Source organism: Pararge aegeria, chromosome Z, assembly GCF_905163445.1.
Source record: "Pararge aegeria chromosome Z, ilParAegt1.1, whole genome shotgun sequence".
Lineage (NCBI taxonomy): Eukaryota > Metazoa > Arthropoda > Insecta > Lepidoptera > Nymphalidae > Pararge > Pararge aegeria.
The window spans coordinates 24950718-25087066 of record NC_053208.1 but is presented as its reverse complement, the minus strand read 5'-3'; the positions used below and the strand labels follow the sequence as shown (position 1 = coordinate 25087066).

Below are 136349 nucleotides of genomic sequence, written 5' to 3'. Positions count from 1 at the left end.
AAATTGCTAATTCATTCAAGGGCAATTGTATACTATTTTATAATTACCAAATTTCATGTCTAAAAGAGTTAAAATTCAAAATTTAGTTTTTTATGATTTTTTCTAATCATTAACGCCCATGCTATACACTTCGGACATTTAACACTTATAAAAAAGTTAGCCTATCCATTAAGTCAATGTATCCTCTACATGGATGCAAATTTTCAATTCAATCGGATGTATAGTTTAATAGTTACGAATTTACTGAGAGACATCTCAAAGATTTCATTAGGTAATCTTCTAGCTATCTTATATTCTAATCTTCGGCTAGGTACGCTAGTCTATACTAATATATAAATCTATAGAGTTTTTTACGGTTGGTCCGGAAACTTTACAGGATTACTCGCCAGGTCAATCCGGAGATTCCCTGAAAGTTTCAATGAAATCGATCCAGCCGTTTCGGAGGAACATACCCACACACTTTCTCTTTTATATATATAGAAGATAGAATTATACAGATTACCTAATGAAATCTTTGAGATGTCTCTCAGTAAATTAGTAAGTTTATATAAAACGTAAGCTTTCCGAAAAATCCTATTATAATGTTAAGGATTACTTAAACGATAAAAAATCTTGGGTGTGCATTGCTCTAACTTCATAGCTTAATATTAATTTACTTTGAGATGGTGATAACAAAAAAAATTACCCGCTTAAGTTTGTTGTATCCTGTATGTTTATATCCTGGGAAAACTATTTAGGTACCGAATGATAAAAAAAATAGGAAAACGGTTAACCGGGAACGGGAACGTACGGGAACGTTCCCGCTAATTCCATACTTATTTTGTTCTTCGAGCTCGAAAGTCTGATAGAAGTTTCATAAAACACTATTTTTTAAATTCTCTAATTGCTATAACTTTTGAACGAATCATCCGATTGCCATTCCAGTTATTGAGTCCTTTGAAGAATTCTAGATCAAAAATCATTCAGACGAAAATTGACAAAATTATTCTCAAAAAACACTTTTTTCAGAATTTTTCGTTTTCGATATATTTCGAACGAATCAACCGATTTTGACCGGACCGGAAGCGATCGACTGGGCTAATCAAGCTTCAGAGCTGATTAGTCTTTGGGTTCGATCCGAAGGTAGAGCCGTTTAAAAGTAATTCTAAAAAAACAGTTTTTTTATTTTTGAGATTTCCCGGAATCTATCGGTCTGAATCGATCTAGAAATTGTAGAAAATCTAAGTTTAGTGAAGCCCTTTCGATTGCCGCCAATTGCGATCCAATCGATACAGCCGTTCTAAAGTTATGAGAGCTTTAGATACATACATACACACATAACTGTGAAGTGTAGGTATTGGAAAGTCAAATAAAACAAAAATAAATACTTATTATGAACGTGTATTTGTAATAAACAAATGATTGGTACTTTTACTAAAATTACAAACTAAGTATAAAAATGTTAAACTTTTTATAAACATTAAAGCGCTTACATATAAGGAATCTAAAGTTGAATATTCAATAAGTTCGCGAACCTGTAGCACTGCACACTTTAATAAGAGCTATGGCAGCTGTATTCTGATGATAATAATATTATTTTATGAGCCTTTATTCACACATGTATACCTAATTGAAAAATAACTAATAAATAACTCGTAGTAATCGCAATAGACATACATTCATTAGCTTTATTCGCGCACCACTGCAGGTTACAGTCACAGAACTCCACTCTCATCGGTTTATTGGAAAGAGAGATTTATATTTATGTAATATTGTAGACTTAGTTCACGCTGGTGCTTACAAAGTGGAGCGGAGTATTCAAGTTCGTCGTAGTATTCCTGCTTCAATTTCGTGAACTTATTAGGTTAAAATATACAGATTATAGTCAAACATACTAAATAAATATTAATGTTATTAATACGATCCGTTCCGATTATATTATACCTCATTAAAACGTAGGTAATAACTATTATATATGTATGTAATGTTACAAATTCAAGAATAATATTTTATTTTATAGTGAATAAATACTTACATACTTAATGTAATAAAATATTGTGTTATATACAGATAATGAATTAACTGTACACCTGGAATGACGATTATTCAAAAAGAGTAGAGACTTTCATGTTCAATCAAAATCATGAATTTTATTTTTTTTAACATGCGGTTAGGTTAGGTGATGATCACTTTCTAGCTAGATGTGAACATAATACAACCGTACCGTTGTTTTAACATTAAGGTTAACCAGGTTAAGCATAACCAGGAAAATAAGAAACCGCACCATATTGCGGTTAGAAATGGAACTATTTTGTTTATATACACTGTGGCGATTGGCCTCTGTATTTTATTTACCTAGCAACACTATTGTCGCTTCTTAGACAAGTTGAAACTCGTTATTGTTGATTAGAACTCAACTTCGAAATCTTGAAAGCTACTAACGGAAATTTAAAACTTATAATCAGTTTAATAATAAACAGTTGTTATACTATTACAAATGGAATTGTTATTGTGAGGTCCACAATCCTAGAGCACGTACTGTGTCAAATGTATTGCCATGCAAATAAAGCGACACCAGAACAGGTTTTTTATTTTCCTAGTCAAACTTTTACAGCATTATAGACATGAGCCAATTAAAACGAATATCAGATCTTAAGAAAATAAACATTACCTACTATTTCAGTTATATTATCAGCTAAGGATTATTTAATTGAATTGTTGCAAGCATTTCATATGACGACGCACTCATGAGGGAACACAAGTCCGTACACTGCTGTTGTTGGGCATGCTGAAACAAAAGAATGGATTAAAGATAAATTTTTATTTATTTTTTTATTTATTAAGTTAGGTGGAACTCATTTGGCAGTTCCACAACTTGTAATGTGATACATTTCAAGTTCTCTACCATATAATAAGAAACTTTCGGAAGCATATTAAACACGCATATTAATACATCGAGTTTACTATACTAGTGGTGAGTTTCTTAATGACAAGGTTGCCATGATTGTTAAATAGAAAAATGATGTTGGAAAAGGGCAACTGCTGAGTTTCTTGCCGGCTTCTTCTTGGTAGAATCTGCCTTCCGAACCGGTTGTAAAGTCACTACAAGCAGACATACCTACTTGACGTTTCAAAAGTCCTTATATTAGGCCTTATTTTTAATTTTTATTACTTAATTTAAAAAAATCCTGTGCCATTAATTCACACACGGCAGTAATTAAACTTTTGCAAAGAACCCTACGAGGGATTGAGATGCATGATATAATTTTTTTTTTAAATAAATATAGCCATATATCCTCCTTATTACATCAGCTACCTGCCAATAAAAGTTCTATCAAAATCGGTCCAGCCATTTCAGAGCATTAGCCGGAACTAACAGACAGACAGAAAAACAAAAATTGTAAAAAATGTTATTTTGGTGTATGTATCGTAGGTATGTAGTATATTCATATACATGTAGTAAATAACGGTTATTTCAATATTACAAACAGACACTCCAATTTTATTATATGTATAGATTTCTTTATATAAATATTATTCAGTTTCCATTCCATCTAAAATCGGAAAGAAAATGTGTGAATTGTGATGGATTATATCTCATTCCCTCCCACACATTTATGTGTTTCTCTCTTTATAGTGTCGTAGGTATTTCTGTTTCATCAGGTTTCAAATCACAGCGATTCTAAAGAAGTTTCACCTCAAAAATGAGCTAAAGTGATTTCAAGTAGTAATAGAGTTCTTCGTGACATGGTTAAAAATAAATTAAATAATGTTTCGGACCATAAATACTATGATTTTGGGATTTGCAGCCACTCACACATAGCTGTGGCAGTGTCGGTGTCGACCATAGTGCCATCTATTGAGCAGTTAATAATACTCGAACTCCGAGAGCACACAACAGATGTCAGGAGTGACCAGCTAACCTCACCACTGGACTTGATACGTGGTCAAAGTTGTTTGCTGTTTGGGATAGGTGACTACCACTGAAACCAATACCAAGACCGGCATTAACTGCCTGCTGAGGGAAAGCAACTGCTATAAGACGAAGGAGACCCGAATGGTAGAATTTTTTCACGCCATCTGTATGAAGGCATCTGCATTTTTCTCCTGCTAGCGAAAACTCTTACAGCCCCATCTATCCTTCGTTTTGAAATGTTTATTTTTGAACACGGTAAGAACCATCTTCAAACTAACAAGTTTTAGGAAAAGTGCCCTCTCTGGACGTTTGTGGATAAGTTAATGTAAGGGAAGTAGTACATAATATGATGGCGCTAAATAGTATTCCCTTCGGACAGACCCGTTATTAATTGTGTACACCTTACCTACTTTTATTAGATAATCCTTTCAATCTACAATGTTATTAAATTCAAATTCAAATATGTTTTATTAATGTAGGTAGACCTTATCACAGGCACCTATGAAGCGTTCATCCATATATCATGTTACCACTAATGTTAGGTGATGGTTATACTACATTTGTTAATTTAAAACTAAATCTAGGAGGGTTCCAAACGCTACGCTAGAACTTGGTCTAAGAAGAGCCCACAAAAAACTTTGCCGGGTTTTTTTTTGTTATAACCATCTCACAGTCCAATTAATATTTACCAATGAAATTAGGGAAATTCATACCCAAGCTTTTTTATCATACATGTTATCCTTAATATTATAATAGGATTTTCTATAAGCGTATGATTCATATAAACTTTTAACTCATTGATTTTATTAGAGATATCTCAAGGATTGTATCTGGTAAGTTATAAAATGATATACCTACATCATCGTCATCATCATATCAATCTGTTACCAGTCCACTACAGGGCACGGGTCTCCTCCCACGATGAAAAGGGGTTAAGGCCGTAAATCCGAACTAGGCCAGCGTGGTGGTTCGGATTGGTGGACTCCACACACCTTTGGAGAACATTATTTAGAACTCTCAGGCATGCAGGTTTCCTTCAACGTTGAAGCAAGTGTTATTTTAATTACTTAAAGCCGTCATAACTTAAAAAAGTTTAACAACAACTTTGCCATAGTTACGTAACATGAAGTTAAGAAAAAAATAATAAATTGATTCTAGATGGCGCTACTTGCATTTTGCTCAAAATAATGTTACACTGGAAACAGATAAATCGATACGCAGTTTATGAACCCGCCCATTTCGTTACAGCTGCATTACAATATAGCGATCTTGCTCTCTCATATTGAAAATGTGCTATTTTGGTATTTGACCAGCGGTAGGTGATCCCTGCCCTAACGCCTTTTAAATATAACTGCATCTCTAAATTTATCGGCCACGTTTAACGCAATCAAGAATTTAGTGCCATCCCTATCCGTTTTTTTTTTTTTTTTTTAAAAAATCCCTATCCGTTGTATCTGATTGTATTCTCACCTATTTTTTCTATTTATTTTCTAGCGATCGAAGGAATTAATAAACTAATATTTCTTCCGGGTCATAATATCTTCAACCATAGTATAATATTATCTTTATTTGTCTATACTTTTAAAAATTATCTATGGATGGAATGGTCTATAATTGATCTGTGACATAACGGTCTTTCAATCCATTCGAAAATAAAGTGAGGAGTCTACGTCATAATCAATAGTTTAAGCTCGCGTTGTAACGGCCGGCATGCTCACTATTTAAAATATTCCATTGTACTATTCAAGTTCATCATTAGACTTGTGCCCACGGCTGGGCATAACTCATGTCATTGGTTAAAGAGATTAATAGTATAAACTCACAAGGCTCTCCAATGCTATTACTAGTACCCATTTATAGTTTATGTTGGTTAAGAGATTCAAATAAGATTCCCATAAGATATTTTGATATTTAAATGACGCGGGTTGTCATCACCTCTGTATTTTATTTACCTAGCAACACTATTGTCGCTTCTTAGAGAAGTTGAAACTCGTTATTGTTGATTAGAACTCAACTTCGAAATCTTGAAAGCTACTAACGGAAATTTAAAACTTATAATCAGTTTAATAATAAACAGTTGTTATACTATTACAAATGGAATTGTTATTGTGAGGTCCACAATCCTAGAGCACGTACTGTGTCAAATGTATTGCCATGCAAATAAAGCGACACCAGAACAGGTTTTTTATTTTCCTCGTCAAACTTTTACAGTACCATCAGGTTTGAGACAATTGTCGAATGTCAGATCTTAAGAAAATAAATATTACTACTTCAGTTATATTATAAGCTAAGGAATATTTAATTAAATTGTTGCCAGCATTTCATATGACGACGCATTCAGTAGGGAACACAAGTCCGTACACTGCTGTTGTCCGTACACGCTAAGAATTTTAGACTAAGCCTGGTATCTATATAGTAAACACTATATTTAAACTAGATAGCCAGACAAAGGAGAAGCTCTGCAGTATGAACATTGTACACCAAAATATACAGAGCTTAACCGGGAAAGAATTAAAAATAGGACTGGAGCATATCTAGCAGTCAACATAAGGAATTTCAAAATGTCAGTGCCAGTGTGTTCTTCAGAAAGACTGCCATTCGAGATGGGTTCTCAATTTTTGTACACAATACTATAACTTGTAAGGAGCGAAAAGACATACTTAGTATTTCTGTTGAACGCACTGTACAACTGTCTTGTGTGGAGCCGGAGCGGTTTATAATACTGTGTGTATACCATCCCCCCTAAGTGGTTTTTAACCTTTTTGAAGATATGCTTAACCGATTGTTTGTATTTACTAAAAAAGCAATAGTATGCGGGGATTTTAATTACTAAATAATGCAACTGCGACTAGGTTGCTTAACTTATTTAAATGTTTTTTTTTCTATTATGTTTTTTTTTTAGTTTTAGTAAACCTACAATAATCACAGCGACCTCAGCGTCATTAGATTAGATAATATTTTTCTCTACTGTGATATCTTCGGTAAGTTGATAATTAACAACTTAAGATCAGATCATTGTGGCCAACAAATTACTGTTTTTAATAATATAAACAAAAATTAACCAATCGTCAAGAGTAGGCCGATAACTAAGAGCAAATTTACACGATTCAAACGTGAAATATCATCCAAAATTCCTGCCCTTGTATTTAAAAACGGTCATCTCGACAGCCTTTATGGTAATCTCTTTAATATTAAATAAAATGCATTATTAATATTATATAGATTTCAATAAAAAATTAAGTTTAGCGATTGGGCATCTATTGGCATATACAAAAGTAGGGATAAGTTGTATGAGCTCTATAGCGAAAAACATTATAACCATACTCCAACTTTTCCCCAACACGTAAAAAAGAACTCTAAAACGTTTAAGAACGTTTGCTTTCATGCTAAGTCGCTATACTTTAACAATTTTCTGGGCATGACCAGAGACTGTAGCAGGTTAACTAAGCTCGGCTGCCTGCGCCGTCAGAAAAATTAGACAGAGTATCAAAAAACAGACATAAAGGTCAATAGGGCAATATTTTCTTTAAGAAAATTACTCAACTCTTACTCTAAAAAGAACTCAAATGAATAGCAAAAAGACTCGAAAAGATAGTTTGTATCTAAGATATAGGAACTTCGCATTACTATCAATAGATGGCGTTCTTAAGGTGGTAGGTACCTACGAAGTTCGCTGGATTATCTAGTCAACCGATCTTTTATTTTCTCTTGAATATATAAAACCTAGCTGTTCCCAACGATTTAAGGCGCGATATCACCCACGTTCTTAATCGTAATCGGACAAGTTATGTTTATGTTGCTAACAGTGGCATGGTAATTGCAACTTCAGATTTATTTTAATAGACGACGCGCTTTAGGGGGTACGCAGCAGACCGGGAAATTTACAACCCGTAAAAAAAACAGTACCTTTTTATTCTCTTAATCCCTCAGTTTTGTTCCTAATTTGACATGAGGTTATGCACACGAAATACTCACCTGGGCTCTAACTAAGTACAGATTAAACATATATTTTCTACCCTTAAAAAGGGTTAGTAGGATTACCTTTCTCGCATCGTTGTCCATAATAGCCAGTACCCTCACATTTGCAAGTGAAACCGGGATCCTGTACAGTCTGTATGCAAATTCCTCGCTGGCAGGGCGTTCTCGAACACACATTTGAACTTCGTTCTGTCAAGCAAAAAACATTTTATTGTAAACTATAGTCCATAACTTATATCAGTCGGTAGGTACTACCGACGCTAGAAGTGAAACAGAAGTGTTAAGTTACAGTGTTTTATGGAATTCCTTGGCTTATTTTTATAAGAATTATTTTATAAAAATACTAGCCGTTTCCAGCCCGCTTCGCTGGGCGAATTGAAAAAGGAAATAAATTACATTTTATGTTTCATTTTTATTTATTTTTTTCATATTTTTATTATTCTCCTTTTTTTTATTTTTGTATGAACATAAATAGGCCCCGCGGATAGAACTGTAAGCATCGATATTGTTTAGACTTACTCAAATTCCAAATTCCATCGATTTAGCCTGTATCTTTCATCCAGGTGATTTTTCTCACTAATATTCATTGTAACTTTCAATGTGCAATCATTATAACATTTCCGTGCCTTTCTTCCAAAAATTAATAATAATTGACATGAAGAAAAAAATTTGAAATGAGCATTGAAAGTTTAAGTTAAAGTCATTGCAAGTCTCATATGTGAAGTTGAAATCTGTCTAGGTTCAAGTGCGCCGAATTTTCTGTTAACTAAAATTTTCTCCGTGACATCTATTTTTTATAGAAAATTAATTGTGCATGTTTTTTATGAATTCTATTGGAATAAGTAACTAAATTTCTTTTCCACATCTCATGTGCTTGGAAAATGCATTCATTTTAATCTGTTACATTTCCGCGATCCCGCAATAAAAGAATTCGTCGGTTATGTAGTCTGCAAAAGTAAAATGAATGTAAAATTCTTAGTCCGTTGATTGGATAGCTACATGTAAAGTTAAGTTTTTGAAACCTCTCAATGACTTTTTCTCCACTGCCAAAAAGACGATTGTTGTAAGGAAATACACGAATATCCCTACATACACGAAGATCCCCACCAAATTTGGAGTCTGTAGAAGTTACAGGTTAGAAATAAAAATTTTAGATTTTAACACCCACCCCCGCAATTCCTGTTGGAAGTAGACTTTATTGAAATCCATTTTGAGATGTTCTTTATTTGAATAATAAAAGATTCCTACCATATTTAGAATTTTTAGAAGCTATATTTCGAAATTGAAATTTTTTATTGTTAACACCCACCCCCGCGAACCTTATTGGAGGTGATTCATTGTAAAATCCGCTCGAAGATCATTTTTATATTACATATAGAACACTCTCACTAAATTTGGAGTCTATAGGAGCTATCGCTTGGAAATTGAAAATTTTCATTGTTAACGCTCCGCAATCTTCTTTGGGGTGGGATATCGTAAAATTTGTTCATAAATCATTTTTACATCACTTATAGAAAATTCCAACAAAATTTGGAGCTTGTAGGAGCTTTAGCTGGAAAATTAAAAATATTAATTGTTAATACCCACCCCCGCAACCCCCTGTGGGGTGAGCTATCGTAAAATTCGTTCATAGCCTATTTCTACACCTCGTACAGAAGATTCCTACCAAATTTGAAGTGTATAGGATCTATAGTTTAAAAACGGGAATTGTTCATTGTTAACGCCCCCGCAATCCCCTTTGGGGAATGAATTTCTTAAAATCTATTCATAGCTGACCTCTACATAGCAAAAGTAATATTCCTACCAAGTTTCACGTTTCTAAGTCTTATGGTTCCCGAGATTTCGTGGTGAGTGACTATATAGATGGGAATTCTTCGATTATCATCGAAATTTTTAACTTTTTATCGCGCTTTTTTAAAATTTTCTTACATACAAAACTTTCTCCTGACAATTCTGAAGATAAAAAAAAGCCCAATTGGTCCAGCCGTTCTCCACTACCGTGAGTAGATTCTTAGCTGAATGTAAAAAACCATAATCCGTTTAATACACTCTGTTGAAATCCATGAAAACAAAAGAATCAAGAGAAAATGCTTATCTTTTGTTTTTATTAGCGGGATAAATGTTCATAAAAGTAAAACAGCAATAAAAAAATGAAGGAATGTTGGAATTCAAAAAATAGATAGCCATAAACCATCTAGGAAAAATTTCGCATCGAATGGTGGTAGTTTCATGTCGATACGATCAGTGGTTTAGGCGTGATTGAGCCTCAAACGAAGACCATTTTCATTATATATATATAGAAGATGTTTTTATTAGCGGGATAAATGTTCATAAAAGTAAAACAGCAATAAAAAAATGAAGGAATGTTGGAATTCAAAAAATAGATAGCCATAAACCATCTAGGAAAAATTTCGCATCGAATGATGGTAGTTTCATGTCGATACGATCAGTGGTTTAGGCGTGATTGAGCCTCAAACGAAGACCATTTTCATTATATATATATATAGAAGATAAGATTGTTTTTATTAGCGGGATAAATGTTCATAAAAGTAAAACAGCAATAAAAAAATGAAGGAATGTTGGAATTCAAAAAATAGATAGCCATGAACCATCTAGGAAAAATTTCGCATCGAATGGTGGTAGTTTCATGTCGATACGATCAGTGGTTTAGGCGTGATTGAGCCTCAAACGAAGACCATTTTCATATATATAGAAGATAGAAGATAGATGTGGCCTATAATATAAAAAATGAGGATTGCTGAAGTTATTTAAATGACACTTGTCGTAACGTGGACCTTATTACATCGATAAAGTGCTCGTAATCCACAATATTGGACGCGTGTTTTCATTAACACTAACTTTTGCCCGCGACTTCGTCCGCGTCTGTTTGACAGTTTCCCGTAGAACAGTTTATTTCAGAGATCTGCTGATATTTTTAAGTTGTGTTAATGTTTCCTGTCGAAAATAAAATCGGGTGCTGTTTTTAATAATAAAGTTTTCAATAGTCCTTAAATTTTAAGTCCTCCGCTCCTTAAATGTCCGACTGGAATGAATTAAAAAGTATTTGTAGACAGAAAGTATTCAGTTACTATATTAATATAAGATGTACCTAGTAATTTTTGCAACACTTAACATGATTAGATGTATTACCACCGGGCTAGCACAGGTAGGAGACAAAAATCATATCCCCCGATTATATTCCCTGACAATTAACGTTTCCATCTGCTAAAGCACGGGAATATGGAATAGGAGAAGTTTAGCCCCGTTTATTATTATTACAACTTGTTCGGCAGTTGAAAAAGCTGTGGGAGAAGAAAATTTTGTATCGTTTTCCCGGGGATATAATTGTGACATTTCCATGCAGGTGACATCGTGGTCAATGACTATGTATTGGAGTTAAAAAAAGTCATGGTGGACATCGTTTAACACCTTGCTACTTGCTTAAGGGCTAACGTGTAGAGAATTACGAAAAAAAATCCGATGTCCGATTCGCATCGCCCGCCGGCCGCGGCACTTAAATGGGTCCTTAATTAATACACAGATAATCCGTCGCTTTGGTATTGTATACACCGAACACGATTGAGTAGATAGCATGAAATCTTTTGGGCTTCCGAATGCAAATATATAAATAAATATACTACGACGATATACATCGCAATCTAGCCCCAAAATAAGCTTGTATTTTGGTTATGAATATTTTTACGAATAATTTATAAAAATACTCATAATAGGTGTGTTTTAATTACTAAAATATCACTTGCTAAAACGGTGAAGGAACATATCGCGAGGAAACCTGCATGCGTGAAAGATTTCCATAATGTTCTCAGAGGCGTGTGGAGTTCACCAATCCGCACTGGGCCTGCGTGGTGGACTACGGCCTTGACCCCTGTAGTGGCCCGGTAATGGGTTTATACGATGATGACGATGAAGGATTAATACCCAGACACGTAATAACATTTATGTTCATCACACAAATATTTTTCACTTGTAGGAATCGAACCCACAGCCTTTGATTAGATATAGAAAGCAGCTTATCAACCGACATACTATGAATTTACATGTTCGGTCTTGCACCAGTTTCCTGTAATACTGTTTATAAGGAAACTTAACGTGCATTAAAATATTGCCCAAGTCTTAGCTATAATTATTAGCAGTATCTATTGGAAAGCCACCGTATAATCAGAAACTTAGCTGGCCACCGACTACGCCATTTTATTTTATATAAGAGATTTGTTATTTGATCAGGCTTCTATGGAGCCTAGATAAATGGGCATTAAAAACATATTTTACAATGAAAAGATTGTAAACACTGTAAGTACATAAATAAATTAGCGAAATTGAGTATCAATTAAAATCTTTCCCGGGCTGAGTAAATATCACGTTGCAATTTAAAATGAGTATCTCTCGTACGTAATTAAAAGACGACCCGTACTTTTTTAATATAGCAGCAGTCTCCAATGCAAAGGAAGGTATCCAATAGTTCTGGTCTGTTTGGTACTTGATTATATTAAATGCAATGGGTATCATTACAGACATGGTAGTAAGCCCACTTCAGACGTCTGTTTTCAGTTCATAAAGGTTGCTTCTTTGCTCTATATTTCATCTGTAAAACTGGAATGCTTTGTGAAACTTTAATCCATCGTATTTCATTAGCTTGTCTGGGACTTCTTAAAACAAAATGGCGATTTAATAAAGCTTCTCAAACGTTCACTCAACATCTTCTCAAGTAGGTGTATTGTATTTATGTTTTAATGAAATTCGTTAGGAAGCGAACTAGTATTGTTTTACAGTTTCAAAAGGTTATTTTTAATTTAAATTGCCAGACTAAAATTTTAAGTGTTTCGTTTTTGCATGCTATTTTTCTAGGTTATAATAAACATGTTATAATAAGTTTAATTAAGGAATATGTTAAAACAGCGAGGGTACTATACATTTGATGACAAAGTTGCTTGGAAGCATCCGGCTAGGCTTTCATCTCTCAAAATTGTAAATTTTTAATGTTGGAAAAGAGCAACTGCTGACTTTCTTGCCGGTTTCTTTTCGGTAAAATCTGCCTGCCGAACCTGTGGTAGAGTCATTACAAACAGAGGACTCGACTTTTCAAAGTGGTTAAAGAGTAGGCCCACTTGAAATAAATGAATTTTGAATAAGAATCTATATAGATTAACTGCGAGATAAAGAAGTTTAAAATAAAAGTTGTCTTTCGTTCGAGAAAAAATATTTATCAGGAGTTGTCGCTAGCCCATCATCGTCATCATCATCATATCAACCCATTATTGGCCCACTACAGGGCACGGTTCCTCTCCCACAATAACAAGGGGTAACGTCGTTTTTACTCCACCACGCTGGCCCAGTGCGGATTGGTGGACTTCTCACACCTTTGATTACATTATAGAGAACCCTCGCACATGCAGGTTTCCTCAGGATGTTTTCCTTCACATTGAAGCAAGTGATATTTAATTGCTTAAAATGCATAACTTAGAAGTCAGAGGTACGAGGGCCCCCGAAAGTGAAGTCGAAGTCGTACCCACTAGGCTAAGCTATTCAATATACTAGTTCAATATCCACACCATCTTAAGTCACGAACGGTGGGTGTGGATTTGCACGCAATCAGGGTCCACGCATTGATTGGACCAAATTGGTCCAACAACCTATTTATTATTAACTAGGCCAAGTATTTGGGTCACATCCGCCGATTTGCCCGCTGTTGCACTTTAGAATCAGCGGAGTGAAGTGATAGCCTGGTGGGTAAGGCTTCGGTTTTCTTTTCGTGGGTCCGAGTTCGAGCCCCGGTACAACACAAACTTTTCGGAGTTATGTGCGTTTTTAATTTTCACTTTATTTTAACGGTGTAGGAAAACATCATGGGCCGGTAATGGGTCGATATGATGACGAAGTGCGCCGCTAGCTTCAAAGGTTGGGAACCCCTGCGTTCGGTGATAGATAAAAAGAAAATAAATGGATACCTCTCAGTGCGTTGAGGCAAACCCTTCTGTTTTTATAGATATATTCAGTTTTGCAGCCGTGCCCGCAAGAGCAGGCGGTACCGTAGATTTTGCAGCCATACTGTATTTGGTCCGGCTCACAGGCCTGCACCACAACTGAAACATAAAAGCGTTAAATTTAAAAGCATATATAAAGTGGTTAAAGCCTATAAGCCCAAATGGAATAAAAAAAAACGCGCAGGAATCTCTCGCAGTGTGGGCTAGCTCTTACAATATGAATAAATAGATAACAGTAAAAGCTACCTGAAAGCATTTTCATTATAGAAGCAGACCACTGTAGCCTTAGTAAAAGATTTGCTACCTCGCAATCGAGGAGTCTAGTATCGAAATACTCGTACATCGCAGTAGAATGGATCTTATACGCATTGAATTTGACTACCATGCTTTATCTCTGAAATGAGCTACATTAAGTCCATTTTACTTTGGCGTTACAGAGTTTAATACTCGGAAACGAGTCCTCGATGGCGAGCGAGTTAATCTTGTACTAAAGCTGCTGCCACGTCTTTATTATATAAATACCCGCATGAAACTTACTTAATATGTTTGGAGTCACAAACAAACTCGTAACTGAGGTAGGTAAGCTGGTACTCAAAGCAGTGTCTATCCATTAACCAGTAGCCTTAGTACGAGACTTGCTCGCTCGCAATCGAGGAGTCGTTTTCGTCTATGGTAATACTTTGAACCTATGAATAATATAGATTTCATACGTGTTGTAAAATCCTTTAGCTCGGACATACGACAAAATGTTTTAGTTTTTTTAAGTTAGTTTTAAATTGCAATATTTTATAAGCTTATAATAATTATACACATTCCTATACGCATAGATAAAGTGAAACAATTTACGCACTTATTAGAATTAAAAAGTTATATTATGTATATCTGGTAAGTAGGAGGTCACTGGGGAAGTAAAACAATGTTCAGAAGGACAGGAATAGCGACTCTAATACGAATGACATAAGGTCCATTCTAATTTGAAAATACAAATTTTAAAACTTGATAGCGACTCCTCGATCGCGAGTGGGCAAATCTTGTACTGAGGCAACAGTACACTATTAACAACTCGACTTATTAATTTAAAGCTGCTTGTAAAGTTTAGTTTACTTTTGTTTCAACGATATTCATCAAAGTGCTCGTGAGTCTCCGTGAATAGGCAGTAAGCGGATTAGGGGCTTGGATCCTACAACGTTTATGATATTGCGAAAGCTTTCACCTTACCTCTTCCCGGAGGAACCTACCTCTTCCCCCCTTCCTCTCCCTTTGGGTGCATTGAGTTTGTTATTACGTATTATACGAAACATTTATTTTCCAAAGCGATTTAGTTTCTATGTCCAACATCGTCAGCCCCTTGAATGTATACAATATGCAACTAAGTTTAATTCACTAATGCTAATTTAGATACAAGTGCGTGTGTTCTTTACAAGACGGGTCAACAATATTGACGAGTGGAAATGTCAATCCAAATTTAAAATTCATTAAGTAGAGTTTATACGAACTTTTTGAAACGTCAAGTCAGTCTGTTTTTGGTGTCTACCACCGGTTCGGAACGCAGAATCTCCCGAGAAAAGCCGAAATTCAGCAGATTGCTCTTCTTCAAAAGCATTTCAAAGTTTAACAATCTTAAGAATTCTTTTAACTTTTGAGAGACGAGATTCCACATGTACTTGGGTATTTGTCTAGTGGGAGGTTCCAGCCGTGGTCACTGAACGTGCTACAGAAAAAAAGCCAATAGTCAACTGCTCGTAGCCCTTACAAGACCTTCCCCGAGGCCGTGGTGTTAATGGTTGAGGAGTTCTCCCAGATGGTGAAGTCCATCAGCTTTATTATTGCGACGAGCTTAAATAGCTTAGCGGCCGTGTAATACTAGTTATTGTGTAGTCCCGATGGCCATCTATGATCCTTATCCTGTATTCCATTCCTGACCATATGGTCAGTGGTGTGCATAGAGGGTATGCACAGGGTATGCAGACGATATAAAATAAAGAAACTCTAAAGTTACGAGTTGCCAAGGGTAATATAAATACGAAACAAAACGGGTGTTGTATTCTATCTCATTCCCTCCCATACATGTGTCGTCTATAAATCTGTCTATTTCTTGATCGTGAAGCATTGCGTTACATCGAGTTTAAAATCACAACGGTTCAAATTTCCCTTCAATAATTATTATAACACAAAGCAATACAATATAACTCCGTAGTGCAGTTTGCGTATGCGTTTTTTTTTAACTTTAGTTTTTGGCATAATTTTAAAATTAATTTATCAAGGAGAAGAAAATATTGACACAAATATAAATTCATCAACAATCGTTTTTTCCGTTGCATCCGGTTTGAAACCACGACGATTCTAAAGAAGTGTTACTTCAAAAATTGAAAACGTCATTGTCTCTGGTCAATCTTTGGTAGAAGTATTAAAAGTAAACCACATCATGCGTTTTCGATTAATTAAGACAGTCGAACTTAATTTCCTAAATAAAAGTCGAAAGAAATAAAATATAATTTAGATTTAACAGAAGTAAAAACTTATTGCTATAAATTAAAGTCACTCGGGCATGCTATATTGGATACGGATGAACGGGTTGAGCGGGGACGCATTTACATTGGGATTTCCGTTTCGACTTAATAACACGTATAAGCTATGGCTTTAATAACTATAAATTCAAATTTTAAAAACCTCCGACCGTGAATGAACGTAAGTCACTATTTTGTAGTAACATCCATCATGAATTTAAAATTTGTCAAGCCCTTGGATTAAATACTCATATTGGGAGAGTTGTGAAAAAAGGTATAATAGCTACGCCATATTGTAGTGGCGGCCATCTTGGCCACCCTCATCATCACACAAACACACAAACACAAACACACACACAGACACGTCAATCTTATAACACCCCATCGTTTTTGCGTATTATATTTTACATAATATGTTAGTAATAATTTACGGTTTAAGCATATGAGCCAGCTGATGGAAAACTATCACCTGTAAGCAACATGTTCTACAAGTTGCCGCCTTTTGTATCCACCAATTTCCGCTTTTGTCTGTTAAAAGATACAACTGCCTTATTCCTAATGAAATTTCGTTCTTTTAGTCAAGAGTAGTATTATACTGAATAGACGCTAGCTAAAATATGTTAAGCATTTTCAATATCTAGGACACGTTTTTACTGATGACCTTAAGATGATGTAGACATAGAACGAGAGCGAAGAGCGTTGACGGTGCGCTGTAATATGATGGTCCACAGGTTTGCCTGTTGTAGCCAGGGGGCAAAAGTTAGTTTGTTCAAAGCCTTTTGTCAAACCTTTTACACGGGATCACTCACTGTGGATCAGCTATACGCCTACGAGTTCAGTTTCATTGTGGTTTTCAGAATGCTGTTGGACTTACCACGTTATTGTAGCGCATCTGAAATGTTCGCGAGGACTCATACTGATTACTTTTTTGGCATCGGAAGGAAACGAGCAGTAACGGCATTCTGAAGGCATTAACAAATAGACACGATTCTCCAATATACAAGCTATATTTAAAAGTAATTATGTGTTATGATAAAGCTCTGATAATCTACTGGGTAGCACTGGAATTCATAGTTAAGAGGTGAAAAGGCCCTCAAAATTTACGTAGGGGTTGAATGTTGTAACATATTTTATTTGTCTTTAATAGCCAATCGCTGAAGAAACCCCTAACTTAATAGAGTTCCAAACATTATCGTCTATTATTTAACCCGGATGATTCTCTGATCCAATCAGAACCGCCAATAAATATTTATATATACAACTAGGAAAAGTCTAGAGGGTGGGTTGGGTAATCTTGTTACCAAAACTTGGTTAGCCAGCATTCTGCCCCTAACATCATCAACCTTTGTCAATGTATCGTCTTCTAACGGACCCTCTATCTTGACTATGAATTGCAGTGTGAGAGTTCGGCGTATCACTTTCGCAGTAAATCTGCGAGACTCTACCACCGTTTCGGATATACAAGGCTATGTCGTAAATTCGTTCCAAATTTACTTCTAACTCAAACACAAACTCTAGTAATATTTCGCCGCATACTGGGCCACCTTAATTTAAAGCTTATAAAATGGTAAGATTTAAAAAAAAAATAATTAAAGCTTATAAAATGGTAAAAATCAAAAAATAACACAAAATTTGAAATCACAAAAGACAAATATTTAAAGTTTTTGCCTAAAACAGATACAACTACAAATATTGGTGTTTTTTTTCACCATTTTGATGAAGAATTACGTTTTTTTTAAACCTTATAGTTATAATCCGCAACGGGATATTGTTCATGACATGCATATTTGAATATGTAAGAGGTGAAGTATGAAGCAGTGATAGCGCATTGGGAAGGTGCTCGACTCCACTTTCGGGGAGCCGAGTTCGAATCCCAGCACGCACCTCTAACTTTTCTTAGTTCTTTACGCTTTAAGTAAATCAAATATCTTTTATTATCTCTTAATTTTTATTAGAAGCAAAAATAAACTCGTTGTGCAGTTTACTAGGCTACACAAAATTGCCAATGCCTTCAAGGGCAATTGTATATTATTTTATAACAAATTACCAAATGAAATCTTTGAGTTGTCTCTCAATAAGTTCAAAGTTTATATAAAACGTAAGCTTACAGAAAAATCCTATTATAACATTAAGGATTATTTAAACGATAAAGCTGGGGTGTGAATTGCTCTAGCTTCATAGCTTTATTTAAATTTACTGGAAGATGGTGATAACAAAAAAATAAATTTACCCGGCTAAGTTTGTTGTGGGCTCTTCTTAGACCAGGGCGCGTTTGGAACCCTCGTAGCTTTAGATTTAAGTTGGCGAACGAAGTTATCACCATCCCGTTACAATTATGTAAACAAATATGTATGAACGCTTCATAAGTGCCTGTGATAGGCCTACATGAATAAAGAAAATTTGAATTTGAATTTATCACATGCTTCAACGGTGAAGGAAAGCATCGTGAGGAAACCTGCCTGAGAGTTCCACATAATGTTCTCAAAGGTGAGTGGAGTTCAGTAGGGTAGTAACTAGCCACCAGACCGGAACAGAGAAAATTCAGAAATTATGATTTTCCAAATTGCCCTTCCCGGGAATCGAACCCAGGACTTCCTACTTAAATTCAAAGCGCTCACCGTTGCGCCAGGGGGGTCGTCAACTAAGCCCTTAATTATGTGATAACATTTACACGTGGCGACGCTCATTTCGTTTGTGTTATCATTTGTGGATATTATTGTTTTTAATGCTATCTAGGCCGGACTCTAATCTTATAACTGTTGCCATAACAATCTGTGACCCCGTTTGCCTTATAGTACAGACGCTCAAATACTTTGCACGACACGCACTGGCATTTTTTTGAAACTACATCTGTGAAAAAAACCTATTACTTACTTACCTAATAGTTTTAATGAAATTGATGATATTATTTAAACATGACGGCCGACTGGCGCAGTGGGCAGCGACCCTGCTTTCTGAGTCCAAGGCCGTGGGTTCGATTCCCACAACTGGAAAATGTTTGTGTGATGAACATAATTGTTTTTCAGTCTCTGGGTGTTTATATGTATATTATAAGTATTTATGTATATTATTCATAAAAATATTCATCAGTCATCTTAGTACCCATAACACAAGCTACGCTTACTTTGGGGCTAGATGGCGATGTGTGTCGTAGTATATTTATTTATTTATTTATGATACTGTACTTGATATGAGATGGTACGAAATTATCAAGTATACTCGCGATAGTACTTATCATTTCAATAAATTATTGTAGGTAGGTACGCCAGAAATGGTTGGATGCATGTCTAATATATTAACAAAAAATAAGCAAATAAAATAAAATACCTTTACAAGGTATATACCGCAAGAATACGGAAATCGGGAAGCAGTGTCCTATGTGCTACTACTAGCATCCACTGGGAAAATTAACGCGTTTCCGTAGCGTGGGTAGGGCAAACGTACCACACAGGTATACTAACATACTCGTACATGTATACAATGGGTTCCCCAGGCGTCGAAACAATAGGGACATGTGGTGTTTTTTAGTTTGGGTACATAACCTCCACATAACCTCCGTCTTGCCCAAGAGTCAGAGCAATAAGGCCTGCCAAAAACAAAGGGCTAAGCTACCCGTTAGGAGAGGCCTATAGTCCAACAGTGGACTGTTATGTTAATAAATTAATAAGTATCAGTCATCTAAATTCTCCGAATAGCGTCTATCGTGTTTGCATATTCCGGCAGCCGCCATAAAGCGCCCAAACTTTTTGAACGAATGAACTTTAGACATAAACACAATTGATGTTTCGGTGAAAATGTGTATTTTTCTTATGAAACATGGAAAGTTTTGCATTAATACTGTAATACACCATCGGGAGTGAGGTCATTTTATATATCATAAAAGCACTACCTACTCTAAAGTGTATAACACAAGCTACGCTTACTTTGGGGCTGGATGGCGAAGTGTGCATTGTCGTAGTATATTTATTTATTTATTTAAAGTGTCTGTTCAACTAATATTTGAAAAAGTTTCAATTTTTATTGTAGTAGATGTAATTGTTTTATGCTTAGTTTTTTGAGGGCTTCTTCTTAGACCCTTTGGAACCCTCGTAGCTTTAGTTTTAAGTTTACGAATATGGTTATCGCCATCATCTTACTACCGTGTAAATCTCATGTTATGTGTGCATCAAAAATGCCGCCTTTCGGCCTACTTGAATAAATATATTTTTGACTTTGACTATGCCTACCTAGATTGAATGATGTAACCTACTGACAATCGGTCAGTACCAGTCTTGTATAGTTGTGTTTTAACAAAAATAAAAAAGAAAAAAAGAACAACTACTGAGTTTCTTGCCGACTCTTCTCGGTAGAATTTGCTATCCAAACCGGTGGTAGAGTCACTACAAACATACATACTTGACGTTTCAAAAGTGCTTATACAGTAGGCCTACTTGAAATGAATAAATTTTGAATTTTTTGAAGTTTGTTTCGCGGCCTTTGACGGTAGAGTGGTAACTAGCCACAGCCTAAGAACCTTCCAGCAGACCAAACCAGACGGAATTCAGTAATTATAAATTCCTAAATAGCCCTGAATCGAACCTGGTACCTCCCATTTATAAGAGCACAAGTCCCTCTGCATCCTATTTGTAGAATACTGCAGTACCTACTCGTACATCGGAAGTTGCATTTGATAGCGTTTGTTTATCAAATACATGATTCTATATGTAGGTACATTTTATGTAGTTATTAATTATGATATAGATACACTTGGCTTCATCTCAGTATTATGAATGCGAAAGTATAAATAAATAAATAATACTACGACAATACACACACACATCGGCATCTAGCCCCAAAATAAACATAGCTTGTGTTATGGGTACTAAGATGACTGATGAATATTTTTATGAATAATAGTACATAAATACTCATCACACCAATATTTTCCAGTTGTGGGAGTCGAACCCACGGCTTCTGACTCAGAAAGCTGAGTCGCGGCTCAATGCACCATCGGCCATCATATATGTGTTGTTGGGTTTCAACTCTATTTCTTTCACGCAGCAACAGAGCGAAAATGGCGTGATTTTATACGTCACATTTTACGGCACAAGGTTTATCTCCTACAACACGGCTAGCATGGGCAGGAGACAATTATATCCCCGGGGAAAGGATAAAAATTTATCTTCCCCCACAGCTTTATCAACTCTCAGAGCACAGCGCACAAGTCTAAATAATATCCAAATAATATGTGTAATAATAAACGGGGGTAAACTTCTCCTATTCCATATTCACGTGCTTTAGCAGGTGGACACGTTAATTATATGCATTGTGAGGGGATTTAATCGGGGGATATAATTTTTATCTCCTGCCCGTGCTAGCCCTGCAGCTCGGCAAAGGCCTCTTCAGGGTGTTTTCACATATACCCACAACATTAAAACCCGCCTAACCAGATTGTAGCTCGCGATCTGGTTTGGCGGGTTTTAATGTGTTAAAAGACACAGGGGTGGCTACCGCCAATTTTTCTCTACTGTGATTCTATTTTTACGCAAAATGTTATCCCGGGAACAAAACCCGGGAATCGAAGCCTCGTGATCACACCCATAATAGATACGAGACGGTGCGATAGCGAGCTTCATACGTAGGAGGGTAGAGCTGAGACTCACCACGCTGATATAATGCGGTTAAGCGGGCTTCAAAGATGATTTTTGAAACGATAATGACGATTGTAATTAATGTGGCGCTTAGTTACAAGTTGCGCAACCGACCCACAGGTCGCCACCAGATACTAACTGACATAAAAGTTCTATAATACGTGCATACTAATGGCATATGTATCATACTATATGGCAGTTTGTATGTTTGTTTCTCCTTCACGCACGTCTCAATTATGTGCTTTGGTAGTGGGTAGTGTAGTTTATGCATACGTCTGTTACTGCTACAGTTTTCAAATAAATCCAAGCTTACTTTAACAAAAATGATAGTCTCACAAAAGTATATACATTGTTTGACTTATTTTGTTTGTTTGTTTTATGCTCTGTTTATAGGCTTTTAGGTACAATGCCGTAAAGAGAGTAAAATTGCAGCTTCTAGTGTCGCTGGAAACTCCCAACAATAGACTTATATCCAGTGGCGTGCATAGTGGGTATGCACAGGGTATGCAGATGATATAAAATGAGTTATATTAATCCAGACTTAAGCGTAGGCTTTTTATAAACTCTCACAATGCCTAACCCTAAGTTTTTTATAACTCGTAGATTTTTTTCATTTTATGTAATCTGCATACCCTCTACTGTGTGCACTGGGTTTCATGCCAGGATATGCATACAGCAGGAAAATTGCATAAAATGGAAAAAATCCTCCTCTTATACGGGCTATATTAAAATTTGAGGGTATGCAGTGCTTTTGTGCATGTATGAAGTGCACACCACTGCCTATATCCAATAGTGGATATCAATCGATTGATAGGATGATGATGATGATAATGATCCTAACCTATCCTAACCTAAATTTGCAAATAAACAAATTAAATAACAGTCCTATGCTATAAAACCATTAACGGAAGCAGTCAACATGACCACGTTCTTTCAAACGAAGCTATCTTAAGCATTCATATCATTTCCTCTGAATTTAGCCAGATATATTATATAATACTAGCTCAGTCCCGTGGTATTACCCGCAGTGAAAAGTCGTGTGGTTGCTCTGTTATGATGTCTAGGAAGGACAATATTTGGTGTAAAAATACACTTGTTTCTGTTAACAATCCTTGGGTATTTGATGTTTTTTGGGGACCAAAACTAGTCTATGTTACTCGCAGTCTTTTAAATTATCTCTATGCCAAAAATGAGGTCGATTGATGGTTAAGGCGTAATGGAGGGACAAACATACAAAAAAACACACTGGCGAATTTATAATATAAGCAGTAAGTTGTAGATATCAGTTTAAGCATCGGTTGAGGTTGGCAAAATTAGTCAGATTCAAAAAAAATCTAAATTAAAAATTCATTTATTTCAAGTAGGCCTAATATAAGCACTTTTGAAACGTCAAGTCTGTCTGTTTGTAGTGATTCTACCACCGGTTCGGAAGGGAGATTCTACCGAGAAGAAGCCGGCAAGAAACTCAGCAGTTGCTCTTTTCCAACATCAACAATTTACATTTTACATTTTAACATTCATTTTTCTATCTTGTGAGAGCTGAAAGCGGAGCCGGATGCTTCCAAGCAACCTTGTCATTAGTCGTCGTCAATGGAATTACTTCCAACGTTTCATTTCTTTATAAAAGTGATTGCATATTTTATTTCTTAAGCATAGATCAACGGGTGCATTCGAAATATCGACAAATTCAAAATATTATCGTGGTACGAGTATGTACCCGTTCCTCTATGCTTAAGAAATGTTGATTTATCCCTCAGTTCTCCAGGGAATTTGAATTTAAATCAAACTGACTCATAACAGACTGTGGTCGGGAAGTAGAAGCTAGGATAGCGTGACTTTAAGGACGACAATTCTAAAATCAACATTGGCAAAATTAGATAAAGCTAATTCAATTATGTACCGTCTGAGTTTATCTTGTTCCTCCTTTCACAAAGTTCTCTGTGTTTTTTTAGGAATTTTAGGCTCTGGGCGAAATTAAAAAGGTTTTTCTGAAAATCTTAGTAGGTACCAGCATTTTTTTCACCACAAGTTAGTCCTTAATAGCTTGGCCCTTCTTTATCGGTAGGGAGGTAAGCAGCCATGGGCAAAGCCTCCCACCAGACCACAAAAATTAAAAAAATATAAATTTTCGAAACCGGAACCTCCCACTTAAAAACACAGCGCTCACCTCTGCGCACGGGAGGTCATCATACATGTAATAATCGATAAAGACCGCAAAAGCATTTTAGAGCAGCAATGTGGGTCTATACTCTTATACTTTCGCTCCTATGAGAGGAGATCTGTGTGGATATAAGCTAGAAAAGGAAATGTGCTAGAGTACTCCATCGATCGATACAGTTTGGATACGGCGGACATTCGCCGCTGATACTGCGAAAATAAACTATTGTTATGTATTGGAAAGGTACAATATTGCCAGTTTTAATAGGATCAGAAATATTTTCCCGTTCAAATTAATTTACATTTGGGAAGCATGTTTATTTTTCACTTTCTTAATTTATAATGGAAAAGCTAAACTATTGAATAAGAGAAATTAACTCGTTACCGACCCACACTTGCCTACCCCCACGTGCTATCTGGAGACTGGTTACGGGGGGGAAAATTTCTTTATACAAAAGAAAAAGAAAGGGAAAGAAATTAAAGACTCAATCAAGTGCTACAGTGAGGATTATACATTGGAATTTATGTATTAATCAAACAAAATTGACGGCCGATTGGCGAAGTGGGCAGCGACCCTGCTTTCTGAGTTCAAGGCCGTGGGGTCGATTCCCACAACTGTATCCCAAATGTTTGTGTGATAAACATGAATGTCTTTCAGTGTCTGGGTGTTTATCTATATATTATAAGTAGTTATGTATTTTCTTCATAAAATCATTCATCAGTTATCTTAGTACCTATAACACAAGCTACGCTTACTATGGGACTAGATGGCGATGTGTGTATGGTCGCAGTAAATTAAAAAAAGAAGTAATAAATTTGCGTTTTTTAGTTATAAATACTTAGTAGGTACCACTACGGAGTTAATGTTGACCAGTCTTATTTCGGTCCTTATTATTATCATTACACATTATTGATTATAATACCGGAGCAGCTTTGTGGGTCTTATAACATTAAGATCCCTGTTTTATTTAATAAATAAGCCCTTCAAAGGGTGAAATAACCACGAGCGAAGTCACGGCGCATAGCTAAGTAACATTCTTAACAACATGTGATACACTTTTAAGAACATGTAAGAGTTAACTCGCATCTTGCCTTTTAAGAACGCATTTTAAGAACATGTAAGTGTTTACTCGCATGTTGATTTTAAAGTGACAATCTCAAAGTCATAATTAAAAAATAAATTGAGACAGCATTGCAAGAATTCGCCGGATTAAAATGGAATATGCATGCAAAATAATATAAATTCGCGTAAAAATAACAAAATATAATTTAATAAAAATATTTTCACCGTACTCAATTCAATTCAGATTCCAATTCATTTTCAGTGCAATCGTGAATGCGATCAACAATATACTAGAAGTAGGTCTATAGTCCAATTTAAAGTCCAAAATCGAATAGAACAAGGTTAACATCTTTTTATCATCATCATCATATCGACCCATTACCGGTCCACTACAGGGCACGGGTCTCCACCACGCTGGCCCAGTGCGGATTGGTGGACTCCACATACCTTTGAGAACATTATGTACAGCTCTCAGATATACAGGTCTCCTCACGACGTTTTCCTTCACCGCTGAAGCTAGTGATATTTTTAATTACTTAAAACGAACTTAACTTTGAAAAGATTCGAACTCGGCCCACCGAAAGTGAAGTTGAGCTCCTACCCACTGCGCTATCACCGCTTATGACTTTTACTCTTTATCAATGGTTGATTATTTAATAATATAGAATTTATCGTAATAATAATGTGATAAATTCAATATTTTTGCATCATCTGCCTGTAAACGTCCACTTAACTGTGTTGTGCCAATTTAGTTAAACACTAAATTCTAAACGTAAATATTACTGCCAGAGTATTCTGTACATAGTTGGCACCAAATTAAGCGAGCAACTGTGGAATGTCGCCACCCTACAACGCCTAATGTGAGTAGAAATGAACTCAGTCGGAAACTCATGTTTCAGAATTCGAAGTATGGATGGATTTTTTTTTTTGATGCCAACGTTCCCAGTGGCTAGCTAAATTTGGTTACAACTGAGGCTTTGGTTTCAAGTTTTGTGATTCTTGTGCCAATGTTCTATGTGGAATGGAATAGTGCTATTTTAGAAATGTAAATTCGGCTTAGTTTACAGATTTTGTAAAGGAGATTTAGCACTGCCTTTTTACTAGTTAGCTTAACGACAATAGTTTAGGTAACTATTGTCGATAAGCTATGCATGATCATCGTTATCACATGAAACAATTATCGGCCCACCACAGGGTGTCCTCACACAATGAGAAGGGTTTAAGGCCATAGTCCACCACGCTGCCCCACTGCGGATTGGTGGACTTATTCAAAAAAGTTTAGTCATCATCATAACCATCATCATAAGCCCACTGCTGTGGCCGGGTCTTCTCCCATAATGAGGAGTCAAGGCCGTAGTCAACGATTCTGGCACAGTGACGATTGGTGGACTCCACACGCCTTTTGAGAACATTATGGAGTTCTCTCAGGCAGGCTTGTTTCTTCACGATGTTTTCATTCATCGTTTAAGCAAGTGATACTTTCATTACTTAAAACGCAACAAAAAGTTAGAGGTGAATGCTGGTATTCGAACTCTGCTCCCCGAAAATTAAGTCAAACCCTTAACCACTGACCTATTACTTCTACTTTTTATTTCTATCCTCTTATTTGACTCGTACACTTTTGAACGATCATAGATCTTAATCAATAATATTTTATATGGTTACTTGAAGATGTAAGATAGAGATAAAAATGACACTACGACACAAAAAGTGTGCTATGATAAAGAGATTTAAGTTAATGTTATATTTTTATTTCATTTATTACAATTTTTTGTATCAGTATATGCTACAATAAAACTTTGATTCACGATGAAGTTAAAATCTCTAGCATCATAGTCACCACTGGCACAGGCCTCCTTTCTCATAGGAGACGGTTCTAGAGCATTGACCCACCACGCTACTCCAATGCGGTGGGCTTTATCGATTATATAAGTGATAGTCAAAGTCAAAGTCAAATATTTCTTTATTCAAATAGGCACATAGATGATGCGTACATTACATGTAAAATATGACATAAAAGTGAGTTGATGGCAATAACTAAATTCGTCACCCACAACAATGCCCGTTCTTTTTTTATCACCATCTCACTATGTCATTTAAAACTATTAAAGAAGCAACCTGGTTAGAGCAATAATTTACACCCAAGCATTTTTATCGTTGACGTAGCCCTTAATACTATAATAGGACTTTTCTATAAGCTTACGTTTAATACAAACTTTGAACTTTTTCACAGATATCTCCAAGATATTAACTGGTAGTTTATTGTAAAATTGTATACAATTTCCTTTAAATTAATTACTTATTTTATGTAATCTAGTATATTGCCCTGCAAGTTTATTTTTGCTTCTGATGTTCAAATTAAGACAGAGAGACAGATAACAAACGGGATCGATGGTTCAACGTGCTCTCCGAGGTAAGCGGGTGAAGTCACCACCAATTAATAAGTGAGTTAACTATTAAACAACCAGAAGTCTTATTTACGACTAGATGTACCCTGCGTTTTATCTCGCGTTTATCTTCATCTACAGATCGCAACGGAGTGCTACATAGTCTACAAATTGCCCTGAAATACGTTAAGTAGTTTTCGCTTGATGCGCGCACAAACCAACCGACATACAGACAAACATATACACAGACAAATAGATAATAATTCACAAAATTGCATTTTGGTTTTTCATTACTTATTTCTAACGTATCACGCAGTGTAGTGCTACAATGTCTACAAAACGCACTCAAATACGTTCAGTAGTTTTCGCTTGATGGGCGCACAAACCAACAGACATACAGACAAACATATACACAGACAAATAGATAATAATTTAAAATAGCATTTTGGCGTTCCATTACTTGTTTCTAACGTATCCCTGTTATTTTTTTTTTTGGGAAAATCTTTAACGTACAGACACAGCTAGTCACACGATTTATTAAATGATTTAAATATTAGACGGTAACCGAGGACATTTCTAATAAAAGAGTTATAGTCATAATCTTTACGCGTATATCAAACAAACATTCGGCTACTCTAACGTGCGGCTTTCGTTTAATTAAAGCCAGCGTTTACCTTCGTTGGTCAACAAAGCTTTGCCGTAGTCGGCATACCTACTGTTGGCTAAATATTTGTTAGGGACAGTGAATAGAAAGCATGTAAAGTAGTAGTAATAAAGCAGTATTATTATAATTATTGTTACATTTCTATCATTTATTGTGTCATTTATTGTGTTTCTTTTAATTCTCAACAATTTTAAATTACCTAACACAGTACTTTTATTTGAATCTAAAAGCAAACGGTCAGAGCCTCAAAGTTATTATTATTATTACTATATACATCAGTTTTAAAAATAAATATGTATATTTGTTTCGCATCAACTGTAACATTAATCACTAAAAAAACAAGTCTTTATGACGCCCTCTTTGGCACAGTGTTGAGTGCTGTGATCTTATAAGTGAGAGGTCCCGGGTTTGATCCCCAACGGGGGAAATTAAAATTTCACTCATGAGAATATTTACAACTCATTTCTATGAAGTTTATATTAAAACTATGAAGAACGGCACGTAACAAAACATATGAAATTACATACATAATTTCTGAATTTTCTCGTGTAGTGTTTTGTTGTTCGTGGTTAGTTTACTCCCTATCGATGGAAATAGCGTTTTGGTATGATGCCGTTTAGAAACCAAAGAAGTATTAGTATAACTGTCATACCTCTAACAGGTTATCCCGCTACCATATTAGATCGCATCATGACTTACATCAGGTGAGATTACACTCAAGGGGTAACTTGTAATGGAATAACAAAAAAGTTATTAATAACTTATGAGTTCTGAGTTCGGCTTAAGGTGATTGAAAAACATATTAAAATTTTATATAAAATATATGCAGCACGGCAAAAAATATATGAAATATTTTACGATCTTATTTCTCAGTAAATATTTATCTGATTAGACACGATTTCAAATTCTCATTGGAGGGAACTTTGAGAAGAATTTACTATTCGTCTCAAAGTCAATGAGATCTAAGTTCCCTCCAACAAAAATTTGAAATACTCTTTTTTTTTCTTCTTTTTATTATTAGGTTAAAAATAATTTAAATTAGTAAACACATGATGATAATTACAAAATATCATTAATATTTACAAAAAATATTGCGACAGCTCATGGGTCACCAGACGTCAAGACCAATTTTTGGGACACGATGTTAGTTATTTATTAAAACTTTCTTATTTATTTATTAAAACATTGTATTTAAAACGTATAGTTGACTTTACTGAGTATTTTGGGGTTTTGTAATCAAAGTGTAGTTGTTTTAATTGGGAACGAGTTGAATTTACGTTTGGTACGATATTTAGAAGATTATTTCTCCCTCTTATGCTCAATTTCTCGTTTTCAGAAGTTTATTTTTAACATAGCCTGCTGTTAGAAAATCTTATACTCCGGTTAGGGCTTCGGCTATATTTTCGAGGGGCCGAGTTTGAATCCCAGCACGCAACTCTAACTTTTCTGCGTTGTAACCAATTAAACGCACAACTTGAAGAGAAACATCGTGAGGAAACCTGCCTGACAGTTTTCCATAATTCTCAAAGACGCGAGGAGTCCACCAATCCGCTCTGGGCCAGCGTGGTGGATTACGGCCTAAGCCCTACTCATTCTAAGAGGAGACCTTTTGTGGACCGGTTGATGATAATGATGATATTTAACATTATACTGCATTTCTAAATAAAAATCTAAAAGCTTTTATGTACTTTTTCTTCCTAAGTGAACTAGAAATTGTATTCGTTTTTAATATCCAGATAGAACCGGATTTAGCTGGAACGGTAGCTAGATTTATCACACAAAATTTGGTCTCGTCATATTTTACATAATTTACTAGAAGACGATATTACAGATTCAACTATATCTGAAAGAATGGTTCCGTCAATCAGGTCTTAGTTATCTTTTCGCGTGAATTTTAGCTTATGTATGTTGTGGCATCAAAAGCATGCTAATCAGCTACAATTTACGCGAAATATTGTAATAGCGTAACCGGGTTTTGGCACCAGGAGTTCAGCCCCAGAGCTCGAAGAAACTAGGAGTACATCAATCTAAGGGCGCCTACCTTCGAGGCTCGGAACTAAACTTACTGACGTCATCTTAAGTTTATGGTTGTCGGACCAGTATTTCGTTCATACTGTGATGCGATTCACGGCTGGATGGCGATCAAAATCGGGATCGTCTTCGCTGGCTAAGAAACACAGAGATTGTATTTCTGTGTTCTACTAAAAATTTGATCTATCGAGATGTAAAGAACGTTTTTTGTGCGGCTCCAATCAGGGTCGTCAAAACATGTTCTAGCAACCTGCACGTCGGCGTTTTGTCGTCGCACGCAAAAGCTTTCAATTATTAAAATGAAACTCCTTTCATCAGAACATTATCCAACCCTTAAAGTATTTAGATATATACAAGAAGCAAATCTTTTATGTTTATAATTTTATAATAGTCGTTTTTCGAGATGGATTATATCCATCTATTACGAAATTTTATCGATATCGGTTATATAATTTTAGCATAGCAAGATTAACTCAATTGCCTTATGAAACTGGTATGTTTTAAAGAATAAAAATTAGTCGTCTTTTTCATAGTCAACTATCTCTCGTCAACTACTTGCGCCATTGCTGCGTGAAAGAAGGACAAACCTACAAACACACTTTCGCAAAGTTTGATATGTTGCTAAAAGTTTCATGTCTAGGTAATATTTATAATATAACTAGCCGTTTGCCGCCCGCTTCGCTGGGCGAATTGAAAAAGGAAATAAATTACATTTTATGTTTCATTTTTATTTTTTTTTTCATGTTTTATTATTCTCCTTTTTTTTATTTTTGTATGAACATAAATAGGCCCCGCGGATAGAACTGTAAGCATCGATATTGTTTAGACTTACTCAAATTCCAAATTCCATCGATTTAGCCTGTATCTTTCATCCAGGCGATTTTTCTCACTAATATTCATTGTAACTTTCAATGTGCAATCATTATAACATTTCCGTGCCTTTCTTCCAAAAATTAATAATAATTGACATGAAGAAAAAAATTTGAAATTAGCATTGAAAGTTTAAGTTAAAGTCATAGCAAGTCTCATATGTGAAGTTGAAATCTTTCTAGGTTCAAGTGCGCCGAATTTTCTGTTAACTAAAATTTTCTCCGGGACATCTATTTTTTATAGAAAATTAATTGTGCATGTTTTTTATGAATTCTATTGGAATAAGTAACTAAATTTCTTTTCCACATCTCATGTGCTTGGAAAATGCATTCATTTTAATCTGTTACATTTCCGCGATCCCGCAATAAAAGAATTCGTCGGTTATGTAGTCTGCAAAAGTAAAATGAATGTAAAATTCTTAGTCCGTTGATTGGATAGCTACATGTAAAGTTAAGTTTTTGAAACCTCTCAATGACTTTTTCTCCACTGCCAAAAAGACGATTGTTGTAAGGAAATACACGAATATCCCTACATACACGAAGATCCCCACCAAATTTGGAGTCTGTAGAAGTTACAGGTTAGAAATAAAAATTTTAGATTTTAACACCCACCCCCGCAATTCCTGTCGGAAGTAGACTTTATTGAAATCCATTTTGAGATGTTCTTTATTTGAATAATAAAAGATTCCTACCATATTTAGAATTTTTAGAAGCTATATTTCGAAATTGAAATTTTTTATTGTTAACACCCACCCCCGCGAACCTTATTGGAGGTGATTCATTGTAAAATCCGCTCGAAGATCATTTTTATATTACATATAGAACACTCTCACTAAATTTGGAGTCTATAGGAGCTATCGCTTGGAAATTGAAAATTTTCATTGTTAACGCCCCCGCAATCTTCTTTGGGGTGGGATATCGTAAAATTTGTTCATAAATCATTTTTACATCACTTATAGAAAATTCCTACAAAATTTGGAGCTTGCTGGAAAAGCAGCTTTAGCTGGAAAATTAAAAATATTAATTGTTAATACCCACCCCCGCAACCCCCTGTGGGGTGAGCTATCGTAAAATTCGTTCATAGCCTATTTCTACACCTCTTACAGAAGATTCCTACCAAATTTGAAGTCTATAGAAGCTATAGTTTAAAAACGGGAATTGTTCATTGTTAACGCCCCCGCAATCCCCTTTGGGGAATGAATTTCTTAAAATCTATTCATAGCTGACCTCTACATAGCAAAAGTAATATTCCTACCAAGTTTCACGTTTCTAAGTCTTATGGTTCCCGAGATTTCGTGGTGAGTGACTATATAGATGGGAATTCTTCGGTTATCATCGAAATTTTTAACTTTTTATCGGGCTTTTTTAAAATTTTCTTACATACAAAACTTTCTCCTGACAATTCTAAAGATAAAAAAAAAAGCCCAATTGGTCCAGCCGTTCTCCACTACCGTGAGTAGATTCTTAGCTGAATGTAAAAAACCATAATCCGTTTAATACACTCTGTTGAAATTCATGAAAACAAAAGAATCAAGAGAAAATGCTTATCTTTTATTTTTATTAGCGGGATAAATGTTCATAAAAGTAAAACAGCAATAAAAAAATGAAGGAATGTTGGAATTCAAAAAATAGATAGCCATAAACCATCTAGGAAAAATTTCGCATCGAATGATAGTAGTTTCATGTCGATACGATCAGTGGTTTAGGCGTGATTGAGCCTCAAACGAAGACCATTTTCATTATATATATAACATAATAGATAGATTGTAATAATATAGATTGTAACATATTTTTATACCTAGGGTTGTCGAAAATAAGTTATTTTCCGTTATTTTCTAGTTTGAAGAAAAATGGTATATAAATATAGGTTTTTTTAAGAATATAATATTATATTTTCTATTCCACTACAAGTAAGCCCTTCACTGCAATCTCACCTGCTGGTGATTGATGATGCAGTCAGATGTTGGTAGCGGGCTAGCCTGTTAGGGGTAATATTAAACCTATACCTACTATATCGCTTAGCGCTATGTCTTTTCGGTAGGTTGCCTCCCACTAGACCAGACCAGAGAAAGTTAAGAAATTAAAAATTAAATAAAACCCGGGAACTTAAAACCAAAGCGCTCGCCGCTTCGCCAGGGAGGTCTTCAAAATATTCTAGGTATGGTAATGGATTAAAATAAATAGTAAATTCGCAACTTACAGCAGACGCAGGCCGTAACAGTGAGGACTAGGATTGTGCTGCTGACACGCATTGTCTGATGTGTGATTGGACCGCGACTGGGCCCGGCTCGGCTCGGCGATACGGTGCATCCTTTGACACGAGTGAATGTCCGTTGTATCTGCCTATCGCTCTCCGGTAGGGTTGTCACCTTTACTAATTATTATTTTAATTTACAATAATAATTATTTTGTTAACTGCATTGGCATTTATTATATAATATAACTAGCTATGCCCCGCGTTCTCCGTCCGCGTTTATTGCGTTTCTTTAAGATTCCGTGGGAACCGTTATATTATATATTCGTCATTTTAACTTCGTTATTTTAACTAACTCTATGCTAAAAATCATGTTTATTGGTTGCTTAGTTAGGGCGTGCGAGAAGAACAAACTTGCTAGTTTTTTTTTGTTAATTCAATCTTTGCCCCTATAGCCTGTATCGTTCCCTGTGTTGATTAAATACCTACATATTATAAATTAAAGCAAATTATATTAAAGCAAATTGTATTATTAAAAAATATTACCTTGACCGCTGTAGGATGATACAATTACAAATTTCTTATCGATACAAATCTAAGGAGCCAATACTTGAAGGGTACCGCCATTATACCAGAAGTACAATTTAATTGCATTGGTAATTAAGTTTAATCATCTGTAATGTAAATGATTGTAAAATTTCTAAGCGCAAGGAAATCATGACTGCAAGATTAAATAAAAGGTTATAATATCATGCCAAATACGTCGTCCAAATAACTATAACAAGATATAATGCCCATAATAGCAGTAGTAGTCTTTCTACTGGACCTGCTGATCGGTATATCAGACTACACACTCTATGAGACCGGATGCCATCTTAACTAATATTATAAATGCGAAGGTGTGTTTGTCTGTCCTTTCTTCACGTTCTAACTTTGCAAAAAATCTACTTGAATATCGGCATAGATTTAGTTGTTAGGACTGAGAGTAACATAGGTAACTTTTTATCAAAGGAAAACCTACAGGATCTGTTAAAAAAAACTGTAATAAACGCGGAGGTAGAACAGGTAGCATCGTAATAAATCAATCTCCCATTCTCGCCTTATGAACCCAGGGTTTACATCCACCAAGACCATTGTTATCTTGAATGTGAGAAAAAATATATTGTCAAAATAGCCGACGTGGCAACCCTAACGATATGCGAGAGTAAACTGCGACCTCTACCACAAAAGTGATCATTGTGACCATTTTTTTTGGTCAACGATTATCTTTCGGTAAACATGTTAGTTGTATGACTTCTTTGTTTTATCGATACAATACGCTTCTTGTTTGTGAACAGTGTATGTCTGGGTTCATACTAGGTTCAAATTGTGCGAGTTCAGTACACGCACTATTATATCAACTTTTAAATAATCGACACAATTCCGGCGCAACTTTGATACTACGGGGGTTTGATATTGTATGGAGCCTATGTATTGCCTACTGTCCAGTCATTCAATCTAAAACAGTCCGCTGCTGGACTAAAGGTACGGTAATTCTGGACCTACCAATGCATACTTTAAAAAAATGTGTAAATACACACGATACATTTGATGAATTTCTTAACGACAAGGTAGTTTAAAAGCAGTCAGCTTCGCTCTCATCTCACGCAAGGTAGAAAAATGATTGTAAATGTTGATGTTGGAAAAGAGGAACTACTGAGTTTTATGTCGGCTCTTCTCGGTTGAATCTGTTTTCCGAACCGGTGGTAGAATGACAAACAGACATACTTGACTTAAAAAGTACGCCTACTTGACACATGTTTTTTTTTTTAAAGGCCTTTTCCAACGGCTGTCCACTGCTGGATTAAGGCCTTTTTCAACGGACAGTTTTCCTATTGTCACTAAGCTGGACAGACGGGGCACGGTATATTGTAGAACAAGAACAGAGGACTCTGCTGGCCTTTCTCCATTATGTTCTGATACTCGCCTCGTTGGGGGTGTGGTGTAGGCAGATCAGAATACAGTTGCCACCCCTCATGTTCTCGCGGGAGTCATACGAAACGAATAAGGGAATGTAAAGGAGTTAGGCAGTATTTTTCATTAAAAGTAATAAAAAAACCCTTTGAGTTTGAAATCGCCCTCGGTTGCATCACTTCATCATGGCCTGTGGCGTTTTATTGCGTCGCATTTCTCGCGGGCATATTTCGGAATATTTGTAGCGAGTCCACACAACTTAGTTTTTTTACAAAAATCTTTCTAATAATGTACTGAAATAATTATAATAAATTGTGGAAACTTGAAGACACTAGATTCCTATGAATATATATACATATTTCCTATGTCCAGCTGTGGACCTAAATCGATTGAACTGATGATGTTGATATAAATCCAGCTTAAATACTATGTATGTGCTGTAACTAGTTTCCAATGAAAAAATATGCAACTGCTACTAACTTTGGTGTATATGTGGGTACCCCGATATATTGAATATATCGAGTGCACAGAAGTGATGTTATGAATGTCTAAGTTGTGGAAACTTCATTGGCTTATGTGATATAAAAATACTTTACTCTTAAGTATAACTTACTTACTTACAGTACTTTTTGTTTCCCTTAAAAAGCTAATAAAAAAATAAATGTGTGATTTCGTAAACTATGCATATATTATGCGCAGTGGCGTGCATTCTGTTTTTGGCCAAGGTATACATAAACAAGGAAGATGGCATAAGATGGAAAAATCCTTCGCGTTTATGAGTTAAACAAAAGTTTTAGTAGGCAGTGCATTCGTGCATGTATGAAGTGCACGCCACTGATTATGCGGTAGTATCCATCGCGGTTGATTAGCTGCAATGTTTTGAAGAGTTCCGTAGTCTATCTCGAAAACTATTCATCAGATGTATATGAAATTCAAATTGGACCATTTTGGAATGAAACCCACAACACTGTAGAGTGTAGAAATTCCTGCAAAAGACCTATGTCCAGCAGCGGACGACCTTTGCTTGATGTGATGTTGATGAGAGGTAATTTTAAAATTAAAAATTAATTTATTTCAAGTAGGCCTAATATAAGCACTTTTGAAACGTCAAGTATGTCAAGTATATCTGTTTGTAGTGACTCTACCACAGTTTCGGAAGGCAGATTCTACCGAGAAGAAGCCGGCAAGAAACTCAGTTTAACAAAGTTTGTTCTATCTTGTGTGAGATGAAAGCGGAGCAACTGGTTTTTAGGCAAACTTGTCATTAAGAAATTCATCGATAGTATAGTAACCTCGATGTATTAAATGTGTATTATAAATTCTTTAAACTTATGTAATGGTAAATCTAATATGACTTTTGGTATTATGTTATTAAAGCATAAACTGAAACAGCATAAACAGAAACCCTTTGTAAGTACAAAGGGTTTTTGTTCTTTTAAAAACCATAATTAATTTGCCCGCTCTAGGATCACCGGTAGACTCGATAACCCTTTTCGATAATTCTTTGAAAAGAGCTCTTGCCTCCGCACCCCACGGTCCCAAAGTCTCTACTCCAAAAGGCACAAAAATGAAGCTGCTATCTAGGTTTTCATATTTACGCCTCTTGGCCTGCTCGGCACTGCTAGCAGCCGCACCTACCATTGACGACGTGGCCTGGATGTGTGATGCAGCTGGGGTATCAACACAAGTTGCATCCCACACAAGTGACCTTCCAAGCCTCTAAGGTATGAGCGTCATACCATCAGGTCTCTTGCTATCGCTCCGCGCCAAACCAATAGGTCCTGATACAGGTAGTATTAGAATTTAATAAATTTAAACAATATATTAAAACACATTAAACCAATAGTGGTTACTACACGACTGATGTATTCCTTAACGCCAATGCTGCTTGAAACCAGGCCACTACGCTTTCATCTCCATAATACAGGTAAATTTAAAAGATTGTTAAACTACAAAATTATGATGGGAAAGAGCAATCTGCTAAGTTTCTTGCCGGCTCTTCTCAGTGGAACCTGCCTTCCGAACTGGTGTTAGAGTCACAACAAACAGACTGACTTGATATTCCAAAAGTGCTTATAAACTAGGTCTACTTGAAATAAATGAATTTTGAATTAACAACCCGTCGTTTTTGCGATGGGGCTCAAAAACACAACACACAATTAAAAAAATACAATACCTAGCAAATTTTTACCTGAGTCACGATTCAAACTAGTTGAACCTGCTAACTAATAGAAATTGAGGCAGTGATAAATACAACTCGTAATTTACAGTTCGCGGAGGAGATTATGTTAATTGAATGCTGAAAGAAATCGGCACCGCGGTTCACGAGATATTCGATTAGCGCCGCTTCGCATTAGCATTTTCAACGAATAATTGTGAGCGTAACCCTAAACATTAAGCTACACGCATCAAGCTTGCGGGACACGTCCTAAGTTTGTGGTCTTAATATATGTAGTAATGAGATCGTATGTACTCTAACATCGATCGCTATGGATTTCTATAACTTGTTGCAAAAGCATAGTTCCATCGATAACACTTTTGACATTACAAAAATTTTTAGAGAGATGACATCATCTCATACCATGTAGTATTAATAATAACTGCAATCGTAAAAACGCGCCCTTGCCTTTGTATGTAGTTTCACCTGTGTTATTGATTTGTAACTATAATTCTCCTGGCACGACAATCCACTGAACACCCAACCCTTTTTAAAATGTATTTTAAATCAGACTATTGACTGTTGCCTGCAATTTTATTTGCATTTGTTTCGGTTCTGAAACACCTGCGATGCTTTTTGTTTCCCCGGGCTTGCGGCAACAATGTGCAAGTCCCATCATGCGAAAGTCTCGCGAATATTGTTTCGCCTGTCCTTTGTAATTGAAACTGAAACGGAACGGTCAGTTGCCAATTTCGGCGCAAGTGTTAATTAACGTATTCGCACAATGGGTGAATTGTTTGGGCCAGACTTTGTGTCAAAGTTTAAAGCCCAACTTTATGGATATGAAAACCCATTGCCTATCCAAAACAGAGCGACACTCCACAGGCATGCAATTAACAAGCTATACAACATCCCGCTCTAAAGAGCTTAACCTGAGGCGTAGTTGCTAAACCTCATAATACCGGAAACCAGACTTGAAACACATCACACTGGCACACATGGTCAGAAAACTTTTTTCCAATAGCATTAAAATTATTCTTATAATATTAATTATTAATTAAACTGTACCATTATTTAAAGCTCATATACCTACTTAAGTTAAGCATAATGCAACAATGCTGCTTGGCGGCAGAAATAGTGGTAGGGCCCCTAATAGACCCCTGAATCTATCTGCGCTCTAATCCTCGTTTTTTGACGTGACAACGTCTTATAATTCGATGGAGCCGGCTGCACGCACGAAAAAACATGACGTATGCGGCGTTACCTCGCTCTGAGGCGTTCCATTCAAGGCTTGCTTCCTGCTTCGTGCGACGCAATGAGCTCTTGTCACAAATCACATTGTTTGTCAGCCTAACCTACCTATCATTGTTGTGCTTTCTTTCGGCATTAAATGGGGTTTTTTGAATCACTACTTTAAGTCAGAAATATTAATATTAATTAGAAAAAAGCGCAGAATTATGTTTGTAGGAAAAAGTTTAATAGAGATGCCCGTTTAGTTATAGTGAGTTTTTAGTTGACAATCTTATTGTTTATGTCCTCTTTGTGCGTCACACTGAACTTAGTAATGTTTGTTTCTATTAATTTTATACTCTCTTTGGTTTGCCTATAATCCTTAGATTTACTTGTCGCTGGGCACTCACCTATTCGCCTACTAGCAGCCAGACAGTAAGCGTTTAGGGTAAGCCGGTTATTTGAATACGTACAGTTTTGTTTGCCATTACGTGTGGTTAGGACTTCGGCTTCACTTTCGCGTAGCCGAGTCCCAGCACGCCTCTAACTTTTCTAAGTAATGTGCGTTTTAAGGGATTAAAAATATCACTTTTTTAAAACACGGTGAGCGTGCATCCTTCAAAGTTATCCATAATGTTCTCAAATGATGATGGCGTGTGATGTCCACCAATCCGCACTGTGCCAGCTCGGTGGACTACGGCCTTAACCCTTTTCATTGTGGTCTTGACAAAGCTAGCGTCAAAGAAAATGTCGTGCATATTTTAATAAAGCAGCGTATACTAGCTTGCTTACTTCGCCTTAAGTATCTACGTACGTACGCACTTTATTACTCAAAGGTCCTCGGATATCATTCATTAATTATTATTGGCGTTAGTAGGTCAAATGTGCACCGTCCGGCTATCAAGGCAATTGCAGCGTGCAATCCGAATGTTTTTATTGGTTGGGTACCTACTGTACGTACGCCTGAGGTGTATTTTGTTCTGTACACTGCGTTGTGATGTTTTTTTTTTGGCAGTATGTTTCGAACTACGAACTACACAAAATAGACTTATATTTTGTTATTTTGTGAATGTCTGTATGTTGTCCCTAATTCAATAAAATATATCACTACCATAAGACCCACATTATTGTCCACAAATAACTAAGCTTATTTGAATGTCTCGATACAAAAAATTAAAGATGAAAAATAGAGAAGATGTTAGTATAAAAAGAAATAAATAATTCTTCACTTATAATCATCATGATCATTTCAACCCATTACCGGTCCACTACAGGACACGGGTCTCCTACCACAATGAGAAGGGGTAGGGGTAGGGCCGTAGTCCACCACGCTGGCCAAGTGCGGATTAATAACAATAATAATAAATAATAATAATAATGATAATAAATAAATAATAATAATGCAATAATTGTTGACATAACTATTCCACATGACGATAATCTGGTGAAAGCTGAAAAGGAAAAAGTATCTAAATACTTGGACCTTGCTCACGAGATTACCGCCATGTGGAATGTTGAGTCGACCGTTGTTGTTCCGATCGTCGTTTCAGTCAATGGTCTTCTCGCGAAAAGCTTCGACCGAGCTTGTTGGATCAAGGGCCGGATATAGAAGGCAGTAGTCCTTGAAACGGCGCGTATTGTGAGGAGATTCCTCACTCTGGAGCCCTGACCACCGGTTGCTTTTGTATTCAAAAGCCCCGCAAGCGGAGGGTGGAAGTTTTTTTTTTTTTTTTTATAAATTTTTAATTTATTTTTAAGCATTGTTAATAATTAAAAAAAAAAAACAGGAAAATAATAAATGATAGAAAATAAATAATAATAATAATTTAGTTACTACATAACATAGAAAAGTTACAGGTTGACTGAGTTTCGAACACGGCCGCACGAAAGTGAAGTCTCTTTACAAAAATATTCCTTTTTTTATCAGGTGTGGTAAAAAAACGAATATTTGAACTGAAATTAGTGATTGTCAAACAGTTTTTTCAATTTCTTACTGGCCTTTTTTTTGTATTCATGTTCATCACACGATCACTTCCCAGTTGTGGGAATCGAACCCACGGCCTTGGACTCTGAAATCAGGGTCGCTGCCCACTGCGCCAATCGGCCGACGCTTTATTAAAGCATTTACATCAAAGCCATCGTGAAAACATCGTGGAATCGGTTTCTACGCGGCATCGATAATGAATTTCCGGTAGGTACGATTTTCTCGAAGCCACCCGACAAGAGTCAATTCAGAAATAACAAATTGCCTATCTCCCAATTATAGGCGTTCACCGTACTCTCATTGTACATCCGTTTACCCTTGTTGTGAACAAACCATGTTGATTCTAAGTTACTCAGCATGGATTCGAAATAGGTAGAGCTTCGAATTTCTTTGAGGAATAACGCAACTAATGAAGTAATACCATAATCCACAGTATAAATATTGTTGGACTCCACATACTTTTGGGAACATTATGTTGAACTCTCAGGCATGCCGTTTTCCTCACGATGTTTTTTTTTTAACAAGTGATATTTCAACTAACGCACATAACTAAGAAAATAAGAGGTGCGAACTGGAATTCGAACTCGGCCCCCCAAATTGAAGTCGAGCTCCTGTCCAATGCGCTATCACCGCTTTTTTAGTCGGTTAGTATATTTAAAAGCTTGGTTACTTCGTAGCTCAACATTAACTCGACTGTGAGATGGAGGTAACAAAAAAAAAACTGGCTAAGTTTGTTGTGGGCTCTTCATAGACCACGGCGCCTTTGGAACCCTCCTGCATTTATCAGCATCACTAACATTAGTGTAACATGTTAAATGTATGAACGCTTCATAAGTGCCTGTGATATGGTGTACATGAATAAAAGATTTTGAATTTTGAATTTTTGAGTCATTTAGCAGTTTACTAATTATTAGAGAAAATTCTGAAATTATGACTTCCCAAACTGCCTCCGGCCGCTTATAAAACCAAAGCTTTCACCACGTATATATCTATTGTCGAATATGGCTGGCGTTGAGGTAAGGTTAGTGATTGGACGCAAATGTAGTTGTGAGCAAAAGCATACACGTTTAGCGACGGATCACGAGGTACTGGATTCGATTCCCGAGTCAGGCGAAAAATCATTAGGTGTCGTGTTTGTCTGTTGTCGAATATGGCTGGCGTTGAGGTAAGGTTAGTGATTGGACGCAAATGTAGTTGTGAGCAAAAGCATACACGTTTAACGACGGATCACGAGGTACTGGATTCGATTCCCGAGTCAGGCGAAAAATCATTAATCATTATTTATCATTGTCGTGTTTGTCTGTTAAAGAATTTTCAGTACAAGCCTAGGTTATGAAATTGGCGGCGTCTACCCCCGTCTCCCGGGTCCCAGGTTATTATCGCTTACTTGTGATAATGGTATTGGATAGAAGCAGGCGTTACTTTGCGGAAATCAATGATATATTATGAAAATTAAGCATAATTTGCTATATTCCGTGAAAAGCAGGAGAATCTGTATAGTGTAATTTCTTATTTCTTGAATCCTTATACTCCACACCAAACAGGTCTTCGGCAAAGTACCCTTTACGCACGTTTCGTTCCGAAGCCGGAGCATCCTCAGGAGATGTTGGCTTTAAAATGCATAATTGTCAAAAAAAACAATTATTCATTGTAAAGTCGAGTTATAACATACACCATACAGATTCTCCTGCTTTTCGCGGACTATTGCAAATCAAGCTTAATTTACATACTGTGAAATTTAATAATAGTCATATAGTCATTAGAGCCCACCAACCCGCATTGGAACCGCGTGGCTGATCTATGCTTAATCTAATCTACGCTTTGTATTCATATCTTGTATCTCCAATGAGAGAGGAGCCCTGTGCCCACCAGTGGGACGATAATGGTGTGTACAAAAGTAGATGTACAGTAATGCTTAAGGTTCTAAGTTAAAGAATGTAGTTATCACTATCGCCTCACATTAGTGATAACATGTTATATGTAAGTATGAACGCTTCATTAAGGTAATAGGGTGATAAGGTCTACATGAATAAAACATCGAACGCGTCCGTGCAAGTGGACTGAGCATGGAGAGGGTAAACTCTTTACCAGTCTCATCTGATTGAGGCCGCCAACTTAAACCAGCTTTGACCTTGACAACTGGCTTCCCTCGAACTGGAGGATCCTACATTGGCAGTGTGGTGACGGCAGATCAGAATACAGTTGTCACCAACCCTGTTCTTCCCGCGGGTGTCGTACGAGGCGACTAAAGGAATATAATGTGAGATGGTGATAACAAAAAGAACACCCGGCTAAGTTTGTTGTGGGCTTTTTCTTAGACCAGGGCGCGATTGAAACCCTCGTAGCTTTAGTTTTAAGTTTACGATTGTAGTTATCGCCATCACTACTCACTGCTATGTATACATTTAGTATATAATAACGCATCAAAAGTGCCATCTATGTGCCTATTTGAATAAAGAAATATTTGACTTTGACTTGACTTTAACGGAGAATGGGCAGCTGCGTCCTCTTTATTACTGCTACCATCAGCTGCCGGTATGCCCAGCGTAGTGATTACGGGGAACCCCTTCCCATGGGCGGAGCGTTTAGTCCAGCGGTGGACTGTTATAGGCTATTAATGATGTTGAACAAAACATTTTTGAATTTGAATGCTGTATTCTGTTTGACGTAAATAAATATGTGTGTTCTATTAAGGACCTGTGTAATAGGTATTATAGCAAATAAAAGTTGAATATGGTATTTTTTTTTAATATTTATATATATACTTTATATTTTTATTTGTAAAACAGTAAAACACAGATGAAAAGCATATTAAAAATTATTTTGTCAACGTTTCCTTCTAAAGTATAGAAACATGTCCATTGTCTGAATCACAATTGGCAAGTTTCATTAAATGGATTTACTGGAAATCCTTTACAGCGAGATGAAAATTGAGCAAGTCGACAGTTAATATTACATCTCGCAGCTTCAGAAGTCCGCTTAGTAGATATAGAGATGAACTTGTATTGTACAACTATTATACTTTGAGAAATAATAGGTACCCCTTTTGAGATACATTTCAATCGTCTTGAGATACATTGAAAACGTCTTATTAAGAGAAATTTTAATAAGACATTTTCTGTCCGTACAAGAGCTAGACAAGTCTTTTATTCCACTACAAGTTAGACCTACCTCATGATGCAGTTTAAGATAGCAAGCTAACCTGCCAGGGAGATTGGCCTATACCGCTAATCGGTTTCTACCCGACACTTCATCGTACCGGAACGCTAAATCGGTACGTCTTTGTCGGTAGGGTGGTAACTAGCCATGACCGAAGCCACCAGACTAAAGCAGAGAAACTTCAGAATTTATAAATTCCCAAATGGCCCCAGCTGGGAATCGAACCGGTATGCGGTAGGGGATTTTCCTTGAGCCCTTCTATTTTTTTGTAAGTATCATTTATGAAAATACTGTATTTATTTATTATTTGTGTACCATAAATTGTGAATGAGAACATATGATACCTACATGAAGTGTACAAAGTACCAGTAACCCCAGGATGTGAATAAGATGATTTTATTGTGGTATAGATCAAAATTCAAATGTATGTACAATATACTAAATGATAACTACTAAAATAATACATTAAGTATATCTAAATAAACTATAATAAATAGGTAAATTAACAGCGCACGGACACCCACCTCACAGCCATAAATGCCAGTTTATCGTTGGTGTAGACTTATTAGTTAGGTAAGTACGATTGTTCGAATCTTAAACGAAAATTATTACGATTTATGTTATCACGATACGAATTGTGTGTCAAATATATCGCTTATTTAACGAATTCAATGGTTTCAAATGGATATCGATGCTACGTAGCGGTGATAGCTCAAGGGGTAGGAGCTCGGGTTTACTTTCGAGGGGCAGAGTTCGAATTCCAGCACACACCTCTAACTTTTCTTTGTACGCACTTGCGTTTTAAGTATTTAAAATATCACTTACTTCAACGGTGAAGGAAAACATCGTGAGGAAACCTGCATGCCTGAGAGTTCTACATAATGTTCTCAAAGGTGTGTGGACCAACCACTCCATCAAATCCACCAATCCGCACCGGGCCAGCGTGGTGGAGACCCGTGCCCAGTAGTGGGCTGGTAATGGGTTGATATGATGATGATGAAGATATTTGGTACGTAATTAAAATTCTTAAAGATTTCTATCAGTTTACTTTTCAATTAATTTAATATAAATTTTAATCGAGCCAAAAGTAAGCTATTTTTGGACATGGTTGGACGATGTTGTTTTCAATGGGAGATATAACAGCCTTTTATAATATTTATTATACGAAGAAACAGCATTATTTTTTTCGTCGGGAAATCTCGCATCAACTTCCATTTTCCGGAAGGCAGCTTGTACCGATAATTTACTAAAATCTCAGTCCCAGAAACTTTGCACTAGAGCAAGAGCCCTTTTGATGAATAAAACAACATAGTTGTATGATATTTATTTAATAAGAGTATCACAAAGCAATACCGCTTCAGCGATAATATCACAATACAGAATTTAAATATTATTTGGTATTAAATACGTGTATGAATTTTTCTACTCACAATATCTTAGTACAGTTTGTATTTAACATATCGCAAAAAATAGTCGCTATCTATAATGGGCATTTAGAGCTTTAAAAAAGTCCCAAATCACGCAGCGGGGAATAGAAAGAGCTTTTATCGGAGAATAAACACGTGATCAAATCAGAATTCAGGTCTTCTGTCGTAAAGTTACCTATACAGATCAAGAATAGAATAGAATATAATATGTTTTTTTACCAGAACAACACAAACCAGATAATTGCGATGAGAAAGTGGCAATGAGCGGGGCACATAGCTTGGAGGACTGTTGTACGGACAGCGTAGCACTGTTCGTACAACCAGTGGTTAACTCGTTACGCCAAGCAAAAAAATAGGTATTCGAACTAACAATTTGAATAGCTGTTAATTATTTGACGTTTCGTTTAATTTAGACCAACTATCTACATTTACGACAATGCCATAGAAAACCAGAATTGTAATCATTTCTATTTGTTATACATATTATAAATACCAATAAAAAATACAAAAAAATTATAAGACAATATTTAGTTCTTATTTTTACCTATAATGGGCACCAAAAAATAAATATTTAGACAAAACACAAACAGTTTGAGCCAAATATTAACTTAATACTTTAAATGTTTACAGACATTTAGATTTTTTTTTATTAATTACTAGAAATGCTTTTGTTACACCAATCCAAATTATAAAAAGGTTTAACAACATTAATAGTTACTCTATATAGTTAGATCGGATACTGGCAGCCTTTTGACTCTACATACGTCTCAATATAACGCTGTACAATACAACGTATCCCGTAGGACATTTTGATGATGAGAACCTAAAAATTATTAGTAAAAATCATTGTAAGCAGGCAAAATGAACTAAATGTAAATAATTCTATTACTTATATTTTGCTAACCTACATTTGGACAGCTTATGATTAATCGTTTTAACACCAGATCCACACTCTTGGGGATACGTCTAGAACCGAATCTTTTGAGTTAGTCACACTATAATCTGCAACATTTTCATCGTTTAGTAACCAGGGTTACTGAACCCATTACCAGCTCACTAAAGGGCACGGGTCTCCTCTCAGAAAGAGAAAGAGGAAAGGGGAGAAAGCGGAAAACGCGCGAGCTTAGTGCGGATCAGTAGAATTAACTCGGTTAGAACTCTCAGGCATGCAGGTTTCCTCACGATGTTTTCCTTTACCGTTTAAAGGAAATTATTATTAGTTACTAGCGGACCCCAGCGCCATCTGTCGGGCTGATTTGTGAATCTAAACCATCCAAGGTGCCACCCAAACGCATACCAAAAAATTCATTCAAATCGGTCCAGCCGTTTAGGAGGAGTTCAGTGACATACACACGCACACCAGAAATATATATATAAAGATTTAAATTGCTTGAATTAAAAACGCACATAACCCCGAAAAGTCAGTGGTGCGTCCCGCGGCTCCAACTCTGTCCCCACGAAAGGAAAGCCGAAGCCTCACCTACTAGGCTACCAGCAATTCTAAGTGCTATACGAGACCAAAAAGTCATTCAAAAAAGATGTCATTTCTGGAGGGTAGCGTGTGACGTGTGATGCCTTTAAAGTTTTTTTTTCCGATAGGCCAGCGCTAGAGAACTATCAACCCTGTTAGAGAACAATGCCCAGTCAAGGTTGGAGCCTGCTTCCCTAGAAAATGCACCTAGATAATTCACTGGCTACCGAGTCACACTTCATTTACTCGCGACGAGTCTGACGCTGTTCAATGAACCGGATCTGCTGAAACTCTCGATCTCGTTTCGTGTCGTCTTGTGGGTGTCAGTTATAAGTTAATAACATTAAATGATTTTAAAATGGGATTCTGCGCTCGACATTAATAAATGAAATAAATGAATAAATATACAATGACAATACAGTATACACACATCGCCACCTAGCCTAGTAAGCGTAGCTTGTGTTACGGGTACTAAGATGACTGATGAATCGTTTTTATGAATACTATACATAAATACATATATATAAAAACCCAGACACAGAAAAAACGTTCATATTCATCACACAAATATTGAAATATGGCTACCACACTATATAACAGCCCGCTACCGTCATAGAGTGCATCATCATTTACCACCAGGTGAGATTGCAGCTAAGGGCTAACATGTAGTGGAATAAAAAAAGTCTCTCTGGAAATTTACCAACGTGGTCGAAGACGGTCAGGGAAACTGGGTAATACAGATTTTTACATGCCTATATTTAACTTGCTTTTCTTTTCAAAAATATTATTTTTTTATTACGTGTGGTAATCTGATTGAAGTGAAATTAGTGATTGTTAAACACTTCCTTGAACATTTATAATACAATTTCTTACTTGTATATATACCTTTTTTTTTGTATTCATGTTCATCACACAAACATTTTCCAGTTGTGGGAATGGATCCCAAATGTTATTGGCCCATGGCCCACGGCCTTGAACACAGAAAGCAGGGTCGCTGCCCACTACGCCAATCGGCCGTTCTGTTTCCGACATTGTTATTCGGAACGTATTATCGACGCAATGAACAACAATCTGAAACTGTGTTCCATTCTGAAGGCCTGTAATTACATCGGGTACCACGGCTACATAGGCTTCAGGTAGACACAGCGGCATTTTGTAGGCTGTGTTCTTTGCATACCTTTTGCAGTGTTATTCGGAACGTATTATCGATGCAATGAACAAAAATCTGAAACTGTGTTCCGTTCTGAAGGGCGTGGTAGTCGATGTAATTACAGGCACATGCCTGTAATAACAGCGGCTACCACGGCTACATAGGCTTCAGGTAAACACAGCGGCATTTTATAGGCTGTGTTCTTTGCGTACCTTTTGCAGTGTTATTCGGAACGTATTGTCGTTGCAATCAACAAAAATCTGAAACTGTGTTTCGTTCTGAAGGGCGTGGTAGCCGATGTAATTACAGGCACATGCCTGTAATAACAGCGGCATTTTGTAGGCTGTGTGCCTTGCATACCTTTTGCAGTGTTATTCTGTCTATCATAGCATCATGGTATTTGGTTAATTATTATGATAAAAAAAAAAGTCAGTTATGTGTTTGTTTGACGTAGGCATGGATCCGGCTCAATTTACTTTAAAACAATTTAATGCTTATTATTAGTGATATAACATTACTTCTTCGTACAATCAAAAGTATCAAATAAAATATATTTAGCTCCCAGAGGGACCTTCTCTTTAATAAAATCTTACTTTTAATCTATTTGGACCACAAATCGACTGGACACGTAACCTGGATGTATTAAACAATTCTCTCTACCAAGGACTCTCAAGTCTCCAGGATATCATTAGCACTGGCCGTAGCTCTGGATATGTACTTCTCCTGTCATCAGCTGCCCCAAAGATACTGGGATTCAGTAGATCTATGATGTGCAACAGAAAAAGAGCAGCGATAGGACAGATCCCTAAGGTACACCGGCATTGATAGCCATAAGGTCAGAAGAGTGGCCATCAACAACCACTCGAAAAGACCATTCCCTCAAACAATCAGAGATCCAGTTGCAAAGGCCAACAGGTATACCTTAATCTGGAAGCATACTGTTTCTAGGCGACATCTAATCGGAGCACTAGGTAAATCTATTACCGGTAGGTTTCTTTTTAATTTGTTTAATTGTGCTTAACGTTGTGTGACTTACAAAGGCCGATATTCTAATGGGATCCAATGAAGTTAAATCGTAACAGTTGAAGCTCTATAAAGTATACAAGTAATTAAGTACTGTTTAGTTGTGTTTAATGCTCCCTTTATGTCCTCCGCGACGAGACTGTAAGGGCGCCGCGCATTGTTAGGAGATATCTGAGCCTCCCGATACGTGTATCTGAGCCTCCCATAACCTCATTTCCTGTCTATTATCTTGTTTTCAGCAGATTTTTCCCAGTGTCACGAAACAAATAATGCTGTTACGGCAATGCTAATGAACTGTATATATATATATATACATATGCATATATGCACATGCAAAGAAGGATGTGTCAGAGATAACTGCTGAGTTACGTGTCCCGTAGATTTTATGTTACAAAATTATACAACGTGTAACGGAATTACGAAATACTGTTGAAGGATGCAGAAGTATATTTCAATCAATCAAAAATACTTTATCATTGCACACAAGAACAAATCAGAAATAAATAAAAGAGAACAAAGGTACAAGTCATTTAAATTTGTGTAACAAAGGCGGCCTTATCACTTATAGTGATTTCATAAGTTCTTCATAAGGAGTCGCCCTGTAAAAATATTAAATCAATAGAAGCGTATTTATTTTTCCATACGATTAATTCAACACATTAGCAATGTTTACTAACGACAAACCTATTGACGATAAAAGACCGACACGTGCATAGTACCTACGCAACGCAACGCGTACCTAATAAAATGACAGGAGTTACTTGATTTAACTTTTGCATGTGGCGTTAGGGGGGTATATGATTCCTTTAAAAAAAAACTATAGCAACTTAAACTGTTCGGTTTCACAGATAAGTCTTAGCTACAGTAAATTATGTACCTCTAAAGCCTATGAAGTATTATTTCGGTTTTCATTTACACGTTGCATATTAAGTTTTTGATAAATTCCTCGTTTTACAATAAATTTTACTCTATTTGCGGTGTGGTGTAGAGGTTCATGAAGGGCGCGTTCTTGCCTTCCTGCAGCCAATTGTCGGGCGAATAGTTGTTGTTATGCTTTTCGATGACGTGGAAAGTGTAGGCGTGACGGCTCTTATCTGATTTGTTGTGCGCGCTTTTATGCACCACGTTTCCGTGTATTAGGATACAGGTGCCTGGAAAGAAAAAAAGGGTTTAACAAAGGCTGTAGGCCTGCACGGCTGGCATGCCATTTTGGCAGAAATAATTGTCTTCCCGAGGAAAGTATAAAAATTATTCTCCCACAGCTTTATCAACTCATTGGCGTACAAGTGGAAATAATATCCGTTGTAAGGCGTAGGTATTATTTTGCGCGTTCGGTCGGCGGTGTCCTTGGTTTGTTGCTATAGCAATCGTATGCACCGCCCGCGCCGAGCCGAACAACTCCTTACCCCGCCCGCAGTGAGCAGTTCGCTCGCGAGCGACGGTTCTATAGTACGTCGTACAATTGTATTAGAACTGTGTTAGAATTCGTTATTCTTAGTTGATTGTGGTGTATGTACTTTAATTTGTGTTTTTTTTACTATAATAAACGTTTACACCTAACACCTAAAGACCGCACGCGTAAAATATTACCTATGCCTTACACCGTGCAATAATAAACGGGGATTATCTTCTCCTATTCCATGTTCCCGTGCTTAAAATAATAATTTAATAGCAGGTGGAAGCGTTAATTATTACCCCCTGTCATGGGATATAATTTTTGTCTCCAGCCGGTACTAGCCCTGCTACCTATTTCTAAGCTCATGCAAGAATTGAAGCTCTGGAAACACGCGCCAACTTCTTAACGCTGAGGTGGATCAAAGTACATGTCGGGAGCCTTTACATATCGAGCCATTATCTACCGCCCACAAGACACAAATTTTACAATTCTATTTAAATAGATAAATCCCCCCCGCTCAGATAAACGCAGCGTTGGTCGACCCCCAAAAAGGTGGACATACGTCATCAAACGTTTCGTTGCAAGCGGCTCAGAAGCGTGGTGATGATGGTGATAGTGATACAGATAAAGTCTGGCAAAGTATTTATAAGAAAGACTTAAAAATGTAGAATATGAGTTCCGGTTACATTAAGTCGATGGTAATGGCTCGATATATTTCCGCGAGGTTTCTAATGCCATCATCATTTTCACCTATTACCGGCCCACAGGAAAATCGTGATGTTAAATCACGATTTTCCTCCCACAACAAGAAAGGTCTATAGGCCGAAGATTCACACGCCTTTGAGAACATTATATTTTTAAAGAAACTGATGCATGCAGGTTGCCCCTCAATGTGTTTATCATCGTTAGAGCAAGTAATATTTAGACGGTTGTTAATACACATATAACTTAGATAACTTAAAGTTACAGGTGTGTGCCGGGGTTCCAATTCCGCCCTCCGAATTTGAACCCCGAGCTTTGACTTATAAGGTACGAGGTTAATAACTAAGTTCGTTCCCGCCAGAATTAGTAAACTAGGATCGCGACTCGCCTAAAAAGGAGGAGGTTCTCAATTCTGTTGTATTTTTTTTTGTACATTACTTTACGCATCTTTTTTCGCTGGAAATCAACCTAAGCCAATGATTAGCCATAATACATAGTTTTGTGGACTAATCACGTCATTAACATAGATAGCATGCTTGATTTACGCCACAACTCCGGCGGTGTCGATTAAGCAAAGCGGAGGAATTTAAGAAGAAAAACAAAATAATAATTAAAAAAACCACAATAATAGTCTACACAACAATTATAGGAACGGTGTGATCCCAAAATGGTCTTCACTCAGCATGTTTGCAGTGCCTGTTAAGACACGGCGCTGATTTTAAAACTTTTTAACCGGGATTGTGCTTGGTGATTTTTTTAAGATTGGAAGTGTTGGGTTGGAAGGTTTATATGCCATGGAAAGACCTTTATCTAGTTACTTTGTAGTTTTTTCAGTATAGTTTCAAGTGATTTAAAAAGTAAATGTACTTTAATAAAAAATTTCACAATTCAGTATCCGTAGTCATATTAGTTTTTCAGTTATATCATCCACTATACCATGTGACAAACGGTTTTTTTTATATATAGTTTACATAATTCTTTGAAGGTACAAAATATTTGTTCATTTAAGGAAATGTAATGTAAATGAGGTTTTATGCGGATTAAAATGTGTAAACCTCTTTGTCGGTTAAAAAAACCGGTACTTGTGTGTACTTTATCCGGTACATTAAAATTGTCTATATTCATACATATCGCTTGCAGTGAGGTAAAAACTTAACATAAATAAACTTTTAAATACAGTTATGTTCGCATCCGGAGCAGTACGGTTACACTAAAGGCACTACAAATGCAAGCGCTAAACTTTTAAAACAGGTAAACGGGTGTTCCACAACGTTCAATTTTGGGTCCCCTTCTATTCTTAGTGTATTTTATATACCACATGATCATGATACATGATCTACCACACCATGTCAGTGAAACTTGAGACATTTTACTGTTTGCAGATGATACATCTCTAGTTTTTAAGACTGATAGAGGTAGAGACACTCGGGATCTGCATCATAAATAAAGCACAAGTATGGTAGTTTGAAATAAAACACGCGTATGTTGGATTAGGAGCCTTATATCGATGTAAAAAGGTCTAATTACGAGCAAGTGTGATGAAAATACTGTAAAATTTTTAGTTACCTTTGCTTACAGGCACAGCGGTGAAAGCAGACTGTGGATACACGGGGGCTCCTCTGTCATAAATCAGTGCTTCTTTAGACTGTTTATCTGGGTTGCGAATCAACCTCCTATGGACTCCTGATTTGTGAGAGCCTGGCGCCATCCAAAGACACCCATTCTGAACTGTGGCATCTTCTAAAGCTATCCAGAACCCGATTGGGGGGATAGGATCTGTGTATAAATATGAAGCGTCTTGGTGGGCTGACACTGTAAAGGAATAGAAAAGAAAAATTGTGATAACTCTCTCATAGTTATGTCAATGTCAATCAACTCACGTAACTCGTGTAACAGCGTACAATAATAGTGATAAATTCAAATTCATGCAGGCCTATCACAGGCACTTATGAAGCGTTTATGTTAACAAAATTGTAAGGCGATGGTGATAACTACGTTCGCTAACTTAAACCTAAAGCTACGAGGGTTCCAAACGCACCCTGGCTTAAGAAGAGCCCAGATAGGCATTAAATCCGAGACTGTCAGCTTGAATTTTATCTTCCGGGTAAGACGAAACAGAAAGCCTGTTATATAACTCCTTACATTTCTTTAAATATTCATATCTACTTTATCATAATTTGTTGATATTCTAGCTGTTATTACGCCCGTATTTAATGCATTTGTCACCATCCCATCTCTTTCCGCGGGTGTCACCTTAGGCAATAAAGGGAATATAACGGAGAACGTTACAGTAGCGTTCGCCACTACCGATCACAACCCCGTCTGCGAATAGTGGTCATTATGCAAACCCTTCCTTTGGGAGAGATCTTAAGTCCATCAGTGAATAGTAAAATTTTAGAGTTAGTCTAATCATTAAACTGAGTGAAAGCACATTTGACCGTTATACCTTCACCGCCCAATCCCGGGTTTTTGTAAATGTACATGCTCTGTACAACTGAAGGCTCTAGAAAGTTTAACTCCTGGCACACAGCTTTAACCCTGTCGCTAAATGTGTAGCACCTGAAGATCGGATGCAGCAAATGCAGAGCGTGGCCAACCTAGAAATAAAAACGGTACAGTGTAAAAATAAAAATAATTGTCAAAAATAATCTGAATATACCGTCAAAAATATTACCGATTGCGAAGCGTGTTGAACAATTGGAGTATTGTTAAAAAATATTTTCAATATTTATATTGAAAATATGAGAAAATAGCGGCTGACATATTCAAAGCTCTTTTGTATATATATCGCTTTTGTTGAATACCCGCTGCACGGTTGGTACCTGCAGTCGCTCACAATCACCCCACAATAATAAAACAGAACAATACACGAACGATTCATAGGTGTCTGCACCGGCTATGAATGTAATTTAATATCGCGATATATTTTAGTGCGTGGCCTCACGTTGTCTGTCTGAATTCGGTACATTTCAAAAGGACCTTTGTTGTTCTCGCGCCCACCTGCCTATCCAACATGCCTAGAGCTGCTAAAGGCATTTTTGTAAATATCAAACAATACAGCTTGTTTTACAGAATTTTCAGATGTCCATTTTGTATTTTAGTTTTATGGGATGTTTACACTCCGCCTCTCCGGATTGATATTGATTAATTCGTAACAGTAAAACCCAAAACAAATAAATATCAACCCTACTCGTAAGCTGAGTGCTGCTACCTGAGTTTGAAAGACCTAAAACTATTATGTAATCCAAATTGTGGGGTGATGGTGATAACTATGTCCGTTTGCTTAAAGCTTAAGTTAGGAGAATTCTAAACGCGCCATTGTCAAAGAACAGCCCTCGACGAACTTAGCCGGGTTTTATTTGTCATCACCATCTTACAATGAAATCAGTCAATAATAATGTAAGCATGTAGTTCTCCACAGCGAATAAATTATCGAACAAAATGGCAATGTAAATTTGAAGTTCATTTTTCTTATATCTTTTACGTATTAAATTTTTGGGATAAAATAAAAAAATATGCAGAACGGTATAAAAAGTAGTAAAACATCTATTAGTATAGATGTTTTACTACTTTTATATTTCACCTAGCAAGGTTTAAAATCTTAGGAAATATTTATTTCTTGTCATTAATATATTGGTTAAATAGTCTGATTTATATTCGTCATAACGATTTTTTTTTAAACACTTATTTATACTGATGACATTTCCTCCAAGTTTGGTAAAAACACTTTAATCAAAAGACATAAAATTCAATTTATGATGAACTAAAATGGATCAAAAAAAAAATTAAAAAAGAAATGTTAATTCAACGTTGCACGAGACCTGTAGCCTCTACAAAATCGGATCCAGTCATGTCACAATCTTAAGTACCTTATTTAATGACACACTCGGGTCAACTTGCAGCTTTGAGTCAGACCCCAAGGCACCGGCCTCGAAGAAGAAGCTGATCTTGTCATTGCTCTCCAGGAAATATGAGTCTTTTAGTTGCTGAAACAAAAAGATTGAACTTCCATAAACTAGCTTAGTTGGATTTTATAACCTCTTATAATCCTAGACTACAATTTTAGCTAGTGAATGAATACACTTTTATTGTACACCATATGAAAAAAAAGAATAGTTTGCACGAGGTTTACAATTAGGCGACCTTATCGTTACATAGCGATCTCTTACAGTCAACCGATGACGTAAAACACTGCTCAAGATAAGGGATAGGTAGGTATAGTAAGTGAATGTAGTCAAAGTTGGAAGCCGGCTAATAGAATAGGGGCATCACAGGGTTCTCAGGTATCATCATCATATCAACCAATTACCGACCCACCACAGGGCACGGGTTTCCTCCCACGTTGAGAAAGTAAAGGCCGTAGTCCACCACGCTAGCTCAGGGCAGTTTGGTGGACTCCACACACTTTTGAGAACATTATGTAGAACTCTCAGGCATGCAGGTTTCCTCGTGATGTTTTCACCGTTGAAGAAAGTGATATTTTAATAACTTAGAAAGAAAAGGAAGAATTCCTTTTTTTGTTTCGCAGGTATATTAAAACCTAATCGGTTTATACTTGGCATTGCGTTGGAACGCTCAATTGTTTGGCGGCACGTCTTTGCCCGTCGGCCGTCGGACTAGCCACGAGAAGACAGACCCGAGAAATTTCCTAAATGGTATATTCGCGTGCCCGCGCCGAGGTTCAAACCAAGGGCCTCACAGTTATGACACAACAGCGCTCATCATTGCGCCAGGGAGGTGCCAAAAAATACTAGGATATTACACCTGTCAAGATTGACGTCAGAAATTTCAGTTACCTTTGTGTTAATATCCCGATGACAACAGTTCTGCACTTTTAATAATAGTCACCTAAAATAATCACGATCTATCCTCATAATAAAAAATATCAAAAAACGGCTATCCACCTAAAAACCCGCTTAGGTAGTTTTGAGCTAGTTAAGTCATGGGGGATTGAAACCGCCCGGTTCTAACCGCAGGCGTTCAGACAGGGGGTTCTGGGGTTGCAGTCATTCCAATGATGGAAGTCGAAGAAGCAATATGACTTTTTTTTTATAATATCTGCATATTAACTTCATTGGCTTTGCAGCCAATAAAGTTACTTATGACACTTATATTTTAATGCTTTGAGTTGGTGTGGAGTCGAGATGGTGTTCATAGGGCATTATTGTTGTACCCTTCACTAACTTGGATACGAACCTGTCTTTCTCCTTCGATGGTGGAGAAGATCGACTTCTCCGTGGAGTCAGGGGCTTGCTTGGTTAACTCCAGGCCAGCAGCAACCAACTCTTCACACTCGGCCGGTCGGAGGAAGTCTTCCAGCACCACGTAGCCATCCTGCTCCAGCTAGAGAATAAGGGCATATTAATATTAACTTTATTACTTGTATTTTTGCGTATATTTTTGCATTATAATATATGTGTAGTAAAGAGAAGGTTGATTTAAAAAAAAAATACCTAAAAATTTTTACACATAAAATAAAACTCTTTGTAAAAAATTTGTGTGCTTATTAATATTCACTTTATTACTTATATTATCGCTGGTAAAATACTATAATATACTAGCGGACCCCAGTGCCATCTGACGGGCTGATTTGTGAATTTAAACCATCCAGGGTGCCACCCGAACGCATAACAAAAATTTCATTCAAATCGGTCCAGCCGTTTAGGATGAGTTCAGTGACATACACACGCACACTAGAAATATATATATAAAGATGTGTAATAAGAATTTCGATCCATTGCCGAGAAAAAAAAATTCACAGGAGAAGGTTCATTTAAAAAAAATTACCTAAAGATTTGTACACATAAAATATGTGCATTAAGTAAACTTAAAAATTAATACACAGAAAATAAAAGCTCTACGCACGTTTTGTAATATAAAGATTTAAGAAATTATAAATAACTCCATAGAGATTCGCCTGTTTTTCGCGAAGTTTAGCAAATTAAGCTTATTTTTTCATAATACAACATATTTTACAATATAACAATCATTGTTATATCTTGAGTTGGATAAAAGCGGAGCGGCTTGCTTCTGTTTCCTTATTACAATTAATAATGTAATAATACTTTGGATCGCATCGCATTTGAGTGAGATTCTAAAAATACGTAAGATTAATTTTGTCTGTGACTAAAATACATACCACGTGGGAGCGTCGGAACAATAATTCTTTTCACTCCACTATGATTTCTTGGCATATAAAAATAGTCCTAATATACAACGTGTGAATGAATACCAAAATAATACTTCTTAGGCTTTAGAGGTACATAATAAAATGTCTCTGAAAATTATCTGTGAAACCGAAACGCTAATAGTTTTTGAGTAAACAATCGCCATCAAGCCCCAAAGTAAGCTGTGTTATGTTTACTAAAATACATACACTGAAATATATTCATGTTCATCAAACAAACATTTTCCAGTAGCCTTTATCAAATTTTGTAAAAGGTAACAGGCTATTAACATCATATACGGGCTAGAGCATTCAAGCAACAAGGAAAAACGTCGGGTGGAGCGCATAGCAAAACCGTATAGAACGGACCGGTTGTAAATAGCAGGAACGTATATGAAGTTGTATGCCAGTGAGGATTATTAGGCCCCACAGCGTGGGGGAGACTGGGAAGGGTTATTTGTCGCAGCGGCCCTAATTGAAAACCGATTGAGCGGACTTCATAAAGTGCCATCCATAGAGTGCAAAGTAAACAGCATATCCACATCTACTTCTCTTCAATCTGTTCTGAAATACCGTAAAGGACAAATAATATTTCGGTTTTAAGATCTTAATTAATTAGTTCACTTGGTGATATCGCATTGGGGTGGCTTCACTTTCGGGGGGCCGAGTACGAATCCCAGCTCGCACCTCTAACTTTTCTAAGTTACGGGCGTTTTTTAATATCACACGCTTAAACGGTGGAGGCAAACATCGTGAGGAAACCTGCATGCCTGAGAGTTCTACATACTGTTCTCAAAGGTATGTAAAGTCCACCAATCCGCAGAGGCCAGCGTGGTGGACTACGGCCTTAACCCCTTCCCATTGTAGCGGCAGGAGACCCGTGCTCTGTAGTGGCCCGATAATGGGTTCGAGGGCAGAGTTCGAATCCCAGCATGCACCTAGCACCTTTTCATAGCTAGTCAAATCTTTAGAAAACAAGCAATCTTGAGATTACTTTATAATGTTCTCGAATGTTCTCGGCTTGTTGTTGTTGTTGTTGTTGTTGTTGATGATGATGATGGCGTTATCCCTTATGTTTTTAATAAACACCCGTAATCCAGTGGACCCTGTTTTATTCATAAAAATATTCATCAGTCATCTTTGTACGATTAAGCAAGCTATGCTTACTTTAGGGCTAGATATAATATGTGTTTATTGTCGCTGTATATTTATTTATATTATCAAGGTAAAGCTGTCGTTTAAATATAAATCGTATTAATAAAACTTCTCCGCAAAGCCCTCGAACGATTGCATAAACGAAAGCTTATTCCTTTCAAGCATAATCTTCTTACTTAGATACGAGTACGTCTTCATCTAACGTATAACGTCTGCAACGAAATATCCGATTAGGTCTATTCATGTATGATATAAATAAAAGGTAATTCGCTGGGTGTTTAACGTGTTTAATATATATTACTGAAACGGATTGGCCTAAGCTCGGCGGGAATTATTTGTCCCCCGGTATTCATCGTCCGGCGGCGCCCGGAATTCAAAGCATTTATTTAGATATACCTACGTACAATATCCGCGACTTTAGGTTACGAGTAAGGGCTACATTTGCGCAGATTTAATTGTACAGCGGAATTGAATAGTTTTTGAATGCAAACTACTTTTCAAGGTACTTTTAACTGGTTCAATTCCCGGCAGACACTATTTGGGAAGTTTCAAATTCTTAATTTGCGTCTGGTCTGGTCGAAGGCTTCCGCCGTGGCTAGTTACCACCCTACAAAGACTCAGCGTTCCGGAACGATGTCGCGTAGAAACCACTTAAGGTATGGATTTAATATAACTGCCATACCCTAATACGTTAGCCCGTTATTATCTTTAATTGCATCATCAAATACCAGCAGGTTAGAATGCAGTCAAGTGGGGTCAAGTCTATCTTGTAGTGGAATAAAAAATAGAACCGAAATCATAGAACTCGTGTCATGAAACTCTATACATGAGCTATATTATGCAGGCCTACTGTGTACATACCTATGTGTACTTTTTAAAATAGACATGTGCATATTTTGTTGCGTCGATCTACTAGACCTATATCTGTGAGCATGGCTTAGGGCAGTGGTATTTATGAACCTAGCTAATGCTAGCATAAGGCTAGCAACAAATTCAATTTTTTTTTTCTTATTCATTTAGACCTTATCAGAGGAAGTTATGATGCGTTCATAGATATAACATGTTACCACTAATATAATGTTAGCCGTTAGGTGATGGTGATATCAACATTCGTTAACTAAAGCAAGAGTTCCAAACGCGGTCTAAGCGGAGCCCACAATAAACTTAGCCAGGTTTTTTTTTTAATCACCATCTCACAGTCGAATTAGTATTTAGCTATGAAGTTAGAGCGATTTACCCAAGCTTTTTTATCATACTTGTAAACCTTAATATTATTATAGGACTTTTCTATAAGCTTGCGTTACAATAAACTTTGAACTTATTGAGAGACATCTCAAGGGTTTCATCTGGTTATAAAAGGATATACAATTACCCTTAAATGATTTACTAATTTTATGCAGCCTAGTACAAGTTTATTTTTACTTTTCATATCCTAATATTGTGACAGACCACTTTATTTTTGATATATTTTCTGTACGTAAATTAAATTTTCAAATATGTGTTTACTATGCAGCGTCATTATTTTAGCTCCTTTAAATTTATCTCTTAAAGACTCTCATGGGCCCGTGATGGCCCTGAAGACACGATGAGATCTTGGTTGATGAACGCTTGCCTAAAATTGCCTGTTTGTTGCTTCAAAAAGGTAACATAGAATATCAATACAGCGATAAAAAGAATAAACAACATAATAGGTAAAACAATTTCATTTAAATTAATAAACACATTTGTAATAAATATTTCAATCTAGCCTTGAAGGTAATAAAGATATAACAGGCAGGAAACACAGTAGCCATTAAGGCGACACCTTAGCGGTACTTATATTTTTTATTTTATAATTAGGAAAGGAAAATCTCCATGGACATTGGATTGTGCCGGTCTTCTACTGGCTAAAAACCCCTCCTGCCTTCTAACGTGAACGTTATTGTACCTGCCTTATGGCCTACAACTAACATCGTTGTCCATTTACACTCTCTCTTTCGTCTATTTCCTTTACTTTTATTATTTTTTTGTAGATTCCCATTTCTCTGATGCCTTTATCTGATTATGGAGTTTAGCTTTTCTGTTTCTATCTCACTTTTATTTCCTATTTCCTTGCTCACACCAGCGTTACTTATCTGAAACGTGAATAAAAAATGTTTCATGCGTGTCGATTGATACAATTCTGGATGTGGATAGCAGCGCTGAGGCCGTCTCGAAGTTCTATGGTAGAATGCGGATGGTGCCGCAGGAACGCCCCCATTCTGTTCCACACCCCTGTTCCAATGTGGGTAGAGTATAAGAATCCAATGCTGGTCTACCAACGGCACCACGGCTGGTTAGACGGGCTGATGGTCGCAGTATATGGTAGAAGTAGAACAGAGGACGCCGGTGACCTTTCTCCGCCATCGCCGATCGCCGTTTACTCCCTTGTGAATAGTAGCGGTAGTATTTAATCTGTCATCACTAATAACATATTATCCATCGAATTATATTGACAATAGTGAACGAATGGCGCCTTAATTGAGTCTATAAGAGCGAATAATTAAACGATAATACGCAAACATTAATCCGTGGGTATACCAGGCTTACGCATATTACAAATTAATTTTAGTATAATTATAGATATTGAACCTATTCATGCACAGATTACAATCACAGCCAGGATGGGATAGTATTCAGTTCAGTAATAATCTCTACGTTTCAATCAGCTCACGTCCATGTGGATACAAACTGAACCTAGGTACATCCAATGCAACATATTCAATCTGACAGGTATTATGTTATGAATCAACTACATTCAAAGCCAAGCTGCTCACAAACGCTCAATACGATTATGTCTTTGATAATTTCGCAATATCTTGTAGTAGCATTAAGGAAATAGATAGCATAAATGCTTGTGGTGGAGACTTTTCGGAGTTTTGTGCGTTGGATAATTTTAAATATCACTTGCTTTAACGGTGAAGGAAAACGTGGAAGGAAAACCTGCGCCTGAGAGTGCCGCAAAATGTTCGAACAGTTAAATTCTAATATTCTTTATTCATGTTACCCTATCACAGGCACTTATGAAGTGCTCATACATGTTTGTTTATATTATTGCCAACTTAAACCTAAAGCCACGAGAGTTCCAAACGCGCCTTGGTCTAAGAAGAGCCCACAACAAACAGCCGGGTATTTCTTTTGTTATCACCATCTCACAGTCAATTAATATTAAGCTATGGAGTTCGAGCAATTCACATCCAAGCTTTTTTATCGCTTAAGTAAGCCTCAATACTAAAACTGAAGAAGGCTTTCCTGAGATATTTGTTCAAGCGCTGCTATGGATATTACCCTTTCATTCAACTCCCTGGAGGGCAGACGGATTTGCGACCAACTAAAAATAATGCGCCAAATCTTACGAGGAGAAGTCGATGCTCTAGATCTTCATAACCAACTGTGTGTTGTATGCGTGCCTTAATAGAAAATATATAATCTGCGTCCACTGTAACTAACCCAACTGGTCCCTATCAAAGTCCTCTCTGTAAGGTTCCATAATTTCTCAAATAATACTGGCACATGATGCAGCCCCATAAAATTATGGGGTCCGATTTTCACTCGACATTACATTCTTTAAAATTATTGTTTATTTAGCGTGCAGGTTTTTCGAGGCGTAGATTCGATACACTACGAAAAACTAGTAGTTCGTCCCTTCTTGTAACACTGTTGCAGGAAGCATGGCACTGATACCGCGTCCATTGTCGTCATTCATGCTCTTGGATACCAATGCTCAAAGGGGTCTATTCCATGACGGGTTGACAGCATTGTTCCGGGAATTGTTGAGGTACTCTGAGCATATTGAATGACCTTGATATCAATATTCGCAGAGTATTACATAGACACTATATTAATATCAGGTGGAGAACTCCTTTGTGGAGTTGAGTATACGCTTTTACAACATGATTCCTAAGGTAATTCTGGACCTACAGAATTACCTTAGGAAACATCTCTACTACAGCACATTTGATGAATTTCTTACTGAAAAGATAGATTGGGAGGAGCCAGCTTCGCTCTCATCTCCCGTAAGATAGATAAAAGATTGTAAATATTGATGTTTGTAAAGAGCAGTTACTAAGTTTCTAATTATTAATGAAACATTCGGGACAAACTAATGAATTTTGTAGTATTTACAAACACATTTTTAAAACAGTGACGGCGATTTTATACGCATAAACATAGCGCTTTGAAACTGACATCTTTTTTATTGGATAAAGATATGAATGAGCAGGGTTATCCGCTCATCGGATGACCTTTAAGTTAGAGAAGTAAATACCTACTTTTAAGACAAACTTAATTTATTCGTATCAAGAGAGCCATAAATTTAAACTTATTTAAATAAATAAATATTTTGATCTAGTTTTTTAGGCTATATTTAGTTATCTCCCGATTAAATAATCGTATGTTACTCTCCGGCTCGTTAAAGGTGTGAATTAAATAATAACTCTTCGTTTTCTCAAAAAAAAACCTACATTCAGAAAAATAGAATAGAAAAACTTTACTGCAACACAACATAATAGGAAAAACACAAGGAAAACAGTAGTAGTACTTACAGCTAGGGTGCAAAGTCGGCCTTTTCACTAAAACTGATGTTTTAAAGGCAACCTGAACGTGCAAAGCCGATAAACAAGTGGAAAGTGGATGGTGCATAAAGTATGTTACAAAAAATAAAAATAAACATACATGAACATAAATACTACATTTACATAATAACTACAAAATACCAATAATATAGTATATTTACTAAAATAGATATTACTCAAAAATAAACTTACATAATACTCGTTTGCATAGATAAGTAATAATTTTTTAAGCGATGTTTAAACAGGTGAATTAATTTGATAGATTCAGGTTATTAGCAATCAAATCATGATAATATTTTACGTCTCAAAGTTGAAGCGTAGACACTAGACGCCGTGTTGTCATTTAGAGTACATACCACGACTCTGCTCTAATAAGGATTGGTGGGTTTAACGATTATTGTGAAATCATCACAATCATCATGGTTGTCTACTGCTCGACAAGTCTTTTATAGTTACGAATATCGCGTTCGTTCGTTTGTTTTAATTTTTTTTTTATAAATGTAAAACTGAAAGCCATATTATTTATTGCCAGGCTTTTTCCTTGGTATGCCTTGTATTTTTCAAACCGGTATTGTGTGTGCTCAGTACAAAATACCTCTTCCATCGCTAGCTGAGAGTCTAATGTCCGTTTTCACTGAACCTACGAAAGCTTAAATCTGATGCCTAATGATTTGGACGATGCGTGGATTAAAACAACGTTTCACCAACTGTTGACGATGACTAACGACGTTGGGCGGCATCTAAAATAATGGCACCGTTTCAGCTGTGCTGTGTTAAAGGGACTCGTAAACTGGCACTAGACCGATAAAAATAATATAAATTCGGTTTTTTTAATACCTTAAAACCATACCCCACTATATTACACACATTACATTATATAGAAATTTGACGGCAGATTGGTGCAGTGGGCAGCGACCCGGCTTTCTGAGTCTAAAGCTCTGGGTTCGATTTCATCAAGTGGAAAATGTTTTTGTGACGAACATGAATGTTTCTCAGTGGGAGTTTATATCTATATTATAAGTATTTAAGTGTATTATTCATAAAAAATTCATTAGTTATCTTAGTACCCATAACACAGTTTAGCTTACTTTGGGGCTAGATGGCGATGTATTATATTATGTTGTATTGTCGTAGTATATTTATTTATTTAGTTAATTAAAAATGACAAGCTAATATACTTACGATAATAGAAACATAAGTTTTTATATCTTTGTTTAACTACTGCGCTGTCGCTTATATTTACCAGTAAACCAGTCAAGTGTGTCTTCATTTTTTAATTGTGTTTTGGTGTAGATCAAACGCATAACACCTGTACCTACCCCCAGTATAAAATACATTCGCTCCCCTATCATACAGACGTTTTGGGGAATGGAAACACTGTAAAATAGAAAATGAAACTTATCTTCTTTCAGATTAAAGCTCAATTTTGTCCACAGTTCTGCAGGCAGTTCTCAGAGCAGTATCTACCCTTCGCTCCTAATTCAAGGTCGGTTTCGACAATCAATAATCAGTTACGTCAGAGTAAAATGGAAACGAAGGCAATCTCAAAGGGTATTAAGTGATGATACAGTCCGAGATGGTAACCGGTTAGGGGTATGGCAATTATATTGAACCCATACCTCTGATCGGTTCCCACGCGACGCTTTGATCGTTAGGGTGACTACCTACAGTCACGGCAGAAGTCTCCCCCAGACAAACGTGTTGAAAATAAGGAATAGCTCTGTAATTCGGCTCCGTAACAAAACAAAAACTAACTAACCTGGGGCTAAAAGAAACCAAAGAAAGTCGTAACTTTCTTGTGATATATAAATATAGTTCTAATCTCATACTAATATACGCCGCTGAAGAGTTTGTTTGTTTACTTGATGGCGATGGTGATTTACTTGATTACACTTAAATAATTTTCCGAGAATGATCTCGGAATTTGATTTGAAAAATTATTTAAGTGTTGGATAACCTGTACATCGAGGAAGCTATAGGCTACACATCATCACGCTAATCCCAATAGAAGCATAGCACCAATGAATATTGTTACACAATGGGGGTTTTCCTCCTCTTGCGTGCGCTGCATAAACGGTTAAAGTTTCGATAAGATCATATATGCCAAAGTTATTTATATTAAAAAGTAATTAAAAAAAGTCGACAGGCTATGTTTTTTTTTAGGTTGACTTATACGCGGACAAGGGACCGCTAGTAATATTATGAATGCGAAAGTTGGTATGGATGGATTTGTTGCTCTTTCAAGCATAAACTACTGACGGGTTTTGATAAAACTTTAAAATAATATATGCGTCAGGATAATAAATGGGCTATGTTTTATAAAGATCTGTATAAAGATATACAATAGAACAATAACAACAACAATAGAATTTAGTTACCAATACAGATGGTGACAAACAGTAATAGTGATAGGTTTGATGACAGTTCAAGAGTCCTGGGTTCATATCTGACTAAATGCATACATTCCAAAATATTATCGCCGCGGGAGACCGCTTGTTTAAGAATAATACTGCTTTAAGAGATAGCAGTAAGTCTCTTCACATCGGCGCGAGGAATATCGTAAGCATGGGCGGGACATTAGTGCATAGATATGAATCTACTTTAATGTGATTCACTAGTAGATATCAAAGTGATTAGTGTTATGTTCATAAATAATAATAATAAATAAATATACTACGACAATACACACATCGCCACCTAGCCCCAAAGTAAGCGTAGCTTGTGTTATGGGTACTAAGATAGCTGTTGAATATTTCTATGAATATAATACACAGAATTACTTATAATATATACAGATAAACACCCAGACACTGAAAAACATTCATGTTCATCACACAAACATTTTCCAGTTGTGGGAATCGAATCCACGGCCACGACTCAGAAAGCAGGTTCGCTGCCCACTGCGCCAGTCGGCCGTCATATGATTACACTTCTATTATCTTCGGCCGTTCATATAAGAATTCTGACATAGGTGCCTACACAAGATACCTAGTCACAGTAATGACGTGTTATTTCGAAAATATTCCGCAGCACTGGTACTGTCATATTAATATTATGTGGTATACATCGTGTCATGAAATAAGAGCACTGACAGTCTTAACGTGACTGCAGCCAATCATTTTCTACATAGGTTTTGCAAAGTTATATTTTGTGTTAACTAATAAAGTGTCTCTATCATTGCGCTTTTATACATAGTTTTTTAATCAGTAGGTACTTGATGTTACATTGTTGTGAAATCGAAATAAAAAATAAACCAGGCTGAGTTGGTTGTGAGTTTTTTTTAGACCAGGCCAGAGGTGAAATCTCTCGTAGTGTTTAGCTGACGAATTTTATTATCAACTAGTTTGTCTTCATTTTTTAAGTATTTGTCATAATTTCGTAGTTAATTTAGATTCTTTGCACCCTTGTCTGTGTACTGCAAATTTCACAGTGTCCATCAAAATTTATAAACCTCTTATTTTGAGAAGACAATAATAAGTTTTATTGTAACATCAGGGCTTCCGTAGATGATGCTTATATATCAAAAGTTTTTAATTATTTCTGCCTCATATTGTACAAAGTACTACATTATTTTTTGGTATTACTATGAAAAGAAAACTTTAGTGTTCAAACAAATGTTCAACAAATCAATTTCTTTTTTTAATAATCCTACACACAAATAAGTAACAAAAAATAGAGTTATTATAATGCAATAAGAAACAAATTAACTATAATAAAGTGATTTGAGTTTTTTCGTGTGATTATAGGATGCAATGGTTGCAGTTGATTTTCCCTTTTACACGATACCTACTATAGTTAATAATACAGTTTATATTTAGAAATGTATATTTATAAGTGGGTGCAACATGTCCTTTAAGCTTTCGCATTTCCGCAAGTTTCAACAAATAATTACAACCATCGCTATAATACAAACACATATCATATTGTATTTATCTAATGATATAAGATTCATGTATTATGCCGGCCGATTGGCGCAGTTTGCAGCGATCCTGCTTTCTGAGCCCCAGGCCGTGGGTTCGATTCCGACTACTGGAAAATGTCTGTGTGATGAGCATGAATATTTTTCAGTGTCTGGGTGTTTATATGCATGTTTTATTAATGTATGTTATTCATAAAAATATTCATCAGTTATCTTAGTACCCATAACACAAGCTACGTTTATTTTGGGGCTAGATGGCGATGTTTGTATTGTCCTAGTATATTTATTTATTTATTATTATGAAAAACGTATTTTTATATATTTTGAAGTGAGATTGGTATATATAAATATTTAATCAGTAAAACTGCCAATTCTAGCCACCATGACAGGGGAAACTCCGAATTAAAAAAATATGACGTCACTTCTATACAAACATAGTTTGTACCGCTTGAACTTCGAAAATGTATTAAGTATTTTGTGATTTCAAACGATTTATAAGTTTGTTATAATCAATACGAAAATGTAATAATCCTTAGCTATGGAACAAGTACTTTCTAAAGCTCCAATTTGCCGATGACGTCACGAGTACGGCCATGACACCCGTTGAGCTTTATCGCGGGCAATAATTTATTTTAATATAATTTGCAATTTTTATCAAAATAACCTTTTTGTTTCTCCAAAAATAAGATATTTTTTGGATCGTTTATTTGGATAGTGAAGTCTTTAGTAAAACAAAGAATATTCCCTTCCTCGTACCACGTGCACGCAAACTCTAAATTTTTTTGTTCATTGTGATTTTTATGAGACCGCGGGAGATAAACATATGGCTGTCGAACGGTTATAAATTTTAAAAGTATAGCAGTTATTCCTGTACAATAAGAATAACTTTTTTAAGTTTTGATTTTTTAGCGGCGTTAGGAAAAAATCATGGGAGTGAAATTATACAATATAACGAAATGGTTATGGTTATACGATTTTATTGTAACATGATTATAAAGCTATGACACCAAAGACTGCATAGGTTGCCTTCGCAGTGTTTGCTCTGCCTTTGTTTGGGTACCTACTGTTAAAGTAAGTTTGGAAAGTCCTTTTAATTGGGAATCATAGACATTTTCTGCTCCAGCCATTCTGCTATTGAAATTTTGTAATTCCAACCTCCAAGAAAACAGGATGAAGGTAGTTGGGGATACATCTTCCGCCAGCACACTTTATACGATGCGCACACCGTCACAAAAACGACACCCTGAAGTTAGCTATAGTCGACATTTTAGTTTTTCAAAAAAAGGTTTGACAGTCAAAGGGCTCATTCCTGTGAATTGTACAAAAATCTCAAATTTTAATGTTTAGTGAAACTTGGTGGTTCCATAATGACATAACTAGACAAAGCGTTATAATAAAACTTTCACTGCATTAAATACCTTTTTTTACTGTTAGTGTCGATTTCTCTACAAAGAGAACTCTTCTTTGGCGAGAACAAGATTTTTATCTTGTTCTCGCCAAAGAAGTACAACTTCTAACGCGTGTGCATAAGTACACACAGGTTTTTTTATAAGAGCGCGATATGAGCGAATTCGAATTTGGAAGCTGGACGCGGTAATTTGAAATGCGCCCTAACGTGCGACGCTCGCCGCTGCCGATCCGTGCACATTGTAAAATGAACCCTATACTGCGACGTTGCCACTACGTGCAATTTTCCAATGCTACTGATATTGTAAATTTTCGAAAGTTTGTAAGAATGGATGGATAGATGTTACTCAATCAAAGTTCCATCATACTCGCTGATACATCAACATGCAAAATTTAAACATTTAATTGTATTAATAATAATCTTAACTATACATATATGCAACGTGTAAATAAAAACCGAAATACTAGTTCACAGGCTTAAGAGGTACATTATGTCTCTGAGACTGTTGTGTGAATTCAAAACCTACTTTAGTTAAATAAGAAATAATATACTTAATATTAATATAATATAGGTTTTGTATTTTTATTTTTGAAGTTATACTTCTATTGGCGCGTTAGGGAAAAAGATGAGAGTAAATTTTCACGATGTGCGCGTACATCGTCACAAAAAATCAACACCCTGAAGTTAGCTATAAGGTTTGACAGATTGAATTGTACAAAAATCTCACTTGTTTGTCCAATAATGAGTCTATTAGTATTCCAAATTTAATTATGTTTATTATGTTAATTTCTTCAATTATGTATATATATATTTTTTTATGTTTAAAGAAACTTTGTTTAGATAATGCGTTATAATAAAAGTTTCAATGTATTAAATAGCTTTTTTCTATTGTTAGTGTCGTTTTTTCTACAAACGTAAAATAAGGCGAAAGATGAAAATTTTAAAAAGATTTTTGTCTTATTACGCCAAAGAAGTATAAGTTCTAACGCGTGTATATAAATACACACACACGTTTTTTTATATTTTCTCTTCGATTATATATTTCAATTATTTATTTTTACTCTTGCTAGCTCTTGCACAGACTCCGGTCTAATTCTGCTGCATCTTCCAAGACACCAGCACGGCATGAGATCATTTATCTTCTCCCACAGCTTTATCAACTCACAGAGCATTGATGCACATGTGGAAATAATATCCAATTAATATATGTGTAATAACAAACGGGGGTAAACTTCTCCTATTCCATGTTCCCGCTTTAGCAGATGAAAGCGTTAATTATTTGTCAACTTTATTTTGACACATATAATAAAAGAAGCGGTGATAGCGCATTGTGTAGGAGCTCAACTAACTTAAAGTTATATGCGTTTTAAGTAATTAAAATATCACTTCAACGGTAAAGAAAAACATCGTGGGGAAACCTGAATGCCAGAGAGTTATATGTTAATGTTTTCAAAGGTATGTGGAGTCCACTAATCCGCACTGGGCCAGCGTGGTGGGCTACGGCCTTAACCCCTTATCATTGTGGGAGGAGACCCGTGCTCTGTAGTGGGCCGGTAATAGACCCTTGTTATAATGATGATGATAACACGTGTCGCAGATTGTCCTGGTTTTGTTAGTTAATATGGTGGTCCTACTATTTTCACGGTTGATCAAGCACTCAGGAAGGTCTAATATTAAATCGGATGCAGTCAGACATTTGCAAGGAAGGCTCCTAATTGAATTTCCGGGCATATATACCTACTATCGTTAGACTGTCTCGTAGGTTTATGTTCATCTAAGGATGACGAGGTGCTCGGTTAGGTATTGAGAATTTTCTGTTGAATATATTTTCAGATTGGAGTTAGGAAGTTGGCGGTGTACAACCCCCGCGTGCCTCGGAGAGCACGTTAAGCCGTCGGTCCCGGTTATTATCACATGTGATAGTAGTTTTGTAAGCCCACCATCCCGGTATGGAGCAGTGTGTTGGGTCATTGCTGAAACCGTCTCAACTATGAAAGGCGAGGCCTATTGGCTGCGGATGCTTATATGGCTGAGTAAGGAAAAAAAACATTTTAATACTAATCTAGTTATAGCAACGCAATCTATTTCTATTAACGATAACAACTGAACTGAACGATTACATGTCGGTGACAATTCGCGGGACGTGAAAAGAAGTAGATATGCAACAAGTTCAAGGAGATTTTCCTCAGTCTGGACCATTATGGTCACTAGATGTATAACGTCGAAGTATTAATGTATTTTTTTTTCTTTCGAACGAATTAGTGATTGATCGTAATCGTTTTACGATTAGGCTTAAGATTAAATTTTAAGCATGTACAATCTGGATTAAATGGACCAAAATAGTAAAATTTTTTTGGTGATATTTGCAGCCCTTTCTCCAAAGTAACATTAGATGAGATTTGACTGGACCCTCTCCCCCCTTCAACATTTCACGTATTCTATGAACGCCCCCATAACAGATACTCAGTGACTAATAGATGTTCACCGGGGGCTAGTTTCGATTATCTTATTAATAGTTTGAATAGTGACTATTTAGATGTAAATAAAAATGTTGTTCTCTTAATAGGAGACAGTTTGAATGTCAAAAAGCATCAAATTATAAGATGCATTGATAAATTACTAGCTTTACATAGTAAAACTCAATGTTAATTCGTTATGTGTGCCTTTCCTTACTGTGGCACATTTAGTTCAAAGCAGAATGAACATATTTATAATTTAAATTTATTAATTTATAACCTGACATGCCGTCATAGTGACGCAGTTTTTTATTTTGACATCAATAAATCCATGTCATCCCTATTGTCTAGAGATAGTTTAATTTTATCTAAGAAAAGTAAGCATCACTTGGCATCTTTACTAGCTTACAACTTAAATGATACTGTTACAAGTATTGTAACTAAGTCTATTGACACCTCTACATATTGTACTTCAAGTACCACCAATATTTCTAATATTGACCCTAGTACTTGTTCTAGTACTATAATTAATTCAAATAGTTATTTAAACTAGACAGTGAGACAACGGGGAAGCTCTGTAATATGAACATTGTACATCAAAACATACAGAGCTTCACCGGCAAAGAATTAGAAATAGAACTGTTTGTTGAAAAATTCAATATACACATATTGTGTATAACTGAGCATTGGCTCACTGGAGCACAAATAGCAGTTAACATCAATAACTTCAAAATGTCAAGTGTGTTCTTTAGAAAGACTGCTATTCATGGTGGATCCTTAATTTTTGTACGCAATAATATAACATGTAAGGAGCGAAAAGATATAGTTAGTCTTTCTGTGGAGCGCATAATTGAACTGTCTTGTGTGGAGCTGGAGCGTTTTATAATAGTGTGTGTGTACCATCCCCCCTCAGGTGATTTCAACCAATTCGAGGATGTAATGGAAGATGTCCTTAAGCGATTGTGTATGTCTACTAAAAATGTAATAGTATGCGGGGATTTCAATGTTGATATCTTATTACATAATACTACTACGACTAGGTTGTTAAACTTATTTAAATGCTTTAATTTGAATAATGCTTTCGATGAACCTACTAGAATCACAGCAACTTCAGCATCTTGTTTAGATAATATTTTTTTTAACTGTGATATCTTAGGTAAATCGATATTAAACAATTTAAGGTCAGATCATTGTGGCCAACAAATTACTGTTGTTGGTACAAATAGAAATAAACATATTGTTAAGTACAGGCCGATAACTCAGAGTAAACTGACGCGATTTGAAGGTGAAATATCAGCCAAAATTCCTGCTCTCTTTTTTGAAAACTGTCATCCCGACAATCTTTATCGTACGCTTTTCAATGAAATAGAAAGTGCATTTAATAAAGTATTTACTTTTAAATACATAGATTCTAATAAAAAAATGAGGTTTAGTGATTGGGCGACAATAGGCATTTACAAAAGCAGGGATAAGTTGTATGAGCTATATGATGAAAAACAATACAATCAGACTCCAACCTTCCTTGAATATGTAAAAAGTTACTCCAAAACATTTAAAAATGTTTGTAGACAAGCTAAGTCGCTATACATTAAAGATCGGATAGTAAAATCTGAAAACAAAATACAAACAACCTGGAAAATTGTTAATAATGAATCTGGGAAAACTAAATCTCGAGACGGAAATTTTGAATTAATTATTAATAATAATATGGTAACTACTGATACAGAAGTTGCTAGTACTTTTGAAAACTTTTTTCAGAATGTTCCTATTTTGTTAACAGATTCACTAAATTCCTCACCTACTGCAGCTCAGAATTTATTAAGAGGCAACATTAATGAGTGCAAAGTTTTATTTCATTTCAAACATATAGATGCATCGGATATCAGTAAAAACTTCAAGTTGTTAAAATTAAAGAAAACAGGTGATATATGGGGAATGTCGGTAAAGGTAATATCTCAAATTATTGACGTCATTGCTCCTCTTTTAGCCATAATTTTCAATGAATGTGTTGATTTAGGTACTTTCCCGAACCTAATGAAACATAGTAAACTCATTCCTCTATTTAAATCTGGTAATAAAAATGATATAAACAATTACAGACCTATCTCAATCTTACCAGCTCTTAGTAAGATATTTGAAAAAATTATATTAAATCAACTCTTATATCATTTTAATGTAAATAACTTACTACACCCTGAGCAGTATGGCTTCACTAAAGATCGTAGCACAACGGACGCAGGCGCTAAACTTATAAAACATGTTTATGATGCCTGGGAATGTTCACAGAACGCCATGGGTGTTTTTTGTGATCTATCTAAAGCTTTCGATTGTGTTGATCATAAAACCTTGCTTCTTAAGCTAAGCCACTATGGTATCCAAAACGTTGCACTAAATTTGGTTGCCTCTTATCTCAGCAATAGAACCCAAAGAGTTTGCATAAATGATGCAAAGTCTCAGGGTTCAAATACCTCAATGGGTGTCCCACAAGGCTCGATTTTGGGTCCTTTTCTATTTTTAGTGTATATAAATGATCTACCGTACCATGTCAGTGGAACATGCGACATTGTATTGTTTGCAGATGATACATCTCTAATTTTTAAGACTGATAGGAGTAAAGATAACTCTGACGAAGTAAACCGTGTTATGTCGCATGTGTCGCACTGGTTTACAGTTAACAACTTACTTTTAAATGCAAAAAAAACAAAGTGTGTCGAATTTATCTTACCAAATGTAAAGAAAATTGATAAAAATATAATGATAAATGGTGAATCACTAAAAATAGAGACTTCCACAGTTTTTCTGGGCGTGACCTTGGATAATAAGCTACAGTGGGGTGCCCATATAGATTCACTAGCGGGTAAACTAAGCTCGGCTGCCTACGCAGTCAGAAAAATTAGACAGATTACTGACGTTGAAATAGCTAGGCTAGTTTATTTTGCGTACTTTCATAGTGTTATGTCCTATGGAATCTTGTTATGGGGTAAAGCAGCTGATATCGAAACTATATTTATATTGCAGAAAAGAGCTGTACGGTCAATATATAAACTTAAATCACGCGAATCCCTCCGTGAGAAGTTTAAAGAAATAGGCATACTTACTGTAGCTTCACAATATATTTATAACAATATAGTATTTGTAAGACAACATATTAGTCTTTATACACAAAAAGTGGACATAAACAGTCGACTTACAAGAAATGGTCATAAATTAGTGTCATCTGCATATCGTCTGCGTAAGGTACAGGGATCATTTGTGGGATTGAGTATACGCTTTTATAATATGATTCCTAAGGTGATTTTGGACCTGCCAATGCACAAGTTTAAAGAATTTGTTAAAACACATTTATTAGAGCGAGGTTACTATACAATTGATGAATTTTTTAATGACAAGGTTGCTTGGAAGCATCCGGCTCCGCTTTCAGCTCTCACAAGATAGAAAAATGAATGTTAAAATACAAAATGTAAATTGTTGATGTTGGAAAAGAGCAACTGCTGAGTTTCTTGCCGGCTTCTTCTCGGTAGAATCTGCCTTCCGAACCGGTGGTAGAATCACTACAAACAGACAGACTTGACGTTTCAAAAGTGCTTATATTAGGCCTACTTGAAATAAATGAATTTTGAATTTGAATTTGAATTTGATAGCAGATACGAAACATTGTCTTGTTTTAAATGTTTGCGTCAGGATGGTATTAAATAATGTTCAGAAATACTTATAATATAAAAGTAAACACTGAAACATTCATGTTCATCACACAAACATTTTCCAGTTGTGAGAATCGAACCCACGGCCTTAGACTCTCAAAGCAGTCAATCTTTCGGCAAGGGTCACTCCTACCTGTCCCCCTGCAAGGGGCAACCAAAGAGGATACAACGGAAACAAGAGGGTAAACAAAGGGGATTCTAATAATACAACTATTCGACTTTAATGGCTAAAATATGCTTTCGGCACGAGTCCCTACAAAATGTCCCCAATGCACAATAATGTAGATAAATTACACCATATACAAGTTACTATTTCTGTTTAAATTGTTTCTATATGTGTATATCTTTTATTTTTATTTGTGCTGTATTTGATGTTTAATTCTTTCATTTAAATACTTGTATTGAATTAAGTTATCGTGCTAATATGTATGCTGTGGCCACAGATAAGTGAAATTTTGTATCATTAGTAACCTAACGATAAAGCAAGTTATCCATAGCTAAAATACATGTAGGTAATTTTGTTGGTAGCTAAAATACATGTAGCTAATAAAAATAAATAAATAAGTATTCTATTAATTTAGCCGGTGACAACAACTTTTGCACTTTTTAGAACATTGAGAATAATGGAATAGAAGCAGGCGTTATTTTGCGGAATTCCATGATATACAATGAAAATTGTAAATCATGTACCTAACAGATCTTCAGCAATGTCGGCAGCTACCCTGCTTTCTGAGTCTAAGGTCAGAAAAATATACTAGATGCGATGTCACTCCAAAATAATTACTAAAAAAAAAAGACTTCTCACGAATTAGAAGCCTATTTTAAGCCTCCTTACCTTACCTACAATTAGAACAAATTATGTTAAAAAATCCCTTACCTTTGAAGGCGCCAAATTTTATAATAAAATACCTATACCTATACAAAACGTTAACTCATTCAATGTATTCAAAACTAAACTAGCTTCTTATATATTAAGTAATACCAATAAATTAATACATTAAATGAGTAGATAATAGTAAAATTGAATTTAGCTTAGTCTAATGACGAAGTGTATTAATTTATTATAGAAAATTAAGTTTCCTATGTAAGTGACTTATGGGAATAAATGTCTTTAAACCTAACCTATTTTAGTAAAAAGGACTTTTCCTTTCTTAATGTGCTCGTAATTGACATCCAAACAACTCATAAAGGTTATGTATGTATGTATCTTAAAATATGTCTGTAGATGAAATATAATAATATACGTAGATATATATTAGGTATTCATCGATAACAACTGGAGACGTTTATAGACTTTGTTTTAAACTGATAAATCAAGAACTTAATTCATCGAACCAAATATAACGGTAAGTATAATTATTAAGCGGCCTTAAATGGGTAGTCCATTTTTATTTACGTAGGTATCTTATTGTGTTAATAATGTTTTCATTACACTTTGACGTTTAATGGCGCGGCTTCGAGCGCTGTAGTTTTAAGTCGGAGGTCAAAAGTTCGATACCTGGCAGGGACATTATGGCAATCTATAATTTCAGAATTTTCTCCAGTTTGGTATGGTGGGAGACTTCGGCCGTGGCTAGTTACCACCTGCTGACAAAGACGTGCCGTTTCTGAACGATAGCGCGTCGAAACCGGTTTAATATACGAGTAACTACCATATTTACTCCCTAACAGGTTAACCCGCTATTCCACTACAAGTTGATAGTCTAACTGCATCAACTTGTAGTGGAACAAAAAAAATGAAAAATGAACCATGTTTTCAAAGTATTCAATAACAATAAATATATATTTAAAACCTTTATTTTGTAACTGAAATCTATATTTATATTACTGAGGTTAGGCTTTTTTTTTTATTTACATTAATGAAAGAGGTTTTTGAAGTGAAAACTTGCGATTTTGGGTAGAAACTAAAAGTTATACCTAGGTTCGCGTCACCGATGACGCCGACATGCTCGTTATGGTATGAGCCAGACTAGTGACGCATAGTACATGTAAATGCATTTAATTTATATATATATATATATATACATAGCAATACACCCTATATGTACGCATAGTACATGTAAATGCATTTAATTTATATATATATACGAGCTGTTGCCCGCGACTTCGTCTGCGTCTGATTTTGTTTTTATCGTATTCAGTATCGCTAAGCCTTAAATGAGTACATGTGACTGTCAATTAATTATAGACAAATAATTTGCAATAAAATAAAATTGCGACTATAATTAAATATCTAAGCTATCCTATCTCTTAAGTTGGACCAGACTGCTCACGGTGTGCCAATTTAATTTAAAATCGGTTAAGTAGTTTAGGAGTCCATCGCGGACAAACATCGTGACAGGAGATTTATATATATTAAGATATATATACATAGCAATACACCCTATATGTACACTCACTGTATCATAGGTGTGTTTGACTATTGGGATGGGTAAGCAAAACTCTTAAATGTAAGGTAAACTCTTCTGATTTTTAACACTCTTGTCTTAGCATTAGGTAAAGTTGTTACGATTTATAATAAAAAAAAATCTTTGAGTTATAACACTAACCAGAGACCACACTCCATTACGAACGCATTATTTTGGTATACTAAGATTTAAAAAAAGTATAGAGCTATATTTATCCATATATGATGTTTACTTTTTGACAGTCTCCTTTGTGGATCTTGCAAGTACGAGTATACGTGACATTGGCGAAATACGACATGCTAATATGGCACACCTAGATTAAACATAAAATAGAAACCAACAAACAAAATCTACACATTATCAAATTGCCTGCTATAACTAGGTAGGATAAGAATTAATACACTCGCAAATGGAAAATTCGCAAAAAGCCCACTCCATACTCTGTACTACTGCAATAATTAAATATAAAACTATGTATTATTAATAAATGTAATGAAAATAATATTTACTTACCTGGTTCCGTATAGTATTGCGCATGTTGATTGTTTATACAGATACAAGCCAACTGTGGGTCTCAGAAAGCGAAGCACAACTAAATTATGAATCGAATTTATCTTAACTGTAGACAAGTTCCTACTACACTGAACTATCGATGTATAATCATACAACGCTTGCCAAATACCGGAGCGATGAGTAACTGATGGTTTTAAGCCCGAAGTGGAAATGACGTAGATTGATAATGTCTTATATTCTTATAGAAAGTCGTATGCGTCTGCGCACGATGCTCGATGACGCGGCGCAAGCGGGGGCGGGTTTTGACAACAGATGTATGGAATTAATCGATAGATGTGCGAAATCAGCTCTAATTTCATTTGGATAAAGATGAAATTTTAATGAGCGTTTGATAATCAAATATGGACATGAGCCATAAATGCGATGTTTATACCTACTGTGTGTTTAGTTTTACGTAGGCTATATGATGCTCCAGTAGCTTTAGTACAAGATTTGGTAGCTCGCAATCGATTAGTCGTTTTCGAGTGTGGAATACTTGAACATCGGAGTAAGCTGGACCTTATCAAATTGAGGTAAAGTTCATATTTGCTTAGCTACTAGATATTAGCAATGACTAATGAATAGTTCCTAAGCAATATGACTCTTAAAAGAGGCACATTAGGTTAATTTTACCTTGACGACATAGAGTTTGGTAGGCGAAAATGACTCCTCAGCAAATACTAAGCCTCAGAAGTTAGCTCATTTTATCTTTGTTCAGAGAAGTATCTCTACAACTATATATCTGGTAAATTTCCTTCTAGTTCTAGATTTAAATTTCAAAAACAGGGAAAAGGCCGAATTCGATTTTTAGTACAGTAGCAATAATTTATTTTGCTGCTGCGCATCATAAATTAAATTTTATATTTTACAAGATGTTGCCGGCGTTCTTATTTCGCTTTAAGACGTGGGTTATAATATACATATAAACACCCAGACACTGAAAAACATTCGTGTTCATCACACAAACATTGTCCAGTTGTGGGAATCGAAACCACGGCCGCTTTCCACTGCACCATTGGCCGTCACATAACTACTGGCTAACTTTATACCCCTGTAAAGTTAGCCAGTTACCATCTTAGATTAGGCGGACGGAGATATTTGTGTTGGTAGTATCGGCTATAGGTATAACACCACGCTGCGACCAAAACCACGACCACGCCACGATCATCAATGATAAAAGTTGCAAAAACTGCAAAAATTGTCCTTTTCGAGAGATTCCAATGCGTGCGACGCGACTTGGGAACGGTAAACGTTGCGCCAAAACGACTGAAGTAGGTATGTTCGAATTGTTGGAATTGTTTCTTTAAAGTTCTAAAAAACAGTCCGCGACCACATACGACTACTTTTTAAGGTTGACTCATACGCGGACGAAGACGCGAGGGTCCGCTAGTATCTGTAATTATAAAAAAAACATAATAATATTAAAAGTATAGATTTCATATTTGCGTTGGTTTGAAATTTTGGAACGCGTATAACATACGACATTAACACCCAATCAGTGCAACAAACATCCAATTAGTGCGGACGCTTTAGCGAAACTAGTTTCAAGTCACGTTTACAAGATAGAATTATCTGTGTGCCACTAATTTTAATGAACAAACAAACGTTTTTGTTATGAACATTTTTTTTTCAGTTACAATCACTCCATACTTACAGTGAGATATCTTCTAAACGTTCCGTCAAAATTTAGAACAGTTAGTTGACGGCATCTGCTCTGCTATAATATAACGTAGCCAATATATTTAGATGCTAAAACTCTTTCGCCTTTTAAAGTAAGTAGGTAGGTAAGTGGATGGTGTTTAAAAACAAGTGATGTTTTATGAATGGTTTCATGATGGAGCTGCAAATGGTAACCAATATAGTTAATGGTGCTAACTTTAATTGTTTTTTACTATTTTTAACATAATCGCCATCTCCTCAACCACAGGATGCTGCTTGGTCCAGAGGCTGCTAATTAACATGATTTGTCACTTTGGCAACTATGCTATTTTAGGTCTGCTATTTTTCTTTTACTATGGCAACTATGCCATTATAATTGAATTATCTTAGTTCTAGACGCTCGTAATCACAATGGTCTTAAAAGTAGAAAGAGAATCGGAGTTCCTGTGAAGAAGGTATTTAGAAAGGAAGGAAATTGTATACAAAATTACAATAAACAACCAGTTGATACCTTGGATATGTCTCTGAAAAAGTTCGAAGTTTGTATTCAACGTAAACTTATAGAAAAGTCCTATTATATCTATTAAGGACTACGTCAACGATAAAAATGCTTAGGTGTAAATTATTGTTCTAACCAGGTTGCTTCTTTAATAGTTTTAAACGACAATGTGAGATGGTGAGAACAAAAAAAATAAACAACCGGCTAAGTTTGTTGTGGGTTTTTTCTTAGACCAGGGCGCGTTTTGGACCCTGATAGCTTAAGTTTAAGTTGACGAATTTAATTATCGCCATCAACTCACTTCTATATCATATTTTACATGTAATGTACGTATCAAAAGTGCCATCATTGTCCTATTTCAATAAAGAAATATTTGACTTTGACTTCGACTTAGGAAACCGTGACAGAAGGAAGCGCGATAATTGTTTTTAAATCAATATTGTTGACTCTATCGAATAGTGATGACTTACGGAACTGAGACATGGCCGCTAACTATGGTCCTTATAAGAAGGCTCAGAGTCACTCAGCGGGCGATGGAAAGAGCTATGCTAGGAGTTTCTCTACGTGATCAAATCAGAAATGAGGAGATCCGTAGAAGAACTAGAGTTACCGACATAGCTCAGCGAGTGGCGAAGCTGAAGTGGCAATGGGCAGGGCACATAGCTCGGAGAACCGATGGACGTTGGGTTCTTAAGGTGCTGGAATGGCGACCCCGCACCGGTCAACGCAGCGTAGGTCGGCCCCCAACGAGGTGGACAGATGACATCAGGCGAGTCGCTGGGAGCCGCTGGAGGCAAGCGGCCCGGGACCGTGTATTGTGGAACTCCCTACAAAAGGTCTATGTCCAGCTGTGAACGTCGATTGGTTGACATGATGATGATGATGGTAATGTGATTTAAAATCCCATTTTTATTTAAAAAAATACCTGAATACCTGTTACTCGCTGAGAATGTGGCTTTATGGAAAAAACTACGCATACACTCATGACGAACGTTTAATCTATTTGTTTTGACTAACAACACAAAATAAAATCAAGTAAATCAACTGATTTACCCATTTTTAAGACATACCCCCATACTATAAAGAGATGAAAAGGCGTTTTACACAATTACACAAGTGAAAAAATAGACTATACCTACAGATACATTTTATGTCACTATTTTGGAAATGTAAATAAATCCAATATATGTAAGTATTAATATGTTTAAACAATACTCTAAGATTGCAAGCTGTTTACAAAATAACACACTTTAAAAATAGACTATACCAACAGATCCGTTTTTCGTCACTATTTTCAAAATGTTAATAAATCAAATCATATAGATTGTACATAGTATTTTTATTTTTAAATAGGTACTAGTTTACGGTTACAAGTTGTTTGCAAAATAACACAAGTTAAAACAGATCCATTTTACGTCACTATTTTCGAAATGTAAATCCAATCTACGTTGAAAGGGCATAAAATGTACACGGGTTTTATTGCTTCAACAAAATAGTGTCCTCCTTTCAGCCAAAATAATTGTACGGGCGTTTGTAGTTACGCTTCCCTTCTCTTATCGGGCTGTAATATCAATATCCCTCAATCCAAATACGATTTGGCCATGCGGACACAAATTCAATTAAAATATTTCATAGGAAGCTTGGGATTTTATTGCTAAAACAATTTTTATTATGACGTGTATTAAGTAAGTGCGCGGTTGAATGCGGTGCATTGGAAAATAAATACAAATTATTACGGTTTTGTTTGACGTATTTGGTGTATAGCCGTAACCAAACAATAATAAACTTAGGAAAGTAGTGAAAATAATTAAAAATCAATCTGCCAGCGAAACGAACAGTAAAAGATATATTTTTCATCTTTATGTGGGTCCTTTTTAATTTAAGATATTATTTTCCTTTCAATAAATAAATAAATAATATAATTTATTTTACACTATGCCCTATCCCAGAAGAATTTTATTGTGTTTCACTTAGCTTCAGGAAATAAAAGATCTGATAATAAGAGCTGATAATCTGGGTTAGCTAGTAGGTACTTATATAAAATTGTATTTAAATTCGTTCAGTCGTTTTTGCGGTATGTGCGAAAAGACAGACAGAGAGACTTAAATTTAATTAAACACTTTTAATGATTCTATAGCTATATCAAAGCTTTCCACAAACTTGAAAAGTTATTTAATGTACAGAAAAAGTATATATCAGTAGATACGTTTTTTGTACATTTATTTAATTAACTTTTAAAAATCAGTAGATACTTTTAAAAGTATAAATAGCAATTACTTCTGTTTACACTTTGCTTTTAAATTTTGGCAGGCGCTGCCGGGACGTTCATTTGGGATGGCGATGACTTTCGATGCATAATAATTAAAGGTAATAATTAACATTAAGCTTCATAAACTCTTACTCACTTTACTTACTTCACGGTGAAATTTATAATTTATGCAATTGCAATAGAAGAAATTGTGATTGCATAGATACCAATCGCATCTTTTTAGAATTTGCTTTTAAATTGTGACAGGCAGTCTCTGGGACATTATTTACGTGATTGAAGGTAATTAACATTAAGCTTTATTTGTTATAATCTGTGAAAACCCGACAAGTGTGCATGGTGAAATTTATAATTTCTCAATTGCAATTGCAATTGTAAATAGTTGGAAAATCCAAAAAAGCGCGCCTCATAATCTCATTCATTACAATAAAATTGAGACTAGTGAAAAGTAATAGGCTTTACTTTTCACTAGTCTCAATTTTGTAATAGGCTATTCCTCAAAATACTGAAGCCTATAAAAAAAAGAACCAACTCGATAAGTGACGTATTTCGCTCGCTATCATGACCACAAGATACGGGATCCGCACATACAGATACGGACGTCCAAGACAGAACTTTTTTAAAGATTGTTTAATTAGTTTAAATGATAAAATTAAAAAATAAGAGATTTAAAAATATCATGAGTGTTAGAAATAGTGTTTTTTCTCAACATTTGTCTATTTATATTCACTTATAAAAGCAATAAAGAATAAAAAAGTGACATTTTAAGTTGAAGAATCACTCGATATGCGTCAACTGACAGTAATAATACCCACCTCAACGCTTCGCTTATAGAGGCGTGCAATTGACAATCTGCAATTACTACTTAGTTCATCGTGAAGCTAGCATCTCCGGATTCTTCGGTGTTTAACCGTGACGTGCGAAGAGAGTAAGTACATGTTGGAAAATCTTTTTTATGTGGTGTATTCAGATTGAAGAAACGAATAAATAAATAATTATACTACGAATTGTAGGAAGGTTTATCATGGAAATTGGAATTCCACAAAGTAGCGCCTGCTTCTATGCAATAATTGAGACAAAAGGTTCCAGATAGCGTTTGATTGAAGCACAGAGCAATGATGTTGTTTCTTGTATCTTCACAGAAACGCAATTTCGTCTGTATTTCAACTACCCATTGAAATGAGTACTATAAACATTATATATATTAAAAAACTTACTGAACAGTTTGTTTCATTTATAAATAAAGACAGCGGTATGCTGCGATCAGTAGTTTTTGCTGGTGAAACTGCATTGCAGATGGTGGCTGGTTAGATGGCGATAACAAAAAATAAACCCCAGCTAAGTTTTTTGTGGGCTCTTCTTAGACCAGACTGACTGGGATGCGCGGTACGACAGAGTTATGTCTACCCAATATCTCCTAAATCTCTATAGAAAATATACGAAAAACAGGTAGAGATAAGTATCTCGTGGTGCGCTTGCTAGCCCTATAGGGCGCGTTTGGAACCCTTCCAGCTTTATTTTTAGGTTAACGAATGTATTATCACCATCACCTAAAATTAATGGTAACATATTATATATATGTACGCTTCATATGTGCCTGGGAAAGGTCTACATGAATAAAACATTTTTAAATTTGTCTTATTTTGAGTGTGTCTTAGTCGTTAACGCAAGGTTCCTTGTAAGCAGGCCGCTTTCATCTCACATAAGATACAAAAACAGTTGTTAAATCATTGTAAAATGATGTTGGAAAAGAGCAACTGCTGAGGTTCTTGCCAGCTTTTGTAGAATTTTCCTTCTGAACCGGTGGTAGAGTCCAGTCATACAAACAGTTAGAACCTCTTAGGCTTACTTTATGCATGTACTATTTTATTGATAACTTTACAATATAATTTATAATAACACTTAAAGTATGAGGCATTGAACCGCGAAACATTAAATTAATAAATTAATTAATTTAATGTCTCGCTGTTAATTAATTAATTAAACGTCCCGCAAGATTTTTTCGTGATTAAGGCCATTCCTAGGTTTAGTGAAAACGGGCATTAGACTCCATGGTAGGATCACAGCGACTAAGAATAAATGAATGTTTATTTACATTTTTTTTATTTTGAGGATATAAATTATTGTTGAAAATTTGGCTTAAGACTCTAGAGCCAAATTGACCCGACACTTCACCGAAGATTCCCGGACGTCAGCCTTTATGAGATTAGTATGGCTCTCAAACAATTTAAGAACAGCGTGATGATGGAATCACAGCAGAACCCCTGAAAACGGGTGGAAAACCGATACTTAAAGTCCTTCAGCGGTTGTTCAATTCCATCATTCACCAAGGTACCGGAGTGTGGTGATTTTGTTCATCAATAAAGGTGACAATACCTACCTTAAGAACTACAGACCCATCTCGCTGCTGAGCCATGTCTAGAAGTTGTTCTCGAGTGTCATTACGAACCGTCTCGCGAACAGGTTCGACGACTTCCAGTCTCAGGCTGCTCAGGCTTTATTACCATTGACTACATACATACAGACAGACAGACCACATACATACAATACAGATTAAAGTATTTTAAACCCTTTGTCCTAAGTGTCTATAAGAACAATACTTCCTTTTAAAATCTTATCGTTCGCATGTGCCGCCTTTACAATGATTTAGTATCAAGTAATCGTAATATTGAAATTTTTAACAAAAGGATAAATATTTTAAAAATCAAATTATTAAGCACTATTCCACATAATCTTTAGGGAAATCATATATATATTATTTTTTATGTGTTTCTTTTTTGTTTCAACTTTAATTTTATCTTTACTTATTGTTTAATTTAATTCCAAGTTGTGTACACCTACTTTGGGTTGTAGCTTAGAACAAAACTTGTTATTACTTATATTTAGATCTACTTTTAGTTATTACCTGTTGTGTGTAGGTACCTAATTACAATAAACAATAAACATACGCTGCGGCAGGTTATACAGAAGACCGAAGAGTATAACCGTCCACTTTGCTTAGCGTTTGTGGACTATGATAAAAACTTTGATTCGGTGGAAACACGGGCTGTGTACAGTTCACTGCTGGGATGGCGATCACACTACTTTCAGTACATCGAAGTTTGAAGAGTTTGTACAAAAACGCCACTATGTCAGTCCGTATACAGCACCAGACTACGAGACCGATCCAACTGCAGCGAAGAGTGCGACAGGGAGATGTTATCTCCCCGAAGCGGTTTACCGTTGGAAGACGTTTTTAAGCTTCCGAATTATAACGAGCTTGGTATCAATATCAACGGCGAGTACTTCGTTCAACTTCGGTTTGCCGACGATGTAGTCTTAATGGCAGAGACTCAACTGTTGCTCTTTTCCAACATCATTAACAATTTAACAATCATTGACCTACCACCAAATCCAACTCGGTTCGGCAGCGATCGGGAAACTTCGTGATATCTTTTCGTCCAGAATCACTCAGTACCTGAAGACTAAAGTCTTCGAACAGTGTGTGTTGCCAGTGATGACTTGTAGATCCGGAACGTTTTCGCTTACTATGGGCAGTGGCGTGCACTTCATACAAGCACGAAAGCACTGCCTACCCTAAAATGTTTGTATGTCTCACAAAGGAGAAGAATTTTTCCGTTTCACACCATCCTCCTTCTTTATGCATGCCCTGGCCACAAACCTTGTGCACGCCACTGACTATGGGCCTCATGAGAAGGCTCAGAGTCATTTAGCGGGCACTGGAGAGAGCTATGCTACGAGTATCTTTACGTGATCAAATCATAAATAAAGAGATCTGTAGAAGAACTAGAGTTACTGAAATAGCTCAGCGAGTCGCGAAGCTGAAGTGGCAATGAGAAAGCTACACAGTTCAGAGAACCGATGGGCGTTGGGGTCTTAAAGTGCTGGAATGGCGACCCCGCATCGATTAAAGCAGCGTAGGTGGACCCCAAACAAGGTGCACAGATGTAATCAGGCGAGTCGCTGGGAGCCGCTGGAGGCGAGCAGCTCGGGACCGTTGATTGTGGAACTCTCTACAAAGGACCTATGTCCAGCTGTGGACGTCAATTTATTAAATTGATGAGGATGATGATGTTGAATTATCATTGAGTACTACACAGCAGTTCACATATATTGTGGGCAACGGTATCTTTATATGCGCTTTCATCAAAAGATCTATGTAGCTACTGGGTGAAGGATTACACACCGGCGGGGTGACCCATGCCGACGAGGGTCACGGCGATTTATCCAATTTTATCTCGTCTTAACAACAGTCTTTTCACATCTATTCACATTTATTCACATCTATTCACATCTATTCAAACAGCGGCTTTACAAATAAGAGGATTATACAAGCGTCCTTTACGTTGCAGTGTTATACAAGTGAATACCTTTAGAGACGCCTACTTATAGAGTATTAAATGCGACGCAGAATAAGTGCTAAAATAAATTATTATTTGTAACTACAACTATAACAATGAGACGAGTATAGCCTCGGGGACTTTTTTGTTGCTATAATAACAACTTTAAACATGTAGCACGCGGCGTTAGCCAGGAAAGTTCAAAGTCAAAGATTTTATATCTTAAATACTCGTTATTTTTCAGCCAATTTACAGAAAACCACTATAAAATATACACTAAACCTTCCGCAAGAGTAACTATTTTTATTAGTGATAACCATTTTAAAATCCGTTTGGTAGTTTCTCAGTTTTTCACGTCCAGACAGACAGACAGACCGACAGACGCGATATCAAACGACTCTGCAGGGCTATAGCACAGGCAGGAGACAAAAGTTATGTCCCCTGAAAAGTGTTGTCCACCTACTAAATCATGGGAACATGAAATTTACCCCGGTTAGTATTGCGAATATATTATTTGGTTATTATTTACGCTTGTGCGTCAGTGCTCTGAGAAGTTGATCAAGCTGTGGGAGAAGATAAATTTTTATCCTTTTCCGAGGATATAATTGATCGATATTTACATGATAATGAATCTGTTCATGAGCTTTAGCATATTTTTACTCCATTACAAACATATGTGTAGATGGTGCACTCTTGCGAAGCCTCTTTTGAGCCGATTTTTAAAATTTGGGTAAGCCAATAATGGCTTCCCCTCAGCGAACCAAGTGTCAATGGGTATAACGTAAAGGAAAGTATATATGTCATTATCATCATCAATAACGCCCACGGCCAACGGCGGCCACGGCCCACTACAGGGCGCGGATCTCATCCCACAATGAGAAGGGCTTACGCCGTAGTCCACAACGCTGGTCCAGTGCCGACCGGTGGACTTCACACGCGTTTGAAAACATTATGAAGAACTCACAGACGTGCAGGTTTCCTAACAATGTTTTTCTTCACCGTTAAAGAAAGTGATATTTAATTGTATACATTAATAACGCACATAGCTTTGAAAAGTTCGCCCTTAATAGAAGCCGAAGTCCAAACCTATTATTCTATAAGCTATATATTCTACTAGCCGTTGGCGACTTCAAACGTCAATGACGGTGTTTTACAAATCCAGGTATAAAAAGCAGCCCTTGTTTCTCTCCATCTTTTCAAGTAACTTTGTGCCAAAAATCAAGTATATTGGTTCTTTAGTTAGGTCGTAAAGGAAGGATAAATGAACAAACAAATAAACTTTCACATTTATAATATTAGTTAGGATCCGTTGCATTTGTTGCGTTTATCAAATATTCCGCAGTAACCATTGGTTAAGCCGAACATAAGTAAAAACATAAACATGTATACTTTAGCAATGATAATATTTGTAAAGCATAGCCAAATTTTAAACAATAAGTTCATTTGAGGATTCCTTCCGTCCTTCTAAATAGTTCACGAAACTCTGAAGACTTCTTGCCTTGTGCAAGAAACAACGCCGGAAATTTTCGAATAGCTTAGATTCTTGTTTCGTTTCCAAAATAGTACCCCTCACCGCTAGATTCTTGATCCAATCAAAGAAGCATCGCATCGCAAGGCAAAACTGGAAATTCAATAACCAACTTTCCTTTGTCAATTTGAATAACTAATTGGGCAGCAAATACGAGTATATCCGAAGGGATGAAATTCTTTTGTGTGCATTTGTTGTTTAGTTGTCATAATTTTAAAATTGCTTTAACACTAATAAGAGACCAAACGTACGCATCGGTACACCTTGAGACTCAATCAATTTTATATTCTATAGCAAAAATCCACGACGTGTTCTTCTTCTTCTGTTCCTGAGCCTGGTTGGCCTGAAACCGTCCGTTGTACATTGTAACTAGTCCAACTGGGTCCTATTAAAGATCTCTCCGTCAGGTTTTATAATTTTTAATCAGTGGCTAAGACCCCAACCTTATTGTCCCATAATAACTCAAGACTTTTAGAGCGTCAGAAGCAACGAGTTCACAAAAGTAGATTTCCTTAAATGGCATAAAAATAGAAGGGAAAATAGATCCTATTATCAACATCATGTCTCCTTCACATTATTATTCAATACATCATAGCATATTCAATTTCATCTCCCTACTCCAGGCATTCATATCTCCGGTAAACGGCATAGTGTATCACTCCTTCCTCTAAGTAAAGGAAGAAGTCTTTATGGTACCATTACCTCCTATTGAAATAATGGTAGTTGCGAGCCCCAACACACGCAGCGCAGCGGTGGACTCCTACCCGATCTAGGACTAGACACAAGTTCGATTGGTCGATTTTCTCTCGACATTACGTTCTAAATATTGTTTGTTTAGCGAGTAGGGTAGATTCGTTACAACATGGATGGATGGATCACTACAACCAGCCGAGCTCACTACAGAAGCTTAGCAGGCCGCCAAGGTCGCCGAGTGACTCGGTGTGCTGCGCGTTGTTCTGCTACTCCATTGCCTTGCTTGCATGCATGTTCTGCAGAGAGGACTGTCATATAATTATTAATTACATTGAATTTTTTGTTTTGTACAAGTTTAGTTGGCCATGGGTGTATGTATGCAAGGAACTCGTTCTGCGAGATGCGGGCCTGTATCCATTAACCTAAACACAGTATTGCAACAATGCTGCTTCGCGACAGAAATAAGCAAGACAGTAGTACTTCTGTCAGAAAAAGTTCTGTTTGTGATTTGGTTTTGTTAGTGTTTTTCTTATTTGAAGCTCTGAAATTTTATGATTAATTACTTGGTTGGTTCATATCTTTTTCAGCGGAAGGGTCGTTAATAATGTATCCAACTTCTGATACCTAAAATCGAAAGTTGTTTGTTTAATAGGCAGTGGCCTGTTATCATACCTATAACTTTCCTTAGTTTACCCCGATTTAGTTGCAGTAATGTTGTTGTTAATTGTGGGTTGAGGTCTGGTAGGGCCTCTTTCGTGTGTCTGCAATCTTTTAATCCATAGCTCCGAGTGCATTTGTTTATGGAGCCATGTTTTGTACTCACTGATAGGTATGGTCGTAATAGGTTCGGGTCCAACTACCCTTAGTTATGTTGCCAGCCGCGCTCATTCGTCGCACACCTTTGTTACCGTAGTGACCTCGTACCCATTTTAGAGCAACTTTGTTTGATTTTGATAGTGTTTGTAGGGCCTTATGACAGTCCAGTAGGCGTTTTGATGATGATGTTTGGTTAAGGCACTTAGTACAGCTTGTCTGTAACTGTTTGTGATAATATTAAAGCCTTTTACATTTCTGTTTAGCATGGCTACGACTGCTGTTGTGATGCCCACGTACTCCGCTTGAAAGACAGAGCTGTTCTTACCAAGCGCTTGGCCAATATTTATGTTTAGCTCCGAGCAGTATACTCCTGTGCCTGAGTTTGTCTCTGATCCATCCATAGACCTAGACCTCTATTGCGACGGTGTCTGCTTTGTCTGTTTTGTTTTCTTCAACGGCTACTTTATAGTGCCTGTCTAGCACGTGCTGTTTCCGCATCATGTCACATATCCACTCTAATTGTGGACATTTTGTCATTACTCTTGATAGTACCTTTTGTGTGTCTTATGTTTGTATCCTTCCACAGCCCGTAGGCCCTTAGTCTAAGGGCTGCAAGTGTAGCTTTCCCTTTAATGTGTAGGTTTAGTGGTGATATACATAGTATATTCTCTAACGCAGTTGTTGGTGTTATGCTCATGCAGTCTGTGATTGCTAGGTACGTGTTAGGAATACCCTATGTACTTAGGGACAAAGTACGCGTCAGTATGACCGTGTTAGAATATAATGAAAGAGAGAACTTGATAATTATTACATTTAATTATGATTTGTAAACGTATATTTAAAGTTAAAACTAATATCCACACATTTAATATACTGACCATTACTAATGGTCAACATACAATGATGCCACTGTACTTGAGGAATTAATAACGGTGTCACTATACCGCCCTTAATACACAATTGTCATTATACAATTGTTTACAATTATATTACAAAAATAATATTTAGAGTAAGTGAAATTAATATAAAACCATTGTTGTTAAAGTAATCATCCCATGATGTTATATTATAGTTGAAGTATTCATTTCTGTACATACAATTTTCATGATACCGTTGTGTCATTTTACTTTAAAATTAACGCTTTGCGGAAATAGGTATTAGTAAACCACGTGATGTCAAAAAGTCAGGTGTGACTTGTCAAAAAAGGCTCATTATTACCAGCGATTAGTTGGTTATCTTATTACTTTTCATACAATAAAAGTCTGTGTTTATAATTGGGTAGTAAGTTGGCTTAAAGTATAAAATATGTTTTATAAAAGTGAAAATACCAAAGAAATAATTATAATAAAATATTGTATATGTTGTATTTAAAAAGAAGGGTTGCTCTTGAGTTTCTTCCGCTACTTCTTCTCTATGACATATGATTCCTTCCGAAGTGGTAGTAGTTTATATAGAAAAGTTTAATATGAAATATTTGACCAACATACTTCATTGTCATTGTTTTATTTTTATGTCATTTAATTTGGAATCAATTACTACTTCAATTAGAAGAATAATAGTCTATTCATTTAAAGAAGAATCGACTAATAAGTCTCTTAGTTGAAAGAGTTAACTAAGATAATATTTCTAGACTTGCTAACAAAAAAAATCTATTACACGCGTGTCGTTGGAGTTTTTGTAGTTCGTGCTGAGTTAGTGAGCTCGTAATGACTGCTTAGGACAACCATTTCGTTATGTGTGGTTTAAGCCCCCAGGTTCTTCCTACCATGCACCATACAGAATTGTTGCCAGGATTTGGCAGCTTTCTGTTTCAAGAGTCTTTTGTATTGAGATTGAACCTCTTTGAGCTTATCCCAATCTTCGTCCTTTCTGGTGTTCCTTGCTCTGTTGAAGAGGCACTTTACCTTTTTCTCTCCAGGTCGGGTCCCCATCAACTGTGTTTTGGTGCTTATTTTGTTTTTTGTGTCCTGAAGGAGCATGCTTTTTCATAGAATCTGTTTCGTTATTAGTTCGAAATTTTGGCCTAATTTGGCGTTCCCCTTTTTTCGGGGTTTCCACTTCACGTAATTGCAACGTGCAGCGGAATCCCGTACCAGAGCTTGTATTTCTGTCTGTTGGTTTTTCTAGGATTTCTCCTGGGAATTCTTGCATTTTACCCACGACGTCGTCTGTTATCTAAAACTGGTTAAATATTTTATCATAACATACAAAATGTCATTCTACGAAACATCGCGTTAACCCGATTACCCGAATCATCAAATAACCTTGAACCTCCCTCAAGAATAAGGATATCAAATCCTAAAACATGTGTCATATTACGAAATACCAATTTTCATAGATTTAACTTGAAAAACTACGGTCTTTTTTATAAACTTTCATGCTTTACACTTCTTATAACTTATTGTACCTAAACAGACATTTATCTTCTTCATATACAATTGATTGTGTCGAATAAATACACTTTCCTCTCTTCTCCTTCAACTCCAGACTTTTTCTTTTTTCACTTTGCGCCTTTAAGAAGAATTTTATGTACATCGCCTCTAGTAATACTGTCGCCTCTAAGAAGGTACTGATTGCATTAACCGTTATATGATCATTCCTATCCTTGATGTTATTTCTCCCATCCTGATCCTAACACATTTTCAACCTGTTCAATTTCCCGATGATTGGATAACTGCTCAGATTATTTCTCAATAAAAACGCTAGACCTGCTTCTCTTTCAGATTTCCGTCCCATTTCTTTTTTACCTTTTTTGTCAAAATTCCTTGAAAAATTAGTTTACAAGCATTTAAGCCTTTTTCTTAATAAAATGACATTTAGTCTCCTGCAATCGGAATTTTGTCCTGTTACAAGTTAAAGTCACCGATGACATTTGGTGGCCAATGGATAGTATGTACCTTACAGTCCTGACTTTACTTAATTTTAGTAACGCTTTTAATACCGTTGACTATGATACCTTCTTAGTCTCTTGCGCTCTATTAACACATCTCCATCGGCGATAGACTTGTTTCCTTATTGGTCGTCGACAACAAATTTGCACTGATGAGTCCATTTCATTATAGTGTGATGTTACCGACCGGGGTACCTCAGGGTGACGTGTTATCTCCTTTACTATTTGCCATATTCATTAATTCTATCACTCAAGATATAGCTTATCTCTACCACACGTATGCAGATGAGGTGATGTGATGCATGGATGTGATAATTACGGATGCGAGCTTTCTTAATTTGACTGAGGACCGTACTAACAAACTTGCTATTCAAATAGTTGCTATTCGGTACATATTTAACCTATGCAAATATGACTTTATTTCTGAATTTCGGCATAAACTCAAGTGGCTCCCTATTCGCCGTCGCCGATATTTGCATGTACTTTCGCTTCTGTACTGAGTATTATTACATTTAAAAACTCCTTATTACCTTAAGGAGAAGGTTACTTTTAACTAGTATTTACTTTTATTTATGTATTTCTGAAATGTTAAAGTTTAAATTAGTTTTTTTTTTTATTATTTATTATATTTTGATTTATTTTATTTGTGTGATCTAGTTCATGTATAAGTATGTAGTTATTCGTATGTATTTTTTATCCTCATGTTTTGTAATCCTTAGATTGCCTGGCAGAGATCACTATTAAGCGATAAGGCTGCCTTTTGAATACTGCTTCTGTCTGTGTTTTTTTTATTCCTTTCCTGTTTTTTTTTAATTTGTAGTGTGCAAATAAAGAGTAAAAATAAAAAAAAAATCATTTATAGTAACTTATTTTTGCAGAAAAGTAAAACCAAATATACAAACTATTTAAAACAGAAAAGAGAATGGAAATGCTTTTAATTATAAAGGACAGTTCTCCCAGCTTCCCTCGAATCAGAATAGACTGTAATTATTTTATAGTGTTATAATAATAATCTTAAGTGGTTACTTGAACTAAGCTTGTCCTATCATAAATTATAAGCGCCTACATACTACGAGGTAGGCCTATAGTAAAAAGTAGGTTCTCGTATATTTTTTAATACATAATGTACACCAAACAAAAAAAAAATTTAACAAGATGACAATTGTATAACCTATCATCCATCATTCTAATCTGATTCTCTCTTCGTTTTGCGAAATAAATATAGTTATTATTATGAATAATACTAATAATATTAATTATAATATAATAATAATATAATATAACAATGGTACGGTTACGGGGCAATATTCCGTGTGGACTGTCTGTAAGTCCGGCGGTATCTTACATTATTTTTCTATAGATAACATCAGAGTAAGGTAGAGGCCGCACTACGGTTTTTTCCAGCGAGCGGTTAGCCGCTATAACCGCAAAACCGCCCGAGAATCACACACTACGATTAAAAACTGCGAAATTGCTTCCAATTTTCGCAGTATTGAAGATGGATTTCAAGAGAGCAGTATGTATTGTTGCTCTAATACTAAGAAATAGAAAAAGAAGACGTCAGCGTAAATTTCGCAAATATTGGGTCCATCCACTCACTAGCCGTAGATTTAAGAAAGGTTTTTTTCACAAGAAATATCAAGATTTAAGAGAACATCCTGAGAAATTTTTTAATTACTATCGGATGTCAGTAGCCAGTTTTGATAAAATTTTGCAAATTGTGCGTCCACACATTACCTTCATGGATACAACATTTCGCAAATGTATTTCACCAGAGGAGCGCCTGTCAGTTACCTTGAGGTAAGTAAGAAAAATAGACATATATATTTTTATACTTTATAGTGTATTTTTATTGTTAAAAATATACAACAAACTTATTGTTCTTGCAATTGGGACAGATAGTTGGCAGCTGTAGGTTGTTGTTCATATTGCAATAGTTCTGACTGATCGAGTATTTGAATGGAATCCATGGGTGTTTGTGATGTTGATGGAGCAGAAGAAGTATTGAGCGGTAAGTAGATGGTTTGTTTTGCAGGCCCTGTAATAAACTGTGCTCCAGTTTGTTGCCCAGTCGATATTATCTCTTGATGGATGATCTGTGGCTTCTTAGTTACTGAAGGTGTGGCAGGCACTGGTGTTGAAACTGGTGACTGTATCGGCATAGTTGGTGATGGAGAAGGGGAATATGTATAATATGATTGCGGATAATGTGATTTTGATCTTTGACAATGGATTGATGATTCAAATGGATAGAAAGATTTGGCTTTTTGCAAAACATTCATAATTTCTATCTTAGCAAAATGTTTTTGATCATCATTCAGTTTGCGTAGCATCGGTACAATCATCTGTGAAAAGTTTACGTCTTCGTCATATTCACACTTATTTTGCATTTTATTCAAATAATCTAACAATTTTTGTTTATAATCATCATTATGACTTTGGCTTTTGGAGGCCTTTTTACAGGATGAGGTTCGATTATTATTCGTTGGTGGAAGGTTTTCAGTGTCATCAGGATAATCTTGTGAAGGAGACTTAACATTGCTGCTAGTCTCCCTTTTTTGAAGAGATGGTACCAAAAACCACAGAGAATCGAAATGTACATACTTTTTCTTTTTTATAGCACCTTGACCTGATTTACCCCGTTGCATAGCTAATTCTTTAGCAAAAGAATCGCGCATATTCTTCCATTTCTTTTGTATTGTACTTCCTGTAAAAAAAATATATTTATTAATACTTTTTTTTTCAGGTATCTTGCCAGCGGAAACAGTATGAAGTCATTGTATTTTGAATATTTGATTGGCACAACAACTCTAAGTGAAATAATTCAACACACATGCAAGTGTTTGTGGATATGTTTGCAGCCTTCATATATGCCGGAAAAAACAGAAGAAGATTGGATAAATATAGCAAAACTTTTTTTCGAAAGAACATTTGGTTTGAATTGCGTTGGTTCCATAGATGGAAAACATATTAGAATAGAAAGGCCAGAAAATACTGGTTCAGAAGCCTTCAATTACAGTTCAAGTTCAGTGTCCTGCTGATGCATTTTCCTATCATGAATTGATATATCTTTCCTACAAAATACGTCCTCATAAAGCAAAATCGAGAACACTTCTGCAGCGTAACTTTGGAGGGATTGACAAGAGTCGCCTTTGTAATGATGCCAGCCTCTTGGATTGGAATGCTATAACAGCTGTTGACTTAATTGATCAGAAGGATGAGATATTTAATACTCTTGTAACGCAGCTTTATGATACGCATGCTCCGATAAGATCTATTAAGATGAAGCACTTGCCAGCACCGTGGTTGTCGGATGAAATCAAAGTCTCAATGAATAAAAAGAACTCCGCAAAATACAAATACAAAGTTAATAACTCGGTTGATAACCGTTTAAAGTACCATAAATTACGGAATCGCTGTAATACATTGTGTAGAGATGCCCAACGACGCCACATACATAAGTCAGTCGAAAGTGGTAGCCCTGCTAAAACATGGAAGTTTCTCGAGTCACTTGGAGTTGGTAAATCATCTAATAAGACTTCTTTTAACATTGATATTGAACTCCTGAACAAACATTTATCTACCTCCGATACAATTGATGGTGTCGATAAAGAAAATACACTTAGAACTCTTTCTTCTCCCTCAACTCCAAACTTTCTCTCTTTTAACTTCGAGTCTTTCTCTGAATGTGATGTTAAGAAGAGTATAATGTCCATCGCCTCGAATGCTGTCGGTACTGATTGCATTAGCCGTAATATGATCATTCCTATTCTTGAGGTTATTTCTCCCATTTTAACTAATATTCTGAATTTTTCAATCTGTTGTAGCAAATTTCCCGATGCGTGGAAAAATGCTCAGATTATTCCTCTCCCTAAAAAGGCTAGACCTGTTTCTCTTTCAGATTTCCGTCCCATTTCGATTTTACCTTTCTTGTCAAAAGTCCTTGAAAAATTAGTTTACAAGCAGTTAAGCCTATTTCTTAATAAAAATAATCTTCTTAGTCCCTTGCAATCGGGATTTCGTCCTGGTCATAGTACGGTTACAGCATTGGTCAAAGTCACCGATGACATTCGGTGGGCGATGGATAATAAGCAGCTTACTGTTCTGACTCTGCTTGATTTTAGTAACGCTTTCAATACCGTTGACTATGATATCTTGCTTAGTCTTCTGCGCTCTATTAACATATCTCCATCGGCGATAGACTGGTTTCGGAGTTACCTCATTGGTCGTCGAAACGGACGGATTCGGACTGATGAGTCCGTTTCATCTTGTGATGTTACGGCCGGGGTACCTCAGGGTGGCGTGTTATCTCCTTTACTATTTGCCATATTCATTAATTCTATCACTCAAAAAATAGCTTCTCTCTATCACATGTATGCAGATGATGTCCAGATTTATCGCCACTCAACTTTTGAAAATCTTGGCTCTGCTATTACTGCTGTTAATGTTGATCTTTCACTGATCTGTGAATGGAGCAAGCAGTATGGGCTGAAGGTGAACCCCGCAAAATCGCAATCAATAATTATTGGCAGTCCGGGAATGATATCGGGTTGGCTGTCGTCCGCTGAGGAGTTGTGCCTTCTATCTCCAATCACATTCATCAGATCTACACGAAATTTGGGCAAAATTAAACAGACATTATAACCTCTAAAGTACAAAAGTAATTATTTAAATCGGTTATCATCATTTGACGTTGTTATGGTATAAAATCGTCAAACACCTTTCTACCCCACCCCAAAAGAACTGAGCTTAATTTTGGTATAAAAAGCATCCTATATTAATTCTAATACCTTCAGAAATATGTGTACAAAGTTTCATGATGATCGGTTAAGTAGTTTTTGCGTGAAAGCGTAACAAACAAACTTACATTCACATTTATAATATTAAGTAGGGATAGGGATAGGGATAGAATATCTTCATCTTTAGAATAAGATCAACATAATACCCGTCTATTACAGGGCACGGGTATATCCGGGTATCCTCTCAGAATAAGACGGGTAGAGGCTGTAGTCCACCACGCTGCGAAGTGCGGATTGGTAGACTTTACACGCTTCTAAGAACATTAAGGAAAACTATCAGGCATTCAGGTTACCTCCAGTTATTTCCTACACTGTTAAAGTATACAATATTTTATTGCCTAAAATGCACATAGCTCCGAAATATTAGAGATGCGTTCTTTAAAAGAGCTCTTGATCTGCTATGGGTTCTTAAAAATAATTGGATAGAAGCAGGCGTTACTTTGCGGAAATCAATGATATATTATGAAAATTAAGCTTAATTTTCTATACTCCGCGAAAAGATTTACAATTAATAATTGTCAAGTCAAGACATAGAAAGACAAAGATCTGTTTGGTATGGAGTATAAGGATTGAAGAAATTTTAAATAACACCATACAGATTCTCCTTCTTTTCACGGACTACAGCAAATTAGGCTTAATTTCCATATAATATCTTCAATAGTTATACAGTGGTAAGAATACAATTCAATACTCAAAACGCATATAAAATACAATACGTATTTGTTATCTATAGGTTACAATTTTGTGGGTAATTAATAGTGTAGTAAATTACTATAGGCGATGTCTGTGTGCGTGTGCGTCAGTCAGTCAGTCAGTCAGGCAGAGATGAGCGGTATTAAATATGCGGGGCCCCCTTTCGCGCGGGGCCCGTAGCAATTGCTACACTTGCTACGTGGTTAAGCCGGCACTGGCTGCGTGCCTGGTAATAGTTATTAATGTATAATCTATGGCGCCGGACTCAAGTAACTTTTTTTATTAAATTTTTATCCCGCAGAAGCAAACGGCTCCGTAATTCAGTCAAAATACTGCTAAGCAAACGCCACGTAACAGTTCATCATAGAAACCTTAAAACCTTAGAAACCGTACATTAGTTATCCTCTGTGCGAGAACAAATAGATTTACCCTACAATCAAAAGTCAAAAGTCAAAGTCAAATATTTCTTCATTCACATATGCGTATTTGAGGCGTAACCTACCTTACATAAAAAATGTGCACATGGTGGCTATACACTACACAACTTAAAACTAAACCTACGAGGGTTTCTTAACGCGCCCTGGACTAAGAAGACTGAGAAGAAGCCCACAATAAACTTAGCCGGGTGTTTTATTATCACCATCTCACATTGTCATTTAAAACTAAACAAAGCAACCAGTTTAGAATTGAAATTCAAAATTGTTTTATTCATGTAGACTTTATTACAGGCACTTATGAGGCGTTCATACATTTAACAATTTAAGGCTAATTATAGGTGATGGTGATATCTACCTTCTTTAACTTAAAACTAAAGCTAGGAGGGTTTCAAACGCGGTCTAAGAAAATCCCACAACAAACTTAGGCAGGTATTTTTTTTTTGCTATCACCATCTCACAGTCTAGTAAATAATTAGCTTTGAAGTAAGAGCAATTCATACCCAAGTTTTTTTTAAGCTTACATTACGTACGTTTTGTACCTATAAACTTTGAACTTATTCATTGACATCTATAATATATGGTAATTTGTTATAAAATGATATACAATTTCTCTTAATGAATTGCTAGTTTTATGCTAAATTGACCTTAAACCTTCCTTTCCATAGCAAGGTAAAGGAAGGTCATTCATGTAAATGAGGAACAGAAAAGGTCTTAGTATTGCCCCCTGAGGGACACCTATTTTCATAAATGACCGGCCGCGGCAGGGGTATTACCTATCTCGCCTATTCTGATTAATGTCTCATGTTGAACACAATCAAAAGTCTTGGACAAATCACAGAAGACGCCAAAGGTGTCTTAAGTCTCCTCGCAGGCTTCAAATATATTATGTTCTAGCTGACCCGCGCAACTTCGTCTGCACCCAGAAAAAAACCGAGAAACTAATTGCAGCGCTAGCTATTATTTCCAAACTATGTTATTCGCGGCCGTACGTGTTATTCTATACCCGTCGCAACTTCTAAGCGATAGGTCAATTTGAATATTTTAAAACTTAAATATAACTTAAAGTATAATTAAAAAAATATAATCAATCTTAATATTTATATTACTATATTTCTTTCGCATTTATAAGTATTTAGTAGGATGATATGCATGCGTTCGATCGTTGTCCCATGTGCCTCGCGACTGGCTGTTATCTGTGAAGAGTTATGTCCTTTATCTCCGACAATATTTATCAGATCTTCATTCAAATTAGACAGAACATGCTTGATAGTATATACTTTCAAATAAAAAAAGAATTATAAAAATTGGTCGAAATTTAACGGAGCTATGAAGTAAAATTGAAAAAAATTTCACCCCATTTCCCGGAGGAAACTTATTGTTTATCGGTCGGTGTTATTTAAATCCGTTCAGTAGTTTTCACGTGATGCCCGGTCAGACAGACCGATAGACAGACAGATAGACAGACAGACAAACAGACAGACAAAATAACAAAATATATTAAATGTACCGAAATCATCCGGTTACAGTTTTATTATAAGTATAGTTTAACTCAATACCAGCGTCGGTTGTTGAGCGAACTCGTGTAAAACCAAATTGCTTCATCATCATCATCATCATATAATAGTTAAATAACTGATTTAATATAATATTTACGAAGATTTTACTTAGAGTGGGTAGTACAGATATTTGTAAACTAATTTACTGTGTTTCATCAAGTTAGGAATCACACCACAGTCTATACAATAATTTAATATGAATGATAGGTCGGGTGAAACTATATCAATCAAGGACTTAACAACGTTGACGGAAATTCCTCACAAATCATTTGTTTTTTTTAAATTAAAGGCCCTTATAACATCTGAACTACTAACATGTCTGAATTTTAAAGTATTATTACATTCAGTTACATTATCTTCAAACAAAGAGAGAGAGAGCGCTCTCTGGTGAAGCGTTTAATGATCTGGTTGTGGAGACAGGAATGTCGGTGAAGAACGTTTCAAAAGTAGTAAAACCTCTAAATCCGACGTTATAAGTTTGTTTTCTACATGAAGTTTCATTAGTATACGTTGATACTGTTCCTGTTTACTCATTAATTATCTTCTCTTATTTTGTATTAGCTTCTGCCGGTGACTTCGTCTACGTGGACTTCAGAATTGTTTCTGAAGCTTCGTTCGTTAACAATTTTTAATCCTACCACGGGAACTATTTTAGAGATCGGTATTGTCCATGCCCTTTTCCATAGCATAGTGGACATGCATACTAAATTTCAAAGCTGACTGCCGCTTCTTAGCTCGTAAACAATTTTAAATCTTCCCTCGGGAACTACTTAAGGATTCAGGTGGTCTATGTGCATTTCCATATCAAAGGCTACATGCATGCCAAATTTTATCCAAATCCGTTCTGCTATTTTTGGGTTATTGAGTAACACACATTTAATTTACATTTTCGCTTTCACATTTATAATATAAGTTAGATAGAATAAATGATGATTTGGCTAAAACGCAAACTCGTTTAAAATTCTTGGAACATAATTGAACCTTTTTTTATACTCATTATTGGTATCATATTCTCGTTCTGCGTACAGTTCGTAAAACCTTAGCCCACTCACTGAAAACTATTGTATCAGCAATCATAACAGCCTTACTAGTGAAAATAGAATTAAATAATTCAAATTTAATTAAAAATCTAAATTCATTTATTTCAAGTAGGCCTACTTTATAAGTACTTTTGAAACGTCAAGTATGTCTATTTGTAGTGACTCTACCACAGAGAAGAGCCGCCAAGTTACTCAATAGTTGCTCTTTCCAACATACGAAAAAATTTACCATAATTTTTGTATCTTGCGGAAGATGAGAGTGAAGCTAGCTGCTTCCAATCTACCTTGTCATTAAGAAATTCATCAAATGTATATTAGCTACGGTAATAAATACTGTAATAAAAAATTGTGTGTATTTTGTTAGGATACGTTGTAGATGGTTGAAATGTTAGATCTTTAATAAGGCCTATTTTGATTTTTTCCAACAGGTCCGATGTTACTGGCAGTAAAGTATTTTTATGTTTAGACAATTTGTTATCCCAATTGATTATTATACTTATCATACTTTTACTGATTGGGTTAATATTTGTGAAAATATTCTCTAAACATGTTTCGCTAGTGGAAGTTATTCTTGTAGGCTCCGTTAACATCCCTATCCCTATCCCTACTTAATATTATAAATGTCAATGTAAGTTTGTTAGTTACGCTTTCACGCAAAAACTACTTAACCGATCCTCATGAAACTTTGTACACATATTCTTTTAAGTGTTAGAAGTAATATAGAATACTTTTATCCCGACATAAAGCTGTGTTCTTTTGGGAGAGGGAATGAAAGTGTTTGACGATTTTACACCATAACTCCGACAAATTATAACCGATTTAAATTTGTATTATAGAGGTTATTATATGTGTTTAATTTTGCCCAAACTTTGTGTAGATCCGAATGTGGTTGGAGATAGAGGACAGAACTCTTCAGCAGACATCAGCAAACCACTCATTTAAGGCTTAGCGATACTGATAACTTATTTTTTTTTAGAACTACAACTAAATTGAATGCCATATTAAAAAACAAAATAAAAACGCAGACGAAGTCGCGGGCAACAGCTAGTATTTGATAAATTGTAAGCTTGAAATTTATTTATTTATTTATTTATTAGCTTTTCAAGGGAAACAAACAGTATAATTATACATAAAAGTAATGCCGTATTTTTGTATCACATAGACCAATAAAGTTTCCACAACTTGGTTATACATATAACACGATAACATTAACCACAATTGCTTAGGAGTAAATACCTAGCAAGCAATTATTATACAAAAAAAAGAAAAAATAATAATAATGTAAGTAAAACAAGAATGAAAAACAAAAACTTAAAAGCTATAGTACTTATTTTGTCAAAATAAATTTTCTAAACGTGCCAATTTTGACATGAAAAATGTCCGTCTCACAATATTTGTTGTTAAAAGCATTGCACGCACGAGATAAAAAGTTATTTGCCGAATACCTTGTCTTCCATCTAGCCCACGCAAAGGGAGGTTTACACCTTGCATTTAACCTACGACATGCAAAATCGATATTACTTAGAAGAAGTGGAGAGTCAACTAAATTATGTATTATTTTATATAACAACAGTTGATCTCTTAAATCGCGTCTTTTTTCTAAAGTAATAAAATTAGTAGCCTGCAATATTGTTAATTACTCTCTTTAATATGCACTTTTTTTTTTTCTATATTAAAATCTCATATAATCAATTATACTAAAGCTGTACTAGAAGATTTCTGTACATTTAATATATTTCGAAAATTTTGATCGGGGGATGCTTTATAATCGATACTGAGTCCAAAACAGATTTTTATTTGGATATTGAATAGAAGCAGGCGTTACTTTGCGGAAAATCTATAATATATTATGAAAATTAATCTGTATGGTGTAATTTATAATTACTTCAATCCGTATACCTACTCCACACCAAACAGATCCTCGCCAATGTTCCCTCTACGCACGTTTCGCTCCGAAACCGGAGCATCCTCGGGAGATGTTGACTTTACAAAAAACACACAGGAGATGTTCACTTAACAATTATTTATTATTCTTAAGCTTAATTTTCATAAGATTTTTATTTAATTTTTGCCTGCCTGTATTTCAGTCTGTCTGTCTGTCTGTTTGTCCGGGCATCACGTGAAAACCACTTAAAGGGATTTAAATAATTTTTTTTATAGTGTTAGCTGATATTCCGGGTCAGCATATAGGATTATTTTTATCCCGATAAACAATAAGTTTCCTCCGGGAAATGGAATAAATTTTTCTCCGTTCAATTTAAACCAATTTTAATAATATTTTTTTTTGAAAATGCCAGCATGTATTGTCTTATTTTGATAAAGATCTAATAAATATTGTCGGAGATAAAGCACATACTATTATCTGTGAAGAGTTATCTTCACGTATAATAGTATGGTGTCGTAACTTTAGTCGGCGCCTAACGTCGTTAGTCATCACATGAGAGTTCGCGAAACGTTTTTCTAGGATTCACAGAAATCACTAGGCACCTGGTTAAGGCTATTCCTAGCTTTAGTGAAAACGGGCATTAAACTCCTGATATATCCCCTCAGTGGAAAATGAAACAGAGATCCCTCAACCCTCGAGTCAATCACGAGCGCAGTTTGCCGCGCGTAGAACAATACAAAGCGGCAGCGATGATCAATCATCAAATATTGGTCGTGCGTGCACAGGCGCGAGAACAATAATTTTAGGTTTTAAGTAAATTTTTACATTTGCATTAGCTTTATTATTATTTTTATACTCTAAAATAAATCTATTCTCCCATAGAATAGGTATTTTCTATTGTCTGAAAATAAAGAATTATTATTATAAACGGTGTACAGACACTGTGAAGGGCACTCAATTCAAAGGGCATTGTAGCGTTATAAAAGATTTGCTCGCTCGCAATCGATGATTGTAATTCGAGTATAGAAATACTTGGACAACAGAGTAAAATTGGATCTTATTTAATTCAGTTAAAGCTCAAATTTGCCTACAAATCTCATCAGCCCGGGCTTTTGATAGGGACTTCAAAACGAGAGACACTGCTTGCATTATTTTGATGACCTGGCGCAATGGTGAGCACTGTTAATTTAAGGGGGCCCCGTGTTCGATTTCCGGCACGGGCAATTTGGGAATGAGCGACTCCACGATTGCGGGTGACAAAGTCTTGTACTAAGGCAAGACTAAAATCAACAAATCTATGGTTTCGGTATTCGCAAAGTGCTTACAAACCAGTTTGTGGGTTTCCTTTTTTATAGTACTAATAAATAATAAAATTAATATTTTACGACAATACACAGATCGCCATCTAGCCCTAAAGTAAGCGTAGCTTGTTACGTGTACTAAGATAATTGATGAATAATTTATGTACTTATAATATAATAAAAACTTACAATATATACCTATATAAACACCCAGAGACTAAAAATTCCTAACATTTTCCACTTGTGAGAATCGAACTGTTATATCCTTCCCCATGCTAGCAATAATGCTGAGACAGTGATGCCTCAGTCCTATTGCATATCAAATATAATGGAAAGGGACAGTCAGTCTTCCACCGGCATTCAAGTGAAATACTCGTGTTTTATTGACCAATCCCATATTGTTTAATATTTTCTATTTCCTTTTTTTTATATTAAAGTTTCTATAGCAAGTAATAAATCTTTTTTTTAAAACTTAAATCGTGTAACCCCCGATAACAGAACCCACAGCGTTGGACTCAGAAAGCAGGGTCGCTGCCCACTAGGTCACTCGGCCGTCACTAATAGTTGACGGACTAAGCAGATGATATCTAGGTAGAGGGATGTTCGTTCGATCTACAAAATGGGTCCGAGAGAGTCATTGAGAGATAAATTTAAAGATTTTAAAATAATGACAGTACACATTTGAAAATTTAATGTACGTTCTAAAAAAACATTTCTAAATTTAAGAAAAAATGTGACTGCAATAATTTAAACTTTAGAAGTAAGAATAAACTTACAGTGCAATATACTAGGTTACATAAAATTCATAATTCATACAATTCTACAATAAACTACCAATTGACATCTTGGAGATGTCTCTTAAAAAGTTCAAAGTTAGTATTAAACGTAAGCTTATAGAAAAGTCCTATTATAGTATAAAGGACTACGTAATCGATAAAAAAGCTTGGGTGTAAATTATTGCTCTAACCAAGTTGCTCTTCTAATAATTTAAAATGACATTGTGAGATGGTAATAACAAAAAAACACCCGGCTAAGTTTTTTGTGGGCGTCTTCTTAGACCAGGACGCGTTCGGAACCCTCATAGCTTTAGTTTTAAGTTTACGAATGTGGTTATCGCCGTCATCTCATTACCGTGTAATTCTTATGTACGCATCAAAAGTGCCAACTATGGGCCTACTTGAATAAAGATATTTTTGACTTTGACTTTGACTTAAAACTTATGAACATCGTCATCATCATCATCAATTCAACCAATTGACGTCGACGACATAGGGCTTTTGTAGGGAATTCCACAATCCACGGTCCTTGGTCGCTTGCCTCCAGCGGCTTCCAGCGACTCGCCTGATATCATCCGTCCACCTCGTTGAAGTGGGGTAGGCAATACAAAATAAATAAATAAATATACTACGACAATACACACATCGCCATCTAGCCCCAAAGTAAGCGTTGCTTGTGTTATTGAAATTGAAATTTTTTTTTTATGAATTTAATACACATCAGTACTTACAATATACAGATGAACACCCAGACACTGGAAAACAATCATGTTCATCACACAAACATTTTCCAGTTGTGGGAATCGAACCCACGGCCTTGGACTCAGAAAGCAGGGTCGCTGCCCACTGCGCCAGTCGGCCGTTGAAAATGAACCATCTATTTTTATTAATAATCATCATAATTTCTATGTGTAAACAGTGAACAATAAAATTCAATTCTGTTCTAACATGTCAACCCATTACCGGCCCACTACAGGGCAAGGCTTGCCTCCCACTATGAGAAGGGGTTAAGTAGTCCGCCATGCTGGCGCAAAGTGAATCAGTGGACTCCACACTGCTTTGAGAATATCATAGAGCACTATCAAGCATGCAGGTTTCCTCACGATGTTTTCTTTCACCGTAGAAGCAAGTGATGTTTTAATTACCTTAAAAACGCACATTACTCAGAAAAGTCAGAATTGCGTGCTGGGATTCGAACTCGGCCCCCCAAGTAGAGTCCTTACTTACTTTACTTACTTACTTAGAATGGGTATTGGGATATCATCGCTTCCTTACTAATAATTTATTATTACTTTATCAGTTTAAACATTACTCTAAAACACGAGACAAGCTCACTTGTTACTAATTCATTAACTCATTCTGATCAAAGAAGAAGCCCACAATAAACTTCGCCGGGTATTTTTTTGTGATCACCATCTCACGCGTGTGTATAGCGTATTTTATTTATTTTTTATTCCTCTATAAGTTAAGCCCTTTACTGCAATCTCACCTGGTGGTAAGTGATGATGTTGATATGTGGTAGTCATAATCGGTTTCTACGCGACCTCGCACCTGAATACTAAATCGCTTAGCGGCACCTCTTTGTCGGTAGGGTGGTAACTAGCCACAGCCGAAGCCAGACCAAATAACAATAGTTATTTATCTAATATCTTTAAACGAGCAATAGATTACAGAGTTATAGATCTTATATCTTTAAACGAGCAATTCTTGTATACATATAATTGGAATCTCGGAAGCGGCTCCAACGATTTTCCTGAAATTTAGTATACATTGGGGTTTCGGGGGCGATAAATCGATCGAGCTAGGATTCATTTATATTGGAATCTCGGGAAAAAACGGCAAAAAATATCCTTATTGAGAGATTCTGATGCGTGCGATGCGTGAACGGTAAACGTTACGCCAAACTACGGAAGTATGTAGTGTGTATATCGGAATTGTTGTTTCTTTAAAGTTCCATAAAACAGTCCGTGACAACATACGAATATTTTTTTAAGTCGACTCATTCGCGGATGAAGTCGCACGGGTCCGCTAGTTATGTTTAAAAAGCAACCTGTTAAGAGCAATCATTCATACCCAAACTTAATACAATATACTGCAAATGACTACAATAAACTTGCACAAAGATCAAAGAGTTTAACTATTGATATTTCCCCTCAACAGAAAATGAAGCAGAGCTCCCTCGGCCCTCGGGTCAATCGAATTCAGCGCCGCATTCGTTGCGCGTAGAGCAATAAAAAAGTGACCAAGCGCGAGACCGACTCGTGTGCGAGTCGGACTCGCGCGGGTTCCAAACGCGTCCTGGTCTAAGAAGAAGCGCACAAGAAACTTAGCCGGGTGTTTTTTTTTTTTCACAATGTCATTTTAAATTATTAGAAGAGCAACCTGGTTAGAGCAATAATTTACACCCAAGCTTTTTTATCGATTACGTAGTCCTTTATACTATAATAGGACTTTTCTATAAGCTTACGTTTAATACTAACTTTGAACTTTTTGAGAGACATCTCCAAGATGTCAATTGGTAGTTTATTGTAGAGACCGACTCGTGTGCGAGTCGGACTCGCGCTTGGGGCTCCGTCCTCCCACTATCTTTCCTACTATCTTTTTTATTCCGCTTTTATAGTTTTTGTTGTTATAGCGGCAACAGAAATAAATTATCTGTGGAAAGTTCAATTGTCACGTTTCATGAGATACAACGTGGTGATAGATTGACATACAGACAGACGAACGGAGCGGAGTCTTAGTAATAGGGTCTCGTTTTACACTTTGGGTACGGAACCCTATAAAGCCATACCGATGATCAATAGCAAGTTATATTATATCGGTGTACAGACGCTATAAAAGTCTATTGAAAGCATACTGTACAATCAGTGAATGTATGCTTTCAGTATTTGTAAAGTATTTATTAGAGTTAGCCTTTTTCCAGCTTCGGAGGGACCAGGTTCGCACCTTTAAGTTTCTCAGTTATGCTATGCTTCTAAATATAACTCACTTTAACGGTGAAGGAAAACATTATGATCGTCATACACCTTTGTCAACATTTTTTTTTAATTTATTGTTAAATGTACCTAAGAACATTTTACACCATTCAATATTCAATAAGATCCAAGCACTCGCTGTTTAATTACCGGTGTTTCGGAAAATGCAGGAATAGACAGGAGTCTGCGCTAGGGCTAGCATGAGCTTTGTATTAGTTTCGATCAACAACCATATTGAGTGCATTCACATCTGGTGTTAAGTGATGATGCAGATTGAGGTACATAGTTGTTGATAGGATGGTAACTACATCAACATGAAGCGTTAGGGCTTTTTTCTACATTGCCTCTACCGGAAGTCAAACCCGGGACCTCCCACTTATACACAACAGCATTCAGCACTGCGACACGTAGGTCTTCATTAAGTAATAAGAAATGCATTGAGTCCAAAACCTTTTTGGAAATATACCGGGTCCAAAATCAAAACAGCTAAAACCCAGTATTCAGTGTTTTGTCCCACTTCAACTGAGAGCATCAATCCAATGTCAGAGCGTGACAAAAAACTGAAACTCACTGGCCGCAATGCTAAGTAAATATCAGCTAGAAATGTTACACTCGGTGTCGGATGACGTCATCATCATCATCCATTACAGGCCACTGCAGACCCTCACATAATGCGAAGGGTTTAGTCTTATTTAAAGTTAGGATTGTTAAACTTTACACACCTTTGAGAACACCATAGAGTTGACGGCCGATTGGCGCAGTGGGCAGCGACCCAGTTTTCAGAGTCCAAACAACAGACACAAAACTGAAACTCATATTCCAAAGAGATACTCGTAATACGCCTATATTGTAGGCCCTATGTTACCAAATTAGATACATTACGCCGGAAAACTCCCAAACTCTAACTATACAACGTGTTTATGGAAACGTGTTTATGTAATTGGAAATCGTATACGAGCTAAGCCACGGGCAAACAGCTTTGAAATGTTGTTTGCATGTTACCTATGCTTTGGAAAAGGACATGTACTTTCTATACCGATCTCTCATATAGTTCCAGTGGTAGGATTAAAACTTTTTAACGAGCGAAGTTTAAGATCAATTCTGAAGTCCACGCAGACGAAGTCGCGGGCAAAAGCTAGTGTATATATTTAAAATGCAAAGGTGACTGACTGATTCACTGACTGACTAATCTATCAATGCACAGCTCTAACCGCTTGACGGATCGGGCTGAAATTTTGCACGTTATACAACGATAGTTATTACAACGTAGGTATCCGCTAACAGAGGATAAAATTCCAACCCTAACAGGGTTAAATGGGGTATGAAAGTTTGTATAAAATTCTACATTTATCAATTTTTTTTTCATTTTAAATCCAAGAAACTTTAATTTAGGTTTTCAAATAAAACTCAAGAAATCACTTTTACAAATTTTAAAAATTCCAACTACTAATATAGGCATGAAAGTTTTTGATTTTCTAAGTAATTTACATTCATATTTTATATTTGCAGCAAGACATTTTTTTGAACCTTTGTAGTTAAAATTTAATAAATCAAAAATTAAACTTAACGTGAGCGAAGCAGCGGGCAACAGCTAGTTATTTATAAAAATATTCATTAGTCATCTTAGCCTACCCATAACACAACCTACGCTTAAGTCTAGATGGCGATGTGTGTAATTTATATTATGGATAACTTTGAGGCTGGATGTGTCTCCATTCACCGCTAATTTAAACCCGCTCCGACGTAATTTGATTACAGGAAAGCGCGACGCCCCAGTGGTGGTATCCTCGTAGGGTGGACCTCCAATAACCTCATACCTTCATAACGTTTTTATCGCTTCTGTGATTCTCGCAACTCGCAATTCGAGTATTACTTAATTATCTTGAAGTTAGCCCTTGACCGCATCCCCACCTGGTGATAACTAATAATCTAAGGTGGTAGCCGGTTAACCTGTTAGGTTTATTTATTTAGTTCCAAAAAAAAACATAAAAACGAAAGGACGGACAACTCAACTAAAGAGAATACTTCTAGAAGCCCTCGAATGTGAATAAAATTGAAGAGTACAGTTGAGTAAGGTGCTTAAAGAAATAACTGATAAGAAGAGATACAATACAAAGATTTGCACAGATATAGAAGAAGAAGAAGAAGCAGAAAGACTTTATTGCACGTATAACATACAGGAGAAGAAACAGTAAGGAGTATACAGTACACAATGTAGAGTATACAGTACACAAAGGTTGCCTGTAAGAGATTGTATGCAGCAATAAGGCCGCCTTTGCATACCTACAATTATTGTTCTTTTGTTTATTCTTTATTTTATGTATATTTTGATGTTTCTGTGCATTAAAGTATTTCTTCTTCTTCTTCAATAAAATATGACATACAGAATGAAAGATATTTACTGCTTCTGTCTTATATTTTAGTTTATGACAGTTACAATAATTATAATACACCTCAACCTTATATTAAATGCTTCAAATCTGTTACCACGCAACGTTTTTCTTGCTAACTAGCCACGGCCTCACACGAGTCCAGTTATGAGAAAATTTAGAAATTATAAATTTCCATATTGCCCCTGCCCGAAAAGAACCCCGGACTTCACGTCACAGCGTACGCCACTGCGCCATGGAGGTTGCCATAACTGACAGCATTATCAAGGCGAATAGGCAAGTAACTGAATATAAGTAGAGATTGTTTGTTAAAGTAAAATAGTAGGCCTCTTTTCGCGGGAAAATCTCCAAGTTACGAAGGACTCTTGGTACCGGGTAAAATATCTACCTAAACTGTGTACGTATCATAGCGACGCGCGACGGGTGGCCCGATCACAGCAATGCACACATAACGACTTGATTCAATTAAGGTTCGCTTCAGTATCGTCTAAAAATCGATATAGCAAATAAACGTTATCCGAATTATTTAGACAGCCGAATGGCGCCGTGGGCAGCAACCTTTTCTGAGTCCAAGGCCGTGGGTTCTATTCCCACAACTGGAAAATGTTTGTGTGATGAACATTAATGTTTAATGAATGTTTATTTGTATATTACAAGTATTTATGTATATTGTATTCAAGAAAATATTCATCAGTTATCTTACCACCTATATAAGAAGCTATGTTTACTTTGGGGCTAGATGGCGACGTTTGTATCGTTGTTGTATATTTATTATTTTTTTATTATTACAGTCCACCGGTACAGTGAAGCGGTGATAGCCCAGTGGGTAGGAGCTCGATTTGACTTTTGGGAGGCCGAGTTCGAATCCCAGCACGCACCTCCACCATTTTTAAGTTATGTGCGTTTTAAGTAATAAAATATTACTTGCTTCAACGGTGAAGAAAAACATCGTGGGTACACCTGCATGCCTGAGAGCTCTACATAATGTTCCCAAATTTGTGTGGAGCCCACCAATCCGCATTGGGCCAGCGTGGTGGAATACGGCCTTAACCCTCACTGTGGAAGGAAACCCGTGCTTTGTTGTGGCCGGTAATGGGTTGATATGATGAATTATTTGTAAAGCGTAACAGCATATTTTAATTTGTATGAACGCGCTAATCCGGAATTACTACTGGGGCTTAAAAAACTGCTTTATCAAATTCAAAATTCAAAATTCATTTATTTCAAGCACTTTTGAAACGTCAAGTCTCTCTGTGTGTAGTGACTCTACACCTGTTCGGAAGGCATACTCTACGGAGAAGAAGCCGGTAAGAAACTCAGCAGTTGCTCTTTTCCAATTTTTTATTTGCATTGCATTTGATACCCCGATTGTTCTAGAAGCTTGAAGAAAATTCAACATCATGCTGAGACCCTTATGAGCCGAGAAAACAAAGTTATAGCAACCCAACCCTTTGGGTCAGGGTATCTTGTTTAAATACCAGGTGAAAGTTTTTACTTTATTCTTATTGCTTTTATTTATTGTTCAAATTAAATTGCATCACACGTTTTACAATAACATCAGCTATCCTCTTAGAAACTAACACTGTAATTATACATACCCTATTTGTAGTCAAAATTCAAAATTCAAAATTCATTTATTTCAAGTAGGCCTAATATAAGCACTTTTGAAACGTCAAGTCTGTCTGTTTGTAGTGATTCTACCACCGGTTCGGAAGGCAGATTCTACCGAGAAGAAGCCGGCAAGAAACTCAGCAGTTGCTCTTTTCCAACATCAACAATTTACATTTTGCATTTTAACATTCATTTTTCTATCTTGCGAGAGCTGAAAGCGGAGCCGGATGCTTCCAAGCAACCTTGTCATTAAAAAATTCATCAATTGTATAGTCACCATAGTTTCCCCTGATCGATTTCATTCACGGTGGTCAACCTCCACAATTATTTTCCAGCCACGCGGGAGATATTATACTCGTAGTGAACAAGTTTAGTGTACGCAACGCACTCGCAATCCAATGGGACGGCAGATCCGACACGACGGGACGGGATCAGACGCGGGACTGGCAACTAAACGGCCTACGTGACAACCACGCACCGGGGTACACCGCTAATTTTTTAAGTTTGGAAATTAGCGGTGTATCCCCGATTTATATTAGCGGTGAATATGACGATGGGTTTTTTATATCAAGAAATGCTTAGGAGTTCCTTGATACAAAAACCCATTGGCCCGACCCGTGGAACGTGTTATTATGATGTATCAAAATAATAAAAGTATTTCTATTCAGCAACTAGTAACGCTATCTATTGTGCAAAAGCTATTCTATTCTACTTATCTATTGCATTGTGTATTATCTGTGGTTCACATGTTTCATTGTAGGTTATGGGCCAACCGGATATTATCAGTTATTTTGTTTAAAATTGATAATTAGTGACAGTGAAATCGATATTTTTTTATTTATTTTTTATTTATTTATTTGGTATCTATGACCGATCACAACGCACTACACTATAACATAAATAGAATACTTAAAAACTAAACTAAATAAAAAACTTACATTAAATATTAATATGCAATATAAATAAAAAAAAAGTTACAAATTAAAATTTCTGCGATAATATGTAAACTAAAAGTATAAGTACCTTGATGTATTATTATCATCAATTGCCTTTAACAGCCCACTGCTGGACAAACAGCTCTCTCAACCTGGCGTTGGCGTTGGTTAGTCCAATAATCACCAGTAGATAACAGCGCATGACACCACCCCTCTCTTATCACTAGAATCTATATACAAAGTGTAAATAAAACCGAAATAATACTTGAACACAATTAAAATCAAGTGACTCCTGCCACTTATTTAATATACTGTAAAGGTACACGTAGCGCAGCAAATACGGATTTAAAAATATTTCATTAATGTAGACCTTATCACAGGCACTTATGAAGCATTCATACATTTAACATGTTAACATTCATGTTAGGTGATAACTGCATTCGTTAACGTTAGTAGCGTAGGTACTATGCGTGTGTCGGTTTTTTATCTTCAATAGGGTTGTTAAATGTGTGTGAATTTTGAAGTGCTTGATTTGATTGTTGTATTGCAAATAAATGTTTTTATTTATTTAGAACAATTAACAATTTAGTTATTAAACGAGATTATTTGTTGTTATTCATACATTCATAGTTCATTAACTTCATAATAAAAACTTTTATTGAAATAAACACTTTTTTTAAAGTTTACGGTGTACATTTTATATATACCAACAAATTGTTATCTAGATTTGTTATAGCAGAAAACTTATTAAGTTTTCTGTTTTATTCAACTCGAATTTATAATTTCCTAAGTTAGGCTATTTTCCAGAGTTATTTTCCAAGGGTCAATGTACGTTTTTCTCAATCCATTTTCACGAACTACAGTGGGAAACATATTCGACTGCAGGACTACGAGGTCCAAGGTTTGATCCCGGGTCCTGCCTTTAGTACTAGCCTGGGGTTTGGAAATTTGCGGTGATTCACCCCCGTGCCTTGAGAGCACGTTAAGCTGTCAGTCTTATCTCTTTCCGGTGTCAGATCTGCCAACCCATTACACTACTAAAGTGATGGAATACAAAGTGCACCTGTGTTTGCGCACACATATGTGCACTATAATATATCCCGCGTAGTTGCAAAATAAAGTAAAAAAAATATCTTTATTCAAGTAGGCACTATTTAATTTGTAATGTGGAATCTCCACATTACAAATTAAATAGTCTACCCCGGCCGAAATCGGTCAGGAAACTTTTGTTTTTTTTATCGTGGAAGTTTAAAGGCTGATCACAAAAAACCGCTCAGGGGCTGAGAAAATGAAGTTAAAGCGCGGGAAAACGATGTGACATGGTGGGTGTATTGAGAAGGACAGCGGATTAAAGTTTTTATATGAAAAAAATACTTATCGAAGTTAAAAGCACTGAATCGCGAATTTTAAATAAACGGTTACACCGTTTCACCGGTTTTTTACAGCAGGTTACTTGTATGGTTAGTACCCAGATTCAGGTCCTACCTGAATTTACCTCGAACTGACTGTATTACAACGATTTATTCATAAAAAGTGCTAAAAGACACCTTTCATGTTGTATCCAAAGGATTGTACTACTTAAACAATGATGAAAGTAAAAGACAAAAAATACTCAAATAGGCCTACAATATACTGTTATGATACGCTAATGCATTAAAATATTTAATAAATTCAAATAACCTGGGATAAGTTACTGCATTAAACTTTATTATTGCGTGGTAATAGCTACATTCTTCGACTTGAAAGTAATGCTACTAAGTGCCAAAACACACTCGCTGTATGAAGAAGTTCACATCAAAATTTCCCGGTTTTCTTTGTTGTTAAGTTATTTATTTATAGTTGTAATGTGTACGGTGCCGCCGGTAGGATTATTGAAATAGGCCTATATACTAACAAATTCGGATGAATCTTATATTTATTTACTTTCCGTATAATGATTTATTTCCGGGTCTTCTAGAAGTGATTTTCAATGATTAGCATTTTTAAGTCGTGAATGCGAAATTGAATGCTATTTTTTTTAGTCTAGTAGTTATATAAACTTCTTGAATCGTTTTCCTTAGTATGTTTATTAGTTTGCAATTTGGTTACGCAACAAAGAGCTAACGACGTTACGAGTATTTCTTCCATTGAGTTAGTTTATGGAACGGTTTTATTTTTTTAAACCAAAATTCCTAAAGTAGTTTATAGAACTACCGACCCTAAGTTTAACCAATGCGTTAAAACTCATTTATGAAGAAAATGGTACAAGACAGTTGATGAAAATCTTAATTACAAGTTTATCTGGAAGCGCGCACACAATAATGTATTGTTAAATTGTAAAATGTTAATGTTTTAAACGGGCAACTGCTGATTTTCTTGCCGGCTTCATATCGGTATCTGCTTTCCTAACCGGTAGTGGAGTTACTACAAACAGACTGGCTCGACGTTTCAAAAGTAGTATAAAGTCCGTAGTAGATATTAAGGCCTATTAGGTGTCAAAAGTATTTATATAAGGTCCGGTATTAGGCCTACTTGAAATAATAAATTTCGAAATTGGAAAATGACATAGGCTACTTTTACTCAAACTGACTTACCAAGGAATCTTTCGTCCAGGAACGTGCTTAAATTTAGTAGAAAAATAGTGAAATTAGGTCTCTTAAGACATTTTATGATAAACATACTCCTGTCGTACAATTTAGTTTTAAGAAAGGAGCTCATTGCATTTGCTTTAGACCCGATATTTTGAAAATGAATTGTTCCGCCGACATTATACAAAACCTCGAAACATACAAACACAATTCTTAAAGCTTTGTTAACTCAGGTAACGTTTAACAAAACATTATGATACAAGCGATCACAAATTTAAGTTAAGTTTGTTTTATGCATAATTCGGCAAACGTCCCGCTAAGCTGGAAAAAATATAACATAGTCACTGCGGGCATATACTATACGCAGATGAATCCGCGCGGGAAAATTCACGCGCGTGTTTAGTTCAAAATGTAACGGAACTTTACATATCGATCAGAATTAAAGTATAAATTGACATACAAATAGTACTATATACAAATATCTCTGTTTCATTTTATCTAACGCGAGTAAATGAATAAATGTATGCAAAGGCCGGTTGTAGTGGGCGGTGCATTCGGGGGCCAGCCCAGGATGCAAGGAGCGGGTACAGCACTAGAGCTTAAATACGAGATGAATTTCCCACATTCCCTCGTCGGCTCTCATAGTGCGCGCACCTAACCACCTAGCAGCCTGGACTAAGCTTTGAAGCTATGGCAGCGAGACAGTGGGGGTTGAAACCGCGCCGCGTTAGTGTCTTGTGAAAATCTAACAGTGATCTTTTATTTAAATTCTGATTTTTTTTTAATCCGTTAAAATTTCCATCGCCGCGGCATTGACCTCTGTGAATCGAACACTGAACTTTTAAATGAATTCCGTTTTGATTTTAATCTAATTTATTAGTGAAATATGAACTTTGAAATATTTTACGCACCTACCGGGCACGATGGGAGATTCGGAAGAGATAACTTCAGAGGTAAGTTTTTGTGCATTAAATGTTATTTTCGCGAAACTTTTACACGGCAAATAATTTATTTTTTTACGGTTTTATTATTTTTTAATTCAATATGAACACCGCGATTTTCTGTTTCTTTGGTTAATTCGTTTGATGCGGGCGTAAATGTTCGGCGACATCTTTACTGGAGATTCCGTATTCGAGTATTGGCTGAGTCGAGTGGCAAATAATACAATTTTTCAATTTCCCAAACATTTGCTGCAAAACATTAATAAATAGGCGTGCGCTTCTGTGTATTTGTATAATTCGCGGTTCCATTATTCCTTTCTTGGTTATGTTAATCATTGCGATTTTCTTTGCGTCCTATAAATTTAACTGCGATGTTTTATAGTTGCCAAAATTATATTTTTGACTAGACCGCTGACTTCGCCTTCGCGTAGCCTACGCGCTGCAGCTCTATTTCCCTATTAATTCAATGTTTGCAAAAGTTACTGAGGGATCGTTAAGTGTTCATTACTTTTTTAGACTTAAATAAATACAAATATTAGATAAAACGAGCCATTAAAGTTTTATGAGCCGTTATATACCCCTAATCGGTTACTACGCGACATTGTACCGGAACGGTAATACGGCACGTCTTTTTCGATAGGGTGGTAACCAGCTACAGCTAAAGTTCAGGCCGCCATTGCCCGAGAGTCGCAGGTTCAAATCCTGTCGGTTCCGAAAAATTTTTATATGCGTTTTTAAATTTATAAAAATTTATAATTCCTCCAAGTGTAGGTAAAAACACTAATAAAAAAATTTTTATAAAAATACAGCTAAAGTGTTGAGCAAAACGAGTCCAAAGAAAAGTCTCTAAAAATTCCCCAATTTTCTCTCCCGGTGATTGAACCTGGGACCTCCCACTTTACACCGTCCCGGCTCAACACTGAGCCAGGGAGATTGTTATAGCTTACTTTGTTTTTACTTTACTTTTCAATACCTGAGCATCTTATTAATTCAAATAACTACTAAAACCATAAAGAAACGTTCCAGTCTATGCGAAAATTACCTTAAAAGTAGCATTAAAGAAGAAAAAACTTCATTATCATTCATAGAAAGAGAGTTTAAGAGCATAAACAAACAACGCTGCTTCAGTTGGCCTTCAGTTGGCCGATTTTGACGATTATTACCACAATATGTTAGTACCCGGCCCCGAAGACTTAGCGTGCTCCCCGAAGCATACGGATAGATATCGCCACTGTTGTAACTCTAGACTGTTGCCGAGATTATTTTTAATAGAAAAATCCAATGATGTTTTGGACCGACACAGGAATCGATTCCAAGACCTTGCGACCCCTCTGCTTCACGCGGGTCTGTACGGTGCGCCTAAGGGAACATAACTGTGAACATGCAGTATCGTCCTTTGTGCTACTACCTACCATTTCCTGCGATCACCAACGACTCTGGGCAAACCCTTCCGTTGCAATGGGCCCTTAGTCCAGCAGAGGAGATAATTTTCGGACCGACACAATCGGGAATCAAACTCAAGACCTTGCGATACGTAGTTGAACAAACTTACCACTAGACCAACGATGAAATATAAACTTTCAGTTCGGCTGATTAGTTTCCGGTTTACTTACGCGGTATTTAAAAGCTGTACCTACTAACGAGTTATCTAAAAAGCATAGATAAAAAATAAAAAATTGTTATAAAAAATAGTCCTTATGCGTTGTTAAAACAACGTACTTGTAAGTTATTAAAAATATTACTTAAGCATTATTTATAAAGTACATACTCAGTATTACTCAGTATACACAAGTATACATATTCAGTATTTAAAAAACATACTCACGCGTTAATTAAAAAGCGGACTAACGCGGTATTAAAAGCAAAGTTTCTCGTTCATTAAAAAGCGAACTAACGCGTTAATTAAAAATTGAACAAATGCATTTAATAAAAATTGTACTTACGTGTTATTTCGAAAGTAAACTAACGCGTTAGTTGAAAAGTAAACTTGCGCGTTCAATAAAAAGCGGACCAAGCATTTAATAAAAAGCGTACTTATTAAGTATATTAGAAGCATACTCACCGCGTTTAATAAAAAGCGTAGATATTCAGTATTTAAGAAGCATACTTACGCGTTTAATATACAGCGTACATACGCGTTATTTAAAAAGCGTAAACATTCAGTAGGTAATTAAAAAACATACTTACTTGTTAATAAAAAAGCGAACCAACTTGTTAATTAAAAAAGCGAACTAACGCGTTCAAAGATAAATATTCTGTATCTAAAAAGACTACGCACGCTTTAATTAAAAAGCGGACTAATTCGTTTAATGAAAAGCGTACTTACGCGTTGTTTAAAAAGCGAACTAACGCGTTAATTCGTTAAAAAAGCAAACTTATTCTTTATTTAAAATAGTATTTATTTTAAATGAGCAATTAACTAATTTTTACGAGTTTTTTTAAAAGCGCATTAAAGCGTTATTAAAGCATTTATTCAATAAAGTATTTATTCTTTTCGTAAACTACGAGTACGTGTCAATTATTCATAAAGAGTGAAAAGCGTCCGTATTCGTTATTTAAAAAGTTTAAACACGTTTTAGTTAAAAAGCGAATTACATATTCACTATATAATCGTACTAACGAGTGACTTAAAAAACGGACTTATGCGGTACTTAAAGTTCTTAGTTGAACCTAGTAGCTAGAAATTTTTAACCCGAACAGGGAATTATACCCAGGATGTTGATAAAACATGTTAATTAAACCAACGAGGTAGTTATGGGAATTATTGCTGAATAAAAGATAGGTCCAGTTCGTGAAATGGATTAGATGCTTCCTTTATTTTCATCTTCATCATAACAGCCTATTACAGTGAACTGCTGGACTAAAGATATCTTCCAACTGGAGCATTTGCCCACCACGCTAGGCAGGCGGGGATGGCGGTCGCAGTAGATGGATTCAGTGGCGCAGAGGATGCTGCTGCCCGCTTTCCGTAACATTCCCTTAGTCGCCTCGTACGACACACGCGGCAAGAAGAGGGGTGGTGACAAATGTATTCTGTACTGCCGTTACCACAATTTAGATTTGCTCACAATTGAAAATAAAGGACACTTCACTAACAGTCCTTTGTTTCCAATTGCTAGCAAATCTCTCATTCCTATACTTCCATCCACTGACGAAGCTGATAGGTACAAAGCAGACCTTTGTGACACAGACAACGTGGGTCACACACTCTATTAAGCCCAGTCACTGTCATACCGAATTTGTCTTCCTACTGCATGCAAAACAACTACGTGATTCAATAAGGTGCCTAACTCACAAACAACTGCGAAGCGGCAGGGTTAGAACTTGGCAACGTTTTCGAATAACCTTTTAAATGCTGTCATCCGTATGCTAAAAGGACGCTGTGTGATGAAACTTAATTTTGAGCAGAGAGCAAAATAAAATGCAGGATACCTCGCCACTACACGCTGCTGTTTAATTTCGAGTTCAATTTATTCAGCACAATACATACCAAATGTTACATTTATAATACAATATTTAAAATAAATCTTATTACATTTTTTTATTAATTCAATAATTTTATGAAATTCAAAACTATAACGTTTAACTACACGAAGCTTTTATTGAATGGCAAAGAAGTTGTATCAAATAAAAAACTATTTTATTTTTCTTTCTAGTACTGAATTAAATAATAAAATATATGAGTACTAACGTGTTATTTGAAAAGAATATTTACGCAATATTAACAAAAGCATTTTCACGAGCTATTTAAAAATAGTATTAAAGAAGCGAGGGCCCGGGGCTTTTAATGCGTAAATTGACTCGGATTTACAAAGCTTAGAATCTCTAAGCCTTATTAATCTTCGTGATTGCTTCGTTTCAACGATCTTAGTATTTTCAGGCATATATTAAGTTTTAACCCTTATTATTAGGGATCACGAATTTAAGATAATCTCAGCTCCAGTATAGACATTGCAAACACTTTTGTAGTTCATCTAAATATTCGATTAAAAAAACTCTCAACATTAATTTTTTTTATTAGATGAAAGTGATTTTAAAGATTGAAAGCTTGAGTATGTAATATTATAAAATTGATCTAAATCTTTCTTGAAAATAAATATATTAACAATTATTCGAATCGTACACGTAGCATTATTTTAAATAGCCTAAAGGCTAACAAATGTCATATTAGCAATCCGAATGATAGTTCTCTGGAACTATGATTCGGATTGCTTCTTGATCTCTGATCAAACCTGCTTTAAATACTACATTAAATCGAAAATATTGAGGATTGATGATTTAGATGCATTAAACGAGCCTTGTTAAAAAATTCAGGTGCTGTCACCGAAGTTTTTAACCACATTTTACATAAATAAATAAATAAATATACTACGATACTAGCTTGTGTTATGGGTACTACCAATTTAATATATTATAAGTATTTATGTGTATTTTATTGAATATAATACACATAAATACTTATAATATACAGATAAACACCCAGACACTGAAAAACATTCATTTTCATTACACAAAAATTTTCTAGTTGTGGGAATCGATCCACGACCTTGGACTCAGAAAGCAGGGTCGCTGCCCACTGACTGACTCGATCACGTTTCACTCGGCCGTCATTTACATGTAATAATAATAATCATATTATTATGGAAGAAAATGTTACTTCCACACAAGTCCAATATAAGTGGGTGGATTACAACAATTATTATGTACGAGTGATAATAGTCGGGACTGACGGCTTAACGGATTGCTTTTGGCGAAAATCATATGACGACCCAAATCGGGTAATTAAAAGATTTTCTTATAAAAACCCGATTTCACTCATTATATAATAATAATAATGTAATAATCAAAAATTCAGGCTAAAAATAATGGATACAATAATTACATGAATGGCCTAACCTCTGCGGAAGGAAAACCTGTGTTACAGAGGGTAGGTCCTTCCAGTTGTTATAAAGGGTGCTTATTTATTTAAACCTATTATGAAATCTACATATTATAACAATTAAAAAGCTAAAAAAAATAAGAAAACTTAAATATGAATTAAACAATAACTGTAGAATAAATTATGTTGGTCTGTATGGGGCATTCGGGGTGTGTGTGTGTTTGAGTGTTCATTAAAGTAATGACCAAAAAATGGAAGTCGTGAAACACGCTTGCCAGTTTACAAGCGAGGCAGGCAACAAATATGGGAGCATTGTGCATTAAGCTTAGTAATGCAAAATACTTCCCATTAACTTTGATCGCATTCAAGAGCAACTTTTCAGGTACTGTTTTAATATTTAACCACGAAAGTTCCTCTAGTGCTTTTAAAGTATTTAAATATGCGCTGCGGTCACTCAGCGGGCGATGGAGACAACAATAGTAGGAGTATATTTACGTGATCAAATCAGAAATGACGAGATACGTAGAAGAACTAGAGTTACCGACGTAGCTCAGCGAGTCGTGAAGCTGAAATGGCATTGGGTGGGCACATAGCTCGGAGAACCGATGGATGTTGGGGTCTTAAGGTGCTGGAATGGCGACCCCGCACCGGTAAGCGCAGCGTAGGTCGGCCCCCAACGAGGTGGACAGACGACATAAGGCGAAACTCCCTACCACCACCACCACCACCACCACCAAAGCCAGCCACCTATACCCAGCAGTGGACGTGAACTGGTTGAATTGAAGCGGTGAAGCGGTGTTTTCTTTGTGGGAAGTGTTTCGGTCGCCGAGTTCGAATAACAGCACTGCAACGCACCTCTAACTTTTCTAAATTATGCGCGCCTTAAGAAATAATAATATAATTTTGTGAAAATATCGTGAGGAAACCTGCATGTTCTTGAGAGAAAACCTGAGAGTTCTCCATAATGTTCTCAAAGGCGGATGGAGTTCACAAATTTTAATAAATTTTTTTGGACCTTCCACTAACTACAGGGTACACTACACTTCCACTTTCAAACTATTAGATCTTCAAAAGCGTGATTCTCGGTAGCCAAAACATATTGGGAGGCTCCCGAATCTCCTAGGAACGCACCGGTGCCTCCCTTGTATAACGCCAGTAGCTCGTCCAGGTAATTATTCCCGAATCATGTAGGTACGTCGCTATGAGATAAAACCACACAGGTTGCTTTTGACCGTCTTTGACGTTCCTAAAATGTTATAAAAGATATGCAATTTCAAGAACAAAATTTTTTTTTATTAGGTTTAGAATCTATGATACCTCAAAATGATCTAGAATTTCATATGGTTATATATATACGAACTGATGCCAAAAAGGATGTTAGTAACTTACCACTGCAGCCACAACCCTCTTGTCTGATACGAGGAACAATTTAACAGAGATCGACCACGCTACAATGCGAGTCGGCAGATTTTATCGATTATTAAGCATATGTAACTCATAATAGCTACGGATCAAAATATGAACCCGAGCGGATAGTGGACTCGCCTTTAGACTGCACGATACGACAACGGTAATATAATTAAACGTTCTTCGAAATGCACGTTAATAGCATGATCATAAAATAAATCCAACATTCTCTGATGGATAGATTCTGGTGTCATATAAATCCTACATATTGGATAAAACTTTACACTGCGGATATAAGATGGAAATGAAACATATATATAATAAAATATGATGAATTATAAGCGGTGATAGCCTAGTGAGTAGGAGCTCGCTTAACTTTCGGGAGGCCGAGTTCGAAGCCCAGCAAGCCCCTCTAATTTTTCAAAGTTATGTGCGTTTTAAGTAATCAAAATGTCCGTTGCTGCAACGGTGAAGAAAAGAATCGTGAGTAAGCCTGCATGCCTGAGAATTCTCCATAAATTTCTCAAAGGTGTGCACACACCTTTGAGAAATTCTACCAATCCTCACTGGGCGGGAGGAGACCCGTGCCCTGTCGTGGGTCAGTGTTATGGGTCTATATGATGATGATGATGATGATGATAGTGAAAATTAATTTGTAACAGGACAGTAAAAGAAAATGGTTTCGTTTTGTTTCGGAATCATTATCGTATCGGAATTTATAAAAAAGTTAACGAAAGTTGGGATAGGTGGGGTGCGCTGTTGCCAGGGGCTCGAAACACCCCTCATTCCTGCGCTGCCATTTTAGTGTGTGCACGTCTCTTCATAGCCTGACCGGTGCAAACTTGGCAGACGATATTTATCGTGCGCGATTTACCGCCAGGAACGCGAACAAAAGTGTCGTGAAAAAGTGCTGTGTTTACATACAATGGGATAATATCCCAGGAAAAACAGTCTGTAATAGTTAATAATTTAACGGACTGCTTCAGAAGAAGATTTTGGGAGTTTTAAAATCAGTAATCGATTAAGAAACAGTATATTATCCTAAAGATTCGTAAAACAGTGGTTTGCGTGGGATTGTCTTGAACTAGTAATGACAGTGTCGGATAATTAACAAAGTTAAAGGACTTGCAAGAAACGGCAGTTTAACAGGTTTAAATCAGTAGGTGTTCAATTTAAAAAAAAAAGTTACGCAAAAAAAGTTGAGAAAAAGTTTGGTGTCGTCTTGCGTGGGTTACCTACATACCTAGTAATGCCAGTGTGTGATATAATTAACAATTTTAAAGAACTTTTTAACAAACATCAGTTTAACCATTTTAAATCAGTATTCTATTAAAAAATAAAATAAGTAATAAAGTTGCGTGTTGGCTTGCGTGTGATACCTACAGACCTAGTAATGACAGTGTGTGATATAATAAAAAATCTTAAAGGATGTTTAACAAACATCAGTGTAAGAATTTTAAATCAGTACATTATTTAAAAAACAATTTAATAAATAATCGTAATAAATTTGCGTGTTGGCTTGCGTGTGATGCTTACAGACCTAGTAATGACAGAGTGTGATATAATAAAAAAAATTAAAGAACTTGTAATAAAACCAGTTTAACAATTTTTAATTAGTATTCTATTAAAACAAAAGATAAACAGATAATCGTAATAAAGTTGCGTGTTGGCTTGCGTGGGATACCTATAGACCTAGTAATGACAGTGTTTGATAAATAATAATTTTAGATGCTTTTTAACAAACAGCTATTTAACAAAAAGATTGGTGAAACAGTGGATTGCGTGGGACAATCTTGAACTAGTAATTACAGTTGGTGCCAATTAAAAACTCTAACGGACTGTTAAAGAAACAGCAATTTAACAGTTTTATATCAGTCTCCGAAAAAAAAAACTACAATTTAATAAACGTAAATATTTGTGCATTGGTTTGCGTGGGATTGACCGAGTAAAGGCAGTGTGTTATAATTAACTATTTTAAAGGACTCTTTAAGAAGAAGCATTATCACAGTTTTAAAATCACTAATCAATTAAGAAAAGTCATAGGCAGTTTAACACATAGAATAGTCTTGAACTAGAAAATACAGTGTTTGATAATAAACAATTTTTAAAGGACTGTACAACTAACAGTAGTTTAACTGAAATATTCGTAAAACAGTGGGATAACAGACCTAGTAATGACAGTGCGTGCTAATTAACAAAGTTAAATGACTTTTTAAGAAACAGCAGCTAAACCGTTTTAAAATTAGTCGGTATTCTATTAAAAAAAAAAAACAGTTTAAAATACCGATTTGTGAAACAGTGTTTTGCGTGCAATAGTCTTGAACTAGTAAATACAGTGTGTGATAATTAACAATTTTAAAGAACTGTGAATTGAATAGCAGTTTAACTGTAATATTAGTGAAACATTGGACTGCGTGTGATACCTGACCCTGCAATGACAGTGTGAGATAATTAACAACGTTAAATGACTTTTCAAAAATAGACCCATTAAAAGTTTTAAATCTGTCGGTATTTAATTTAAAAAAAAAAATAGTTTAACAAAGAAATCGTAAGAACCTCTGATAGTACTGACCTAGTCAGTGGTATGCGTGGAAAACTTGACCTCGTAATTACAGTGAGTGATAATTAAAAACGTTACTTGACTTTTTAAGAAAAAGCAGTTTAACAGTTGAATATCAGTCGGTATTCTATTAAAAAAAACCGGTTAACTTAATCTAGTAAATAGAGTGTTTCATTATTAACAATTTTAAAGGACTGTACAATTTATTAAAGTTTAACAGAAATATTTACGAAACAGTGGATTGCGTGGGATATCTGATATAGTGAATGTGTAATAATTAACAAAGTTAAATGACGTTTTAAGAAACAGCAGCTAAACCGTTTTAAAATTAGTCGGTATTCTATTTAAAAAAAAAACAGTTTTAAATACCGATTCGCGCAACAGTGTTTTGCGTGGGATAGTCTTGACCTAGTAAATACAGTGTTTGATAATTTACAATTTTAAAGGACTGTAAAATTTATTACAGTTTATCAGAAATATTCACGCAACAGTGGATTGCGTGGGATATCTGACTTATAAATGACAGTGTGTTATGATTTACAGCGTTAAATGACTTTTTAAGAAAAAGCAGTTTAACAGTTGAATATCAGTCGGTATTCTATTAAAAAAAAAACCGGTTAACTTAAACTAGTAAATATAGTGTTTCATTATTAACAATTTTAAAGCACTGTACAATTTATTACAGTTTAACAGAAATATTTACGAAACAGTGGATTGCGTGGGATATTTGACTTATTAATGACAGTGTGTGATGATTAACAGCGTTAAATGACTTTTTAAGAAAAAGCAGGTTTAACAGATTTAAGTAAGTTTTATTATTTAAACAAAAAACAGTTAAACAAAGAAATCGTGGAAACGTTGTGCGTTGGTTTGCTTGGGATAACTACTCATAGTACGGACCTAGGCAGTGGTTACGTGGAATACCTGACCTATTAATGACAGTGTGTGATAACTAACAACGTTAAATGACTTTTTAAGTAAAAGCAGTTTAACACTTTTAAATCAGTCGGTATTCTATTTAAACAAAGCACAGTTTAACAAAGAAATCGTGTAAATGATGCGCGTTGGTTTGCGTGGGATTACTACTTATAGTACGGACCTAGGCAGTGGTTGCGTCAAATACCTGACCTGGTAATGAGTGTGTGATAATTAATAAGGTTAAATGACTTTTTAAGAATAAGCAGTTTAACAGCTTTAAATCAGTCGGTATTTTATTTAAAAGGAAAACAGTTTAACAAAGAAATCGTGGAAACGTTGCGCTTTGGTTTGCGTGGGCTTACTACTGCTAGTAAGGACCTAGTCAGTGTTATGCGTGGAATACCTAACCTGGTAATGACAGTGTGTGATAATTAACAACGTTAAATGACTTTGTAAGTAAAAGCAGTTTAACAGTTTTAAATCAGTCGGTATTCTATTTAAACAAAGCACAGTTTAACAAAGAAATCGTGTAAATGATGCGCGTTGGTTTTCGTGGGATTACTACTGATAGTACGGACCTAGGCAGCGGTTGCGTGCAATACCTGACCTGGTAATGAGTGTGTGATAATTAATAAGGTTAAATGACTTTTTAAGAAAAAGCAGTTTAACAGATTTAAATTAGTAGGTATTTTATTTAAACAAAGAACAGTTTAACAATGAAAACGTGAAAACGTTGCGCATTGGTTTGCGTGGGATAACTGCTGATAGTACGGACCTAGGCAGTGGTTGCGTGGAATACCTGACCTGGTAATGAGTGTGTGATAATTAATAACGTTAAATGACTTTTTAAGAAAAGCAGTTTAACCGTTTTAAATCAGTCGGTATTTATTTAAAAAAACAGTTTAACAAAGAAGTCGTGAAAACGATGCGCGTTGGTTTGCGTGGGATAACTACTGATAGTACGGACCTAGGCAGTGGTTGCGTCAAATACCTGACCTGGTAATGACAGTGTGTGATAATTAACAACGCTTTATAAATGTATGAAACATCAGTTTGACAGTTTCAACTCAGTAAAATAAAAAGGTATAACAAAAGATTTGTGATAAGATTTGGTATTGCGAGTGAAATACCTTCTCACCAAAAGGTCAGTACTTAGGTAAAATTAAATACGCAACTAACAATATTATAAGTGACTCTTTAACTAAGAAATCGCTAGATTTAATAGAATATGACGTATCTCCTCAATTCCTTATGCTGCGACCGCGTGAATATAACCTAGCTAAAAGTTAGAAAGGCACAAGTCTGTTTGTTTTAGATTGACTAATGGGCCCAGTAAACTTTAAATAGTGTTTGTTTTTCTTTACTAACTTGTTGTTCTCTAAATATCAATCTAATATATCGTTTCATGTGTAAATGCCTATACCAGGGATTCCCAACCTTGTATCAAGTACAGAGTTTTACCGCGAGGCGCACCTTTTGTGATAAAAATGATCAAGTAAAATAAATTTATGTTAGTCTTTGTACAGCGTTATCCCACACTTTGAAACATTTCGTGGAGATCACCGAGCTCAGCCATGTTATTGTTGGTGGAGTTTTATTCTTCTTAACTCTTTGTTAAAAAATATCATTTATTACAGTTTTATTATTTAAACTATCAAGAAATCAGTCACGGGCGCCGTGTCAGATTCTTAACTTGTAAGTGCGCCGCTGGCTTAAAAAGGTTGGCAACCCCTGGCCTGTACTATTTTATGACTAGCACACAATGTTAGAAAGCTTTGCGTAACAAGAAAATAAAAATAAAATTATTGCTTTAATATATAATTAAAGGCAATATTTTTTTTTTAAACAGTATGGCGAATGGAAAATGTAACATTGAAATATGTTAACAGAGAAATCACTGCTGTATTCCAATCTACATGCTTGCTCTTGAGTGCGCAAAAACTTGTGATTGTAAAAAAGCGAGTTTAATTTCATATTATGGAAGTCTGTGAGAACTGTACAAGACAAATGAACCGTGTTGCATGCAATTTTGTTAAAAACAGCGCTTCTATATATGATTTTTCTCAAACATGCTTGGAAATAAGAGCATTATTTTAACAAAATTCTTGGAGATAAATCCGAGTTGTTGTAGGTACTCGCAAAATACATGCGAGCAACGGCCAGCAAAATTGTATGAAAATCCGGCAGTTTAAAAATGGAACGATCTCTTACTCCGAAACATTTCAACAAAGGAGGTAACTAATCGAAGGTTTTTTAAGAATTACTAAGCGAAGCTTTTATATACAAAGCTGTTAATGAACACTTTAACGCGGAAAAAGTTATTGTTGTTCGTGGTTCTTAATTGGTTTTGAAAAGTAATTGTACTTGATAAAATGAGTTCAAGTTAAAACATGTTTGAGAAAAGTACCTACTATACAAGCCTTTGAGTACTAAACGAGAAATTGATGGACTTGCCTCGGTTTCGCATCAGCCCAGATTTTCACGTTCGTACAATGCTTCCATTTCGTTTATTCCGCTAATGTCTGTTATGCTGGCTGCAAAGAATTAAAAACTTGCAGAAACCTCATTCAGCCGTTATTGAATGAAGTGCCTTGTGTCCGAAATCAGTGGAAACGCCCCTCTCTCACTTAAAATCGACGGAATGTTGCTAGATTACAAACTTTCACATTTGCCCCAGTTTATGGTAAACGCTTAGAACATTAGAGGTAAATCAATTACCTACTGTGAACTGCTAAATTGAACAGGAACTTCTAAAGGGTTTTTGTTTCTTCAATATTAGCGTGTACACGGTTTCTGACGTTCTTAATTCTGTGGCTAGCTGCTGCTGTAATGTACTAATATTAAAAAGTTACTTTACAGAAATATACCTATTTTTAAAGCTAAGCGCACTGGCAATTCTTTTTAGTCGCCTCTGCGCGCACTTCAATATAAACGCATGCGTTACACATCGTGATAAAAGTCATGCGCGAATAAAAACTGCTGTGCGTTAGCATTAAAAAATTACAATACAAACATACGAAAATGTACTTTCAAATACCTCTGCTGGTTATCATGCAATGCGAAGAATTTAGCACATTATTATTTAATATTTGAGCACATTGCTAATAATTAATCAATGTGCTAAAACAACTTATTATTCTATAACGGTCGTATAGTTTTAAGATATGCTAATTTACTACAAAGGTGTAGTTATGTGTGTGTGTGCGAGTTTCTGTGTTCCACAGGTTTCAGTAATGTTAATGTCGCAGTCTTCTTGGAATCAGAAAAAAGCCCTATGCCCATAGGGTCAGCATTTTGATGAGACTTTTTACCGAGTTATATTAAGTGCATTATGATTGCGTATGCCTGCACTCCTAGTATTGCTCTTCATCACATGTTAGTTAATAAGAGTTATTTATAAGATTAGGAAATAGACGAAAATGTAAGAAAACTGAGCGTTTTTGCGACCTTTGTATTTGGCGCTGAGATGTGTGGAAAAATTTAAAGCTCCGTTTTGAAACTCTAAATGGACGTAGTTACACGAAAAGCATCCAACTCGTATTTATTTAAGTTATGCGCGTTTCCCTAAACCTAGGAAACGCTTAAATCGGATGCCTAGTGATTCGGGTGGTGGATAAAAGTTTCAACTCTTAGCCTATCACTAACGACGTTAGGCACCATCTACAGTTACAATCCTGCGGTGCCTAATGTTTATGTTACTCGTAAACTGACACTTACGGATGTTTTGAACTTTATAACCTTAAATTTATACGAAAAATTAAAAATAAGATAATACAAACACCACACCTTGTGGCAAGAATCATAGAAAAGTTAGGTTATATGATTTGTCTTGTGACAATCGATCGGTGAAAGGTTATACCTATTGGGCGTAACTTATTAGGTATTGCCATGTTTTTCGTTGTTTAAAACGGGCATTAGTGCCTTTTTTTTTTTTTAGTTTTTCATGTTTATTAATTTCATAATTTTTGATTTTGTTTATTATTTACCTCTTTGATGATTTTGTATTTCTCGATGTAAATAAGTTTGTTTTAATGAAAAATATCTTTTGTTTGTTTATATATTATATTCTATGTTATTGTTCTTTTTATGATTATTTTGTTATTGTTATTGTTTAGTTGCGAGGATTCAGTGACGACGAAGATAATGGGGCTGGCTGAAAACCAGTGCTGCGCGTTTTAGTTTGCAGCTATACTGAGCCAGCTCCGTTGTCACACATTTTTTTTTTTAATTTTTATACTTTAACAATTATTTTATTTCACAAATGTAAATGTTACACAAATGTGTGACAATAAATACGATTTTTCTTTCTTTCTTTCTTTCTTTCTTCCTTACAAATAAATGTAGCAATAATAAATTAATGTAATGCAGTGTTATGTCATAATTTAAAAGACAGCACCCGTTGCAAAGTGCCATATAGAAGTATCTAATTCATTGGTTTACCATTTTTTTAGAAAAGTTAAACCAAGTTTGCAGCTAAATTCTTAGTACATAATAATTTAACTACCTGCATAGAGATTTTGTGCAACCTGGATATAGACATAGAAACCAGGGAAACTATTATTTCTTGCGACGGTTTTTAAAATCCTAAATAATCGTAAAATTTGTTGTTACGATGTTCATTATACAAATTTTTCATGTTTTGCTACCAAGCTCAATAAACGTATTAATATCGACTACAGTATTATTTAAACATAACACGATGTTAAGCCACATTTTTTGTAAGGCCCTTAACTACGGCCCATTTTGAACTACGAGTGCAGAAGAATTCCATGTGGAATCAAAATGAACGGCACAGAAATTTGAGTAATATAAGTACACAAAACCGCCCATTGTGTGCTCTGTATCCATATCGTAGTTAGTCAGCCAGTTTTTAAGATAAGTAGTATGTTATGATTTATCACTCAAAACAGCAGCCTCTTATCAATCGTAAAGAAAAGCTAATTAATTTTCGCATTGAACAGTACCTTCGATAGATTAAAATGAATAGATCGGAGCAATCTCAAATCAATCATTTGTTAGCCCTCGACTTTTAAAAAACTGAGTACAAATCACCAAAAGAAAATTTGAGTTATTTATTACCGCAACGATATTATACACTCAGTGAAATTATCAGCTTATCTCTTGCGGTTTATAAGGTACAGTCCATGAACCCGGACTGGGCTGGCGTGGTGAACTACAGCCTTAACTTCTTCTCATTGTGTGCTCTGCAGTGGACTGGTAATGGGTTGATATGATGAAGGTGTAGTCCGCTGACGGACAGACGGACAGCTGAGGTTTAGTAATAGTCTCATTGGTGAACTCGCGGTACCCTAAGCAGAACCGTAATAAAGTACTTTCTTACAAATTCGAATTGAAACCCCCACAGCTTCAATCACACAAATTACTCAGATAATAGCCATGGCAATCAAATACTCATTTGTCCCTCATTCTCCACTCTTCGCATGCAAAAGGCTAAGTATGTAGCTACGTATACCTGCAAACAGGCTTAATGCCGGATGATTGGCAATTAACTTCTCAATAGACGTGAAAATGTTTCTACACATTTTGCGAATGAAACCTTCATCATTAGGGATTAAGACTCCATCCTAACGACAGACTTTGAACTGTAATAATTTGAAATTAGAGCAAATTCTTTACGATATCTACCACATTGCTATCTAAGGCATCGATAAATTGGACGACCGACATTGGTCATTCGAACGACATAGTTAGATAAACTTTATTCATCGGAAGTCACGTTTAATTTGTTTCAAAACTTATCTATTCACCTTACACTACGTCCTCGTTATGACATCGCAAAACAATAATTAGTACTGCACAACACTACGTCGTTTGCTACATGAGGAGTAACTGTCAGCGAAACCAATGTATGGAAATATTTTATGCATGCCAAATGTAGCGGCGACCGGAAGCGGTAATTATGTGGTGCGAAAATCTGCCTAAAGCGATTTGTACATACAGCGTGGGCAGGAGACATTTTTCTCACCTGGGAAAGGACAACATTTTATGTTATCCCACACCTTTATCAATACTGCACTGGTGCACGGGCGCAAATAATATCCAAGTAAATATACGTGTAATATCAATTGTGGCAAACTTCTCCTATTCTCTGTTGTCTTGATTTGGTGGACACGTTAATTTTACCCTTTGTCAGGGGATATAATCGGGAGACATAATTTTTGTCCCCTGCCTGTGTTAACAATGCTGCAGGTACAGCCCTTTCATAGAGATTTGAAATTGTTGCAGTACAGAGCGGAATGAAGTGTTATTATCGGAATTTATGCTACGATTCTATTGAAATAGGGGTGCGCTTGCACTATATTAGGGTTAGGGAGCATATTTTTATTTTTAATTATTAATTTAATTCTTAATTTAATATGAATTTTAATTATATTTATATTTTTAACATTATTAATTAGTAAAATATTTTTAGACATTTATTTTGTAATGCAGTTATATATAAAATGTAATTAATTTTGAAATTATTTGTAAACGTTGTGAAAACCTGTAATAAGCTGAACATTCACTTAGCTCTCAACGTAAAAACTTGGACAAGAAAAAATGTATTAGCGGTTGGTTTTCCTAAATAAATAAATAAATAAATAAATAAATACCCTTTTCCATTGGGTCAAAGGCAAGTGGTCAAAATGCTAATACGTCTTACGAATAAATGTTACATCATAAGTGGGGTATGACCATTATATTCTATTTCTAACATTAAACTAGTACACGTGTTAGTAAATAAGATTTTTTAATTCAGTACTCTGTAATTTGTAACTTTAGTAAATAAATTAATTTGTATGAAAATCATGCTTTTCTTTATCCTAAATCGTCTTAATTTGCATATGAGATATATAAATCACGTACAACATTCTTAAGTTTTGGGTAAACAGTTGGTAAATCAAAAAAAAAATGTAAATACATTTATTAATTATTAATTATCCAGGGTTTTCCATTTACTTATTGCATATTTTATGCTATTTACTTTTTTTTTAATACAAAGCCCAGCGCTTGACTGCAATCATATCTAAGGATAATTCATGATGCGGTCTAACTGGGAGCGTACTTGCCAACAAGATGCCTATTCACTCTTGATTTTAAGGAACCTAAATTATAGGCATAAGGGAAGATGGAAGCCAGATTTTCAGAGCGGCTTCGGAAGGAGGGAGCAAAACGCTTCGTAGATGCGTGTTGATTTTATAACAACAACGCAAACAAATAAATTAGTAATTTTTAAAATGTCAATTATAATTTACCTTCCACTGAATTGATTGTTCTACATTTATACGGTACGTCTTATAACACTTAGATGAGAAATCCAGTTTCAAAATTTCCACTACTCTATTTCACGTTTCTAATTATTCTAGAAGTATTACTATAGTTAGAAATTGAAGGGGTTGCGAAAATAATAATATGATGATGTAACATGCGGCCATTGCCAGAGTTGCAGGTTCAAATACTTTAATATGAATTTGAAATTTATTTACCTCCGACGCAAACCTCCAAAAAATCTTCTTTAGACGATCTTCTTGGCGCAATGAATTTAAGTAGGAGATGCCGGGTTCGATTCCCGGCAGTTTGGGAATTTACATTTTCTGAATTTCCTCTGGTCTGGTCCGGTGGGAGGCTTTGGCTGTGGCTAGTTACCACCCTACCGACAAAGGCGATTTAGTGTTCCGGTGCGATGTCGCGTGAAAACCAATTAGGTGTAAGACTACCTTACTTAGGTTACAGGTAACAGGTTAGCCCACTACCATCTTATGATCTGTACCGTGTATGCGTGTGTGCTTACGCGCGAGTGTTTGTGTATGTGTGTGTGCGCGTCCAAATTCGTCCAAGATGGCCGCCACCACAAAATGGTGAATTACATTTTTTCACAGCTCCCTCAATATGGGTAAAATAAATAAACTAATACACAAAGACGATACATACATCGACATCTAGCCCCAGAGAAAGCGTAGCTTGTGTTATGGGAACTAAGATGACTGATAAATATATTTATAAATAATATCAATAAAAACTTATAATATCTTATATCTTTAAATGAGTAATTCTTATATATATAATTGGAATCTCGGAATCGGCACCAACGATTTTCATGAAATTTAGTATACAGGGGGTTTCGGGGGCGATTAATCGATCTAGCCAGGATTCATTTTTAGAAAATGTCGTTTTATTTGTGTTTTGTTATAACCGATTCGGTGCAACGAAGTTGCACTGATCAGCTAGTATATATAAACACGCAGACACTGGAAAACATTAATGTTCATCATATAAACATTTTCCAGTTGTGGGAATCGAACCTACGCCTTGGACTCAGAAATCTCAGCGACCCTGCCGCTGCCAACTGCGCCAATCGGTTGTCTATCATATTATTATCGGGGGTTTTCTAAATTTTTAATAAACTGTTATTAAATTGATTATGTCTTAGAAAACTATGTCTATATTCTATTTTAAAAACGGTGGCGCTTTTTATTCGTACATTACATTAAATAATTCATATTAAAATCTTGTACTATAAATGAATCATTATTGATTTTGATGAATAAATAAATTGAAATAACAAAAAAAAAACCTTAGTCGCTCTATAAGTAGTGGTTTCGCATCGCATACTAACACATATACATACATCGCATAATATCCTAATATTAGCGTAAATTCAATTCAAATTCAAATTCAAAACTTCTTTATTCATGTTGGCCTATCAATGGCATTTATGAGGCATTCATTCATATAATATGCTTACATAATTGTAAGGGGATGGTAATAACTTCGTTCGCCAACTTAAAACTAACGTTACGAGGTTTCCAAACGCTTCCTAGTCTCAACAATCTTAGGGTGTTTATTTTGTTAACACCGTCTCACATTGTCATTTAAAATTATTAGAAGAGCAAGCTGGTTAGGGCAATAATTCACACCCAAGCTTTTTTATCAATTACTTAGTCCTTTATACTATAATATTACTTTTCTATAAGCTAACGTTTAATACAAACTTTGAACTTTCCAATTATAAAATATTTATCTCGGTTTTATTAAGAATTTTATTCTCTGACATAAAAAAAGAATGCACATAATTACAATTTCAATATATGATTGTTTGCCTTGTTATTTAATATTATTAGAAAGATTCACAAAAATAAAATTACTTCTCACATCTCGTACATTTATGAAGTTATTACTCCAACTATACACAACCTTTGTATCGCGAAAAGTTTCTTCAATTTTACGCTTTTAACCCTACTACGAGCAGCTTTAAGTACCGTATAAACGACTGTAGATCGAGAGCGTAGCGAGTGCAGGCATCGTAGCTCTCGACCGCTACGTGACTAAACTGGTCTACGAGACCAGATTTTTATGGGATCGAAATTGCCGTTCAAGGGCGTTTGATAAACCGTGCACAGGGTTTGTCGTGTCTTACTATTTTGTGAACACTTTTTTAGTAACTTTTTAAAGAAAATTATGTTTTAAAAGTAAAACTACTTAGTACTTTTTTTTCTCTTTACTACTACTACTTTGATATTAGAAGCAAAAATAAACTCGTTGTGCAGTTTTTTAGGCTACACAAAATTGCAAATTCATTCAAGGGCAATTGTATATAATTTTATAACAAATTACCAAATGAAATCTTTGAGTTGTCTCTCAATAAGTTCAAAGTCTATATAAAACGTAAGCTTACAGAAAAATCCTATTATAACATTAAGGATTATTTAAACGATAAAAAAGCTTGGGTGTGAATTGCTCTAGCTTCATAGCTTAATAAACAGCTCGTCCAAAATGGGGAGTATATTTTGGACGATATTGATATTGTTTGTAAAGATACAGTATAGAGAGAAGAAATCATAAATTAAAAATTAAAAACACATTAGCCTGGTTTTTAACTGCCGACGCAAAACGACGGGGTGATATAAGTTTTATGTGTTTGTGTGTTGGTCTGTCTGCGGTATCGTAGCTCCCAAACAGAGGAACTGATTGTAATTTTGTTTTCTTTGTTTGAAAAGTAAATTAGTCGCGGGGTTCTTTCTTCTAGCTTTTTAATGACCAATATGCGATGGCGCATTACATATTATTTACAAGTCTCTCAATATGATTGTCAAATTAAGGGCTTGACTAGTAGAATAATATACACTATTTCGAACCCTTTCAACATAGTGTATATTATTCCACTCCAGCTAATGTTTCGTGAGGAATATTAACTGTTGAAATGAAAACTAAAAAATAGAGTCGAAATTAAACCCATACGTGGATTTTCCGGGGTGATATGGGTAAGAATAATTATTGCCTAGTTAGGGCGCAAAGCGTGGACGAACAAACAAAAAAACCTACAAACGAAAACAGCATCGCATTTATATCATAAGCTAGTCCTGGGATAAAACTTTTCCTATGTTACTCTCCATCCTTTGTCCTTTTTCCTCTACAATTTTATTGGTTGCGTAGTTAGAGCATGACAAACAAACAAAAACACTTTCACCTTTATAATATTAGTAAGGAAGTTAGTCGCGGGATGAAAAATAGCCAATATTACTCTCCGCCCTTTTAACTTTTTCAACGGCCGCAGGCACCAGGCAGTGGGTTCGACTCCCACAACTTGAAAATGTTTGTGT

General features: G+C 35.8%; 3 protein-coding genes across 3 annotated transcripts; all 3 read right to left on the bottom strand.

Moving 5' to 3' along the window:
- Positions 1–1364: 1364 nt before the first annotated feature.
- LOC120636159 (cubilin-like) lies at positions 1365–33532 on the bottom strand. Its single transcript, XM_039907494.1, has 4 exons — positions 33384–33532; positions 13840–13974; positions 7937–8062; positions 1365–2767 (listed from the first exon to the last, which is right to left on the bottom strand). The coding sequence occupies exons 1-4, from the start codon at positions 33433–33435 to the stop codon at positions 2709–2711; spliced, it is 372 nt and encodes a 123-aa protein (XP_039763428.1). The 5' UTR covers positions 33436–33532; the 3' UTR covers positions 1365–2708.
- A 14586-nt stretch (positions 33533–48118) lies between these two features.
- Positions 48119–77531, bottom strand: LOC120636376 (phytanoyl-CoA dioxygenase domain-containing protein 1). The gene is made up of 6 exons (XM_039907829.1): positions 77349–77531; positions 56227–56373; positions 54900–55016; positions 53477–53627; positions 52597–52842; positions 48119–50083 (listed from the first exon to the last, which is right to left on the bottom strand). The coding sequence occupies exons 1-6, from the start codon at positions 77370–77372 to the stop codon at positions 49896–49898; spliced, it is 873 nt and encodes a 290-aa protein (XP_039763763.1). The 5' UTR covers positions 77373–77531; the 3' UTR covers positions 48119–49895.
- A 16421-nt stretch (positions 77532–93952) lies between these two features.
- LOC120635967 lies at positions 93953–95992 on the bottom strand. The gene is made up of 3 exons (XM_039907178.1): positions 95965–95992; positions 94211–94785; positions 93953–94159 (listed from the first exon to the last, which is right to left on the bottom strand). The coding sequence occupies exons 1-3, from the start codon at positions 95990–95992 to the stop codon at positions 93953–93955; spliced, it is 810 nt and encodes a 269-aa protein (XP_039763112.1).
- Positions 95993–136349: the final 40357 nt, after the last annotated feature.

Coding starts and splice junctions, on each gene's coding strand:
- LOC120636159 (XM_039907494.1), bottom strand. CDS start 33,435: ATGCGTGTCAGCAGCACAATCCTAGTCCTCACTGTTACGGCCTGCGTC. Junction 8,063..13,839: donor TTGCCTCAACGCACTGAGAG/GTATCCATTTAT, acceptor TTTGCTTGACAG/AACGAAGTTCAAATGTGTGT. Junction 2,768..7,936: donor TGGACAACGATGCGAGAAAG/GTAATCCTACTA, acceptor CTTTTGTTTCAG/CATGCCCAACAACAGCAGTG.
- LOC120636376 (XM_039907829.1), bottom strand. CDS start 77,372: ATGCGCAATACTATACGGAACCAG. Junction 53,628..54,899: donor CGAGTGTGTCATTAAATAAG/GTACTTAAGATT, acceptor TTTTATTTCTAG/GTTGGCCACGCTCTGCATTT. Junction 52,843..53,476: donor CCCGGGATTGGGCGGTGAAG/GTATAACGGTCA, acceptor ATTCCTTTACAG/TGTCAGCCCACCAAGACGCT.
- LOC120635967 (XM_039907178.1), bottom strand. CDS start 95,992: ATGGGACGGAAATCTGAAAGAGAAACAG. Junction 94,786..95,964: donor GAAATCTGAAAGAGAAACAG/GTCTAGCCTTTT, acceptor TTTTTTTTACAG/GAAGTACAATACAAAAGAAA. Junction 94,160..94,210: donor AGTCACCAGTTTCAACACCA/GTGCCTGCCACA, acceptor ATCCATCAAGAG/ATAATATCGACTGGGCAACA.